Source organism: Lissotriton helveticus, chromosome 12, assembly GCF_964261635.1.
Source record: "Lissotriton helveticus chromosome 12, aLisHel1.1, whole genome shotgun sequence".
In the NCBI taxonomy this organism is placed as follows: domain Eukaryota; kingdom Metazoa; phylum Chordata; class Amphibia; order Caudata; family Salamandridae; genus Lissotriton; species Lissotriton helveticus.
Genome location: NC_136073.1, coordinates 237,948,825 through 238,093,003, shown reverse-complemented (window position 1 = coordinate 238,093,003; position 144,179 = coordinate 237,948,825). Strand labels below are relative to the sequence as shown.

Sequence of the window (144,179 nt, the reverse complement as noted above, 5' to 3'; positions counted from 1 at the left end):
GGACTCAAACATGAACCGCTTTCGGGAAGACTGGTTACTCCATGCAGTCCTGTGATGGAGCAGATTTCATCTGGAGCCAGGCATTGCTTTATTTTTGTGCTTCAGACAGACTGCATTTGAATTGGCATGCACATTTTGGTGCAAGTGAAAGCACATGGCACATAAGACATGAAATGAGGCCTAGTCAGTCTGAAATGCTTGTGCTGAATTAACATGTGTTTTTGCAGTGTAGAGAAAACTTGTGATTTCAGTGGCCTTTTTTAGCTTTGAGGATATCCATAGAATGTGTTCTCTCTTCCCAGCTCATTTTCCTTGTAATCTACACCCCTGTCCCTGTCTTAAAAGACTTTGGCTTTGTTGCATATTTAGAAAAAAAATATTTCAGTTCATAACACATCTTTTTATAATGTGTGTTAATTAACTATGCACCAAACACTACACGCGGGGCAAACGCTTTTTGCATGAAAAGCTATCTAAAACATTAAAGCATGTTGCTATCAGTATGTATTAACTGTGTGCGCTTAGAAAATTTACACTAGTGCATGTATCATGCTATGTTGCACATTGCACATTTTGCATGTTGTGCACAAACAATAAGAAAAGCTGCTTTAAACTAATAGCTTTGCTAGGTAATCATTTATAAAGGGTATTAGTATGGGAAAAGTAAAACATAATGGGTTTTATTTCGTAAATTAAAATTATTTTTGTGTTTGTTTTGTTTTTGGGCCCAAGAAAAAATGGCTGCCTGTGAATCCAGCAAGGCTGTGAATTATTTTGAAAGAAGAGAGCATGCGCAGATTATACCAGCTTGCCTCAAGTGCAGAAGAAGTCAAGGCCACTGTGAACTGTACATTCTTGTGATTGTACCAATGTACCAGTGTTAGTTAAAGTAGCCTTCCTACATGCGATTTGACAGGAAGGAAGAAATAGACAAACATTTTTCCTAGTAAATGTTGCTAAAACATATAAATGTATTAATCGTTAACGCTTCTTTTGTTAAAGCCGGTATGGTTTGGAATTTGCAATGAAAACAGGATGGTGAGACCCTCATTCCATCCCTGCTAACCATTCAGGTACAAGCTTTACTGAATATGAAAAAAAATTGTGTAGCCTGCCAAGAATTATAGTATAAATAATGACCTTTTTGGAGGCGTGGTTTGCTCTTTGGGCTTTAGGCTTTTAGGCTCTTAGGCGTTAGGGGGCATGTGAGCTTTTGAGAATGAACAGATTAGACCAGACATCATATGGGTTAGGTACGAGAAACGTAGCAGGAGGAGATTGCTGCAGCCTGGGAGGAGATTGCGTCCGAGGAGAGGTGTGGTTTTTATTAATTTTTTTGCTCATATTTTTTTCAGGAGTCCTTGCACGTCATATTTTTGGCAAGGTAGATCACATTCCTCTGTGGCCTGTGAAGGGCAGGCTGTCTCACTCTGTGCAGCTCAGAGTGGGAGAGATGCATAGAGGGCAACAGATAGAAAGGGTTTGTGTTAGATTTAGATGCTAAACCTATACATTTGTACTTTGACTAATTAATTTTTATAAAGATGTATTTGTCTTATGCATTTATTTCTCTTTATGGGAGATTTTTGCAAACTATTAATTATTGATTAGTCTTGCAAGACTCACTCTTTTCTTAGAAACTCTTTAAGAGTTTTGACTGAAATTTTGCACCACATCTTCTTTCCTTTATGGAATGCTTTGTGTTCTGTATTAATGCTATTTTTCCTGGTTTTAAAAAATTCTGTAACCTGATTGATTTGACTAATGAATAAAGAGTTCGGGAAAACCTTAATTTTTTGACTAGAAAATAAAACCCTTTAAATACTCAACAACTGTCATCATTGGCTTAAATAATAATTGCATTTTTGACTGTTCATGTTTATGTAAAGTCTCCTGAAGGTAATACATGGTGTCAAGGGCCCAACACCTTTTCAGCTGTAAAATAGAGGTAGATGAGGTTTTGCATTGAGAATTTTCCGTGAAATTACCGCTGTATCACCTGAGATGCAAATGGTCTACTTTCTTTTCTGTAGAACATGCGCACAGAGTCCCTGGGCAGTCCCTCCCCCGGAATCCCCATCTCATCCGGTAGTGGCTTGACTTTTTAATTATTGTGATTATGACCACATCGGCCAGGTTGCACGGACCAAGGGCTTTGGAAGATCGACAACAGGTTAGTGAATATTTACCCAGATTATACCACGAACGTGTAGAGACTCAACTGATCTTGATAATTAAACAGAAGTTGCCACAACTGGTGTTGAAATACTCTCTGGTGTTTGAAGTCAAACTACAAGTTGTGGATGTCGCCACAATGCTCTTCTTTGGGAAATTGGTGGAGGCCTGGGCATGCCTGGAGACAAAGGATATGTAACCATAGCCACATAATCAGAGGCAGGCCGGCGGCACCTGTGCACAGGGTGATTGACGCGTGGACTGCCCAGGAGCAAACCCATGAGCGATCAAGCGACAAGGGAGCAAGCCAGGGAGGTGGCAGAGTTGGAATCTAGGCACAGCGTTTTGGCTCCCCTGCTCAGCGTGAGGTTGGCTCTTTGTAGCTTGAGCTGGCCTTTGCCCTGGAGACCATCCCAGTGGAACTCCGATCGGGTCCTGAACATACCCCGATGGTAGCGGAACAGGCAATATAATTTATGGTATAGTAAACTGCCTACATGCAGGTGGCCTTCCCGGTGAACAGGATTGGTGAGTTTGGGCCCCCTCACCAACATGTCACAACAGGCTGAGGGTTTTAATTCACTACACTGTCAATTTGCCATAGTCACTTCAGCGAGAGACTCCTCACTGTATCCAGATTTACAACTTGTTTACTTGTTGTGTTCTATCTATGTATGGTTGCAGCCTTGTTTTTGTCCTGATCAGGGAGAGGGAGTTGGGGAAATAGTTGGGAGTTTATGCTCTGTGGACCTACAATATCCTGTTGTTCATATGTTGGGAGGATGGACAGAGGCCTGGGCAGTGGGACCTGGAAGGGGGAGAGGATCTAAAACTATCATGACCACTAGTCCTCAGAATTGAATACAACATCATCACCTAGAATGTCCGGGAACTGGCCACCCCTAGATGGTTTCACTTTAGTATATTCATACCCGAGGCACTGACAGGCACAAATTGGCTACTTACACGAAACCCATATTACCGCCAGTAAACTTGTTAAACTGAAGCACCGTTGGAGGGTGCAGATCATCAGCACTTCCTACTTGGCGTACTCTGTGAGTGGGTCCTTATCTGGGTGGCACCGATGGTCCTGTTGAGCACAACCAACACAGTGGTGGACCCTGAGAACAGATATGTGGTGCTGGAGGCTATCCTTAGTGGGTCCCCTGTCATTCTGATGGCACAATACGCACTTAACAGCATCAGCAGCATTTTCTGGCAAGCCTGTCCCCTACACTGATACATGATTTGGCAGCACCAAGTATATAGGGAGCGATACATGACACCTCCTTGAATTGTTCTTAACCTCTCCTGCAGGGTACAGCTGCGGCTAGGGCGATGCAAGCACTGTGGAACTCGCTCACAGTCAACCGCAGGACATTTGGAGCTCCATGCACCCTGATAACGGAAATACTCATTCTACTCCCTGGAACACGACCTACATACTAAAATAAATCAATTCTTATGTAATGTCCATATGGCACCTCGGCATCTTAGCTACTGAGTACCTAGGTAGAACACTCTCTGATCACAATCCCCTTACGTTGACATATAGTGGGGCGGACAAAGGACGCTGGTACCCACCTGCAAACTATACACACCAGTGCTACAAGACAGGACGACTGGTGCACTATAGGTACCCACATAACTATTTCTTTCAAGGAACATCAAGGGACTGCCTCCAATACAGGGATCGAGCGGGATATCTTTAAGGCGGTCACCCACAGCCTGTGCATCAAAACCTCCTATGGGGAATAGCACGCCCTATGACACCACATCACTGAAGTAGAATTTTCCATAAGAGCCACTGAGGTGCTGATGGGAGTGGCAGCGGCAAACAAGGAGGGAATTGTCCCTCTTCAGAAGGAGAATAGGACAGCAGTGGCCATGCTTGGGAGGTTAGACTATGCTGAGTTGCCAAGCAGCATACAGAGGAAGCCAGGGCAGAACAGGATATTGGCATGGCTCCTGCAGTCAGGTGTCCATTAATCCCCCATGAACGGCGTCAGATCCCCGGCAGGAGAGATACTGAACACCCAGGCTCATAGTAATCAGATCTTCCTTAACTAATATACATTGCTGTATCAAGCAACTGAGTTATGGAGTGACCCTTTACAACAAGAATACTTGGATGGCTTGCCCATTCCTTGTATTGAGCCCCTACAACGCCACAATTTAGATGAGGCGCTGTCAGTGCTGGAAATTTGTCTTGCAATCAATTAAATAGCATGCAATACGACCCCCCGGAATGGACTGGTTCCACTGGAGTTTTACTTAACCAGGTAGAGATGACCTGAAGGTGAGCTCCTACAGACCAACTGTCCCTCTTAAATACCGATTACAAGATACTAGGGAATGTCCTTGCAAACAGATTGTTGCCCTGCCTCTGTAAACTGGTCCAACAAGACCAGAATGGTTTCATCCCGGGGAGGAATACTTTTTAATCTTGAGATATCTCTTTCGACTCATGGAAGAAAATGCAAGGAGTTCAACGCCCAGTATGACACTTTCTCTTGACATCGAGAATGTTTTCAACACCCTGGGATAGCCCTATCTGATGGAAGTGCTTAGGCGCATGGGACTAGGCCCAGAGATGCTGTGCTGGATAGCACTCATCTTAGCAGACCTGGTTGCCCGGTCCACACAGGCAGAGAAATCTCTTCTGCTTTTGAAGTGAGCAAGGGCACTAGCCAGGGATGCCGACTGTTGCTGCTCATTTTCGCCCCAGCCATGGAGCCTCTTGAGGGCATCTTCCGTCTTAGGGTCTTGCAGTGGTGGAATCTCAAGCGGTGCCCACTTGGATACTATCTCGCTGTACGTCGATGATGTAAATGTAAATGTAGGCGTATTTGTAAAGCGCACTGATACTTCGGAGTGTCCTGGCGCTGTACTCATACCGCTAGGGAACCCTTCCTGGTTTTTCCCCGTGAAATGTCCACTCATGGGCATCCCCAGGATGCAACCAGGCATCCCTAGCGCTGTTGGGGGCCGTTGTGGAGACTAAACAAGCTATTGCCCAGAGTTACAGCGTGGGACCCATGCTTAGAGTAGGCACCGAGGCGAGAAATCAGGTCCGGGGAATGATGAGCCCAAGATCCGCCGAGACCAGCCGAGGCAGGAATTGAACCCTGGTCCCGGGCCAGACCTCTGCATCAGGGTCTGCCGCTCTAACCATTGAGCCACACTTCTCCACAATGCACTCGTGTACCCACAGAATGCAGACAGAGATATCCCATAGGTGATCGGGGGCCTGCAGGACTTCAGCAAGGCTTTGGGCTGGTGGCTTAACTGGACGTAATGTTGTCTGTTCCCCATGGACAGCCTCACTCAACCAGAGAGAAAGGTGCTGCCCCGTCCAGCTCTAGACTGGCACCCGACCTGTTTATACACTTGGGCATTAATATATACCACTCAGACGAAGACCCAATCCTGGTCAACATGGGAGTGGTGATATCCAGTATACACAGTTTCCTGCCATTTTGGGACTCCTTCCTACTATAGCCAATGGGCAGAGTGGCGATAGGTAAAATGTTGGCACTCCCCAGACTACTGTACTACTTCATGGTCGTCCCTCTTCTCCTACCTTGACAATTCTTCAGAGAAATGGACTCCATTCTGTCTGCTCTGATTTGAGGACCTGGCCGTAAGAGGGTGGCGCTCCACAAATTGTATGATCCTCCTGAGAAGTGCAGATGGGGTGTGCCAAACGACAAACTTTACTATGCAGCAGCCAAACTGCAGTGGCCGACGCATTGGCTCTCGGACAGCTCTACCCTCAGTGAGGGACCATACAAAGGGATATCGGCAGCCGTGCCATAATAGACTGGCTGCCAGATGTGTCGCAGACCTCTTCACACCCCAACAGGCTGACCGAGGTTGTTAAATGCTGTTGGCGCAGATATGTCTCACCCAGAACTGGCTCAGAGCCATACGCACCGAAATTGCTACTCTGGGCCCTGCCCACCTTGTGGAGGTTAGCCAAGAATCGCAACACTAGACCATGGAGGGAGGCTGGCCTCAGTAAGCTGGGAGACCTCTATATTCACAAGACCTGCCTGTCTTTTCAAGAACTACAGGAACAGTACGTCATCGACAATCCTGATCTATAATGCGCTAACTACCACGATCCTGACCTATAATGCGCTAACGACCACGATACACTTTGGGTCCCAGATCAAAAGGACCCGGAGCATTTTATTCCTACACAGACACTGCTTGCCCATGATCACGTTTCTGTTTAAAGCACTGCTCGACACAGAGCCATAGTTCCTATTACTATGCAGCGGTTGATTATTTCATATTGATATGCTCATCACAAAGGGTATATGTTCATGCCCCCTCTCCACAGCAGGACATCTAGGGACACGCACATCAATATTAATATAAAGTGCATGCACTATATGGCCAGGTAAACAAGATTTCTGTTGATGCTGTTGCTTCCTGCACGGTCTGTGCCACTTCTTGCATAACCTTGCCACCCATGTTAGCCTACTTGCTGCATCAGTGATGTCTGCTATGGAAAATTCCAATAAAGGTCCACTTGTAAAAAACACAAAATCAACTCTTTGGCTTATAAAACATTTTTATCTTAGAGTGCATAAAAAGCAAGGAGAGGTACTAGAGAAGACAATCACACACGACCTTTTAGAAATCACTGGAGACTAACGAAGTGCCAGAGAGCTGAAGAAGAGCAGATACCTGTACTCAAACACAGTGAATCTAGTCAGCCTGAAAGATGCCGCTCAGTCAGCTTCACTTCAATACCAGGTAAAACATGGACAACTAGGTATAAGGGGAGCTGTAATTAGCATCTGGTGGAAGATGGACGACGCTACTAAAGCCAACCAGGGTCCGTGAAACCCAGGCCATGGCACACTGATGTGGGCACCCTCTTAGGGAAAACAACAAGTATTATAGGCAAAGGGATGCATGCAAATTACATCAATTCTGTGATATTGTCCCAAGACACAACACTGTCTCAGGTGATAACAATAGGCTAGTTTTAGTATGTATCAAGAATTGGCCACAGAAGTAAAGCAAGAGAAAGGAGCACAGCAGACTGAGAGTAGGGTGAGGACAAAAATCCACCCTTCTGGATTTTCTCCAGGACTGTTACTGTTTAACATATCAGCAAACAGTCAAGGAGAGGGCTTCTTGTAAGGTGGCTATTCTTATTGTAAGGTGGGCCATTGCGTAAATTTAGTCATATTCAAGACTTGGCTATTTCCATCCAAGCGAATCTAATCAGTCCGTTCCACAACAGTTCCCGTGACACGTTACATTCAGCACCAAGATGGGTCGGCATGCGTGCGCTCTATAAATGCAATTACTTACTTACTTACTATACATAGATTACTATGATGCAAATACAGGCTTGGAATTTGGGCGATTTGCTTGACACATTGTCTCTTGCTGTAGGTACTTTTGTGATTTGTAAGTTCTTATTGCCACGGCTTTAACTGGGATGAAAAAAGTGGGGGTCCATAAAAGGCATGGCGTAACAAGCATACTAAAATTTCCATAGAGTGATACCCTACCCACACATTTGAATCGAATTGCACTGCCTTCAATAACAACTCAATCATGGCCCAATATAAAAACCTGGATGCGACTAGCTACAAAGTTTGTGCTAATCAAGCGCAATACGCTGCACCAGGGACGGCACCTCCACGTGGGCGGAGGAGCGTCACCCCACTGCTTTGTCCATTTTATGTTTCTGCTTCTAGCACTGTGAAAAAGCAGAAGAACGGTTTGGTTAGGGGTGGGCGGGTCAGGGAGGAGTGGCTGGCCCAATGTTGTGGGTGCTGACTTTGGTCGGCTCCAGGGCCTACCAAACTAATCATGCACACTCTACTGTTTTCTCCGTGCATGGAGAAAACGGCCTCCCCATAGACGCCTGTGCAGTCGGCGTCCCAGCCAATCACAATGCTGCCATTGCAGTGTTGTGATTGGCTTAGAGGAGGAGAGGGAAGCTGCCTGCTTCTGCTTCCTGTGAGCAGAGAGCGGAGACGCGATGAGGGACCGGAGTGGAAGGCAAGTTGTAATTTTTTTTTTTTATTAAATAAACCCCAATGCGCGACCCCCAGCCCCTCCCCCTCCTCACCTGCGAGTCATGCCGGCTGCGACTGCTCTACACGAAAAAAATACAGAAACAACATTCTGGAGAAAGCTAACAATATTATAGGAAGTAAAATGAAATAAAAAATCATACGGAATACAGACAGGAACAACATGAATTACCTTGAAGTTTTTTAAAACTGTTAAATTGATCAGCGTTTTTGCCACTAGAGTTAAGGACATTCATTTAGGGTCCTATAGGGACCCATTCCAATGTCCACTTTAAATTACTACCGGGTCTGAGATCCGGAGGGACCCTGCCCAATTAAAGGCCTGCTTATTTCCCAAAATCACTGAAAATCCTGACGTGTTGATTTTATGCTACATGCTACATATACATAAATGTCTCACGTACGCACATGTTTATAAGTGATTTCTTTTTTCAAAGGTTTTTATACACCTTCCAATAGAGGTATATCACAATCTAGTATTGCAAGAGATGAAACCACATTTTGGCATTGACTGGCATGTTATGAATGCTGGCGCATATGGGGGCACTCACTTATATATGCGGGATATTTGTGCCCATTGTAGAATTATATGATATGGGAAAATCAGGTATCATAAAGGCATTAAGTGTCATATGAAGGGTTTAACTGAGCATATGGTGGCACTTACTGGCATAAGGAGACACCTGGGCATATCACAGCACACACTTACACATAACAGGGGATACCTGAGCACATGGTGGCACTGACTGACATATGGTTGGGTACAGGTGCCCTCCTGCTGGAGTTCACGGGTATATGAAGAAGCCCCTATCGCTTATCAGCATATTAATGCATTTACTTGCATTTAATAAGAATACGCAGGCAGGCACAAAGTAGCATTAGCTGCCATTTTGAGGGTTATGCCTGTGCCTATGATAGTAATTAATTACTGCCACAGGATGTGGTACCTGAGCATCTGATGGAAGTGACTAGCCCACAAGCAAAACACCGGGGGACATGATGGCGAGAGCTAGCATAGATTTACTAACAAGAAACCAGAGATTTGCATTTTTGTGACTAAATGAGTGTAGTTATTGAATACGATGAGGTGGCATACGGGAGCGAATGAAAGTGTTTACTAAAAATAAAAAGCAGGTATTTAGGGTGAATGTAAAGTCGTTTTTTTATTTTTATTTTACAGTATGGCAAGCTTGTGAGTTTATTTACTAAAAATAAAAGCCACCTGTGTTACAATGGACCCTCCTTTAGTGTTGGTCATGAAATTCAGTGACGTGCCAACATCGGTACTACTGTTACTGCGGCTGGTATTTATGACATAAACACAAACTTTGCTTGAAATGTGGAATAACAGATGGGAGCAGTTGTTAAAGAAAGTAATGTTTTATGTGCAGTAACTTCTGACTGTCCATTTCACTCAATGTTTGCGAATTCCCTACTACCCTGAAATGAGCATTTCAGCGCGCTTTCAGAAAAGGTCAACAGATCTGATGAATATTTCACACATAAATAACATTTCAGCAACTTCAAGCCTGTGTCTGGATATATGAAAATGTCTTTCCCCTTCGTTGGATTGCCATTAAACTAAACCAAGATATTCTTCGGTAGGCTTCTCTGTGCATGGGGTGACCACCCAGGTATGGCTGGCTGGGCCAATCTCAGGGTGAAGCGCCTCGGCCCCTTAAGTGCTCGTTGTAGGTTCTGTGTGGAAACCCCATGTGGTAAGAGGCCCCCCAGAATACCTGATACCATGGAGTACTGTGAATATTGCATGTAACTGCCTTCACTTCTAATTTCTGCTTCCTTTATTCTACCCAGACTCACACATGCACGGGGGGGGGGGAGGGGGGGTTAAACACTAACTAGGTAACAGCTCTTACCATAAATTGCACAATAAATCAATGATTGTTATTCTGTTGTATCCAACATACAATTTAATACTCATTGTATGATTCATAAATACATTAGAACTTCACAAGACTGAATTGATCACAATACGGCGAATCTTTATAACAAATAAACTACATTATTGAAGAATAAACAATAAGAGATCACAATAAAAATCGTGCCCAATGCATTTCGGGACTACCTGTCCCTTCATCAGGGGCGAATCTGCAAAGATAACAATAAAATCATTTCCGGTGCACAATATTGGAGCCATCATGATAATTAAAACCACATGAAGAACTGTGTCTATTTCCATCATGAACATAATGTGAACCTGCACATGCCAAAAGCCCAGAATCCATGCAAAAAAATTATGCAAGCATCATCCAATCCGTGTGTGGTACTAAGTGAAGTGAAAGCCAAGAAAGATACATGTCCATGTCCCAAGCCTATTTAGTAAAATAGCCTGAAAGCTACTGAATTGTGCACGCCTTAACACTATGGACTTACTGAAAAAATAAGCTGGGTTCCACTATCCGCAGTGGAATTAAATGACTCCTGTGAATGCAATGACACAGATGTGTAAAAGTGCTTTCACCAATAAAGGCGGTAAACTACAACCCCGCTTACTACTGTGATTCCTACCTGAATGGTAGACCTGGAGGGAGGTTTCCCAATAGTTGACTTGTGGTCACGCCGTGAACTGCAGACTGTGACAGATCATCCTCCCAGGGCCTTCAAACTACTCCCAGGCTCATTTGGGTTAGCATAACCCCACAGTATGTCTCCCCAATCCACATGCCTTGGCCTGGTACAGTAAACACAGGACCATGGCCGCATATATAGTTTTGTCTATTAGGAATAGCAAAAACAATCATCATGAGATCATCTGCTATCACAGCGTGGTACATGGCTTTTCTGCATGCATTTTCAACCATCACCACTGCCTAAACTAGTTAATCCTTTCGCGTCACAATGTCCTCTGTATACTATTCCCTATATGCTGCACAGACCAAGAAGGAAAACACTGATAAAAAGCAGAGCACGGAAAACTGGGACCAGTATGAGACAGAACTCTGCGAGAGATGCACAAGGAGATGTGCTTGTGAAGTGACATATTAGATAAGGCCCTGGGGTGGTTGGTCAAATCCCTACGGGGTACCAGAGGACAAGGCGGGCAGCCATATTCTAAAATAATGTTTCCGGTAGATAGGGTACTGGGAAGACCCAGATACACTGTATTACCATATTCTAATCTTGAATATACAAAAGCCTGGATTCCAGTTTTTATGAAACGAAGCAATGGAAGAGATTTTCTGGATGTTCTAAGTAGTAAGAGGACACTCGTTTACATACATGTGGTTAAAAATAAAATGCTGGCCACATATGACCTGTTTTCCAGCCTTCATAACTTGCAGAGGAAGGGAACCCATGCAAGACCATCAACACAATTCAGACTATATGGATTGGAAAATACCAAAGAATAAATGTCTGGTTTTATCAAAGTTTAATTCTAGATGATTTCTTAACATCCAAGTAGTTAAATTTTTGAGGCAGTGTTAAACTCGTTGTGTGCTTCTGTCGGCCAACGGCCGCCGCGAGCACTACCTCCGTAGTGCTTGCTGCGCACGTCAGTTGGCCGACGCGGGCCCGCCCGTGCAACCGAACGTCCGCGGCGGATTTTGCGATGCGCTTAAGTGGTTAAAAGCCATTTGCTGATAAGTAAGTCCTAGAGAGTGGTAAAAATATAGATCCACCTGGGAGTCACCTGCACGACAGAAACCCTGAAATCCATGAGATCAGTGGGTCAAGAGGCACATGTAATCATTAAGCAAAGGAGGGCTGAGGGAAGGTCCTTGTGAAACCCGACACTCCTCTGCCTTCTCTATCACAAACAAATTATCCTATCCAGGAAACTGTCCCGTTTCTCACCCTTCAAGCAAAAGTGAAGGATGGGGCGAGAACTTGCGTGAAATGTGGCAAAGGGCTTCTGGAGGTCAAAGGCAGCTGGCCATCCTTCGTCTAGTGTGAGAAACAAATCACCTAGTGCTGCAATTAGCACAGGCTCTGTTCCATGGCTAGTTGAAACCCGTTTTGGCAGGGTTGTCGTGTCTGGAGTCAAATGATGACAGACACTATGTTAGGTATTAAGGAGCTTTAATCAACACCTCTTATCTCTGCCCTGTCCCTACTCTATCTGTCCTCATCCGGTCCCTGCTCCTCCTCTTCCCTCTTGCCTACCTAACTCCTCCCATCCAGCTACTAGACTGTTAACACATAACATCTCCCCCTTTCTTAACAAAACAAACGATGTGTGCATTCATATCTCTTCAATGAGTCTTTTTGGTCGCTGAACATTTCGACGCGGCCTTGCATTCACTCCTTCAGTGTTCACATCAGTCTGGGGTACACCCAACTGACTCAGATCCTCCAGCGCGTCCTGTTCAGGAGTTTCAGGACTGAGTGACGCAGTCGGGTCTAGCAAAGATCCTGTCGTGTCTCTGGAGCATTTCTTAAAGTGAGACACATTTCTCGTAATTCTCCGGTGGTCAGACTCCGCAGTCAGCATGGTGCCTTTCTGTTGAGTGACTAGTAAGGGTTCATCACGAAAGGGACAGTCAGTTTTCTTCTGCTGGTCTTGTTTGACCAATACGTAATCTCCTTCCCGTAGAGAGGGTGATCTCGCTCTTCTCTTGGCATCGGCGTATGACTTCATCTTGTCCTTGTTGCGCTTGTCCGTTTCCGTCATCTCTAGATGGTTGTGGGTGGGTGATACAGCTCGCAGAGCTCCATCCCAGGTTGGGATGCGGTTTCTCATGGGGCGACCCAACATCAGCGTGGCGGGACAATTGCAGGTGGTTGAATGGGGGGTTGTTCTGTAAGCTCTGAGGACCTCGTTGAGAGCTATCTGTAGGTCCTTCTTTTCGGCACTGGCCTGCTGGAATGTCTTCTTGATCGTGGCCATGAAGCGTTCAACTGTGCCGTTTGCTTGTGGCCAAAGGGGTGTGATTTTCCTGTGATGGAAATACAAGTGTCTTGCAAATGCGCCAAACTCATGCCCATTGAAGGGAGGACCATTGTCTGTCTTCACCTCTCGGGGAACACCCCAGGTTGCAAATAGTTCGTCTAACACCTTAAGGGTACTGGAGGCACCAGTGGAAGGCACGAACTGTGCAAAAGGGAAACGAGAGTATTCATCGATTATGGCTATCACATACTTGCCGGAAGGTAATGGTCCATAGAAGTCCACAGCAATTTCTTGCCATACTCCAGCCGGTAAGGTGGTCATTTGCAATGGGGCTGGGAGATCACCTTTGCTTGTCAGCTGACACGGGTGACAGTCCTTCAGGGTGGATTCCACCATTTGGTCGAGGAGGGGAAACCACACACGCTCCCGGAGTGCTCGCTTAGTGGACACGACTCCCCTGTGGCCTTCATGAGCAAGATCGATAACGCCTTGCCGTAGTTGACTGGGGATCACGATCCGCTGTCCACGCAGTATGATTCCATCTGAGGTCACCGACAGTTCCTCGTGGACGTGCTGGAACGCTTGCAGCTATTGCTTGGTGTCCAGATCATTGTCTTCATCAAGAGGGTCATGCCTCCACCTGTTGGTTCGAATCTTGCGGAGTACCCTCTGCAGGACGACGTCCTGCGCAGTGGCGTCTCGGATGGCATCCATGGGGATGGCAGGAGGTAGCGCCTGATCAGCTACAAAATGGATATATTCCTCCGCAATTGAAGGACTAGAATTGGTTGATGCAGGCGGATGCCGAGACATGTAGTCTGCCGGGTTTTCGGACTTTCCTGGCTTGTGTATGATCGTAAAAGTATACTCCTGGAGTCTCAGGCCCCACCTCTCAATTCTGGGGGGCATTTTAGATCGGGGGTTGCCGTAGATGGTGACTAGCGCCTGGTGATCAGTGATCAGGGTAAAGTGCTTGCCGTAGAGGAAGACATGAAAATGTTCACATGCCAAGACCACTGCAAGACTCTCCTTTTCGGGCTGTGAGTAACGCCCTCTCAGGGTCGGACAGGCTGCGGCTGGCATAAGCAACTATACGTCTCTGGTCCGAGTCCTTGTCATATTGTGCCAGAATGGCCCCCAACCCTACGGGGCTAGCGTCTACAGTGACTTCAGTCATTCGTCTGGGGTTGAAGTAAGAAAGGTTATCGGCGGACTCCACTGCCCGCTTGATCTCTGTGAATGCTTGCTCGCACTGGGGAGTCCATTCAAAGGGCTGTCCTTGTTTGGTCAAGGTGCGGAGTGGGTGGCTGATGGTCGCGTAGTCTCGGATATAACGGGCACAATAGCTGGCCATCCCCAGGAAAGATCTTAGATCGCTGACATCCTGAGGGCACTTGGAGTTGTTCAAAGTTGCCACTTTTTCCGGATCAGGTTTCATTCCCGCACCTGAGAAGATATGGCCGAAGAATTTTAATGTGGACTGGTGAAACTCGCACTTGTCCTAGTTCAGTGTCAAGTTCGCATCTAGCAGGGCATGGCAGACACGGTTAAGTGCAATGTCGTGCTCACGGGTGTCGGAGCCATACACAAGGATGTCGTCGCTGTAATTGAGCGTATTGGGGATATGTTGGATGATCTGCCGAATAGCTTCTTGGAAAATCTCGGCTGCCGATGATACACCAAAACTCAGTCTCTTATACCTAAAGAGTCCTAGGTGTGTCGCAAAAGTTGTGATGGGGCGTGACTGGACATCCAGCTCCAAAGACAAACCAAAGGTGGTGATGGACGGAGCGTTGACAATACAAACACTCACCCCCAGTCAACTGATCTAGGTTTAATCCATCACCGTTCTTTAGCTCACTCCGCCACCCCAGTTCAGACATGGCCATATGCAAATCAGTCTGACCCTGTGCCTCATGGGAACAGTCCAGCCCGAACTGCCAAGCCATGTCTTCCCTGGACCGGAATCAAGCTTCCCAGCACGGTTTCTGGCATTACAGCCGTCTTCAGCCGGGCTTGCTTGACTCCAGTGGCAAAGTGAGCAAGGGACTCACGTCTGAGCATACCCTGCCAACTTAGGGCGAACAAAGAAAAACCAAAGGTGGTGATGGACGGAGCGTTGACAATACAAACACTCACCCCCAGTCAACTGATCTGGGTTTAATCCATCACCGTTCTTTAGCTCACTCCGCCACCCCAGTTCAGACATGGCCATATGCAAATCAGTCTGACCCTGTGCCTCATGGGAACAGTCCAGCCCGAACTGCCAAGCCATGTCTTCCCTGGACCGGAATCAAGCTTCCCAGGACCGGTTTCTGGCATTACAGCCGTCTTCAGCCGGGCTTGCTTGACTCCAGTGGCAAAGTGAGCAAGGGACTCACGTCTGAGCATACCCTGCCAACTTAGGGCGAACAAAGAAAAACCAAAGGTGGTGATGGACGCAGCGTTAACAATACAAACACTCATCCCCAGTCAACTGATCTGGGTTTAATCCATCACCGTTCTTTAGCTCACTCCGCCACCCCAGTTCAGACATGGCCATATGCAAATCAGTCTGACCCTGTGCCTCATGGGAACAGTCCAGCCCGAACTGCCAAGCCATGTCTTCCCTGGACCGGAATCAAGCTTCCCAGGACGGTTTCTGGCATTACAGCCGTCTTCAGCCGGGCTTGCTTGACTCCAGTGGCAAAGTGAGCAAGGGACTCACGTCTGAGCATACCCTGCCAACATAGGGCGAACAAAGAAAAACCAAAGGTGGTGATGGACGGAGCGTTGACAATACAAACACTCACCCCCAGTCAACGGATCTGGGTTTAATCCATCACCGTTCTTTAGCTCACTCCGCCACCCCAGTTCAGACATGGCCATATGCAAATCAGTCTGACCCTGTGCCTCATGGGAACAGTCCAGCCCGAACTGCCAAGCCAAGTCTTCCCTGGACCGGAATCAAGCTTCCCAGGACCGGTTTCTGGCATTACAGCAGTCTTCAGCCGGGCTTGCTTGATTCCAGTGGCAAAGTGAGCAAGGGACTCACGTCTGAGCATACCCTGCCAACTTAGGGCGAACAAAGAAAAACCAAAGGTGGTGATGGACGGAGCGTTGACAATACAAACACTCACCCCCAGTCAACTGATCTGGGTTTAATCCATCACCGTTCTTTAGCTCACTCCGCCACCCCAGTTCAGACATGGCCATATGCAAATCAGTCTGACCCTATGCCTCATGGGAACAGTCCAGCCCGAACTGCCAAGCCATGTCTTCCCTGGACCGGAATCAAGCTTCCCAGGACCGGTTTCTGGCATTACAGCCGTCTTCAGCCGGGCTTGCTTGACTCCAGTGGCAAAGTGAGCAAGGGACTCACGTCTGAGCATACCCTGCCAACTTAGGGCGAACAAAGAAAAACCAAAGGTGGTGATGGACGGAGCGTTGACAATACAAACACTCACCCCCAGTCAACTGATCTGGGTTTAATCCATCACCGTTCTTTAGCTCACTCCGCCACCCCAGTTCAGACATGGCCAAAAGCAAATCAGTCTGACCCTGTGCCTCATGGGAACAGTCCAGCCCGAACTGCCAAGCCATGTCTTCCCTGGACCGGAATCAAACTTCCCAGGACCGGTTTCTGGCATTACAGCCATCTTCAGCCGGGCTTGCTTGACTCCAGTGGCAAAGTGAGCAAGGGACTCACGTCTGAGCATACCCTGCCAACTTAGGGCGAACAAAGAAAAACCAAAGGTGGTGATGGACGGAGCGTTGACAATACAAACACTCACCCCCAGTCAACTGATCTGGGTTTAATCCATCACCGTTCTTTAGCTCACTCTGCCACCCCAGTTCAGACATGGCCATATGCAAATCAGTCTGACCCTGTGCCTCATGGGAACAGTCCATCCCGAACTGCCAAGCCATGTCTTCCCTGGACCGGAATCAAGCTTCCCAGGACCGGTTTCTGGCATTACAGCCGTCTTCAGCCGGGCTTGCTTGACTCCAGTGGCAAAGTGAGCAAGGGACCCACGTCTGAGCATACCCTGCCAACTTAGGGCGAACAAAGAAAAACCAAAGGTGGTGATGGACGGAGCGTTGACAATACAAACACTCACCCCCAGTCAACTGATCTGGGTTTAATCCATCACCGTTCTTTAGCTCACTCCGCCACCCCAGTTCAGACATGGCCATATGCAAATCAGTCTGACCCTGTGCCTCATGGGAACAGTCCAGCCCGAACTGCCAAGCCATGTCTTCCCTGGACCGGAATCAAGCTTCCCAGGACCGGTTTCTGGCATTACAGCCGTCTTCAGCCGGGCTTGCTTGACTCCAGTGGCAAAGTGAGCAAGGGACTCACGTCTGAGCATACCCTGCCAACTTAGGGCGAACAAAGAAAAAACAAAGGTGGTGATGGACGGAGCGTTGACAATACAAACACTCACCCCCAGTCAACTGATCTGGGTTTAATCCATCACCGTTCTTTAGCTCACTCCGCCACCCCAGTTCAGACATGGCCAAAAGCAAATCAGTCTGACCCTGTGCCTCATGGGAACAGTCCAGCCCGAACTGCCAAGCCATGTCTTCCCTGGACCGGAATCAAGCTTCCCAGGACCGGTTTCTGGCATTACAGCCATCTTCAGCCGGGCTTGCTTGACTCCAGTGGCAAAGTGAGCAAGGGACTCACGTCTGAGCATACCCTGCCAACTTAGGGCGAACAAAGAAAAACCAAAGGTGGTGATGGACGGAGCGTTGACAATACAAACACTCACCCCCAGTCAACTGATCTGGGTTTAATCCATCACCGTTCTTTAGCTCACTCCGCCACCCCAGTTCAGACATGGCCATATGCAAATCAGTCTGACCCTGTGCCTCATGGGAACAGTCCAGCCCGAACTGCCAAGCCATGTCTTCCCTGGACCGGAATCAAGCTTCCCAGGACCGGTTTCTGGCATTACAGCCGTCTTCAGCCGGGCTTGCTTGACTCCAGTGGCAAAGTGAGCAAGGGACTCACGTCTGAGCATACCCTGCCAACTTAGGGCGCACAAAGAAAAACCAAAGGTGGTGATGGACGGAGCGTTGACAATACAAACACTCACCCCCAGTCAACTGATCTGGGTTTAATCCATCACCGTTCTTTAGCTCACTCCGCCACCCCAGTTCAGACATGGCCATATGCAAATCAGTCTGACCCTGTGCCTCATGGGAACAGTCCAGCCCGAACTGCCAAGCCATGTCTTCCCTGGACCGGAATCAAGCTTCCCAGGACCGGTTTCTGGCATTACAGCCGTCTTCAGCCGGGCTTGCTTGACTCCAGTGGCAAAGTGAGCAAGGGACTCACGTCTGAGCATACCCTGCCAACTTAGGGCGAACAAAGAAAAACCAAAGGTGGTGATGGACGGAGCGTTGACAATACAAACACTCACCCCCAGTCAACTGATCTGGGTTTAATCCATCACCGTTCTTTAGCTCATTCCGCCACCCCAGTTCAGACATGGCCATATGCAAATCAGTCTGACCCTGTGCCTCATGGGAACAGTCCAGCCCGAACTGCCAAGCCATGTCTTCCCTGGACCGGAATCAAGCTTCCCAGGACCGGTTTCTGGCATTACAGCCGTCTTCAGCCGGGCTTGCTTGACTCCAGTGGCAAAGTGAGCAAGGGACTCACGTCTGAGCATACCCTGCCAACTTAGGGCGAACAAAGAAAAACCAAAGGTGGTGATGGACGGAGCGTTGACAATACAAACACTCACCCCCAGTCAACTGATCTGGGTTTAATCCATCACCGTTCTTTAGCTCACTCCGCCACCCCAGTTCAGACATGGCCATATGCAAATCAGTCTGACCCTGTGCCTCATGGGAACAGTCCAGCCCGAACTGTCAAGCCATGTCTTCCCTGGACCGGAATCAAGCTTCCCAGGACCGGTTTCTGGCATTACAGCCGTCTTCAGCCGGGCTTGCTTGACTCCAGTGGCAAAGTGAGCAAGGGACTCACGTCTGAGCATACCCTGCCAATTTAGGGCGAACAAAGAAAAACCAAAGGTGGTGATGGACGGAGCGTTGACAATACAAACACTCACCCCCAGTCAACTGATCTGGGTTTAATCCATCACCGTTCTTTAGCTCACTCCGCCACCCCAGTTCAGACATGGCCATATGCAAATCAGTCTGACCCTGTGCCTCATGGGAACAGTCCAGCCCGAACTGCCAAGCCATGTCTTCCCTGGACCGGAATCAAGCTTCCCAGGACCGGTTTCTGGCATTACAGCCGTCTTCAGCCGGGCTTGCTTGACTCCAGTGGCAAAGTGAGCAAGGGACTCACCTCTGAGCATACCCTGCCAACTTAGGGCGAACAAAGAAAAACCAAAGGTGGTGATGGACGGAGTGTTGACAATACAAACACTCACCCCCAGTCAACTGATCTGGGTTTAATCCATCACCGTTCTTTAGCTCACTCCGCCACCCCAGTTCAGACATGGCCATATGCAAATCAGTCTGACCCTGTGCCTCATGGGAACAGTCCAGCCTGAACTGCCAAGCCATGTCTTCCCTGGACCGGAATCAAGCTTCAGCTGGTGATAGCCCTTGTTTAAGTCCAACTTTGAAAATACCTTGGCCCCATTTAAGGCTGAGATCATGTCACATAGAAGTGGCCCTGGATGGCGCTCACGTTCTATCGCAGTGTTGGGCACTCGCATGTCAACGCACAGTCTTACTTTGCTGGTGGTTCCCTTTTTTGGTACAACGACCACCGGCGATACCCACGGCGTCGGGCCATCCGTGCGCTCAATGATGTCGGCGGACAGAAGGTCATGGATCTCATCTTCGACGGCCTTTTGAAGATGGAAGGGTACACGCCGAGGGTGCTGAGCGATGGGCCTGATCTGTTTGTTGACGTGTAGATGTATCTGGCGGCCCTTCAACTTCCCCAGCCCCATGAAGAGATGAGGAAAACGGTTGACGATGTTCTGGTCATCACAGACTTTGAAGAGGATTTCAACGAGACGGAGCCGTTCCGCAGTTGGCAGGCTGAGCAAGCAATCAGCCTCGGGGCCGTTGATGACATGGATGACTGCATCTATGGTAACGTTGTCATGTTCAAGCGTCGTCGGGAATTTGCCCAGACATTGAAGCGGCTTCCTGGACATCCAAGTGAAGACTCGGACGGGTGCATGTGCAAGCGGGGGCTTGGGCCGCATCCTCTCATACTCGGTGACGGGGATGTAGTTCAGCGAGGCTCCGCTGTCCATCACAAATCTGGTGTCATGATTCCCCACTTTTATGTGCAGCCGAGGATACTTCTTCAGTTGGTCAGGGTCTGCGATCATGTACGCATGGTGAGTTGTGTATTCAGAGTCTCGAGATGATGATCTGGAGTCCCGGGACGGGGACCTACGCTCCCATCGCGATCTGTGCGACTCTCTGCTGGAGTGAGACGAGCTGGAGGACCCTGTGTTTTTTCCTTGGACGGCTCTTATGTGGGGTTTTCTGGTGTCCGACCGAGACGACCTCCCGGTTCCACTTCGCCTCTCTTTGTTGTATTCGCCGCACATTGCCTCGAAATGGTTCGTCCGACCACATTTTCTGCACCGCTGGCCCATGGCTGGGCAGACATCTACGTGGGGATAATCATACCCGCATCTGTAGCATCTCTTCGCTCTCTCTGGTCTCCTCTCTCTCCGACTCGTTTCTCGCCGTCTGTGTTCCGAGCGTCTCAAGCGAGACGACGGTCGGGTATTCCATTGCTTGTCCCTCGAGCGTCTTCGACCGCCACCACGGTCTTGAACTCGATGCGCCTGCTCATGGCTCACTTTGTGCCCAGATTCAATGGTGGCGGCATGCTCCTCGGCCTGATCGTAGACGCGAGTCATTTCCTCGATTTCGTCAAGTCCGTGGGGCTTCCTCAGCAGTCGCCTCCTGAGCGATTCCGAGTGGCACCCATCAATGATCTGAGATTTGATGGCGGCGTCTGTTGAAAAGTTGTCGAACTCACAGTGTCTCGACAGCCGCCGCAGGCATGTGATGAATGTGCTCATTGCCTCGTCTTTCCCTTGACGCGCCTGATGAAATGCGTGACGCTCATAGTCCACTTTCCTTTTATGGAGAAATTTCCTGTTCAGCGCGTCCCGCACTTTGTCGTACGTTCCAGTATCTGCGGGTGGGAGATCCTTGATTATTTTGCTTATTTCGCGCCCTGCTAAATTGCGGAGAGCGATCAATTTGTCCTTATCAACAGTCACTTTGGATCCCTCGATGTAGTCCTCGAAGTCTTCGAGCCATTTCTGCCATTTGGGGCCCATGCTTCCACCTGTCGTAAGAGTGACTGGCTCTGGAGCCCTCAAATGCGACCCTCCTGCAATGATGGGCTTGGCTTCGTCTCGTCGCGGCGAAGTCGACATCGTGGCACCGCAAAATCCTGCCTTGGTGACTTCCGATTAACTTGGTACTGCTTTGACGTCAGGCGATTGCGCAATATAGTTCAGAATGTCTATTTTGCTTGGCTTAGCTCGTGCTTGTTTGCTTGTTGCAGTGCTGTCATGTGGCTTGTTTTCTTTCTTTTATAACTTTTCCGTTATTTTGCTGTTTTTTTTACTTTGCCTGACCTTAAGATGGCTGCCCCACACTGGCCGTGGAGACTGTCCCCGCAACTGCCTGACTCCAAGATGGCCGCCGTCACTGACTACACACGAGGTTACTGCTCAGTTTATTCTGCTTCAATCAGCACATTGGGACTCACCAATCGCTGGCTGCAGGGGTGATCAATGCTTTCTTGGTGCCCACACTCAGGGCCTCGACTGCTGGGCTCGGGTAAGGTCGGGCGGGCCCCCCCGCCTTGCTTCCCACAGTTTTCGCGCGCTCGATCGGCGCTGCCGTGCTGAACCTCACGCATCCGGCGTGAGGCGCGATTTCGGCACGAACAGTCACTTGAGTCCTGGCTCCACAGGCGTGTCAGCGCTTATTTCTTTGGCCCTTCTAGACTCCCACACAGCGACCAGGCTGGGAGTGGGGATACCGGCTGCTGGCCCTTCTCTTTGGGCGACAGCGCTAGCTTCGTCAGCAGCAGCACTCCTCTTCTGAGCGCTACACGGGACAGGGCACCTCGTCAGGGTTTTGCTGCCGGTGGGGAATGTCGCATCCCATCCTCGTCGCCAGTTGTCGTGTCTGGAGTCAAATGATGACAGACACTATGTTAGGTATTAAGGAGCTTTATTCAACACCTCTTATCTCTGCCCTGTCCCTACTCTATCTGTCCTCATCCGGTCCCTGCTCCTCCTCTTCCCTCTTGCCTACCTAACTCCTCCCATCCAGCTACTAGACTGTTAACACATAACAAGGGTGATGAAGAGAATTTGTTTCAAGAAGGGATAGAGTTGATTGTTCTCCACTGCGTAAACAAGTTTTGAAGATAAATGGAGAAGCAAAATGGGACAACAGCTGGTAATAAAGAAAGTGTTGGCTATGGACTTTTTAAAGAGCAAAGTAACAATTGCCAGCTTCACAGTTAAGGTACACACGAACATTTCAAGGAGATCTTACAAGGCAGCGTCTATGGAGAAGATGAAGTGTCTAAAATGAGTTTCAGGAACATAGGGGGGCACGGGCCAAGAGGACAAATTGAAATAGCTACATATTTTGTTTCAGTAAAGTCTCCACAGATAAAAGAAAAGTAAGTATGATAAGAGGAGGCGGAGGTACATGTGTAACAAATAATGATGGAGGAAGAAAGTCGGCAAAGGCTGGAAGGAACATTTGGGGTTAGAAATGTATTTTCCAATCTTGCAAGCTTCTTTGTAAGGATGACTTTTTTTAGGGTACAGCCAGAAATAAAAAGACACCCGGCTTTCAGGACTGTCTTTTGATATTTATTTTTCACGAGGACATAAAGTTACAGAATGGAGGACAATGTGTTTGACTCTAGTCGTGATTACCCTTTGCACTTCAATTTAAGCTCTGAAAGACCAGCCCACGCCCTGCTGAACGGGAGTGGCTGCTACTATTGAGGGAACTTTCTACATGGGAACATTAAATACCAAAGATAATTGTATCAAATATGAACAGGAGTAATAAAATAATAGATCACAAAATTCATAACATGAGTCATGAACAAACCACTGGAGCTGTAAGAAAGTGCCCTCTACCTCTAATTATATGATGGCATAATAGCAGCAATAAGCGACAGTGAAGCCCTTTTTCCTGGTCTCGTAGCAGTCGAGAGGTTTCTGGGAAGTGATTGTGGTGGGTGTGGTTAACCACTGGTGTTCCAGGGTGGTGTGTATAATTGCACTGATTAAGTAGTCCGACTTTGCAATGGATTCTCCAGCATGGCAGTGTGACACAATTATCACACAAAATAAACTCAATGTCCAATCCACATCTGCTAGGGGTGACATACCCCATAACCAGTCCCAGGATGCTTGTTTCTGGTCCAGGGTCGAACTGGCTTGGCAGTTCGGGCTGGACTGTTCCCATGAGGCACAGGGTCAAGACTGATTTGCATATGGCTGGGTGTAAACTGGGGTGGCGTAGTGGGCAAAAGAACGATGGATTTAACCCAGATCTCTTGACTGGGGGAGAATGTTTGAACCATTCCGCATTCTGTCCATCATTTGTTGCAGTTACACTTTTTGCCCTAGGTGGGACGGGTATGCCGAGAAGTGGGTCCCTTGCTCACTATGTCACTGGATTCAAACTAGCCTGCCTGATTAGGGGTGATATACCCCAAAACCGGTCCAAGAATGCTTGTTTCCGGTCAAGGGAGGACCTGGCTTGGCAGTTCGGGCTGGGCTGTTCCAATGAGGCACAGGGTCAAGACTGATTTGCATATGACAGGGTCCAAACTGGGGTGACGTAGTGGGCAAAAGAACTATGGAATTAACCCAGATCTCTTGACTGAGGGAGAATGTTTGAATCATTCCGAATTCTGTCCATCATTTGTTGCAGTTACACTTTTCACCCTAAGTGGGACGGGTATGCCCAGATGTGGGTCCCTTGCTCACTATGCCACTGGATTCAAGCTAGCCTGGCTGATGAGGGGTGACATACCCAGAAACCAGTCCCAGGATGCTTGTTTCCGGTCCTGGGAGGACCTAGCTTGGCAGTTTGGGCTGGACTGTTCCCATGAGGCACAGGGTCAAGACTGATTTGCATATGGCTGGGTCCAAACTGGGGTGGCGTAGTGGGCAAAAGTATGATGGATTTAAACCAGATCTCTTGACTGGGGGAGAATGTTTGAATCATTCAGCATCCTGTCCATCGTTGGCTGCAGGTACACTTTTCGCCCTAAGTGGGACGCGTATGCCCAGACGTGGGCCCCTTGCTCACTAAGCCACTGGATTCAAGCTAGCCTGGCTGATGAGGGGTGAAATACCCTGAAACTGGCCCCAGGATGCTTGTTTCTGGTCCGGGGAGGACCTGACTTGGCAGTTCGGGCTGGACTGTTCCCATGAGGTACAGGGTCAAGACTGATTTGCATATGGCTGGGTCCTAACTGGGGTGGCGTAGTGGGCAAAAGAACGATAGATTTAACCCAGCTCTCTTGACTGGGGGAGAATGTTTCAATCATTCAACATTTGGTCCATCAATTGTTGTAGTTACACAATCCACACCTGCAGCAGCTGAAGACAGCACGCTACGTAATGAAGACAAGCAGCCATATTGTAAAGGTTGTTTAATCCTGTTAGTCTGCCTGAGGAATGCAATACAGAGATCCAGGAACAATGCTCATATGATGCTGAGCCACCCACATGTGACAGTCTCCTACTGACCATTTGAAAACAACTAAAGGATAGGCTACTATTGTTCTTGGGCTGAAAGATCTAGAGATTCCTCTTCTCCAGCCAAACCGATGGAATCGAGGGACCATATGAATGCTGCGCTCGCGGATGAGTTTGTTGGGCCCTACAGTGGTTCGGACAAAGAGCCCACCTCCTGCTCTAACTGGCACACCAGCTTTGTCTTTCTTCTGGCAGTGGCAGCCTACATGAGGATGGGTCTGTCACTGGAGCAGTGATGGAGGCTAGTACTTGAACCCAGAGGAAGGTTGCATACAGTACCCCTGTCAAACTTCTGGAACCCTTCAAGTCTATCCTTGTCCACTAAGCGAGCATCGAGAGCTGCACATCCTGGTGTGTAAAGTGAGCCCTAAAGCCCATAATAACCAACCCCGAATATATACCTCATTCCTGTCTTTTACTCACCAAAAAAGCAGAAATTATTCAGTCTGTGCATCACCACACAACCATTCTGAGGATGCTTTCAAGATCTTTACCCCACATGCTACGAAATATACCTTACCTTCTACAATGAGCATATCCCTCTCCAGGACTGCCACATCCCTGGCAAGCAGCTGCAGGCACAGCTTTCAGCCTCACAGCACACACTTGCAGTATGGCATAGTATGCAGAATGCTTTCAAAACCACACACCCTCACAACATACAGTCTTATGTAAACATAACAAAACAGGGTATGGATTTGTTTAGCACCTTCAACTCCCATCTGCACCTATTAGCTCCAAACCCTGTAATAGTCTGTGAATTTTAGTTCACATCTCATGATTCCTGATAATGTGCAGGTATTTTCAGTGTTTATGTCTTTAAAGATGGAGTCATGCAGATAAGATGAAAAATCTGCTTTCCTCCCCTACAGAAGCTGCTTCTTCTCTGTGCATCCCACCTTGCGTAGTCCATGTTTTTCAGCACAGTGTGGTGTTGTCTGAGTTAGATTCCCTTTCACTATAGGCATGGTGATGTGTTCAGTTCTCTGACAGCAGTTCTGCTCAGCCCTCTCCAGATTGCAGATTCACAGCCCAGGTGTCAGCGCCATCTGTGACTATCAGCAAGGATTGGAAGCCGCCCAAGGCATTGCCGCAGGATGCCACCTTGTGCAGCTCAGTGCTCAGAACGTATGGTGGGGGCGGAATAGGTGCTGGCGGGGCGATGCGGAGTGCGGGACTGGAAACAGCGGGAGATAGTGCATCACTTCCATCCAAAGGCCATTTCATTGACATGAGTATGCTATACAAACTAAACCAAACTAATAGTAGCCTCCGCAGCCCCCTACGCATATGTACAGAATGCGCATACGTCATGCTGATCGTGACAGTGAGCAATTCTTTTATGCCTCAGACTCCTAAGCACAATTCAAATACCATCAGTTTCAAATGAGAAAAACAAAACCTCATAGTTAGATCTATCTATTTTAGATAAAATGAACTTGCAAAACAAATTGCATGTCAGTGTGTTTTTTTATACAAATTTGCATCAGAACTACATGATACACCACCAGCACCAACAGAAGTAAAGAAATCTTTGTCATTGTGAAGGATTTCATCTCAGCAGAGGCTGCCTCCAATTAGATTACCCTCTCACAGGGCCTCTGAAACAATCTCTCTCAATTCTTCAACAACAAAATCTTGCCATTTTCAGCAACTTTAAAATGCAACTGGACCAGACAGATCTTGCCAAATTCCTCCCGATCTCATTCAAAGAACCATGCTAACCACCTGGCCCATCATCAGCTCAGAAGAAACCACCACCAGTATGAAATCCATCCATTCAAAGGTCCAATCTGCCCCCAGCCCCCACCACGCCTACGCCTGAGGACTGCAACCCATCAGCACCAGGCTCACACACCCTTTCTGAATGCTTCTACCTCTTCTGTAACCTTCCCAGAATATTAGAAACACACAACTGTCCTTCCATTGCTGAAGAACTTCTCTGTGGACCATTCGACGCTCACCAATGGCCATCTGATCTCTTTGCTACTGATCCAGGTCACGGTCTTACAGAAAATCATCAACAGACAGCTCACGAAATACCTCAACGACCACCAACAACTCAACACTACTCAGTCTCCAACCACAGCATGGAAAACATCCCTGCCACAGACGACAGCTGCATATGACTCTGGACAGAGGAGACACACTAGCCCGCATCCTCCTGGACCTACCTGCAGCTTTTTTTTTTTTTTTTTTTTTCAGGGCTTGTGCGTAACTTTATTTTGATAATTACTTGGAACTACGTTGTATGTTCCATGCAGCCTTAGTGATGTACAAATGTTGCAATGACTTTCAGTTGTTGACGGGTGTGTGCATGTTACATCCCTGCCCTCTTGCAGTATCAGGTAATTGTACATAAAGAATCATAATGAACCATAATGAATAAAATAAATGTTTACAGGTTACAATATGTGAAACCAAAAAATGATATTGTATTATAAATAATTGTTAACATTTTAAACAGAGATGGTTTTACCATGGACATGCATTAAAAAATATATAGTTGACAGTACATTTTTCAATACATTGTTACAATTTTTTCACAATGATGTGTTGGTTTTAGTGTTCATGCTATTCCCTGCTACCATTGTTTTCAATGGGAATGGGTTGCAATACTAGTCGCTGGCCATTTGAGTTGCCTGACCTACTACAAGGCTTGGCTGGAGTATATTTGGGCCTTGAGTGTCAATAGTATTACTGTAGTAGATGTTGGTTAACGTTTCTGAATTGTAATTGTGTTACTCATTTGTAGGTGTATTTTTTTTTTTTTTTTTTAAAACCTTTATTGCACAGTATCAAGAAACAAATACGGGCCTACAACCATCTGGCCGGCCGAGACACATTTACGAGCATTATAGCAAGCTATATCGCAACTCAGTAGCACAAAGTACAGAAGAACAGTCAATCTAGATTACACCGGATATGCAAATACTACCGAGAAAACAGGAGAAAGCAAGGTTCATTTTTAAAGGTTTTCATAAGTAAATTATAGGAAAGCATACGAAACAGTAAGGATCAGAGTACATATAAGCCACCAACGACATGCGTGGGCAACGTACCTCAGAAGAATTGCGAGCAAGCAATGAGAAATAATCAAAATGGCGGCATAAGAACAGAACAAAAGGATAAACCGGCACAAAAGACATAGCACGCCAAGCGCTACCCACCCAATCCCAACCGAGCCCACTGACCCAGAAAAAGCAAAAAAGAAGAGAAGGAAGAACGCAAAAAGAAAGAAGGCCCATAGAAACAAAAACGGACAAAAGAAAGCCCCCCCCCCCACCCTACACACATGCAGAGGCCATGGCCTACCCCCCCCTAACAGTGTGTCTGTCGCCCCAAAAAGATTACCCGAAATATAGAAGAGACAGTAAAGCGAGAAGAAAAAAAGGAGGAAACATAACGAACCGGAGGAGGGCCAAACGAATATACTCAGAATAAACAACTTACGTAATCATGGCCGCCATCCCCGGACCCCCAACCCAACATTAAAAGCAACGTGTAGCTACCCCGTGTGTACAGTACAGTCCCCACAATACAAGCGTGAGCAAGCAAAAGGAGAAAACTTCATCAACCCTGCCCCTTACGGTCCGATGCGTAGACAAGGTCCAGCTGGATAATGGCCATCATGAACAGAGCGAGCGGACGGGAGGAGTACAACAGAATAAGAGACTGTCCACCAAAGTCTGCACAACTCAAAAGCAAGTGTGTCACGTTAACACAGAAGGAAAAAACACAGCGCAACAATCCTCCGAGAGAGGCCGGACAAAGCAGTATTGGCAGTCCCAGGAGAAGATAATGAGTCATGCGAACAGACCACAAAGGGGCCGCCGAACAGGATGTCCAGAGACGATTCCTTAGCCAGCGCAGAAGTCCACGAACCTCAGGGCTCGCCCCAGCCACAACAGGCAATTCCACGGCTAAGTCAGGCTCTTGTACCATCAATGCCTCCGTGAACATCTGGGTGGGCAACTCACGGCATGTAATCATAGGGTGTGGCGTAGTGTCCCGCACCCGACAGCAAACATGGCCAGTCGAGGGCATAGCGGACAAAAGGGCGTCCAATCGGTCCCCCAGTTTATGGGCATTGACACATAGGACAGCACACAATTCGCCCAGCGCCCCTAGAACGTCGCCAGTCCGCAGCGGTTCACCAGGAAAAGGGGATGCGGCAGCTCCCTGCACCCCAGGCACACCAACATGGAGGCAACCTCGAGACCGGCCGCCGACTTCCCCCGCGGACAGCCGAGCCTCTCGCGGCCACTCCGCACAGGAGAGCCGGGCCGGGGGCACAGGGGCAGCAGGTTCCATACCAACACCCACACGAGTTCCGCAAAGAAACGGGGCACGCTCGTATACTCGGGAGCAGCCCGGGGCCGTCACTTGCGAGTGCCAAGTGGCCGATACAAAATGGCACCCACCACAGCACTGGGCAGCAAGAAAGCTGGGAAGATCTCCTACAAGCCGTGGGAGAGGATACTTTGTAGCACTCACGGCCGTCTGAATCTCGGAGCACGGAGCGCTGCGGAGCAAGCAAGATAAGTGCAGCAGACAGCACAGTGTAGCAGCTACGATCCACCGTTCGGCTCCGCTCCAGCCACAATGACCGCAGGCGTTGTATCAGGGTCGACCGTCCCCGAGAAAGAGGGACCCGGTCGCCGCCATGAAACGCAAAGGAGAAGGTAAGGGCGCCGTTTCGCTTCCCCCGCTGAGAACACACCGGGAAGCACAGCGTTGAAATCAGGGTCACCTCCCGGATCCGAAAAGTCGGTGCAGAAGCAGGATAGCGAGCAGGATAGGTAGCAACACGGGAGGAAAGCGAGAGGGTCGGCGGAGCTGAGGGTTCAGGAGGCCATCATGGTTGCGGGCTAGGCTCCTCTCCTACCTGCAGCTTTTGACATGGTTTCCCACCCATTCCAATTTAATGCATACACAACATCGGAATCCAAAGACACGCACACCAATGAGTGCTCCTTCCTGACTGGAAGAACCCAGTCAGTCAGTCTGGCATCGTACACATCAGATGCTCGCGACCTAATCCGTGGAGTTCTTCAAGGATCAATCAATCAATCAATCAATCAAGACACTTATAAAGCGCACTGGGTCTCAAGGTGCTGGGGGGGGGCAGGGTGCTGCTACTGATCAAAGAGCCAGGTCTTGAGGAGTCTTCTGAAGGCCAGTAGGTCTTGGGTCCGCCGTAGGTTGGTGGGGAGGGTGTTCCAGGTCTTGGCGGCGAGGTGGGAGAAGGATCTGGTCATTCTTCGGATGCGAGAGACTGTGGCGAGGGCGAGGTTGGCGGAGCGGAGCTGGCGGGTGGGGGTGTAGAAGCCGAGTCGTCTGTTAAGGTATGCTGGGCCAGTGTTGTGGAGAGCTTTGTGCGCGTGGAGGAGGAGCTTGAAGGTTACCCTCTTGTTGACGGGGAGCCAGTGCAGGTCTCTCATGTGGGGTGTGATGTGGCTGCGCGGGGGGATGTCGAGGATCAGCCGTCCCAAGGCGTTCTGGTGGCCTTGGAGTGGAAGGGGGGGAGGCGGACGCTCTAAGGTCTGCCGGAGAGGAACGATGTGGTCCAGTCCAGGGTCTTTTCTTGGATTCCGGCGTCGTTTAAGCGTGTTCGTAGTGTGTTGTGGCAGACCGTGTCGAAGGCGGCTGACAGGTCCAGGAGGATGATGGCTGCTGTTTTTCCGTTGTCAAGCACGGTCCTGATGTCATCGGTGGCGGGGGTGAGGGCGGTTTCGGTGCTGTGGTTGCTGCAGAAACTGTACTGGGATGGGTCCAGGATGTTGTTCTCCTCGAGTTAGCGGGTTAGTTGTTTGTTGACGATTTTCTCGGTGAACTTCACCGGGAACAGAAGCAGGGAGATGGGTCGGAAGTTCTTGAGGTCCTTGGGGTCCGCCTTGGGTTTCTTGAGTAAGGCGTTGATCTTGGCGTGCTTCCAGCTCTCCGGGAAGGTTGCTGTCTCGAAGGAAATGTTGATTACTCTCCGGAGATGGGGTGCGATGGCTGTGCTGGCTTTATTGAAGATGTGGTGAGGGCATGGGTCTAATGGTGATCCGGAGTGTATCCTACCTGAGCCTCTTCAACACATAGAGATCCCTCTAACCAGCATCATCTGCTCTCACGATATCAATGTCCTCTCCTGTGCCAATGACACGCAACTCATTCTCTCCCCCATGGACAAGATGCCCAGTACACGGATCAAGTTCAATGCCAGCATGACTGAAATTGCTCACTGGATGAAAACCACTGTCTAAAGATGAACACAGGCACAATCAAAATTGTGATCTTCAGGAAGACCTTATCACAGTGGGACTTCACTGGTGGTCAACAGGGCTAGTACCATCACCCATCTCCACCACCCATGCCAAGAACCTTGGGATCATCATTGAATGCAAATTCCACGTGACTGCCCAAGTCAATACTGTCACCATCTCATGCTTCCATAGCCTGAAGATGCCGAGGAAGATTTTCAACTGACTCCCAATCAGCACATGTAAAAGTGTCACACATGCCCTGGTCACAAGCAAGCTGGGCTATGGGTACACCCTCTTTGCTGGGATCAACGAAAAAGTCACCAAAAGGCTTCAGACAGGGTCGGATTGGCCTATAGGGCAATCGAGCAGTGCCCGAGGGGCTGGGCTGTTAGGATAGTGTGTGGGCTTGTTTCTTGGAGACTTGTGCTCCTGTTTTTGGGCTAGTTTTTACAGTTTTCCTGTTAAGGCACTACACATCACTGTTCCAGTACACCTCAAAAACTGCATCTGTTTGCACTAACCTTCCAGACACCTCCTCTCCTCCAGACTCCTACTTGCACACATCCTATGCATACAAGGGTCAAGTCTTTTCCTACGTTGCTAGGACCTGCAGCGGCACGTAAGAGCCTCCTCCTCACTTCATGAATTTCGTAAGAGCTGGAGATCTAGGTTTTCGAGTAGTCTCACTAGGCCCTAGGTTTGGCTAGGCCCAAACCTGCTCAGTGCCAGGATACCTTCCCGGATGAGCATACACTCTATAAATCTTCATAACATACAGCATGACAAAATGTAATTTGTGAAGCATGACGAGATCTCTAATATGGTGGACAACATGGAGTACTGCGCTTCTCGTCTACAAAAAGCATGTGAGAGCCACTTCAGAAGCTGAAGCACTATACAGATACCATACCATATATACCCAGGGCCTGTAAATTAAATGCTACTAGTGGGCCTGCAGAACTCCTTGTAGAGCCCACTTAAGTAGCCTTTTTAAACATATCTTGGGCCTGCCATTGCAGCTTGTGTGCAGTTTAAAACTGCCATTTTGACCAGGCAAAATAACCCTTTTTCCAGACCTCAGCTTTCTTCTCTAATACATGTAAGTCACCCCCATGGCAGGCCCTAAACAGCCCATAGATGAGGGTGCAGTGTATGTAAAAAGTTGGACATGTATTTTCAGGTTTTACTTGTAGTGAAACACTTTTACATTTGTTTTTTTACTACTGTGAAGTTTACCTCCCTCATAGGATAATATTAGGTTACCTTATACATCTAATAAGTGATAACGTTTACTTGATAACAGACAGAATTGCCTGTTTGGCCTAAAAAGAATTATTTAAAATCCACTTTTAGAAAGCTGCCATTTTCTTGTCCTAACTATTTGGTGCATGTTACCTGTGTCCTGGGTCACATGACTAGGTGTAGTAGGCAGTTGACCTTTGTGTATTGTATTCCTCCTAGACAGCATCACAATAGAGGGTCTGGGTGTTGGCAGGATCGGCCATCCTGGCTTAATGGGGGGGATGAGCTGACATCTACCACACTTGTACTTCAATGGAGCTGCCTCAGCACACACACAAAGTACTTCACACAAGAGTTTTGTGATTCCAGACATTCTGGGACCATGGCAGGGAAAAGAAGGAAATTCGAGAACCAGGTGTGGGGAAAAGGCCTGCTGTTTCTCCCACTTCAAAGCTGGCACCAGGTATAAATATTGAACACTCAGACCAACTCTTCAGATATCTTCGGGGATGACCCAGAAAAGCACTGTTCTGTTGCCATGCTGCTGGAAGGACTCCTCTGCTGCCTGGGGATGGAAGACTGGACCAGCTCCCTGACCCCAGACCCACCCAAGTGACTCCAAGGACTAGCTGACTGGCCTCCCATTCTGAGCTATAGGGAAATACCAAGCTCCAGAGACCTGTCCAACAACTGCTCAGACTCAACTGAACCTGCCTGTGCCCTGCTGCTGGCCTCTGCTGGATGGAGTCCTGATCCCTAAGTGGTGCCCCCCAGGTCCGCACTCTTGGCTGGAACCAGAATGCCCTGGCCTAAATGTGGATTCCCTCAGAACTGATGCAGCGCACCACGTGGTCTTGCATTATCTCACAGCTCCAGATCGGCAGCCTCATCGGAACAGCAGCATGACATATTTTGACGCAGGAACTCACATTTCAACACCTTGCAGCTCCTGCACAGCGGCCTCATCGGAACCAATGCAACTTCAAGCATAATGATGCAGGACCTTACATTTCAGTCCAAGTACAACCAGGTACACTGTCCAGCAGGCCAAACACAGCCCTGTAACTGGCCCATGCTCAATCGTGGTTGGCTTGAACTTGTAATTTTGTCCCAGTCTGAAATTGCATATCTCCAGTGCTACTGATTGGAGGTTTGTCATTCTTATATCATTTTATTTATTAAATGTTACTCTATTTTTCTAGATTGATGTGGGATTTTCCTTGTGTTGTGGTATCACTTGATTGCTGTTTGAGTATTGCATAAATACTTTACACATTGCCTCTAAGTTAGGACTGGCTGCTTCTGTGCCAGGCTACCAGAGGGTTGAGTACAGGTTAATTCAGTGACTTTTGAAGACCCTGAAGAGTACTGTGGTTGTTGCTTGAGAAGGATACCACCACCCTCAAGCAACAACCCAAATTCTCACATCTTCTCTGTAAAAGACCCTGGGGCGTTCTGTACTCTGGAGTTCCTCTAGCTCCCTACCACCCCAGCCCACCTGGCTGGAGCTCCTACACTCACACCAGTTGGAGGATGGTATCTGGAACATCTTAAAACAACCCTGGAACATTCTCTGCATGGCATTTATATGCTCTGCTAGACCACACTCTGCCAGTCATTCACTGCAACACTCATTGTCCTACAATTCAAAATATTCCAACTTGCACATTTTAGACGACTGGTCCGGCAATATGGGGGTCATAATGGAGGTGTCGATGATGTGGATGAGGGTGGTGCTGTTTGGAGGTTCTCCCTGGGTGTAGATGTGGTGGCAGGCATAGATCCATTAGAGTCCCAGCTTGGATGATCCACATGATTGTTGCTTTGTCATCTCTGGTGAGGGTTGTCTGTTCTTTCAGGTGGTCTTCTTGGTTGGTGATGGGCAGGTTGGCGGTGAGTTCACTAGGGTCAGGTTGGTGGGCAAAGTTGCTTTAGATGTTTGCAATTTTTCTATGGAAGAAATCTGACAGGTTGTCGCAGAGTTCTTGGTAGGGGATGAAGCTGATAACGGAGGCAGAGGGTGTAGTGAAGTCTTTGAGGGTCAAGAAGATCTCTTTGCAGCTGTTGGCACATCCTTCGATGTGGTCGGCTATAGCTCTTTTCTTGGTGTCTCTTAGTTGCTAGAGGTTGCGTTAGAGTACAGCCGTGTAGGTGGTTCTGTAACTGGTTTTGTGGCTGACTTTCCATTTCCTCTCTAGCTGTTTACAGTGTTGGTGTGTAATTCCTTGTAGATGATTGTGAGTCTTCCACCTGGCTTATGGGTGAGGTCCTGTCATGCAATCTTGTTGCCTGGTGGGATTGCTGCAGCAATGTCGGCGCCGAAGTGAAATTGAGCCAGGTTTCAATTTTAAAGCAAAACCAAAGGGGATGATGGACGGAGTGTTGAATATTGCAAGCACTCACTCCCAGTCTGATCTGGGTTTAATCCATCATCATTCTTTAGCTCACTCCGCCACCCCAGTTCAGACATGGCTATATGCAAATCAGTCTGACCCTGTGCCTCATGGGAACAGTCCAGCCCGAGCTGCCAAGCCATGTCTTCCCTGGACCGGAAACAAGCATCCTGGGACCGATTTTGGGCTCATAGCCCTCATCAGCCAGGCTATCTAGAATCCAGTGGCAAAGTGAGCAAGGGACCCACGACTGGGCACACCCTGCCAACTCAGGGCGAACAAAGCAAAACCAAAGGGGATGATGGACAGTGTGTTTAACATTGCAAACACTCACCCCCAGTCAACTGATCTGGGTTTAATCCATCATCATTCTTTAGCTCACTTCGCCACCCCAGTTCAGACATGGCTATATGCAAATCAGTCTGACCCTGTGCCTCATGGGAACAGTCCAGCCCGAACTGCCAAGCCATGTCTTCATTGGACCGGTAACAAGCATCCTGGGACCGCTTTCGGGCTCAAAGCCGTCTTCAGCCAGGCTATCTTGAATCCAGTGGCAAAGTGAGCAAGGGACCCACGTATGGGCATACCCGGCCAACTTCTATGCATAACTTAATAAATTGAAATACGTATTATATACAAATTAAAATGTTACTGTCAGAGGCATTTTTTACAATTATTCCCTAAGAAATATTATTTCAAAATGAAATAAATATGTTAATTAGCTACTTAATACACATTTACGTAAATGTGATGTAACATTTTAGTAGTTCTAGGTTTAAAATAAAAATTCTACCTACACATGAAAAGATATGATGGGAGATGAGTTACTCAAAATTCTGCTTGCTTCACTTACAGATGTCTATGAATACAATTCAGCCCATTTGTGGGCTTTGGGAATCAGACATTCATCGCATTCATCGATGGGTGCCATCCTTTACTTCCTACTAGTGAGCATTTGTTTCTGATGCCACATCTACAGCTTGCAGTGAGAGTGGTTATGTAAGGCTGGCCCTGGCAGCAGAGCCAGCTAATATTCCATTGCTGAGACTTCACCATTGGAAACTGGTGAACCCTCACCTCTAAATGAGCTGGGGAACTGCAGGTTTGACGAAGAGAGAGCCCGGGCAATCAATAGAGGTTTTTTCTTTCCTTCACACCCTAAATGATCCCTAAGCCATTAATATTGTGTTTTACAACAAGTCAGCAGTAAGGAATGCATGGCATTTCGAAGAATGGTTATCTCCTTCCTGATGTTGTTTTTGGTCCATTACAAGAGATCATTTTGCTCAATCCTCACTCCTGTAGAGTCCCCCTTTTACGAGATGGCCAGGAAGTCCCAAACTTCCCAAATGCACTCTTCAATACTGAAGTGGTGGTAAATTATGCACAGGAGATCCTTAACTGACTGGCAGCACCATGGATATCCAGTGGCATCTAAAATATGACTCTTCAATCCTCAAGAGCCTTTGTTACCCGCTCTCTTCCTGCTTGGAGATTATGGGGCCAATTCACAAAAGCAATCATGAGTACAGAAAGTAGTAATAATGTAGGACAGGCTCATGTTGGCCACAAAACATCAATAAACATACAAAGCCAATAGGTCTCGCTTATGCCTATTTACTATGCCAGGGCTTTTTCTGCCGATGCTGTGCAGTTTAGGTGAAGAAAAAAAAAGGAAAAGAAAAAAAGGTGGCATGATGCCAGGGCTAGTGCTGGTTATGTCATTCGGTAAATGCACATGGGTGGTGATGTCTGCAGAATGAAGTAAGCACCATTTTCAATTTGTTTATTGTTGTATCTAGGATGGTGGACTCCATTTAGACGGATCACATGGAATGGAGAGATCTGAAAAATGGAGGAGCATATGAGAAAGCAGCATGAGATGGCATCACGGAGCGTGGGCGCGGGTATTTGCCATGGGGGGCGAATATGAGGGACATAGCCAGAAAATAGATGCACTCTCATGGAGTATTGAAAGAAAAAGAGAAAACTCAGTTCCCTAAATGTGGGCAGTAGATGAGCAGATGTAATCCAAACAAAAGAATAGTAAACAGGCTATCCACTAAGGGAGGGACAAATAGAAATAGGGAGGGAGACCAGCACAAGATGGAGAGGAAAGCCATGGAATTAAAAGTAAGCAAATAAGACTGATAACATAGGCAACCGATGGTAAGCAGTGCATTGGCACCAAAGCCCACTGTAAGGTTTTCATAAAGTCCCCAGCAGGCTTTGCACTACCAGGTAGCTAAAAGCTGTCTGATAGGTGGGCCAAATAACAAAACAATTGAGGGGGATATTAACATACCACTAGTGTAAATAGAAAAGACGGTCCCTTCTTTTCACTTTAATAAATAAAGGGTTGGGCACTTCAGGACTATTCACAAGGGCATTCATGAATGTTGAAAGTATTTGTGGTTTTGTACTACATCGAGTACTCATAAATGGCTGTGTGAATCTAACGTTCCCCTGACCTTCTTATCCCAGATACTTCAATCTTCATGCAGGGAATTCCAAGGATCCACTGGTCTCCTCTTCAATGGAAATGTCAACCTTTGGATGAAGGATTCCAAGAATCCACTGGCCCACATCCCAAAGCCTTCAGGCCTTCCTTTGGGCAAGGAGCATAAGGAGCCACTTATTCCAGAGTTTTCCTCTTAATTTAGAGCAGTGATTCTTAACCTGTGGCCCGCGGGGGGGTCTGCGAGGCCTACGGAGGAGGTCTGCAACCTTATTTTACATTTTATTGACAGGGGTCACAAGTTTTATGGATGCCTCTTTTACTCACTACAATTCTCATGGAACCTAGGCATAAAGGCCTTCAATTAGCAATGTTATAAGGGATGGGCAAAGTGGGCTCTGGACCAGGGCCCCAGCCTTTTAGGTGGCCCCTGATACAACCAGCTGTGCTCTGCAGAGAGTTTTGCCCTGATGACCTTGAATAATTCTTAAACAGATTGTTTTAAATACCGTTTTCCTTTAATTTATGTTTATGTGGGTGATGTGGGAGAGTCTATTGCAGACATTTTGCAGAGAAAAGTAGTATTTATGTTTCATGCAACATCCATAAATATGTTTCTTTTAGATCAAAACAGGCACGGACATTTGAGAATTGGGAGGAGGTCACAGATTGTTTGCAGTAATATTAGTGAGCTGCTGCTATGTTTCTCTTGGCTTGGGCTGATTTCAAAATAAGAATGATTTTATGAAACATCTCTATCACCGCAAAAAATTAATTTGTAAAAACCTAAGAGGTATCAGAGACCCCACAGAGTTTTCTCCTAGAGTATGATTTCAGACAGGTATTCTCTGTCACTGTGTTTGATCCTCAGTGTCTGTAGAAACATTCCAAACAGAAAAGCACACGTTTATATCATGTGACTATGCGTGTATGTCTTTGTAGTGTGAGTATGATTCTAGGTGTGATGAGTGTATTTATTGAACTCCACACCTAACACTATTTGAATAACTATGACTGAATAACTGAAATCAAAGTACTGAACTTTCTTGTTAAACAGAAGAGAGGAGGAAGTAAACCTTTCGGAAGTGCACAATTTGCAATCATGGACTCGAATCTCAGCTTCCACACTTGACCAAATTGTGTGATCCATGGCCCATAGCTTTTCTTCATTAATTAAGACACAGAGAAATTTGAGAAATGCATTTGTGTCGTTTTAAGTCCCAATGAAATGTTGTTATGCTTTTCTTTTGATGCTGTGCTTTGGCACGCGAAACCAGTCTCCTGGCTCGGTTCTTCCCAAGGATGTCCGTGTCCCCACAGAACTTAGTGTATCCTACCCCTTGTCTGGGGGCAGTCTGAGTGTTGTTCTTTTTAAATAATCCGAAAAAACACACTCAGTGAAGTTAGCGATCACTGTTCAAACCAATGTGTTTGCACTGTCATATCATTCGTCCTTATGAGGCTGGCACACCGAGTTGTAGCGCCTGAAATGGAGTGATTGTTGCAATAAGTGCTGTACATAAAAACACAAGTTAATATTATTAACATATCACGAAACGAAATATAATCTGGAAGAGCTGTCCAGCCTGAAAGACATTGAAGTGTTACCCGACTTGCCCGCTAGATGGCAGCAAAGGATCATTCTGCCTTTCTATCTGGTTTTGCACCGACACTATAGATCCACAATACAAATGCGCCGTTCCTTATCTCCCTGCATGCAGACGCTGATCCCAGCCGCAGCTGCTTCCATCAGACCCGAGGTCCTGTCTTTATCCGACGCCGATCCGTTCTCACTGCAATGAAGCAGGTGATGGGGCTGGGAGCGGAAGCACCGCCTCATGAGCAACTGAGTTTTTAAACCGAGCACGCCTGCTAAAAAAAGGAAAAAGGTATTTTACCTAACCACGTGAAGCGAGTAATCTTCCTGTGCCAGAGAGGAGCCACAATCTAGATCTTTTTCTGGACACCTTTCGGCGGCCACCTAGTCTAGGCCCGCCATTGGCTGGAGCAGTGAAAGGCGAACAACCTGAGAATCCAATTGGATGTTAACATGCTGCTCACATTTCTAATTAATGCCGCAGTAAATTGAGCCACCCTGCGAATGATGTCACAATGGGTTGTACAACCCTACCAGATGTCATCAAGCAGAGAGCCAATCAGGAGCCCTTATTGCTTGCTGGTGATTGTTGATGGCGTAATATTGGGTGACAGGGCAAGAGGTTTACTTTTCCCTATTAAGGGGGTGAAATACAATACATATCTGGTGGTACCCATGGGATATAGGACAATAGAGCCTACTCTCGCAGAACAGTTAAAATATTGCTTTATCCAAAACACTTATATAACGTGCCCCACAAATTAATAGGAGATCCAAGGACCTTATTGAGCAAACCCCAAATCTGCCTTGTACCAAAATTAGCTCACTGCCTCAAACTAACATTTAAGAAACATTGGAACAACTACACAATAAGTTGAGGAAAAAAAAAACTAGCTGCATTTTGGACTCAACTGCACAGACACACATACATCATTCCATATATTTTTTTTAGTACAAATGTTTTCATTACAAATATTGATGAATCGGGAGCAATGACTGGTGGTAGAAATGCGGAAAATACCCTTGTTCTGAAATTGAGTCACTGGTAACCCCTGTAATCCTATAAAACGGGGTACCATTAACCTAAAAACACCTGTGTACAACAGGATACAATGTCTTGTGAGTATCAGTAGAATGGCTTACTGCAGTATAGAAGCAGAGAAGCCGTGAGTAGCCCCCAGAAGACCTGCAGGATACAGTCAGGGAACTGAATCAGAACATCAGCCTCCAGTAGTAGAGAAACCAGGAGCCAAGAAGAATAGGAGTGCTTGAATTTGAAGCAGAGATTTGTGAATAGCAGCAAGCGAAGCTCAGCATTTGTGGAAAGGTAGGTTAAACTGACCTGCCCTAACCACCCAAGAGAACCGAAGGGGGTAATAGAAAAAATAGGTGCCGGGAATGCAAACTGTGCAAACTAAGCGACCAGAATACAGAACCCACCAACTGCTGTTACCAGGCAAAATTTGATACTCAGGCGGGGGCTTAAATCTTCCCAGCTCTTCATGATCCAGAAGGGTTTGGAAACCTCTGGCACTTTCCAGTATCTCACTTTTACGGAATACTATGGCTCTTCCGGAATGTTATGGCTCTATCCACTTTGCAGCTGAATTCCTGGTTTATCATGTGATTCCACCTTTCTTTGCCTCCCTAGCCACCAATGGGCCATCTACCTCAGTCTCAAAGCCTTTATCGTGGTGACTGAGAAATGTGGTCGCGTCCCTCCAACATTAGCCGCGATCCACGGAGAACACAAACTCCAGAACCCATGATACTACGTTTTACGTCAATTTCTTACTTTTTGGACTTCCCAAAGGGTTCTGGAAATACAGCTGGAAAGCTGCAAAACCTACCATGCAGACACCATTCCTCTTAAACAACACCCAATTGTGGGTGAATTCTATTCCTTTTGCACACTGGACACAGAATGCTCTTGCCTTTGATAGGAGTCACTATCTAACCCTGTCCAATGAAAAGAAAGGGTCATGGAAAAGTTTCTGAATGCCCAAAAATGTAAATGTACAGGTACAGGTTTGCACCAAGTTTCCTTGGTATTTCTTACAAGCAACACCAATAGCGCAACCATAGTCATGTTTTTTCTGTTATCACTACAGCTGAACTCCTGCACAGAGAGGGATAATTAGCTGTATTAGAAAGTCCCACCTGAGCTTAACCTCATTACTTTCAGTGATTCTGTTTGCATGCTGTCCACCAGCCTCTCCAGCAGTGGAACACTAGAGGGCTGTCAGTTGTTTGTTCTGGACAATCACTCTAGTGTGAGAAAGCACATCCAAGCTGCCTGCAGAGTAGTACAGCATGATGTCTATCTGAGACAATAAGTGAGTGAGTCAGTGAGTGAGTGAATGAGTGTGCTTATAAAAGCGCCTAGCACAGTGTATTTCACGCTTGCCACTGAACATCATATTACTCATGTAATTCTGGATCTTTGAAGAGATTTCACAAGTTTTTAGAAGTACATGTAGTTAATCTCTGCTTCAGGAATGGCGTGGCCATACAGAAGCTGGGCAACCCTAAGGAGGCACGTTTATGGCAGGCTCTCTGTAAGTCTAAGCACTCCGTAGGTTTCAGCAGGAGTGGTAGTAGACAGCAGCCATGCCTACAATATACGTTTCACAAGTAATGACCCACACTGTAAGATTGCCTGGCACCCCCAGCATTCTCAACCTATGACCCAAGCCATTTAAAAAAATGGCCATATAGAAATAGCGACTTGTTGGCGAGGCATATGTGCAAGCTGACATACCGGTGAATGCGCACTGTTGACCAGTTCAGGAAGCATTCTACATCACGAGTGGCATCAGTGCAGGTGGAATTGTCTGACATGCACAGCATGGTTGGGAGATGCGCAGTCATTGAGGTTGGGCCCTGGAGGATCCAGTGAACCCGCAACTGTTGTGCAGTAGAATCAGGCATGAATAGTAATACAGAACTAGTTGCTTGAATTAAAAGGTGAGAGTGGAATTTCATAGTTTTTTATCACTGTTAATTCTTCGTACTGAAGTGCGGTAAATGCAGCGGGTATGGCTAAACGGAGGTCCCGTGCTCGCTGTGCCAAAGGATACATGCAACACCTCACCGATGAGGACCAACAAGGTCGAAACCAGTCTAGGGTTAGCTCTGCTCCCATTAAAAAGGGACAGGCTTGGCGGTTTGTGCTGGAACGTTCCTATTGGAGCACGACAAAGACAGATTTGCATATGGTTGTTTCCTGTCTGTAGTAACACAGTGAATAAAAACAATAGACGGAATGTACGCTAAGAGATTAGAATCTTTTGGCAACAACGGTTAACATTGGTATCATTTACGAAAACAATTGTTTCCAATAAACAGACTATATCTTCTCATGCATTCAATGGCATAGTCAACATATACGAATTAGGACATCAGACCACCTTTGATGAGAAAAGAGAGAGCTATTTATGTATGTAGTTCAAGTGGAACAAAACTAGTAACCCATTAAAACAACACAGTAACACGTTGACACACAGTGCAATGTGTCCACAGTGTCAAAGCCCACACTTAATAGGTAAACACAACTGTAGGAGAGTAGGGTCTGCAATCCTATGATCACCCAGATTTTTGCTTTTTGCTGCACTGGTTTACGACTTTCCCTGGCTGTGGGCCTGCTAATCAGACCCACAGCCTAGCTGTTCTCTCTATCCAAATTGTACTCAGGTACTGAATTGGCACTGGGCCCTCTCCAAGTCCCTGTACCCAGGGCTGAGGTGCACCCAGAAGTCTCCCAGGGGCTGAAGCATGTATTGTGCCACCCCTGGACTGACTAACTAAACTGACACAACTGGCTGCACGACAGCTGGGGCAAGGTGGTGTAATCACCCTTTGCTTTAGATATAGTATACCTATATCTAACCCTAAAATGGACACACAGATCTCCTATCAGTCACTCCTATGGCAGGCCTTGACAATCCTGAAGGCAGAGTGCTTGGAATCGTGTGAGATGGTGCTCTGGCATGAGCTGAGCCTGTCTGCGGCTTTCGGGATCTATCCCTTAGCCGTTTCCATGATATCGTATACCATATACTCTTAAGTGCATTATAATCCTCGCGGTTATATGCCAACTCTGGTATCGCTTTATCAAAACATGTCGAGTAAGGTGTCATACGAATTGGAATACTAACCCCTCGCCAATTCTGGCGACGGGGTTAGCATTCCACCCTTCTAGAGGGACACGACATGTATGTAACCTCTAACCCCGGTTAAAGTCAAACAGAGCCTCAGCTCCACAAAATGGATGCTGCCACCGAGACACAAGTCTGCCCTCCTGCTGCTGGGAGTCCTCCCAGAGCAGGAGATAAGGACAAGGGGTTTCCTGCCAGGGGCGGTGCCAGCACCGTCCCAGACAGGGTTTTGTGTATTCCAGGTAGGCAGGGCTACAGAGGAAGGTGACTGCAAGTGGCACCCCGGTGCTCACTATGCATAGGCCGGCTTGAACCAGTTCCAGGGACACTCCAGACCCTGAGCTGGGGAAAAGCCCGCCAAGGAAGTGGGTGTAACCACCCCCCTCCTGGTCCCACCCATAGGGCAGGACTTAGTCGCGTGCCAGCCCCCTTTTCTCAGATAAAGGTAGGAGCAGGCCCCCTTCCAAATTAGATCATCTTTGGAATCAAGACACGACTTTCTACGAAAGGTCTTCAAGATTTCCTTCTTCAAGATTCTCCCTTGTGGCTAAGGAGTAGTCACCCTGCATCCGCAGGCACCATCGCAAGAACACTGCGGTCTGCTGTAAGTCCTTCCTCCGGAATCCGACTGCCCAGCTCGACAAGACCCGGCTTCCCTGGCACCTCCGACCTCTACTCACCTCTACAGCCAAGCTGAGAACCGTGAGTGCGACGAGACCTCAAGGGACCGACTATTGCCAAGACTGCATGACTTCTGCACAGCAAGCCCGCCGAGTAATTTCCTGGTGAGTGCTTTGGGGTCCGAGAAGCCCCGACCCTGAGCAGCTCCAGCACCGAAGATCAGTCCCCCAGCATCTCCACGATCGGCGTGGGGCCCTTCTGCTTTTTGCTGCTCACCGCGTTGTTTGGCTACTAGCCCTCTGGCTTGTGGCCTTCTGAACGACGCCCGACGACATCACTGCTGCTGGTCTGGTTGCTCCAGACTGGCCCTTGCTCCCTTCCAGAAGGGGAGCACCCCGGACCCTCCTGGTCCACTCAAGACGCCATTTTGAGTCCACCGCGTGGGCTTGAATTAGCCATGGCTTTGTTGCCCAATCCTGGGTTCTTCGACGCCGACAGCTTCATCCATCGTGGGACAGCTCGCCTCTCCATCCTGGTCGCCGACAACGCCTCCTGGTCCGTGAGATCTGCAGAGCCAGCGTCGCCCACTCACCTAGTCGAGGTGACTACCATCCGGTGCCCTCCTGGTGCCCACTGACTACTGGCTAGTAGTCACGAACTTGGTCCCCTCTGCTTTCAGGTGTCATCCATCTTCCAGATCCAGGCTTGGATCACTTCGAACTATCTTCACTGGTCGCCTGCCAGCATCTTTTCTTCCAGGCTCCTGGTCCGGCAACGAGGATTCCCGACGTCTTTTGAGACCTATGCAGCTGCAGCCCCTGGGCTAGGTAACTTCGGCATTTCGGTGCCCCAGCATAGCCTCACTATCCAAGGGTCAGGATCCACTGTCGTTTTCTCCCTACCAGGTCGGGTTCGCCCGTGAACACTAACTTTAGCGTTACTAGCTTCCATAGACTTTGTCCCGCATCCCGCGTGAGAGTGCACACTCTGCACCCGAGTCCCCTAGGCCTCCTAGAAGTAATCTAACGATTCCATAGTCAAGTCCTAGCGATTCCAAAGCCTATTAGTACTGTACTTACCTGCTAGTAATTTCGCATTCCACTTTTAAAGTATATGGTTTTTCGTGCCCCTTGGGCATTTGTGTATACCGTGCTAACTTAAGTATTTTCGTAAGAGTTTTGTTGTGTGCCTAGCACCCTGTCCTCATAAAGAGTACAGGGTTGTTGTGATTCTAATAAATACACTGTTTACTTTCATAACACGTGTGGTGTCCTTTCACTGGGTGTTCAAGGGGTAATGTGATGGTAAAACAGCTGGCTTAACACGCCCTCTAGAGTCTTAGCCTTAGACTGCTCGTATCCATGCTACTAGGATAGCTGGTCTATAAGGTTGACTTACAACCAATCATCAATAAGGGTTGTTTGGACTGATATATAGTGATCACTAGAATAGTGAGCACTGCACATCAGGCCAACTTCTCACATTGGTGAGCAGCGGTTGGGATTTGAGCTTGCTGTTGTTTTACCACACATGCCCTAGGAATATCTTGTGAAAGATCACATACGTACTAAAGGTACATATAACTTAGCTTAGAATACTCTGAGTTCTACTGAACCAGCTGTTGTAGCTCCTAGGGCCTAGCACACCCTAAACTACAACTCTAGCAAGGGATCAGTAGGCAAACACATAGTGTAGGTAAGTGCACCACTTGCACCTCACTAGAAAAGCATGTCTACCCAGGGAGAATCTACTGAGACTCCCCTGGTTAGTGTTGACCCTCCACAGGTCACTTCAAGATATGCAGCTCTCAGTTTCCAGGAGATGAGACAAGTCTGTACCTCCAGGAAACTGAAGCAGGGGTCTAACCCCACCATTCCCTTTCTGATAGGTCTCTTAGAGACATATGATGCCAGAAAGATTTCTCAGTTACATGAGAATATGCCAGCCTTAGAGGGAACCTCTGGGGATCCAGACCTCCCCAACACTGCTACTGCAGTTGAGGAGGAGGATCAAGAGGAACTCTCTGGGGATGAGGTAGACAAAGGTCTTGAGGTAGTCAGAAGGCTAACCAGGGCCAACTTAGACTTACTTGGGCTAGGAACTGGGGGACCCCCAGTACTGACCCGAAGTGGGCCTAACCTTGGAGTTAGGAGAGATAGATCTCTTTCTAGGGACTCCAATAGATCTCTGCACTCTAATGCCTCTTCCCAGAGGAGGAGGAACTCTCCACAGAGGAGAGTGACTTCCCCTCAGAGAATAGAGCATGAAGCTAGGATGAGACAAGCTGCTCTGAGGATTGAAAGGGAAGAACTTGCCCTGGCCAAAGAAAAGCTTGCCTTTGCTAGAGAGCAGCAGATGAGTGGGCTAGCTCCCACTGGTGGCAGCAATCTCCCAAGAGATAGAGAGAAGGGTTTAGATACTAAACACCTGACTAAAATAGTGCCCCCCTTTAAGCAAGGGGATGATATCCAGAAATGGATGGCTGCTTTGGAGAGGGCCTGCACTGTGCAGTGCATTCCCCGAAGTCAGTGGGCAGCTATACTGTGGCTCTCCTTTGATGGTAAAGGTAGAGATAAGCTCCTCACTACAAGAGTGGAGGATGCTAATGATTACCAGGTCCTGAAAAATGCACTGGTTGATGGGTTTGGTTTAACCACTGAGCAGTACAGGTTGCTGTTCAGAGACACCCAGAAAACTCAGTCTCAGGACTGGTCTGACTTTGTGGATTGTGCCACTAAGGCTTTGGAGGGCTGGTTGCTGGGTAGCAAGGTTACAGATTACACAGGATTGTATAATCTTATGATGAGAGAACAAATTTTAAACAATTGTCAGAACCAGTTGTTGCACCAGCACCTTGTTGATTCAGATCTGACCTCTCCCCAAGAATTGGGAAAGAAGGCAGACAAATGGGTCAGGACAAGGATCAAGCAGAACCAGAACCAGAACCAGGGTGGTCAGAAGAAAGCAGACCAGAAGGGTAATGCAAAGAGTGAACAAAATGACCAGAAGTCTTCACCAGGTCCCCAACAAACCAAAGAGGGTGGGGGTCAGGCTTCCCAGAAGAAGAAGACTCAAGAAGGCCAGTCAAAAAGGTGGTGCCAGTACTGCAAAAGTAAATCTCACTGGTTTAGTGAGTGCACCAAAAGAGGAGGACAAACTCCTGCCACTACAGCCCCTAAGGCAACTGCACCTCCCAAGGCATTAGTTGGGTTAACCTTGGGTACTGAGGGGTCTGACAACTTAGTTGGCACACTCACTCAGGCTGTCCTTGTCTGTACAGGGGATATGGATATATCCCCTGAGATAAGTCCCAATACTTTGGGCAAATACAGGCAGACACCTTTGATTAATGGCAAAATGGCTCAGGCCTATAGGGACACTTGTGCCAGTGTCACCATGGTGACACCTAACTTTGTGGACCCTGGACAGATCATGCCAGGTACTGATTTCCTGGTGACCAATGCCAGCAATGTCACTACTAGTCATAGTGTGGCAATTGTGGCTTTCTCCTGGGGTGGAGTGAAGGGACAAAAGAAAGTTGTAGTCAGCTCAGACCTCCCAGTTGATTGTTTGTTGGGCAATGATTTGGAGTCATCACAATGGTCAGAAGTGGAGCAGAGGACTCACATGGAAATGTTAGGCTTGCCAGCACATGTGCTTGCTGTGACTAGGTCACAGGCCAAAAAATGCCCCACTGAACAGGTGCTGGATCCTGAAATTAAGGACCAGACACCTTCCAAGAAGAAGAGCAGTAGGGTTAAGGCTTTGCCTTCCCCCTTGCCCCAGGTTGAGGATCAAGTCTCTGAGGAGGCTGATCTGAGAGAACTGAGGGAAACTGAGCCTAAAGAGCTTGAACTTGATCAAGTTGAGTTTCTGGGCTCAGGGGGACCCTCCAGAGCAGACCTGGGGAAGGCACAGTTAGACTGCCCTTCCCTTGAACCCCTCAGACAGCAGGCTGCTGCTGAGGCTGCAGGGAATGCCACAGGTGCCCACAGGGTATACTGGGAAGATGGACTCCTGTACTCTGAGTCAAGAGACCCCAAGCCTGGTGCAACCAGGAGGCTGGTCATCCCCTTGTCTCTGAGAGGTTTCCTTCTCACCTTGGCCCATGAAATTCCCCTTGCAGGTCATTTAGGTCAGACAAAGACTTGGGACAGGCTTGTCTCACACTTTCACTGGCCCCATATGAATGAGAATACCAAGGAGTTTTGTCGCTCCTGTGTCACTTGCCAAGCCAGTGGTAAGTCAGGTGGCACAACAAAGGCCCCCCTCATACCACTACCTGTGGTGGGGGTTCCCTTTGAAAGAGTGGGGATTGACATTGTTGGTCCAATGGAACCCCAGACAGCATCAGGGCACAAGTTTATACTGGTGGTAGTGGATCATGCCACCAGGTATCCTGAAGCTATTCCACTTAGGACCACTACAGCACCTGTAGTGGCAAGGGCCCTAGTTGGAGTGTTCTCCAGAGTGGGCTTCCCTAAGGAGGTTGTTTCTGACAGAGGTACAAACTTCATGTCAGGATATCTGACTGCAATGTGGAAGGAGTGTGGTGTGAACTACAAGTTCACCACACCCTACCACCCACAATGCAATGGGCTTGTTGAGAGATTCAACAGGACCCTCAAAGGGATGATTCATGGACTACCTGAAACTCTTAGGAGAAGATGGGATGTCCTGATCCCCTGCCTCTTGTTTGCTTACAGAGAGGTCCCACAGAAGGGGGTTGGCTACAGCCCTTTTGAGCTTCTGTATGGGCATCCTGTAAGAGGACCCCTGTGTTTGGTGAAGGAAGGATGGGAGAGACCTCTCAAAAAGCCTGCAACCAACATAGTGGACTATGTACTTGGTCTCCGCTCCAGGATGGCTGAGTATATGGAAAAGGCATCTAAAAACCTTGAGGCCAGCCAAGAACTTCAAAAAGCTTGGCATGACCAAAAGGCTGTTCTGACTGTGTACCAGCCAGGACAGAAGGTGTGGGTGCTGGAGCCAGTGGCCCCAGCAGCTCTGAAAGACAAATGGTCTGGGCCCCACACCATCATTGAGCAAAAGGGAGAGGTTACCTACTTGGTGGACCTTGGAACTCCCAGGAGCCCTCTCAGAGTGCTCCATGTTAACAGGCTCAAGGCATATGTTGACAGGAAGGACATGAGCTTGCTCATGGCCACAGATGAGGGACAGGAGGAAGAGAGTGACCCTCTCCCAGACCTGCTCACTCAGAATCCTGATGATGGATCAGTTGATGGTGTTGTCTTTTGTGGCAGCCTCACTGAACATCAGCAACAGGATTGCAGGCAAGTCCTGCAATCCTTCAGACATATGTTCTCTCTGACACCCAGCCAAACTGATTGGTGTACCCATGATGTTGACACTGGAGACAGTCTGCCAGTCAAGAGTAAAATCTACAGACAGCCTGATCATGTTAGAGACTGCATCAAAACTGAAGTGCAGAAAATGTTGGAGCTGGGAGTCATTGAGCCCTCAGATAGCCCTTGGGCTAGCCCAGTAGTTCTAGTGCCAAAGCCTCACACCCAGGGTGGTAAGAAAGAGATGAGGTTTTGCGTAGACTACAGAGGCCTCAATGCAGTCACTAAGACTGATGCCCACCCAATACCAAGAGCAGATGAACTTATAGATAAATTGGCTTCTGCCAACTTCTTAAGTACATTTGATTTGACAGCTGGGTATTGGCAAATCAGGTTAGCTGAGGAGGCCAAACCCAAGACAGCATTTTCTACCCCTGGAGGGCATTATCAGTTTGTGGTAATGCCCTTTGGACTGAAAAATGCACCTGCCACCTTCCAAAGGTTGGTGAATCAAGTCCTCACTGGGCTGGATGACTTCTGTGCAGCATATCTAGACGATATTGCTGTCTTTAGCTCCACCTGGGAGGATCACCTGGTCCACCTGAGGAAAGTGTTAGAGGCTCTGCAAAAGGCAGGCCTCACTATCAAGGCCACAAAGTGCCAGATAGGGCAGACACAGGTTGTATACCTGGGCCACCTTGTAGGTGGAGGCCAGGTTCAGCCACTGGAGAGTAAGATACAGGCCATCAAGGACTGGACTCCTCCAATCACCCAGACTCAAGTTCGAGCTTTCTTGGGCCTGACTGGGTACTATAGGAAGTTTGTCAGAAATTATGGGTCCATAGTGACCCCTCTTAATGACCTGACAAGCAAAAAGATGCCAAAGAAAGTTCAGTGGACAGCAAGCTGTCAGAAAGCATTCAATGACCTAAAGCAGGCCATGTGCACAGCACCTATCCTAAAGAGTCCAGATTACTCCAAGCCATTCATTGTCCAAACAGATGCTTCTGAGTTGGGTGTGGTGGCTGTTCTGTCTCAACTGAATTTTGATGGTAATGATCAGCCTATTGCTTTCATTAGTAGAAGGTTGACACCCAGAGAGAAAAATTGGTCAGCTATTGAGAGGGAGGCCTTTGCTGTGGTTTGGGCCCTGAAGAAGCTGAGGGCCTACTTGTTTGGCACTCACTTCACCATTCAGACCGACCATAAGCCCCTCTTGTGGCTAAATCAGATGAAGGGTGAAAACCCCAAACTGCTCAGGTGGTCCATTTCCCTACAGGGGATGGATTTTACAGTGGAGCATAGACCTGGTACTGATCACAGCAATGCTGATGGGCTCTCCAGGTATTTCCACTTAGAGCAAGAAGACTCACCTGGTCAAGGTTAGTTTATTGTCCCAAAGTTTGGGGGGGGGTCATGTAGGAGAGTAGGGTCTGCAATCCTATGATCACCCAGATTTTTGCTTTTTGCTGCACTGGTTTACGACTTTCCCTGGCTGTGGGCCTGCTAATCAGACCCACAGCCTAGCTGTTCTCTCTATCCAAATTGTACTCAGGTACTGAATTGGCACTGGGCCCTCTCCAAGTCCCTGTACCCAGGGCTGAGGTGCACCCAGAAGTCTCCCAGGGGCTGAAGCATGTATTGTGCCACCCCTGGACTGACTAACTAAACTGACACAACTGGCTGCACGACAGCTGGGGCAAGGTGGTGTAATCACCCTTTGCTTTAGATATAGTATACCTATATCTAACCCTAAAATGGACACACAGATCTCCTATCAGTCACTCCTATGGCAGGCCTTGATAATCCTGAAGGCAGAGTGCTTGGAATCGTGTGAGATGGTGCTCTGGCATGAGCTGAGCCTGTCTGCGGCTTTCGGGATCTATCCCTTAGCCGTTTCCATGATATCGCATACCATATACTCTTAAGTGCATTATAATCCTCGCGGTTATATGCCAACTCTGGTATCGCTTTATCAAAACATGTCGAGTAAGGTGTCATACGAATTGGAATACTAACCCCTCGCCAATTCTGGCGACGGGGTTAGCATTCCACCCTTCTAGAGGGACACGACATGTATGTAACCTCTAACCCCGGTTAAAGTCAAACAGAGCCTCAGCTCCACAAAATGGATGCTGCCACCGAGACACAAGTCTGCCCTCCTGCTGCTGGGAGTCCTCCCAGAGCAGGAGATAAGGACAAAGGGTTTCCTGCCAGGGGCGGTGCCAGCACCGTCCCAGACAGGGTTTTGTGTATTCCAGGTAGGCAGGGCTACAGAGGAAGGTGACTGCAAGTGGCACCCCGGTGCTCACTATGCATAGGCCGGCTTGAACCAGTTCCAGGGACACTCCAGACCCTGAGCTGGGGAAAAGCCCGCCAAGGAAGTGGGTGTAACCACCCCCCTCCTGGTCCCACCCATAGGGCAGGACTTAGTTGCGTGCCAGCCCCCTTTTCTCAGATAAAGGTAGGAGCAGGCCCCCTTCCAAATTAGATCATCTTTGGAATCAAGACACGACTTTCTACGAAAGGACTTCAAGATTTCCTTCTTCAAGATTCTCCCTTGTGGCTAAGGAGTAGTCACCCTGCATCCGCAGGCACCATCGCAAGAACACTGCGGTCTGCTGTAAGTCCTTCCTCCGGAATCCGACTGCCCAGCTCGACAAGACCCGGCTTCCCTGGCACCTCCGACCTCTACTCACCTCTACAGCCAAGCTGAGAACCGTGAGTGCGACGAGACCTCAAGGGACCGACTATTGCCAAGACTGCACGACTTCTGCACAGCAAGCCCGCCGAGTAATTTCCTGGTGAGTGCTTTGGGGTCCGAGAAGCCCCGACCCTGAGCAGCTCCAGCACCGAAGATCAGCCCCCCAGCATCTCCACGATCGGCGTGGGGCCCTTCTGCTTTTTGCTGCTCACCGCGTTGTTTGGCTACTAACCCGCTGGCTTGTGGCCTTCTGAACGACGCCCGACGACATCACTGCTGCTGGTCTGGTTGCTCCAGACTGGCCCTTGCTCCCTTCCAGAAGAGGAGCACCCCGGACCCTCCTGGTCCACTCAAGACGCCATTTTGAGTCCACCGCGTGGGCTTGAATTAGCCAAGGCTTTGTTGCCCAATCCTGGGTTCTTCGACGCCGACAGCTTCATCCATCGTGGGACAGCTCGCCTCTCCATCCTGGTCGCCGACAACGCCTCCTGGTCCGTGAGATCTGCAGAGCCAGCGTCGCCCACTCACCTAGTCGAGGTGACTACCATCCGGTGCCCTCCTGGTGCCCACTGACTACTGGCTAGTAGTCACGAACTTGGTCCCCTCTGCTTTCAGGTGTCATCCATCTTCCAGATCCAGGCTTGGATCACTTCGAACTATCTTCACTGGTCGCCTGCCAGCATCTTTTCTTCCAGGCTCCTGGTCCGGCAACGAGGATTCCCGACGTCTTTTGAGACCTATGCAGCTGCAGCCCCTGGGCTAGGTAACTTCGGCATTTCAGTGCCCCAGCATAGCCTCACTATCCAAGGGTCAGGATCCACTGTCGTTTTCTCCCTACCAGGTCGGGTTCGCCCGTGAACACTAACTTTAGCGTTACTAGCTTCCATAGACTTTGTCCCGCATCCCGCGTGAGAGTGCACACTCTGCACCCGAGTCCCCTAGGCCTCCTAGAAGTAATCTAACGATTCCATAGTCAAGTCCTAGCGATTCCAAAGCCTATTAGTACTGTACTTACCTGCTAGTAATTTCGCATTCCACTCTTAAAGTATATGGTTTTTCGTGCCCCTCGGGCATTTGTGTATACCGTGCTAACTTAAGTATTTTCGTAAGAGTTTTGTTGTGTGCCTAGCACCCTGTCCTCATAAAGAGTACAGGGTTGTTGTGATTCTAATAAATACACTGTTTACTTTCATAACACTTGTGTGGTGTCCGTTCACTGGGTGTTCAAGGGGTAATGTGATGGTAAAACAGCTGGCTTAACACGCCCTCTAGAGTCTTAGCCTTAGACTGCTCGTATCCATGCTACTAGGATAGCTGGTCTATAAGGTTGACTTACAACCAATCATCAATAAGGGTTGTTTGGACTGATATATAGTGATCACTAGAATAGTGAGCACTGCACATCAGGCCAACTTCTCACAACAACCCATGGTTAAACCTAAGCTTTTGTAATAGTGACAATAACTTATAGAGTTCACAAAACATTCTAAAATAAAATAGACATATTTTCTGTTTGTCTGTCACTAAAGCGCGTTGCAGATGTTTCGACTCTTAGGATATAAGGGTCTCATCAGGACTAAGGAGATGAGGGGACATCCTGGGACTCCTCTTAGGCAAATGAGTAATCGTAATATATTGCAAAGCGTGCAGAAAGGCACACATGCACACCTTAGTGAGAGGATAGAATTGTAATAGCTTACTCAGGGGTAACACCCCTATATAAGAGCGCCAACGTACATCGGGCCACCGATTACACTTGAGGCTAGGAGACGCAAATGTGAGAAATTAATTAATTCAGCGTGAATCTGGTGAATAAGTCTTTCTCTAAAGTGGCAAGGCCAGGATCTGCAGCCGAAATCTTACATGACGCGTGCTGGGGAGAGGATCCTCCAATGGCGCGATGGCCAGCGCGGCTAGCCGTCACTGTCTAGCCAATAATAGGAGAGATTAAAACAAACATGCCACATACTATTTTTTTTAATCTATATATATAAACATGCATTTGTGCTGTATTCACTGTGTAATTATAATAACATAAAGCTATTTGGCGTTTTGCTGTTGATGGGATGCGACTGGTAATCTTCGTTTCAGACAGGAGGAAAGATATTCAGATTAATAACCACATTGATATTGATTCAGAATGGCACATGTGAATACTGAATTTTTTAAAGCTTTGATGTGCATATGCTACAGCAGCTTCTTGGACCAGACATATATAGGGCACAACATCTGCTCCTATAGCCTTGCTGCTTGCAGCCAGTATAACCTTTCTACACTTTTCTTCGTAGGTATAAAGGACAGCTCAATTTCGTTACTTTTTAATGCTGTTGTTGTAGGTTTTATATTCATTCTTCGTTTGTGTTTTGAGCTGCAGGCTTTTATTGGTCCTTCTAAAAATAGCACCAATCTCTGGTTTATGTGGGAGTAATTCTGAAACTGAATGTGCTTTTTTTCTGCAACATTGGGGTGGAAGAAATGATACCTTCCCTGAAGAGTTTTATTTGTGTTTTTATCTACTTTCTTTATAATGTTTACGTTTTTGAATACTGTGTAGATTTCAAGTGCATTGAAGAAGCAAATAACCAGCTGCTCTTTTAGTGTTAAGATGGAGGTATTTTGTCAGATGTCCTTAATTTTAGCAATGGTTATTTTCTCTTTGTATTTTCAGGGTTGAAAGTGTGTTACTGTCTTTCTGTTTGGGTGTGCATGAAAACCATCTGCGTTTTGCTGAACCCATATATTTCCCTTGCACTTGTCTTGTTTTCACCCCAGTTGTGGGTCTGGCCTATTGCATGCTTGTTCAAAATTTGTGTTTCAGTGAAAAGGACAAAAGTGAAAGCAGAGTGCACCGACTGGAAGGGAAATTATTTGCCAAGACAAGATGAAGTTCTCAAAATAACACAACTTTACAGACATGTCTCACTGAATGTCAGAAATATTCGTTTGCAGCCTATTGCTAAAAAGCACACCCCATCTGGAGTTTACCATGTTTAAAACGTGCAAAAATCTGTCGAGATTAGGGGCGGGTGAAATTCCAAATACCTTTGCTCAAATAATACATACATTGTTAGTGCAAAATACACATCAATAGGCAATGGTCTGAAAATTGTACTTTATGGTGTGCAAGTGTAAAAGTCACATGCGATACCATTAAGAGAACAGCTTTCGAGCAGATAATGCCAGTATCACCATTCTAGCAACATATTTTTTGCTCAAATCAGTCTCCTGTAGGTGACAATTACACAAAAAATGCATCATTAAGGTTAAAACAAAAAAATAACAAAAGCACGTGAAGCGCAACAATCAGGAATTAGGGGAGAGAATTTGCTTGCATAAACTAGATTTGTTAATAAAGTCCTTGATTCCCTTTGAGACTATTCGAAAACATGTTCCTAAAAGTAAGTATGGTCGTGAAGTAAAGAATATTTGATTCTGCTCACTCATTAAAATGAATTGGGTGTGTTAGGAAAAAAGATTATAGAATGGTAGCCTAACTATCTGGGACTCCACAAATAATTTGCTGCCATTATTAGAACATTTGAATGTTGAGCGCTCCATTGAACACCACAAAGTGGTTTATTGACAACATTGCCTGGCATAGAAATTCTGCTCCAACATTCCAAAGCTTTTTTTTTTATTTCTCCGTGTTTATTTTAGAACATTCTACCTTCATTGGAGGATTGTTCTAATAGCATTTTAGGCCTTCTAGATGGTGCGGTACCAGTTTTTACAGGCGCTCTCCCTCACTGCAGGCCCTCACCTGCACTCGGGGCTATAACTCAGGAAGAGGAACTTTAACAACTGTTATAGTTCTCGGTAGCAGGCTACAATGCTTTATTATACCCCGCTGCATGAGAATGGCTACAACACTCTAGTTCAGTGCCTTCTTCCAGTATTGTTAAGAATTTAAGCCACCACAACAAGGGATTATCCTTGCTCACTTTTGCAATCGGGTGTGAAGCTGGTTGATTCATGTAACAAGAAAAGGCAACTCAGAAATACTGTTTTTCTTAAAAGCCTCCTAATAGCCATCATGAGAGGAAAAAAGATCTACAATTTGGGGAGAATAAGGGCAGACTTTTGAGACTACGTCACGCACCCTATGCACTGACAGTGGGCGTGAGACACAGTTATAAAAGATGCCCATTGTTTCTTTAAAAGACTTGAGGATTCCTCCAATCAAGTTAAGGGACTTCCCTGCATAATGGCAAGCTGTGGGTCACTTCTTTCTGAGTCCCCACATACAACAGGAATTTGCCAGATCTCTGTAAATGGGTGAATGTAAGACGAAGACCATCTCTCCCACAGTAACGATTGCTAAGTCTTAGGGTGGGTAATATACAAAGAATCTTGTCCAAAGCATGGAAGAAGCTAAAACCTTACAGCCATAAGTAAATATTGCACGATCCGCCTGTGTGCATTATGCTTCTGCCTCCTTGAGAAACGTTAAACATATCTCTGGCTCCAAGCCATGAAGACCAGATTTATAGACAATGATCACAGGTGGTCTGAACGAACATCGAGTGCATGTTAAACCTGCGTAGGTCCCAACATGCAAGATATCTTTATTTAGTTACTAGCAGCCCGTCCCGACGTTGTCCGGGTATGAATTGCTGCCAGCCAGTAGTATATTGTTTTGTAGGATTTCGTTTAGATAGCATTTCTTATCTGTGACAGGCCTGTGAAACGCTCCGATTCACAGTGCACTGCTGATGCACTTAAGAGTGCGCGTTCAGTAGTGTGTGAACTCGAGTTTTCCTACTTTATTTTTCCTTGCAATATTATATACGAACTCGACAACATGGCATGAGCACAATTTACATTACAGAAGAACACATTCATTTGTGGTAGGCACGGGGAGACAAAGCGATTTGCCTTGAATCACAGGATGTTGAGCTGATGCCGAGATTCGAACGTAGCTCCCCAGCTCTAAAGTTCGCAATTCTAGAACTTGTGGCGGGAGGCGTGTCTAAAAGTGTATGTCGGTGCTGGCCATCAATGAGAGAGACCTGTGCATTATTCAAATGGGTGGTGGAAAAATATGAGTATGTTGCTGGAGATGTGGGCCGCCGTGCCACCAATGTACTTACCGGGGAGGGTAAACACCCATTATTCCGCAACTTTCTTTCTGCATACCATAACTCCGCATACTTTTATTACGAAAGTACCATGACTCCGCAATGCCATTATAACGCATGGCATTACAGTTTATATGCTTTTACCACGCATACATTTACAACAAAATTTGTTGTAAATGCATGAATGGTAAAAGCATGTTTCTTTTTTTAAAATGTTTGGATAAGCTAAGTATGGGTATAGGGGTATATGTTTTGGGGTACTGAGGTATATGTTTTGGGGTGTTTGGGTATTTTAAGGGTTCAGATATAGTTTTGGGTTATGGGGTACAGGGGTAGTTTTAGGGTTTAGGGATAGGTATGGGTTTTGGGGTACAGGGGTATTTTTAGGGTTCAGGGCTAGGTTTGGGTTTTGGGGTATAGGGTATTTTTAGGGTTCAGGACTAGGTTTGGGTTTTGGGGTACAGGGGTATTTTAAGGGTTCAGGGCTAGGTTTGGGTTTTGGGGTACAGGGGTATTTTTAGGGTTAGGTTTGGGTTTTGGGGTACAGGGGTATTTTTAGGGTTCAGGGCTAGGTTTGGGTTTTGGGGTACAGGGTTATTTTTAGGTTTCAGGGCTAGGTTTGGGTTTTGGGGTACAGGGTATTTTTAGGGTTTAGGGGTATGTTTGGGTTTTGGGGTACAGGGTTATTTTTAGGTTTCAGGGCTAGGTTTGGGTTTTGGGGTACAGGGTATTTTTAGGGTTTAGGGGTATGTTTGGGTTTTGGGGTACAGGGGTATTTTAAGGGTTCAGGGCTAGGTTTGGGTTTTGGGGTACTGGGGTATTTTAGGGTTCAGGGGTGGTTTTGGTGTACAGTGGTATTTTTAGGGTTCAGGGCTAGGTTTGGATTTTGGGGTACAGGGGTATTTTTAGGGTTCAGGGGTAGGTTTGGGTTTTGAGGTACAGGGGTATTTATAGGGTCCAGGGCTAGGTTTGGGTTTTGGGGTACAGGGGTACTTTTAGGATTTAGGGATAGGTTTGGGTTTTGGGGTACAGGGTATATTTATAGGGTTAAGATGGGTCAGTGTTTAAGGGTGTTGGGGTATTTTAAGGAGTAAGGGTGGGTTATGATTGTGGGGTGCAGGGGTATTTAAAGGGAGCAGGGTGGGATTAGCACACGATATGAGACATGGCATGAAGGGCGGAACGTACCACACGCCCCCAGCGTTTGTCACGCCCCCAGCACACACCCACAGCACAACGCAGACACGCCCACAAGGGACTACTTTGCTGGCATGGTTCTTTTACCTTTTAAATGTATATGGTGGGTGTCTGCATAGCCTATGTCCTGCTGCTGCAAATGCCCTTTCTAACGCTGTATTGGGTGTTGTGATTGATGCTGTGGTTCCTGAGATTACCCACCTCAAAGGTTTGGGCTCTCTCTTTATTATATTAGTATAGATTTAGACTCCTACTGACAGCGGTCCTTAAATTTGGATTTAAGTAACTGTGGGCTTGATGTACAAAATACTAGTTGCAAAATATTGATCGCAAATTGCGACCAGTATTTTTATGACCGGTGTGGAATTTTGCCAACTGAGCTATGTGCTAATAGGTGGGCTTGCAAAATTACCATTCTGAGTAGGTCACAATCTGACCTACGACATGAATATTAATGAGGTAGGTTGTTAATTTTGACTTAGTCCAATTGGATGCTACCACAGGATGGTGGCCTGCCTGGATTGCATAAACAAAGAGATTCTATCAATGTGTGGTGATTTGAAATTTTTATTTTTTATTTTTGTGGGTGGTGGAATAATTAACTCTCTCTTAGGGTGGTAAAGATGAGAGCACAATGTGCTTGTTAAAATACCCCTCACACACTAAAAAAATCCATTAGTGTCATGCTTCATCATTGGGGTCTTCCCGTCCCTCTACGGGGCGGGGCGTGCTACGACCTGACGAACTACGCGGGAGCACTGATAAGGTGACAAGGCTATGTGACAGTGCAAGGTGAGTGGTGTCAGTGAAGTGTAGGGACCTAGTAATGTGTGGGAATTAAAAAAGCTAAAAATCCTCTGGCTAGTGGAAAAAAACAATGTATTCACTTCCCTAGCTGGGGACGTTAAGAAGGGGGTTTTGAGGTAGAGCAAATAACTACTACCAGGTCTACATGTTTCGTAAGCAGTCCCCTACTGCTTACTCATCAGGACCTTCTAGTGGCCCCTACTAGGAAATAGCTCAGTTTCTAAGTATGATAAGCCTGTCGTCCTAAAAACTAGCAGTAAAAATCCACTGTTAGTTTTAGCTTCAGGGCATGAGCTGGCCCAAGGGAAGCAAAAAATGTATCAAAAGAGATGACCTGAATATGGTCTCTGTAAAGAAAATGGGAGAAAAAAGGGGAGAGAGGAAAGCACAAATCTTTACAATTGTAACTGTAATTTGTCTTTAGGCACAATTTATTATTAGCGCCACAAGTCCCACTTGTCATTCATATTTGCCCGTTTAATAAAGAATTTACTTAAGACTTTATGGACAGAGTGATGGTTCAATCTGCCATCCCCTGAACGTTCGTTTTATGCCCGAACATTGTGTTGCCCCACGTAATTAGGGCGGGTTCATCTCAGCACACGCACACTCACAACTCGATGCACACTTAGGCACCACACAGGGTTAAAAACGAGGGACCCGATTCATTCGTATTTCAATACTAGTAATAGTGTTAAAAACGATCATTAAAATCCCATAAGGCACACCCATGTTGTTAGATAGATTGCGATACATACTGCTAAGGTGCATGTGATATGCCCCATGAGCTGACAGTCGGTAGGTATTCACCGCGGTAATCTGAAAAAAAGAAACCACGCCCTTAGCGTCATAAACCACACACACACATACATCATGGCCCCTGTCTCTTAGGCCAAGTGTTTAGAGACCTTTGGCACAGTCTATTACTCACAATGTCCGCATAAGTCTATTGCCTTACTCCTACCCGTGCTGCCGCTCTGAAGAGTGATCGCGTCTGGAGTCGAGTGATCATATAAGCTCCACTGAGCGCTGGTGTCGCGTTTGATGTCTGATTGCAAGACTAGCGCGCTGACCTAAGATGGCTGCCAACGATGGAACCAAGGGTGTGCTTAACGGAAGTCTTTCCTCAGTATCTACTATGTTTGTCAAAAAACTATCTGCCCAAATTTCCTTAAAAGATTAGTTTTTTTATTATTATTAAATACGCTCGATTGTCCTTCTTGTTGGTTGTTGTTACCGGACAATGGTGCTAATTGTGGGAGACTCACACTAGGACCAGCAGAAGGATATAGCGGGCTGCTATAGCGTCTGGGTGGCCACTGTTGATAGTTCAAGGGGCTTATGCCCAGGTTGTGTTGCCGAATCGCTAACAATTTCTAACGGGTGAAGGCTGTCAGTGGCGGATATCCTCAAGGTGCTGAGTGATACTACCAAATATATAAGAGGGAAATATATTTATAAGTTTAGCACATCTTGCGGACTTACGCTTTGGGATAGATAAATAATATGCAAAACGTTCATTTAACTTTGTAGTATCATTGGCGGTGGTAACAATTTCTAACGGGTGAAGGCTGTCAGTGGCGGATATCCTCAAGGTGCTGAGTGATACTGCCAAATATATAAGAGGGAAATATATTTATAAGTTTAGCACATCTTGCGGACATACGCTTTGGGATAGATAAATAATATGCAAAACGTACATTTAACTTTGTAGTATCATTGGCGGTGGTAAGGTGAATACCAGACTTTTTTGTCCATCAATGGGCTCTTGAGGGTGAACAAAGTTGGTGTGTGTAGCCCACGGGGGTGGTACCTATCAATGGGTAATGGGTTGATCTACAGCTGACCCCACGGTATTTCATCGTTCAACCCATGCTTATTAGACTGGACACGAAAAACCCATCTCTGTTCTTTTTCCAGTAGATATTTCTCGTTGTCAATCTGTTCGATCACTGTCCAGGCTATGTCCTCAGGTTTGTGCCCACTTTCTAGGAAGTGGTTGGTTAATTTCGTACTTGACTTCTTGCATTTGATAGTACTTTTGTGCTCGCCTATTCTTATCTTTACAGCCCTGCTTGTCATGCCAATGTACTCGAGATTGCAGGGGCAGGTAATTAGGTAGACGACATTGGAACTGTTGCAGTTGCTGAAGCTTCTCTGCTCCCATGTAGTCCCATTGTTGAAAGTCAGTTTTTTGCTTTTTTTGGTGAGGCAGCATACCTTGCATCCACCACATGGGTAGTGTCCTTGTACAAAACTAGAGTTACCTGGGGTATTGACCTCCTTGGGTCTGGTGTGTACCAGTATATCTCTCACACTCTGAGCTCTTTTGTGTGAAAACATGGGTTTCGGAATTTCGAGACCTCCACTGTTAAGAATCTTCCAATTCTTATTAATGATCTTGGTTACTTGATCCGAGCTAGTGTTATATGTAGTGATACATATAGGTCTCTGCACTTCCACTTTTTTCACTTTCTCTTCAAGGAGGCTCTCTCTGCAGTTGTTCCTTGCTCTTTTGTACGCTTGATCGATGATCCTTTGGGGATAGTTCCTCTTTTGTAGCTTCTTCCGTAGATCGTTGGACTGTGATTTGAAATTGGCAATTTCAGTGCAATTCCTACGAAGTCGCAGAAACTGTCCGTAGGGTAGATTGTCCCTCAGATGTCTGGGATGGAAGCTTTGGTACATCAAAAGACAGTTTTTTTAGGTGCTCTTAAAGCGTGTTGTTGTCATCAGTCTGCCATGTTTGGGAAAAATATTCAGGTCAAGAAATACCAGGTTGGTATTGGTGGTGACACTGGTAAATTTAAGGAACTCGTCTTGGTAGTTTAGCCACGTGAGGAACTGCTGGGCGGTCTTATCATCTCCATCCCAGATGATAAGGATATCATCGATGTATCTCTTCCAGGTCAAGATCTTTGTTCGGAATGGGTTGCTGATATTAAGTATCTTTGTTTCCTCAATATGGTGAACATAGAGACCAGCTATGCTTGGAGCAAATGTGCTTCCCATGCTGGTCCCATGTTTTTGAAGGTATAGGGTGCCGTTGTGTTCAAAAAAGTTCTCCTTTAGTGCCAACGAGCAGCACTCCATCACTACATTTCGTGGGGTTTGATACTCCCAGTCATCTGCGAAGAGAACATCTTCGATTATTGCCAGAGTTTCATTGTGGGGCAAGCTAGTGTACAGACTTTCTACATCACAGCTGATTAACAGCTGTGTGTTTGGATCAAATGACACCTCCTCGAGTAGATTTAGCACATCCTTAGTGTCTCTAAGGTAAGTCGATGTCCTTTGTACCATGGGTCTTAGAAATGCATCTGCAAATCTGGAGACTGGTTCAAGGACCGATCCAATCCCCGATACGATGGGTCTGCCCGGGGGGTTCTCCAGGTCCTTATGAATCTTCGGTAAGATGTATAAGTAGGGGGTTCTAGGGTTTTTCTGACATAGAAACTCCCCTTCTTTGTTAGTGATCCAATTATGGGACAATGCCTCCTCTACCATTGTTTTGATTTTGATTGTTATTCTCTCCGTGGGGTTTGTCAATAAGATCTCATAGTTTCTTTTATCTTGGAGTAACCTTGTGCACTCCTTGTCATATTGTTCTCTGTTCAGTAACACAGTTGCACCCCCCTTATCCGCTGGTTTTATGACCACTCCTCTGTTGTTACTTAATTCACGAAGTGCTTGTCGTTCTTCGTTTGAAACATTTTGGAAGACTCGTTTCTGCATTGGATCAAGGGCTTCGAGATCTTTCATAACCGCCTTTTCGAAGGTTAAAAGTTCGATGGGGAGTGTGTTGTTCATGGGAGTGAAGGTGGATCGTGGCTTGAGTCCTGTGTCACCTTGATCATAGTTATCCTTTTTATCTTTAAAGAAGACCTGCAGTTTAATTCTCCTTATAAATTCCTGGATTTCTTTACAAAGGTGGAACTTGTCCATATTGGCAGTGGGGACATATCCTAAGCCTTTTTCTAGTACTTTTTTCTGTGATTCAGATAGCTCCGTACCCGTGAGGTTTACAACTAGACTTATTTCTGGTTCTTCGATGCCCCTGTCATACTCCTGGTTGACATTCTCGGAGTTCCTTCTTCTTCGGTGTCCCAGTGTACGGAGTTGCCTCTCCGGTTCCTCCCCTTGTTCTGTCCTCGGCGTGCCCCTAAAAAAGGAGCAGAATTTTCAAAATACCCATAGTCTTGTTGGTATCCCCATGGTGGGAAAGGGCCATTAGGATATTGAAAAGGCGGTGGGCCATATTGTTGTGGAGGATACATCATTGGCTGAGGGTAGCTGTTCCATCCCCGCATTCCACGATGGTTGGGTCGTCGAAAATTTCTTCGTGTGCCCTGGTACCTCGGGCTTTTGTTACCACTTGAGTTGGAGCTGTTAGATCCAGCATCCGATGAATCATCATTAGGAGCGTTGTCACTCGATGGTTTGTAATTGTCTTTTATGTAGGGGTAGATCCTCTCTTTACTCCACCTACTGGTGTCTTTTTTGAGTTTCTCATATTTGCTTTCTTAGAGGGTTATTTCAAAGTCATTCAATGTTTTGTTTAGCTCATCAAGGTATTTCTTTAGATTTGCTGGAGATTCATAGCTTTTGAGAAGTGAATCTTTGTTGACTTCCGCAGCTGCACGCTGCCAGTAATTCCAAAACAATAGAGGAAGTGAAGAGGTCTTGACAGAATCACCCTCCAATCCGATATGCATAAACAAAGAGATTCTATCAATGTGTGGTGATGTGAAATTTTTATTTTTTATTTTTGTGGCATAAGAATGGCCGACTTAGGCCTCGCATTCACCGAGGACGAGATTTCTAATCTAATGGCCACTCTAGGGACTTTTGAAGGACTGAACTCCGGGTGCCCCACCACAAAAAATAGTGACTGGGATGAACTGGAAGAACTGAGGAAAACCCAAATTAAAACTGCCATCCATGGGCTACTAATGTCCGAGTACCTGAAGGTCAATACAGCTCCAGCGGGTCTTGTGGTTCGTAATGAACCATTTATATTTCTTGAGGACAAAACTTTCAAAATTGACTGGTCTCAAATTTCGTGAAGATGTACACGAGATTGGATCGTTTTGATCGTTAAGACGGCAAGTAGACTAGCAAGTGATTTGAAAGTAGAGATACAAGCAATAGAGATACGTCTCAAAAGCTATGAATCTCCAGCAAATCTAAAGAAATACCTTGATGAGCGAAACAAAACATTGAATGACTTTGAAATAACCCTCAAAGAAAGCAAATATGAGAAACTCAAAAAAGACACCAGTAGGTGGAGTAAAGAGAGGATCTACCCCTACATAAAAGACAATTACAAACCATCGAGTGACAACGCTCCTAATGATGATTCATCGGATGCTGGATCTAACAGCTCCAACTCAAGTGGTAACAAAAGCCCGAGGTACCAGGGCACACGAAGAAATTTTCGACGACCCAACCATCGTGGAATGCGGGGATGGAACAGCTACCCTCAGCCAATGATGTATCCTCCACAACAATATGGCCCACCGCCTTTTCAACATCCTAATGGCCCTTTCCCACCATGGGGATACCAACAAGACTATGGGTATTTTGAAAATTCGGCTCCTTTTTTAGGGGCACGCCGAGGACAGAACAAGGGGAGGAACCGGAGAGGCAACTCCGTACACTGGGACACCGAAGAAGAAGGAACTCCGAGAATGTCAACCAGGAGTATGACAGGGGCATCGAAGAACCAGAAATAAGTCTAGTTGTAAACCTCACGGGTACGGAGCTATCTGAATCACAGAAAAAAGTACTAGAAAAAGGCTTAGGATATGTCCCCACTGCCAATATGGACAAGTTCCACCTTTGTAAAGAAATCCAGGAATTTATAAGGAGAATTAAACTGCAGGTCTTCTTTAAAGATAAAAAGGATAACTATGATCAAGGTGACACAGGACTCAAGCCACGATCCACCTTCACTCCCATGAACAACACACTCCCCATCGAACTTTTAACCTTCGAAAAGGCGGTTATGAAAGATCTCGAAGCCCTTGATCCAATGCAGAAACGAGTCTTCCAAAATGTTTCAAACGAAGAACGACAAGCACTTCGTGAATTAAGTAACAACAGAGGAGTGGTCATAAAACCAGCGGATAAGGGGGGTGCAACTGTGTTACTGAACAGAGAACAATATGACAAGGAGTGCACAAGGTTACTCCAAGATAAAAGAAACTATGAGATCTTATTGACAAACCCCACGGAGAGAATAACAATCAAAATCAAAACAATGGTAGAGGAGGCATTGTCCCATAATTGGATCACTAACAAAGAAGGGGAGTTTCTATGTCAGAAAAACCCTAGAACCCCCTACTTATACATCTTACCGAAGATTCATAAGGACCTGGAGAACCCCCCGGGCAGACCCATCGTATCGGGGATTGGATCGGTCCTTGAACCAGTCTCCAGATTTGCAGATGCATTTCTAAGACCCATGGTACAAAGGACATCGACTTACCTTAGAGACACTAAGGATGTGCTAAATCTACTCGAGGAGGTGTCATTTGATCCAAACACACAGCTGTTAATCAGCTGTGATGTAGAAAGTCTGTACACTAGCTTGCCCCACAATGAAACTCTGGCAATAATCGAAGATGTTCTCTTCGCAGATGACTGGGAGTATCAAACCCCACGAAATGTAGTGATGGAGTGCTGCTCGTTGGCACTAAAGGAGAACTTTTTTTAACACAACGGCACCCTATACCTTCAAAAACATGGGACCAGCATGGGAAGCACATTTGCTCCAAGCATAGCTGGTCTCTATGTTCACCATCTTGAGGAAACAAAGATACTTAATACCAGCAACCCATTCCGAACAAAGATCTTGACCTGGAAGAGATACATCGATGATATCCTTATCATCTGGGATGGAGATGATAAGACCGCCCAGCAGTTCCTCACGTGGCTAAACTACCAAGACGAGTTCCTTAAATTTACCAGTGTCACCACCAATACCAACCTGGTATTTCTTGACCTGAATATTTTTCCCAAACATGGCAGACTGATGACAACAACACACTTTAAGAGCACCTCAAAGAACTGTCTTTTGATGTACCAAAGCTTCCATCCCAGACATCTGAGGGACAATCTACCCTACGGACAGTTTCTGCGACTTCGTAGGAATTGCACTGAAATTGCCAATTTCAAATCACAGTCCAACGATCTACGGAAGAAGCTACAAAAGAGGAACTATCCCCAAAGGATCATCGATCAAGCGTACAAAAGAGCAAGGAACAACTGCAGAGAGAGCCTCCTTGAAGAGAAAGTGAAAAAAGTGGAAGTGCAGAGACCTATATGTATCACTACATATAACACTAGCTCGGATCAAGTAACCAAGATCATTAATAAGAATTGGAAGATTCTTAACAGTGGAGGTCTCGAAATTCCGAAACCCATGTTTTCACACAAAAGAGCTCAGAGTGTGAGAGATATACTGGTACACACCAGACCCAAGGAGGTCAATACCCCAGGTAACTCTAGTTTTGTACAAGGACACTACCCATGTGGTGGATGCAAGGTATGCTGCCTCACCAAAAAAAGCAAAAAACTGACTTTCAACAATGGGACTACATGGGAGCAGAGAAGCTTCAGCAACTGCAACAGTTCCAATGTCGTCTACCTAATTACCTGCCCCTGCCATCTCGAGTACATTGGCATGACAAGCAGGGCTGTAAAGATAAGAATAGGCGAGCACAAAAGTACTATCAAATGCAAGAAGTCAAGTACGAAATTAACCAACCACTTCCTAGAAAGTGGGCACAAACCTGAGGACATAGCCTGGACAGTGATCGAACAGATTGACAACGAGAAATATCTACTGGAAAAAGAACAGAGATGGGTTTTTCGTGTCCAGTCTAATAAGCATGGGTTGAACGATGAAATACCGTGGGGTCAGCTGTAGATCAACCCATTACCCATTGATAGGTACCACCCCCGTGGGCTACACACACCAACTTTGTTCACCCTCAAGAGCCCATTGATGGACAAAAAAGTCTGGTATTCACCTTACCACCGCCAATGATACTACAAAGTTAAATGTACGTTTTGCATATTATTTATCTATCCCAAAGCGTATGTCCGCAAGATGTGCTAAACTTATAAATATATTTCCCTCTTATATATTTGGCAGTATCACTCAGCACCTTGAGGATATCCGCCACTGACAGCCTTCACCCGTTAGAAATTGTTACCACCGCCAATGATACTACAAAGTTAAATGAACGTTTTGCATATTATTTATCTATCCCAAAGCGTAAGTGCGCAAGATGTGCTAAACTTATAAATATATTTCCCTCTTATATATTTGGTAGTATCACTCAGCACCTTGAGGATATCCGCCACTGACAGCCTTCACCCGTTAGAAATTGTTAGCGATTCGGCAACACAACCTGGGCATAAGCCCCTTGAACTATCAACAGTGGCCACCCAGACTCTATAGCAGCCCGCTATATCCTTCTGCTGGTCCTAGTGTGAGTCTCCCACAATTAGCACCATTGTCCGGTAACAACAACCAACAAGAAGGACAATCGAGCGTATTTAATAATAATAAAAAAACTAATCTATTAAGGAAATTTGGGCAGATAGTTTTTTGACAAACATAGTAGATACTGAGGAAAGACTTCCGTTAAGCACACCCTTGGTTCCATCGTTGGCAGCCATCTTAGGTCAGCGCGCTAGTCTTGCAATCAGACATCAAACGCGACACCAGCGCTCAGTGGAGCTTATATGATCACTCGACTCCAGACGCGATCACTCTTCAGAGCGGCAGCACGGGTAGGAGTAAGGCAATAGACTTATGCGGACATTGTGAGTAATAGACTGTGCTAACGGTCTCTAAACACTTGGCCTAAGAGACAGGGGCCATGATGTATGTTTGTGTGTGGTTTATGACGCTAAGGGCGTGGTTTCTTTTTTTCAGATTACCGCGGTGAATACCTACCGACTGTCAGCTCATGGGGCATATCACATGCACCTTAGCAGTATGTATCGCAATCTATCTAACAACATGGGTGTGCCTTATGGGATTTTAATGATCGTTTTTAACACTATTACTAGTATTGAAATACGAATGAATCGGGTCCCTCGTTTTTAACCCTGTGTGGTGCCTAAGTGTGCATCGAGTTGTGAGTGTGCGTGTGCTGAGATTAACCCGCCCTAATTACGTGGGGCAACACAATGTTCGGGCATAAAACGAACGTTCAGGGGATGGCAGATTGAACCATCACTCTGTCCATAAAGTCTTAAGTAAATTCTTTATTAAACGGGCAAATATGAATGACAAGTGGGACTTGTGGCGCTAATAATAAATTGTGCCTAAAGACAAATTACAGTTACAATTGTAAAGATTTGTGCTTTCCTCTCTCCCCTTTTTTCTCCCATTTTCTTTACAGAGACCATATTCAGGTCATCTCTTTTGATACATTTTTTGCTTCCCTTGGGCCAGCTCATGCCCTGAAGCTAAAACTAACAGTGGATTTTTACTGCTAGTTTTTAGGACGACAGGCTTATCATACTTAGAAACTGAGCTATTTCCTAGTAGGGGCCACTAGAAGGTCCTGATGAGTAAGCAGTAGGGGACTGCTTACGAAACATGTAGACCTGGTAGTAGTTTTTTGCTCTACCTCAAAACCCCCTTCTTAACGTCCCCAGCTAGGGAAGTGAATAAATTGTTTTTTTCCACTAGCCAGAGGATTTTTAGCTTTTTTAATTCCCACACATTACTAGGTCCCTACACTTCACTGACACCACTCACCTTGCACTGTCACATAGCCTTGTCACCTTATCAGTGCTCCCGCGTAGTTCGTCAGGTCGTAGCACGCCCCGCCCCGTAGAGGGACGGGAAGACCCCAATGATGAAGCATGACACTAATGGATTTTTTTAGTGTGTGAGGGGTATTTTAACAAGCACATTGTGCTCTCATCTTTACCACCCTAAGAGAGAGTTAATTATTCCACCACCCACATAAATAAAAAATAAAAATTTCACATCACCACACATTGATAGAATCTCTTTGTTTATGCATATCGGATTGGAGGGTGATTCTGTCAAGACCTCTTCACTTCCTCTATTGTTTTGGAATTTTTGGCCTGCCTGGATTAACAGACCACAATGGCTGTGGCTACATTTAAATAAAGTAAATGTATTTTTAAAAAAAGCAGCCCATTTTCAGTTAATGAAACCGGGCTGTATCTAAACAGGTTGACTTTTTTTTAAAGATTGTTTGAGACTAGGCAGTGGTCTTCTAGGACACTGTCTACTCCTCTGCAACCTTTTTTTTTTATTCACAAAGGGTAAGGAGTCGCACCGGGTTTTCAGCTCCCCTGACGGATAGAGAACTTTCTCACACATACTGTCCTTGGACTCCAATGGTAATTTCCCTTCGTGAATAAGAACTCCACGCCTGGCGGACCTGGTCCCATGCAAACTGGCTCTTCTTCAGACTCTGGCTCATTGAACCCTTCAGTGTGGACTTTACCCATTTGATGCTATTTTCACAAGTTTTTCTCTTTTAACATTTACAACTGTTCATAAAGAAGGATTCATTGATTTATATCCAAGGTTGACAATTTTATTTGATGTTTTTGATGTCTATTGATTTTTTATTTAGAACATCCTTTATTCTGGATTGCTCCCAATTTCTTTCTCTGCCTTTTAGTTCTATGATGCTGACATGTTCTCTTACTATTTTAATATCTACCTTTGTTTGGCTTTTAAATTGTTTACTTTTTCAGTACACACAGGGCCACTGGAAAGTCCTCACTGCAGCGATTTTCGTGTTTTTTTGTGTAAATATGATTTTTTAATATGCACAACCTAATCCATAATTTGCCGTATAATTTGTCAAATTTGACATTTAATTTCAGCTGTTGATTTCTGTAATTGGCCATTTAAAGAGGTGATAATGTTACTCAGATACTGTAAACATACCCATTTAGTGGCCTGTGGGGAAGGCTTTTGTCGGCAAGAGGATGCAGGAACTTTTCGTACCCAAATGCAGTTCAAATAGGGTGGGTAGAATGAATCCTTCTTTGTCATGATTTGCTTTTTGTTTCACTATTACACACATTCGTGTTCACATTACATTGATTTGAAAGCTGCAGTTATTTAACAGAGCACTCGGCTTTTCAAGAATGCCATATCTGTTTTTAAGGTTTCATGTCTTGAATCCTAAAGTACCCTCTAATGCCACTTACATAATACAAATTCAAAATACAATATTTTTCATGCAGAGCGGTATCTAATGGAAAAAGGCCTCACATAACTGCAGCAGCACAATTTCCATCTTTGTCTCACTATCTTAGAGCTCCACTGTGCTTAATTTCAATGACCCTAACCATTCTGCAATGTAATTGTTTGTTCTAGGCGTGCGCCAAATTGCCTTTATCAAATGTATGTAAAATTCAGCAGTTCTGCAAAATGATGTTTGATTATATGAAATGAAAAGACTAGCATTTAGCATTGTATTTTCGCATGAAATGCGCATCGCACCCACTTTATTTATTTATTTATAATCTTGTAAAGCAAGCAGCTACCCAAAAAGCGTTTGCCGGCGCAGAGCAAAAGAGAGGATTGCAGATTCACAGCGTAGAACAGCCAGGTCTTTAGGCCTTTGCAGAATGCAAGTATGGATGTGCAGTTTCTCTGGGGCTCTGAAAGGAAGTTCCAGAGTTTCAGACTCAAAACAGAGAAGGAGCACCCTCCCATGCGAGCCAAGTGAAACCTTGGCACAGTGCACAAGGCCAGGTACCGTGACCTCTGTGTGCATGGGGGCTGATAAGGCACCACCAGATCCTGTAGTGTGGGCTTGCTCCAGCTCTGGTGTTGAAGATGTAGCACCGGGCTTGGAATGTAATGCACTTTGAAGCTGTGAGCCAATTGAGCACTTAGAGAAGGTGAGAGACCAAGGCGTGCTTCAGGAGCCAATATAAAAGTCTAGTCGTGAATTCAGAACTATCTGTAGGGGACAGATTCATGCCTGATTTATACCCAAGTACAAAATGTTACCATAGTCCAATCTAGACAATATTCGGGCTTGGTCCAGAGCCCTTTCGGGTGACTGGGTAATCATCCAGTTGGTCTTTTTCAACCACTTGAGCACAGAGAAACAGGTGGCAGTAAACTTGATCACCTTAGGCTTCATGGAAACATTCTCATCCAATACAAAGCCCACATTCTTAACCTTAGGGGACAGGTCAAGGAGAGTCCCTAAGGATTCCGGCCAATGTTGAGAGTCTCAGAGTTGGGGATTCTTGCTCAGGATCATGACCTTTGCATTAGCACCATTTAGCTTGAAAGTGTTATTGTTCATCGAAGAAGCGATGCGACTCAAGCCACGGTTAAGATCGGGTGGTCCATGACCCTGTGCACATGACAAAGAGAAGATGATTTGAGTATCATCTGCATAAGTGAATAAAGTCAGACCACAACTCTACTACATGTGCCAGTAGACCGATGTAAATATTAAACAGCACTGGGCTTAACACTGAGCCCTGGGGGACTCCAGAAGTTAAAGCCCTCACCTCAGACCTAGCATTGGCAGAAAAGACTTGGCACGTTCGATCCTTTCAGAATGAAATTAGCTAACTGTTCCTTCGAGAACTAGTGTTGCCAGTCTTTCAATCAAATGGAGTGGGACACAGTATCAAAGGCCATGTTAAGATCTAATAAAATAAGAGCAGCTGTTCCACCCCCATCCAGGAGTCATCTGAGATGATCAATGACTCCTAGGAGAGCAGATTCAGTACTGTGCCCAGCTCTGAAGACCGACTGCAAGAGATGCAGGTGATTATGGACCTCCTCATACGTTGTAAGCAGTACGTTCACATATTCCGCCACAGTTTTGGAAAACCTTGGAAGAGGGGAAATTGGACAAAAGTTCAACCAATTGGTCGGGTCGAGGTTGGGTTTCTTTCTAGGAGCAGAAACACCATGGCGGGCTTCCAGCTCAGTGGCACAGAAACCGCTTGTCGAGAGGAGTGAAGGAGAATCACCACCCCCTTTAGAAAATCCGTATCTAGAAGGTCAGGTTTGGCATGAGGTAGGGGATCCAGCGGGGAGTCCGATTTAATAGACTGCAAGACGGCTGGAAAGGTAGAGGTGTCCAGAGAGGGACACAACTTCAGACTGGCAGTTGAGCCTGGCATGAGCATGCTGTTATTATGCTCATTTTGTGAGTAGTTTGAACATATGGCTGGACACAACACAGTCCATTGATTGCGCTTCATCCTTCAGATTTTCAGACAACTGAAGATGAATATATACCACCTTTTTGGTGAAAAAAAAGAGGTCAGTTCCTCGCACCGAATCTGAGAAAGCGAGGATGCTGGAGACGCTTTACAAGGGACGGAAACGTCTTTGACCACATTGAAGAGCGTATAAGGGAAGTTTTGGGCATTAGTAATTTTGTCAGAATACAATAGTACTTGTGCTACCCTGCAGAGCCCATGAAAGCTTTTTTATTGCTGTTCTGTATTTAGCTTTTGGGTCCTCATCAAAGATCTTCTCCAGGCTCTTTCCAGTCCCTTACAGTGTGTTTTCTCTAGCTGAACTGTTTCATTAAACCAGGAAGCCGGCGGGTAAGATCTAGCAGAGCGCCTAGAAGTAGCCGATAAAATTGTCTCCAGGGAATTCAAAATCCAACTATATATCAGTCCCTGATCAGAGTCAGCTGTTTGCTTAAGAGCAGATTTAGTGCTCAGCAGTTTCAGGTTCAAGCCCAACACATCCAGTTTTGACCATTTCTTGCACTTGGTTGTAAGTTTGGCCTGCCCTATTGAAGGAGTAGCCGAGATCCTAATTGCAAATGGTAGTGCTAAATGGTCTGACCGGAGTAACGGTATTGGAGGTTCAGTGGACAGGTCCTTCACATTGGAAAAGATCGGAAACAAGAGGTGTCTGGCCTCATGAGTAGGAGCAGAGTTACAAATGGCCAGATTTCAAACAATCAAATCCTCAAAAAGAAAATTTCCTTGACTACATTTGGGGTCTTCCAAATGTATATTAAAATCTCAGATCAACATAAAGTTGGCGAATTTCAGAATATGAGGGGCCAATGGGTCAGGTATGATGGCGCACCAATTCCTAGCATAACCTGGAGGCCGATAGATCAACGCCCCAGATATAGAAAATGTGTGCGTGAGGGAGAAAGAGAAGAGCAAGACCTCACAAGCGGGGAAGGGGAGTGCCTCTGTTTTTCAATTATATACATTCTTGGAGATAATAGCGACCCCCTGACTATCTTACCCTGTCTATCTCTCCTAACAATGGAGTAGTTAGGAGGGAGAGTAGCAATCACATCAGATGTTCACTCATCGTTAAGCCATGTCTCTGTTAGAAACAGCGATAAAAACGAAGTATCTAGCTGGCCATTTGTTAGGCTGCCAACTATTTATGCAGACTCAGACCAAAATCATGGGGCAAGATGGTCTACATCATTTAGTTATTCAATGTTTTCCATTATTATTGATTTTTTGTGAGTTCACACGACAGATATGGACTACACTTTGCAATTACATAATATCAAAACAAACTGAAAAAAAGAAACATCAAAACAAATTTCAAATGACAATCAATGTAAACTGTTACCAGTCAAGAGAAAACAGCAACAAGGTAACCCACATTTCATTCAGTAACAATTTTAGTGAAACAAGCTAGGGTTACCAACCAACGGGGGTAAAACATTTCGCATAGCAAAGGAGTTATACATTTTGAGCACATTATTTCCCTCGGTTGCTATTCACGTTTTTATGAGAAACTCTTCCCCTGATGGTCAAATGTTTGAATTATGAAGTGTAGTCCATATCTGCTTTATGAACTCAAAAATAATAATAATGGAAAACATTGGATAATAAAGTGATGTAGACCATCTTACCCAATGATTTAGGTCTGAGTCTGAATAAATAGTTGCAGAAGCTGTAACTAATGTATAAATTAACTCTTTGTAACTGGAATCCATTAGATGAAGAATATAAGGGTATATGCAACCATCCACTTCCGGAGCAGCATCAAGGAAAACAGAGAGCAGTGATCTGGAACAACTTGGAGCTCTGACCTACATGGGCATCAGTGACCACCTCTCAGGAGTGTCCAAGTTAAGTAGAAAGCTTGCAAATGTATACCTTCCTAGCAGACTGGTATAGGGTGTCTCAGTATTATCCGTAGCACCATACAATACTCAAGCAATACACTAAATAATATATAAAAAATAGATAACAACGAAATAGCCTGAAATATTTCACCAACACTCAGATATATATCGGAGGCACCATGGCACATGAGGGCAGCATTCTGGCAGCATATAAGATCAACTTCAATTGTATTTTAGTTTCTGGCACAATAATTGTGATGGACTATTAACACTGGCATGCAAGGCTTCCAGGAGCCCTAATGCATGTAAAGGAACATGGCCCTCAGCCCCTCTCTGGGTCGTATAAACACTCATAACTGGGGTGCAGTGGGTCCCTCACACCCCTTCTCTCTGGTGTCAATGCACCTTCTGCATCATAGATCACCATGCTCCCTGGCTATTAACTGCCCTACGAAGAAGCAATGGGCAACCCCCCTGTGGATAGTATGTAAAACGAATTTGGAAGAGACCAAAAAGGGCCATTTAGAGCCAACTGGGCAGCGTGTTGGCCCGCTAGGTCAGTGGGGTAATGAATACTCATCCCCTGGCACAGAAACGGTTGTAGAATTTAGTTTAGAGATCCCCATCCAAAGGGTGGGGAGAAACTGGTGCATAAGGATGCCATTTAGGGGTGCCAGGGGTCGCAGCTGTGACCGCTGTCTTGCCCCTTGTGATCCGTGACACTGTCTTTAAGACACCTAACATGAGAGGTGGCAAAATCAGTGCCAGGAACACATTGACAGTCTGCCCTTATGAACCTCGGTGGGGGCTCCACTCTCTTTGTTTTCTCTCATTTTTGAATTGCACTAATAGTGAATAATGTCTCATTATTCATTATTAGTGTAATACATAATGGAGTACAATTAGCTGGAATATGACCTTTCGTAGCAGCAGAGTTAAGTTATAAAAATAAAATAAATTAAAAAATCAATGTATTTTGTGTGCATGCTTTCACGTGAGTATGTTTACTTGAGAGATAGAGAGTGTGTGTTTGAGTGTAAAAGTGTGTGTGTATGTGTAACCATGTGTGTGAGTAAAATTGAAGGTCAAGGGGCATGCAATGTCACTTCCGCTACCCCCTGGCATTTTGAGAATTGACGTTAATGCTGGTGCTGGGGCTACATCAAGGAACTGAACTTTGCCACGTGGAAGCTATGTTTGTTGTGCCCGCAAAAAAAAAAAAAATAATAATAATAATAATTATATATATATATATATATATATATATATATATATATATATATATATATATACATACATACACTAGCAGCCCGTCCAGACGTTGTCCGGGTATGAAATAGAATGTGTGCAATGTGTGCAATAGGCAAGGGTAATTTATTTTAAAATCTCGCGGTATACAACATTTTAAGCATGAAGTGTCACAATAGTTAGGCATATGTGTGCAGATACTGTGTGTACCTCGGAGTAGGAAGTATTAGCAGATGTCTCTAGTGTGTATGTACTCCACTTCCGTAGGTAAGCGTGTGTGAAAGTGCATTCAGTTGTAAATTTTGTGTCCCCGCAGGCATGCTGAATCGCGTCATCCCCCACTTGAGGCCCAGCTCCAGTTTTGTTTGATGTTGTGCTTGTTGTGTAAAGTCGTCGATGCAGAGAGTTGAGTGGGTGACAGTGCGCGCTGGAGACGCTGCGCGTGTGGGAAAGTGCAGTCAGTTCAAAGGTTAGTGTCCCAGCAGGCACGCTTAGTCGCGTCATCCGCCGCCTGAGCCCCGGCTCCAGCTATGGTTGATGTTGTGCGCCTCGTGTCAATTCGTTTATGCAGAGAGTTGAGTGTGTGACAGTGCACAGGAGACGCTGCAGTTAGTGTCCCCGCAGGCACGGTCCTTTATGCAGAGAGTTGACTGGCTGACAGCGCGCAGGATACTGTGCAGATATTGTCCCCGCAGGCACGATCAGTCGTGTCTGACCCCACCTAAGCCCCAGCAACTGCCGCGCCTATTGACCACACCCCTTGCTCCCGTGCAATTGCCGCACCCATTGGCCTTGGCCACACCCCCGGCCCAAAGCACACGTTTGTTTTCCACACGCCCTCAAGGCATGGTTTTTTTTTGGGATGTGCCGCGCGATTGTTGCCGGTTGTTGCGCCCATTGGCCACACCCCATGGTGCCGCGCAATTGCAATTGCCGCGCCCATTGGCCTTGTTCACGCCCCCAGCACACGTCCCTAGCACAACGCACACGTTTAAGGAACGCTTTTTTTTTGTTGTCATGCCGCACCCCGTCCACGCCCACGCCCACAAGGGACTACTTTGCTGGTAAGGTTCTTTTACCTTTCAAATGTATATGGTGGGCATCTGTATAGCCTATGTCCTTCTGCTGCAACTGCCCTTTCCAATGCTGTATTGGGTGTTGTGATTGGTGCTGTGGTTCCTGAGATTACCCGTCTCAAAGGTTTGGGCTCTTTCTTTATAATATTAGTATGGATATGGATATATATACATATATATATATATATATATTTTTTTAATTTATAATGCGCAACAGCTACCCGCAGTGGGTTTCCCGGCGCAAGGGATAGACTGAAGAAGAAAAGCCAACCACTCAAAACAGCACCATGAGTCAAATAAAGCGGTATGCGAATCATTGGAAAAGTGTGGTTTTCAATTTTTTCCTAAAACAGAGAAAATTTGTTTCTGACTTCAGGGTAATGGGTAACGCGTTCCAGTATTTGGGGCCTAGATGGGAAAAGGCCCGACCCCCCATCCTTACGAGCTTGAATCTTGGGACAACGAAGTCGCAGTTGGCAGAAGATCTTAGAGTGCGACTAGGCTTGTAGGGTTGGACCAGACTCTGCAAGTATTTTGGGGCCGATCCCTGCTTGATTTTGAAGAGATAACATAAGGCTTTGAATTTGATACGCCTGGAGATCCTAAGCCAGTGTAGATCGCGAAGAGCCTGTGAGGCCGATAATCTCCTCGGGATGTTACAGAGAAGTCGAGCCGACGAATTTTGAACAACCTGAAGTTTGTTAATGGTAGCAGCGTCGGCACCGAGATAGAGGACATTACCATAGTCCAGGCGAGATGTTACTAACGCCTGGACTACGGTATATGACAAACATCTCACTCCAAAGAGAAAGCAGAGGCCAGAGGGGGATCCTTTAAAAACGCTTTATTGCAGAGGTACACTGCTCAGAGGCGGCGAATGCATTTCGGCGTAATTGTTGCCTTCCTCAGCGCCCTGCACCGAGTGGAGCCAGTCAGCAAAGTACAATCGTCCTGCCTCTCTTTTCAAGTGTCCTGAGGTCAATACGCTCCTCCCCCTGACAAATTCGGCTCACCTGTTGGCTGTTGCAATACTGGAGCAAACTCCAACTCCCAGAATGCAACATGATAATGCATCTGGGTCGGCGGTGTGGGGGGTAGTATCATAGTGGTACAAGCTGTATTGTCTTTAGCAGGTACTGATGAGATGGTCCCAAAGCTCGCACCAGAGCTCAAAAGCGCCTCCTCGGGTCCCCTCGTACCGCTGCAGCCCTTCTGTATAGTATGCAAATAAGCGAGGGCAGCTATGCAGCCACACAACGCCCTGCTAGAGGAAAAATACCTCACTCCGCTTGAGCAGTCCCATACTTTGTGGCAGACACCGGACCTATCTATCCCTCGAACCTCCAAAGCGCTGCGAAGCAGTGCGAAGCCAGCGTCGTCCGGGTCACTTGACCAGCAGGGCCATCTGTGCTGCGCTTCTGGCTAGCGCAGAAAACATGACAAACATCTCACTCCAAAGAGAAAGCAGAGGCCAGAGGGGGATCCTTTAAAAACGCTTTATTGCAGAGGTACACTGCTCAGAGGCGGCGAATGCATTTCGGCGTAATTGTTGCCTTCCTCAGCGCCCTGCACCGAGTGGAGCCAATCAGCAAAGTACAATAGTCCTGCCTCTCTTTTCATGTGTCCTGAGGTACTGATGAGATGGTCCCAAAGCTCGCACCAGAGCTCAAAAGCGCCTCCTCGGGTACTTTGCTGACTGGCTCCACTCGGTTCAGGGCGCTGAGGAACGCAACAATTACGCCGAAATGCATTCGCCGCCTCTGAGCAGTGTACCTCTGCAATAAAGCGTTTTTAAAGGATCCCCCTCTGGCCTCTGCTTTCTCTTTGGAGTGAGATGTTATATATATATATATATATATATATATATATATATATATATATTATTTTTTACTTAAAGACATATTTTTGCCATTTTGTCACCCCCCTCAGTGATGACACGTGTCACTCCTGAAGTGACAAAATGGCAAAAATGTTTTTTAAACACATATTTTTTGCCATTTTGACAAGCCGGGGGTGACAAGAAATGTCCCGCAACACGTACCGCCTGACCTTGCTACGCCACTGGTCGCCATATCTATAACCTGGCAGCCTTGCAGTGAACAGGTCAGGTTGGAGATTTGCTGCAAGCGAGCCAGCTGAAGCTCCACGCCAGTTACCTCAGCACTCCCAACCTCTGTAAATGAGGTGGCAAATACGAGTTTGGTGGACTAGGAACCTCAGAAGTTTACGGCAAGCCCCGCTCCTCCGAATTAATAAAATTATGCCTTAAGTGTTTTGGCGCAGAATTTTTCATGTGCATTTACTCTAGATCATACTCTGCTGCATAAGCACTACCTTTTCTATCACTCACCTATTTGCATGTTATGTGTCCATTGTCTTGCGTCAGAGATACAACTTCCTGCAGTGGGGAAATATTGCTTCTTCCTGCACAGACCTTATAGTTTTACAGTATAGTATAAGTCCCTCTTCAGACCTATGTGAACAATTATGCAGCAGTTTTCAAAAATGTTTATGCGGGGAAGAACCCCATATTGCCACTGTACTGTTTGCTTTCCAGGCCAGCTTTTGAAAGTATCAAGGCAAGGACATAGAAGAGGCTGTAGGAGAAGCATAGTAGTATTGTGACAGAAAGGGAATGCAAGGAGAGAGACAGGAGAAGGTGAGACAGAAGAAGTGGAAATGCAGTTGAAAAGAGGGGAAAGGCGAGAATCATGAGAGATGAGAGAGAGGCTTAAGTGCGAAGAAGCCATCTGGTCAATTGTGCACTCCACAAATTATTGAAGAATAGAATAGAATAGAATAGAACAAGGTGCTGAGGGTAGGAGGAAGGTTAGATCAGAGAGAGGAAGCAGAAAGAATAGAGAAAAACGTAGGATAGAAAGAAAAAAAAACAAGAAAGTGGGAGATAAAGAAAAACAAACATGAGAAAAGAAGGGAACAAGAAGAATGGAGGAGGATAAAAAAATAAAATGAAAATAAAGGTTTGCAATAGAAAAGAGGACAGACGAGAGGAAATAGGGTTAGAAAAAACAGAAGAGATTAAGAAAGAAGGGCATAAAAAGGAGAAATGAAGAGGAGAAATTCAGAGACATTAAAAGTACAAGAAGCAGAATGAAGATGGTGGAGGGAATGCAAACAGCGAGAGATAGAGATATAAAGGAAGGGCAGGAATGTACATAAGAGAGGGAGAGAGTCGAGAGAGAGAGAGAGAGAGAAGGTGGATGTGGGGGAGAGAGAGAGAAGTTGAACGAGGGAGGGAGACTCAGAGGGCATCCCTCCTTGAGAGAAGGCAAGGCCTGTCATCATCCAGACAGGCAGACCTGCAGGTCTTGGCCGACCTACCTTCTCCTCCTGCGCCCATTGCCTCCTGCCTTATCACCGGGGATGGGCACATGCGGGCTGACATGTTGGCATTGCCAGTAGCCATCCTTCAGAGATCAGCAGTTCTGTTTGCCAACATGAACTGTGACAGCAGTAGAAAAAAATCTCTCATGCTGCCAAGATACCTCTGGCATTTGTTTGCTCTTCGCTGCCTCACTGCACTTTCCAAATCCACCTCTGAACGCGCAGACAAGTCGCGTGTGCTTACGTCTGCAGGACAACACAACCTTTGCACGTGCAGTGCTTGCGTGTGCTAACGTCCTGAGTAGTAACATGCTATGTTCTAGTAATGGCTCCTCTGCTAAGGCGGAGGAGCGCCACCCCACTGCTCTAAGGGCAGTGCAAAGGAAAAAGAAAATGATAACAGCGGCATGTTATTATCATTTTTATTTTTAGTATTGAGCTTGCACCCAGGTTAGGGCAGGGCTGGGCTGAGCTCGAGTGACGCAAGAGGGAGGAGGTTTGGTTGCTGCACCATAAGTGCGCATGACAGTTTGGACAGCCGTCTGGCCCAGCCAAACAGTCATGCTCACTTAGCAAGTTCTCCACCAGCTGTATTGCACAGCCTGGGTAGAGAACATGCATAGTTTCTCACTCCCTGTCTCAGCGCCGAACCACGGTGCTCAAACCAATTACAACGCTGCTGTCATACTGGTGACAGCAGCATTCTGATTGGCTAGGGGAGCCTGGGTTCTTCCTGTTTCCTGCGTCGGAGGAGAGGGGGCGACTGGCGACCAGCAGGTAAGTTTTCTTTTTTTATCATTTTTTTTTTAACCTCCACCCCCTCCTCCGCCACCATTTCCTACCAGCCGCCACTGCATGCTTCTGCTTTTGGTTACTCGCATCATGCTTTACAAGGCAGCATTTTAAGCTCTCTACATATCTAGATAAGGGGAGGCTAAGATTTGTCTCTTTCTTATGAAAGACCCATTAATACTCTTAAAAATTAGGGGTTATACATGTGGATCCTGCCAGGTGAACATCAGAACATTATCTATTATTTTCATCTTGAAATCCCCTGTTCATCTGTCCAGCAAGCCACCAGAACTCTCCAATTTAGCTCACAACTTTAGGTCCCTATGACCTACGTATTATGACTGCTCCTTTACATCTCACAAAGACACTCTAAGGAACGATTTTAATGGAGTCCATCTCAGCAGACCTCCTGACCATCTTTTCCTCCAACCTAAGCCTGCTCAGGACTGTAAACATAAACAAATATCTCACAATAGACAACCCTGTGCGGTACCCATCTCAGTGGACTGGTTTTAGAAGACGTAGAATAAAGGGAGCAGCAGAGCTGGTCAGAGCTGCCGACTTAGCAAAACCCATAAACTGCATGCCTGTCTATCACACTTGTGATCCACCACACTGTTAAGCACTGCAGCCCACATCATGGTAATCCCACCTCGGTGGTCATAATAAACTACATGGAAATACTGTTCACGTAGAACCAAAACAAAGATAGTACCGTTCCACTCAGTGTAGGGTGCTACCCACCACCTATTGTAGGGTGCTACGGTAAACAACGTTTACAACGCATGCCATTACAACGCAATTTGTTACAATTACGCGTTGTTACATCGAATGCCATTACAACGCAAGTCGTTTCAACGACTTGCTGTGGGGGGCAGAAGGTGTTGGATTTGGTGGATTTTCAATCTAACACCTTCCCTATTGTTGCACACACTGGAGTTGGAATAGTAAATTATACTATTCCAAACTCCAGAACCCCCTCTACAGCAAGTCATTCTAACGACTTGCGTTGTAATGGCATGCGATTTAACATCCCGTCGTCATAACGACTTGCGTTGTAATGGCATGCGATTTAACATCACGTCGTCGTAACGACTTGCGTTGTAATGGCATGCGTTGTAAATGCATGCGTTGTAGCGAGTGCTATTCAGGTGCCACCCTTCCACCCAGTGTAGGGTGCTACCCACTTCCCAGTGTAGGATGCTACCCTCGCGGGGACACACTTTAGTGCCCCACATATGGTTAGTAAATGCTATATAAATCTTACAATATGAAAGAGTTCTTGGTACCTTTCCTTCTTGACTTTCCAGACCAGTTTCTGAAAACTGTGCAACTAATATTGCTGGCACAGCACACGGAGCACGTATCCCGTTTCACAGGTCCAGTGTGACATTTCTGCTTCAATCAAATCTTCCACCTGAGAAAGCTATGCAGTCAGTATGCATCATTAAGACTGGAAGTGATGCAAACTATGGGTAACCCATTAATCAGCATGCATGCAAGATTTCACCCCAAGATAAAAAGTGACATCTTGGATTATAGCTGAACCCTTTGAAGTGGTGAACAATGCTTTTACCAGCTATCCCTACCTGCCATATTCTCATTATTCATCTGACTGATTTTTTAAATGTATTTTTTACATGTCAAGGTGGCCCCTGAGCCATCAGACCACCCTGATACCATTTCCCCTGTTCCTTTGCAGATCCCTGGGCTGCTGTGACAATGTGTTCTGAGGTGTTACTTTTAAATCGCTTGATAAGAGTAATAACATCATGTCACATTTCTACAATTTCTAAGCATTTTAAATAGACGGTGCTAACACTGTCCACTTTCACGGGACCGGAGTGCAATGCTATCTGTTGTTGTCAGCATGATTTAATTACTTTTGGGGTGTCAGAGTGGCTTTACAGAGGGGCAAGCAGGCCCGTTATTATTGATGTAAATATTTCCGTAAAGTTTGCTTCAGTGCAACTCCTAATATGAACTGTGTTTGGAGTTCATCAGAGGGGCGCAGTTGTGCCAGCTAGTGTGCGGAAGCCCCTTGGTAGCAAAAACCGGAACACGAAAAGGGGACGTTTGCCAGGTCAATAACTACAATGGCCATTAATGCATTGGAAAACAACAGTTGATGGACAGAATGCAGAACAATGTCATACATTCACCCCAGTACAGAGATCTGGGCCTAAATCCATCGTTTTTTTGCACTCCACACCACCCCAGCTCAGACATGGCCATATGCAAATCAGCCTTGACCCTGTTCCTCATGGGAACAGTCCAGCCCGAACTGCCAAGCCATGTCTTTCCTGGACCGGAATCAAGCATCCTAGGACCGGTTTCTGGCTTTCCTGGACCGGAATCAAGCATCCTAGGACCGGTTTCTGGCTATCAGCCGTCTTCAGCGAGGATAGCTTGACTCCAGTGGTGTGGAGCGCATGGGACTCACGTCTGAGCATACCCATCCCACTCGGGGTGACAAATGCAAAACAACAGTTGATGGACAGAATGCAGAACAATGTCATACATTCACCCCAGTACAGAGATCTGGGCCTAAATCCATCGTTTAATCATTAATGCATTGGAACATAAGAATTTAAGCGAAACAGAGGAAGGACTATGAAAGCACTTGTACCATCCTAGCAGACGTAAATGTAAATGTGTTGTATTTGTGCATATTGGCTGGTTGTAGTCCAGCCACAAAACACATGTTTGGATTCAATATGTTTCCTCCTCCTTGGGGCTGGCTGCTATGCCTAGGTGGGCTGGAGGGGAGATGCTCCCTCGCATCACATGCTGTTATTTGAACATGTACAGAAGCAATATGCTGCATGATTATTTAATTGCTTACAATCTGACACTGCCACGCTTGTCTAATGAGCCCCAAACAGACCAAAATACTTACACCCACGCAACATGGAAAGGCATATTTACATTTATATTCACTACAATTACCATAATGCTTTGGAATATGTAATGTGGGGCTTCTGAAATTGCAATGTAATTGATGAACTCTAATATATACAACTAAAAAGTTCAAAATGGAGTTGAAGAACAGAATGAGAGGAATGGCTGTCAAAGCCTAGAACTATTACATCCTATAAACACAACTGAGAGATATTGATTATTGACAGTTGCTTGGTGGAGTGAACACATTCAGGTGGGCTTGAGATATCATCCTGACTCACTCTCAGGAACCTCTGGAAAAGAAGATTACCAGGGGGGCCAGCGACAACATGCCGTTGATGGATCATGGATAGGTTGAGTACTGGAGATGCTGACGAAGGAGAGCCTTGTTAGGTTCTCAAGTAATGTGCAGAGAGGATGTGCCCTCTAGGACACCAGGACCATGGCACTAGAAGGTAGCTGAGTGTGCCACTCTTGAAGGTCTGTATCTAGAATCAAGGGCTCTCTCTCAGGGGAAGACACTTCAAGATACTGAGGTTCACCTCAGAATTGGCTATCTGTAACTTGGTGCTCAGAGACAGGACCTTCCTGGGGATCGGCTTGTAGTCTGTGAGGCCTCAGAGGTGTTGCCCTGCTGGGGCTGAGTGAGCCCCATAGAGGTGACTAGGGTCATAAGATTCCTATCCCAACCTCAGAGGACACTTCCAGCTGTCCAGTTGAACCACCAAGTTGCTAGATGGAGAAACCTTCACTTGTCGCTTCAGCAGAGAGGGAACGCATTTTCTCAAAGGTGGCCTCTTTCAAGAGGGCACATCAAAGCCTTCAAGAGTTAGTAGATCAACAAGTGGGTGGCCTTAACCCAAGGGTTAAGGTGAATTGCAGTGGTGTTCTGATGTTACTTCTTGTCTGTATATTGAAGACGATGGGGATTTTATTTCTGGGTTCTCTTCTGTATAGCAATATTTGTGAGGAAACGGAGATAGTTCCACTCCATCGCGACTTGGGGTAGAGATGCCAGCCTTGAACTCTCACCATGAGCATGAGGTGAGGGGGCAGTGATGCTTTTTCGGTGCCTCCTGTATAAGCACAAGAAGGTCAGGGCTCAGTTCTGAGAGGCAGGCTTCTTGATCTGTTTCTCTATTGTTTTCAAAACTCTCCACTTGGTTAGATGGAACTGAATTGTGGTCAGGAGGTCAGAAATGAAAGTGCCCCTGAAACCCATAGGTGGGGTGTCATTGTCTTGTTGCTGACGTCCAGCAAAGAAATAGAGATTCTCCTAGCCCAGATATATGAGCAGGAGTAAGGACCCTATTTGAAAGAACTGCCAAGATCCACTCCCCTGAAATGCGAGAACCCAGGGACAAGGCATTCTATATGGAGGACAAAACAGACAGGGGGGAGGCCTTGAGAAGGGTGTCAGGGAACGGTCACGGGGTCCTGCGCAGAGGAATTAGGCATGCAAGGAAAGGCCAGGAGGCCATGTCTTTGGCAACTGGGGCATACAGGGCACAACAGGAACTAGGTGGAGATTGTTGGGTGGCTGGCAGGAGGCCATGACAGGGACCCAGTTCAATTGAAAGGGCTCTGCATGGCTGATACACTTGAAAAGATACAACTTAAAAATATTTTTCTGGGTACCTTCAATCCCATGTTGCCAATAATCCTTCGAGAACATTGTCTGGCCTTCCCTCGTCACTGGCTCATGGTAGCTTGGGAGCTGCAAGAGGGTCAACTGCCCATAGCTGATTGAATTAGCTGTCTTATTCCGAGATTATTCTATTTTTCCCAGGCTGTTCTCCAATGGCATGTCGATGGGGGCCTAATTTAATGGAACCTAGATACTACCAAAGTGCTCTTTAGAAAATAATTAGCCTTGTTTTAGGATGCAACAGGACCTCAAAGGGTTCCCACTGTGATGTATTCTCTAAGGTGGGTGTCTGCCTTGGACATGGTTACCAAGTAAATATCTAGTAATAGTGAATTGGTCATTTTTGGGAGTACAAAGTAGCTGTACCAAAGGGAAAAGTCTACCGGCCTCTCCCACCCATGGAAAATCCAGTAGTCCTCTGCGAAAGGAACTCTGCTACACCTCATTCCAAGTTTATGAGGGTCTTCTTAAGGTGGTTATAGTGCATTCTTTAAACCAGGGCTGCGTGTCACAAGATGTTGGAGGAGTGTTTGTCAGTACAACACCAACAGAGTCCTAGAAAAGCCTCTCCTCTTCTTGCCTCAATGTCTGGTAAATGCTACAAAGCGCTGAGCGAGGCAGCTGTCTGAAAAATGCCCAGCACCAGTACACATGACAGAGCTCAAGGCAGAATACCCTGCTCCCAATGTCTGGCCTCTGGCTCACCAGTAGAAATCTGGCCCAACAGCAGAAGAATGCTTGCAAGGACACAGTCTGCCTAATTGCCTCAAGTCAAACCTTTTGAACACTGAAGCTAACCAGACAGGTAGTGGGATACAACTACCATGAACAAAGAATATAAACTAAAAAAACACTAGAAAGCTTTCAAGACCAACAGAGGAACAAGGCTTGAAAAGTCCTACTGGTGTTTGCTGCCTGTCCTCGTGAGATTGGGACCAAGCCTAACGTACTAACGCTGTCTGTCTGCCAGGTACCTGGAAGTAATTCTTCAGAGCAGACCTGCAGAGAATCCAAGGAGACAAAAGGAGTTGCCAAAACCTGGAGGGTGACAACAGCAATGATGGCTTTAACAATGGAATCTGTGAAACCACCTGGGCATTAACCCATCTGGTTATAGTGGGGGAAAAGGGCTCTTCAAATAGGCTCGTACGAGGGATACAGAGCACACCGGATATAAACGTTCGAGGGCAGAAGTGACTTTCTTGTACTTTTAACCATCTGACAGTATACTGTTTTCATTACTTGATGTCAATCAGTCAATCAATGAGATTTATAAAGCACAGCTAATCACCTGCAAGGGTATCCAGGCGCTGAGATCCAGGCTGCTCGGGTGGCATCAGTTGAATAGCCAGGTATTAAATACTCTTCTGAATTCCTGAAGAAAGGGTGAAGTCCAGAGATGGAGGTAGGAGAAGAAATGTCCTCCACTGTTGCTTCAGGTGGGGTGTGAGCGAGGGAGGTGCATCGCAGGAGTCTGTAGGGTTGGTCGAAGCTCAGGGGGTGGTTGATGTATGCTGGTCCTTGGTTGTGCAGGGCTTTGTAGGCATGAGGCAGTACCCGGAATTGGCATCTCTTGCGAATGGGGAGCCAGTGGAGGTTCCTCAGGTGAGGGGTGATGTGGGTCCATCTGAGGAGTTCGAGGATGAGTCTGGCCGCTGAGTTCTCAATGGTCTGCAATTTCTTCAGGAGGTGTGTGGTAATTCCTACGTAGAGTGTGTTGCTGTAGTCCAAGTGACTGGTGAGAAGAGCAGGAGTGACGGTGCATCTGGTGGAGACTGTGAGACATTTGAGGATCTTCCAGAGCAATGGCAGTCCGAGGCAGCAGGGGTAGGAGACTGCATTGATCTGGTTCTTCATGGTGAGTTTGCTGTCCAAGATGATGCTGAAGTTCCGGGTGTGGTCCGTAATGGTGGGAGAAGGTCCCAGTTCAGCAGGCCGCCGGGAGTTATTCCATGGAGAGGTGTTCCTGGAGATAGTTCTTCAGTCTTGTCCATGTTAAGCTTGAGACAGTTGTTTTGAATCCAGTCGTTAACGCTGGGCATGCACCGGTGGAAGCTGTACCTCATTGTGGAGGAGCCTTCAGATAGAGAGAGGATGAGCTGGGTGTTGCCTGCGTAGGAGATAAAGTTCACTCCGTGGTTTCTGACGATGTTGGCCAAGGGGGTCATGTAGGCGTTGACCAGAGTAGGGCTTAGGGAATGAACCTTGAGGGACGCCGCAAATTATGTTCTTGGGCTCTGAGGTGATATGTACATCGTTATAGACTTGCAATCTGTCCTTCCAGAAAGGAGAAAAAGAAAACTCCACCTGCATATCATTCTCTAATTGTAACAACTAGAGAATTCAAACCTGAAAAAGTGGGCACAGAAGAGTCATTGGTGTGGCTGGAAAACCTTTTTTATGAAAGACATTTTTTCCCAAGACAGTTGGAAATAAAACCCAGATCCTGTGTAACATCTCTAAGGAGTGTATATTCCTCTTGATATGATATGCCTGGGTTCTCTTGTCTTCAACAGACTGTAAGTAATAGATCAAGAGTACCAAGATGCTATGATTTGAATGAATGGATGACTGAATGATTTACTTTTGTAACGCCCAAGAATCACCACAACGGGGTTATCGTGCAGCACCCTCAGTACAGAAAGATAAAATGAATGCCGTTTTTAGTGCTTTCCTAAATGTGTTATAGTCCAGACAAGTTCTGACAGAAAATGGCAGTATGTGCCGGAGGGTGAGGGGAAAACAAGAAAAAGACCTTCCACTGCATCTAGATTGACGAATACGAGGGACTGACGGCAGCTCTATCTCACTGGAAAGCAGATTCCTAGCAGGGTGATAGCGTTTGAGCCTCTGATATAGATACTCAGGAACTTTGCCCAGCCGGGCTTTGTAGGTTAAGCAGCACATTTTGAATGTTATCCTTTTCTTTACTGACAACCAGTGAAGAGATTTTAGAAGCAGTGAGGAGGCTGTTCTAGGTAGCCAATTGCAAATCAGCCGCAATTTCGACATTAGCGACTCATTGGCAGAAGCCAATAGTGCATTGCCGTAGCCCAGTGGTTCCCAAACTTTTTCGACCCGCGGCTCCCTTCACATAATTGGTGGTTGGCCGTGGCTCCCCAATAAGGTCAATGTTTTTCAGGGACGGGTGATGTAAGCCTGACCACAGGTGCTGGAATGTACAGTGATTAAGGAGATGTAATAAATGAGAAAATGTTATGTCACATGCTGCTTTTGGTATGGAGGCTTACTGGTGTTGTGGTCAAACACATACCGTTGACGTGAATTGTAAGGTAAAGAAATGTGTAATCAGGAGAAGAAGAGATAAGTGAAATGAAGGAAATCTGCCCTGTGGCATCTGCAGTGCCGACCTCATGGTAGGTTGTCTGAGATAATTGTGTGACATTAACAGTGACTTTCTACAGTAAACCTTTCAGTGCACCAGTTAAGATTAGGAGACATACTCACTCTTTCCTTTACTGCTGAGGTCTCTGTGCAGCTCAAGGCTCTGTCACCACTAGTACTTTGGGTTTTTTTAATAGCAAGATGACAATCTATTTTTGTTTAGACAGCACCGTTCTGTCCAACCAAGGGAATGTGGTGTCCAGATTTGCAAAATTATTTATTTTAACCTGGCTCCTGTTTCATTACCAGCAGCAGGGAATCTATACAAATGTTACTGGGTAAATAAAACCTGACATTTCTTTTTAGGGCATTACACAATATTTGTGGATGTCATCAATACAGGTTTTTAAAAGAATAGTAGTGCCACCTGATGCCAAGGAGTACCCCCTTTCCCTCTCACCCTGCATATTTTTCACATTTTGTTTAAACACTGAAAGCACTGAAATGGTAAACCCACTGTGACTACTACCACTAACCCATGATCAAGAAACAACCTTTCCTATTTTACTGAGTGCCAAGTCTGCGCTTTGTTGAGCTGGAAAGGCTAATTCTTGGAAGGTAGATATGTCAGTGAATCTGTGCCTGTGCAATGTAATAAATCAGTCCTGTTTAATGATTGAAGTAATTTTGGCAGGGCGTTTCTTGTATGTGTATAACGGTGGCACCAGGCTGTAATAAACAAGATTTGAGTATTTAGCGACAGCCCATCATTCAATAGGTTTTCAATAACTCCGAAATTACTTGGAAAAAACTATGTGCTTAGACAAGCCCATTTCAATAGATGTATGAGTGTTTTCAAACATGCGTGTGACACTGCATTTCAATGCTTTGTCTTACAATATGCATAGCGTGGTGCACATTTTGAAAGAATGGAACACAAGCCGTTTAGATTCTTAAAATTGGAAAATAAGGCAAATCAAATGAGAACATGGCATTTTCAGTGGAAGGAAAGATTATAACGCACATTGCACAGTTCGCCAAAAATCTTAAACACCCCCCAAAAACTCCAGAAACATACTCAGCTGGTCGTAATTTGACCTTCACTTCACAAGATCATGTTTACCCGTTTTTCGGATTATAAGAGGGGCTGACGGCAGCAATCACACTCCTCTGCAGCCCTGTCCTGATTGTTACGTCACGCGCTGGTTCAAACAATTCCAGACGCTGACCGGTACGACTTCTTTAACTTCCCCACACGACATTCCGTCATTCCCACATGGGGTACTCTGGGCTTACAAATGCACATTACAAAAAATGCAAGTGCATGTCTTTATAACGGAGCCGTATGAAGAAAAGAGACTCGCAGGGTAAACAAATGTGCAAGGCAGTCGGCATCAACAATAGAAGTTAAAGTTGCAGTACTAGAGCAGAATTTCCCACGTTCCCAAGAAGTGCGCGGCGCCCCTGGTGAGATCTGATGGCGCACTGGGGCGCCGCGGCGCACAGTTTGGGAACTACTGCCGTAGCCCGACAGTTTACAACAAGAGCCTGCACCATGGTCTTCCTGGCAGATAATGGAAGAAATGGTAATGCCTTCTTGAGCAAGCGTAGTATATGGAAATAGGTGCCTGTAGTGGATAGAACTTGCTCTTTCATGTTAAGTACCTGGTCTAGCTTGACCCCTAGATGTGTTACCACCTTGCTAGGAATGGGGGCCTTGACTAACTCTGGTGGCCACCAATTCGGAGACCACAGGGTTTGGGCCATGCCAAACAGAACAATCTCTGTTTTCCCTGGGTTTAGCTGCAAGAAGTAATCTTCCATCCATTTAACAATCTCCTTTATACCAGTAGAAAGCGATACTTTGCTTTATCAAGATCTTCCGCTAAGGACAAGACCAGCTGAGTATCATCCACATATGGTATAATATCAAACTCATATTCTCTGATCACTTTAGCAAGGGGCGCCACATAAATGTTAAATAAAGTAGAGCTCAAACAGAACCCTTGCGTGACTCCCTTATCAACCCACCTGGGCTTGGCTTTAAAAGCTCCCAGCGAGACACACTGCATTCTATCCTTTGAGAAGTCCTGGAAGGAAGCCAGGACAGACGTATGGATCACAACCTCTTCTCATTTTTGGACTACCTTACTATGGGACACAGTATCAAATGCTGCGGGTAGGTCTAAGAGCACGAGCATGGCAGGTGTACCAACATCCAGTGAGCACCTAAATATGTCAGTCCCGGCCACTAAGGCTTCTTCGGTTCCATGCTCTGCTCTAAAGCCTGATTGAGAAGAATATAGGATTTTATTCACTACAAGATAATCAGTGAATTGTTTCTTTTCCCCGAAGTTTTATTTAGCGCGAACTTGACCCGAGCTTTACATGTGCCCCAGTTGCATTACATTCATGTTTTTGTTAGGCACAAGGAGATTAGGTGATTTGCCCAGAATCGCAGGATATTAGGCGTCGTTGCTGAGACTCGAACCTGGTTCCCCAGTTTGGAGGTCGACCGCCCTAGCCATTAGGCTACATCCTCTCTTGTTAATTTGGCCTTCCAGCAGTCTGCCCAAACATGGATGTAATGATATGGGTCTGTAGTTTGAAAGAATAGAAGGATCTAGGTTGTTCTTCTTTCAAATGGGTATGATCTGCACACTTTTCCAGGCTAAGGATATTGTTCCTGATGTAATGGATAAGTTGAATAATGGACTTACTGTGGGGGCAATTTGGCTGGCCACAAGAGCTACTATCCTCGGTGGACAGGAAGTCCGTAACAGTGTCAGATTTCAACCTTTCAAGCCCATGTTGCACTTATTCCAGAGTAAGGGTTTTGAAAATACCCATCCTGTAACCCCTCGGACTATCAGAAGGGGTGCCAATAGGATCTTCAGTGGAATGGGGCGACTTATTTGTAAAATTCTGATAAATAAGCTTGTAATTGTCTTCAAAGTAGTCAGCCAGAGAATCGCACAATTCCTGGGTGGCATGCAATGGCTGTGAGCAAGCTGGGGGATGAGTAAAATCTTTAAGAATTTTAAACAAATCTCTTCGAGGAGTTATCAGCTTGATCAATTTGGTTAGAAATTTACATTTTGCGAGCTATTTTTATGTTGTAATGATACACACAGAAAGTGACTTCTTGAAGGCTACTTTATCATCTGGATCGTAATTGCATCACAATCGTCTTTCTAATTTCTTACAGAGTGATTTCTCAGCTTTTAGCTCTGTGGTATACCAGGGTGCAAAAGGACAGAGTGAGGCATTAGGCTGAGTTCCTAAAAGAGCAATGCTATCAAAGGATAGATTCGTAGCAGACTGACATTCTGCCAACATTTGGTTGACTTCAAAAAAATCTTGCCCAATTGGGGGGGATACACAAAAACCTAAGATAAGGAATTTGGTGTCAAAGTCATGTCTTTGTTGTCAAGTTGTCTCAGATCTGGTTTTCCAGAGTTGGCACTCTGGAAAACGATCAAAGCATGATCGGTCCATGTAAAGGGAATGGGTGGCTCACAATGTAAATCTTTAGTTTCCAAAAATCAAGTCCAGGGTGTGGCCAGCTGTGTGAGTAAGGCCTACAATTTTTTGATAAAGCCCCACGGTCTATAGGTCCGCTAGAAGCTGGGATGTGTCTGTGTTCAAAGGGTCGTCAAAAGGGTAATTAAAATCTCCTAATAGTAGAAAATGTTGGGCCGATAATACATGGGTAACAATGATCTCAATAAGATGATGACTAAAGTATTTGTTTGTCCCTAGGGGTGCAATGCAGCAAGGCACCTTTCCTGTGATTGTGTCTACCCACTCCAGATTAAGGGAGTCTATAAGAAAAACGTTATGCTATCTTTAAAAAGAATGGCGATGCCCATATGATTTCTTACCAGTAATCATATTCATGTGGATTCCTTCTCTTCCTTATGGGACTTACTGCTGCATGAGGGTGACTCACATCAGAGGATTAGAAAACTACAGTATCCCTTTAAATATAAAAATCTGTTTAGACTCCTCCCTTGTCCTGAAGCATACATACTTGAGCTTTCACCCAGAGCTGATATTTGTTAAACCTAAAAAGCACCACAAAGTATGAAAACAGAGACTGTATGCGAGGGAACCAAGGAACAGTACAAAGTTGCATAGTATTGAGGATTACTGTAGGAAATGACAATCTTTTGCCTGATGTTCCCACCAGATTTTTGCCCTATCTGTTTTGCTGCCTTTAGAACTCCCTGTTAACCAGTAGTAAAGTTCCTGTTCTCCTTTTAATATGATTACATTGACATAAATATAATTGGTATATTTAACTTATTTATAGGCTCCTAGTATATGGTACAAAATATAATCAGGGCCTGGACATTAAATGCCTCTAGCGGACAGCAGCACCTACTGTGCTATCCACTACAATGGCAGTGCAAATATGGCTTCTGGCCTACCACTGTAGCCAGACTGTACACTGCAACCTGCCAAACTAAATCCTTTTGACAGGTAAAAACCTTCCATTTAATATTAGTAAGTCATCTTTATGTAGGTTTTGTAGCCCACAAGGCCGTGTGCACGGCATTTGAAAGCAGGGCATGTAGACATTTAACATTAACCCTTATTTCCTTAATTAAGAAGCCAGCCGTTTGGTTATTTCAATGTTTATGGTTTTTAATAAGCAATTACATTGCCTGGACCTAGAACTACACATGCTTAATGTTCTTCTCCATTAATAGTTTAATACTTGCTGTATGCTGAATTATATAGTTAACTTCAGAAAAGGCCATACAACACCGATCAAACATGGTTTAAAGGATACTCTGTGGAACATCTCACTGGTTACTTTGCACTATGAAGCCATCTTCAGTGGAACTGAAAGCAACTTCTGCTAAGCGGCAGATTCTTTGTGGAACATTACTAAATTCACATCAAAGATATTTTGTAAAAAATATTTTGTAATCTTTGTAACTCTATTAGTAGAATCAATAAAACACAAAGGCTGGAAAAGGACAAATCTCTATTTTTGCATAGAGAATCAATGTCTGCTATGGTGATTTGGTCTACACTAGAATATGCATTCTTTACCTTACATTGTGTTTGTAAGATTACATGATTACAGTATAATCCAAAACAGTCTCCTCTATGTTCCACAAACATTTCCTGTTTGAAAGTTGCCAACTTCTTAAACTTCCTGTCTTACAGCGCTGGTTGATTAAATGACTGGCCCGGTACAGAGGTTGGGCACACTTGGCTAGATGCACGGCAGCTGGGCTGTGTACCAGAAACACCCTTCCCATCTTAGAAATTACTTTCTTTCCACTTTCCCCACAAACTGCCGGATGTCTGCGGCCAGAATTTCTGGTTGCTCAAAAGCTGCAAAGTGCCCCCCATGGGGCATGTCGGCGAATGAGACGATATTCGTGTACTTTTTCTCCGCCCATACAGGTGGTGCGTGTCTCAGTTCATTCGGGAACGATGCAACTCCAGTAGGCACTTTTACTTTAACTCGCTCATGCTTCCGATGACCAAGCCCATCTCCCAGGTTCTCCTTATAGAACCGCATGGAGGAGATAATGGAACCTGAAACCCAGTATATCATAATATTAGTTAAAAGTTCGTCCAGGGAGTAGTTCCGTTCTAACCCCCCATCCTCCAAATTACAAAACTCTGCATCGGTCCAGGTAGAAAGCTTTTCCAGAATGTACGCAGCTAGTCCAACAAGGGAGCTGATTAATCCAAAACCAGCAGTGTCGGGCTTCGTCGCCTGAATATGCAAGTAGCCGCTCTCCTTCACCATGGGATACAACACTTTCTCCGTATAAGGGAACATCTGCTGGACATACAGTTCTCGCAACCCAAAGAGCCCAAGGAAGTACTTCCTGAACAAGATAGCTAAAAACTGAGGTGCCCCCGGTGCGAGGAAGACCACATTCAAGTGAAGGCCTATGACATGACTGGGGACCAGCTGGGAAAGGTTGGTGCAGATCAAGGATCCCCAGTCTCCGCCTTGAGCGTAAAACTCACGAAATCCAAGCCTCATCATCAGTTTGTAGAATATGCGGGCCACCGCCACGGAATCACACCCTTTCTTGTGAGGGGCTTCTGAGAAGCCAAAGCCAGGAATGGATGGACAGATGACCTCAAAGATGTGCTCATCGCTCAGACCATGGCTGGATGGATCTGTTAGTAGAGAGATAATTTTGTAAAACTCGTAGAATGACCCTGGCCATCCATGTACTATCAGCAGCGGCTTAGCAGTGCGTCCCGCAGGTAAGTGAGGTGGCTTCACATGGATGAAATGGATATCAATGCCTTCTATATTTGTTTTAAAATGTGGGTACTTGTTGAGAATTTCCACCTGTTTTTGCCAGCTGTACTGATTTCGCCAATATGAAGCCACTTTTTGGAGGTAAGTCAAGTTAAACCCGTAGTGGAAGCGTATGTCCTCCAGCGGCGCGGTCCATCTGGTCAGGTCAATTGGTGCATGGAGATCTTTTAACATCTCTTCCGATGCTTCGATTTTAAAAGGGCGCACAGTTTTTTCTTCTTCCGTTTCTGGTTCCTCCCCTGCTCCCCACCATCCGTCCTCCATTTGCAGCGTTTCCTCCTTCTTCTTGAAAATATAATGGTAGATGACGGCCCCAAGCACCAGGGCCAAGGCAATTTCAAGCAACATGTTGGCCTGGCTAGCAGAGATCTACAAACACAGCCCGCTGCCGCCCCTTCTCAGCATAAGACTAGCGTCACGCTGTCCCAGACTCTGCTGGAAGCTCCAGGTCCGACCTGCTCCGATGCACCCGTCGGGAGCCCATTTAACATTAACATGTCTCTACAGTGACTAGCACCCAAAAGCTATTTTCACTGTGGCACATTGGTAGCTCATCCGCTATGGTGGAGAAGCGTCGCCCCACTGCTTTTAAGCAGGGCAAAGTAAAGGAAACATAAAATGGTAATAACTTTGAGTTATTATCATTAATGTTTCCTTTGTGAGCAGGCAAGTGGGCGGGGCTACTCTGTTCTCGGAGCAGGGGAGGAGTGGTTTGGCCACTCCTAATTGCACATGACTGTTAGGCTGGCCCTCTTGGGCCGCCCTAAATAGTCATGCACACCTTCTCTGTTCTCCACACAAGCTGCATTACAGCCTGCATGGAGAACATGCCCAGGCCCCCATTCCCTGGCTGAGCGTGGAACCAGGATGCTCAGACCAATCACAACGCTGCATTGCTTTGCTGCGTTGTGATCGGTCAGGGGAGCCTGGCTGTGCTTCCTGTTCCTTGAGTTTGATGAGGAGAGCAGGAGCAGAGACGCGGGACCTGGCGGCAAAGTACGGGTTTCTTTTTTTGTTTTCATTTTTTTTTGCATTGCGCACCCCCCTATGCGCGCACCTTCCCCCAAGCATGTCCCCCTCTGCCACTACGCGCGAGCCATGCCGGCTGCCACTGCTGTGGCAGGCCAAGCTGTCCTATGTAGAAAACCAGAGTACAGATGAAAATACTAACACTGTATTTCAGGAATGGGACCAACTAGAAAAATAATTAAACTACTATGTTTAATAGTTATTTAAAACCTGATTCAATGGTGGAGTGGGATTTTTAATAAATATTAAGGAAACTAACTTTGAGAAAGTTACCCTTACCTGCCTGAATTGTCAGATGACTAGTTAGCATAGGTCTCTGCCAACTTTCAGCCCTGATTATGTGTGAAAAAGGCGTGAAATGCCTCCCAGGTGCAACAATAGGCTGACCTGAATGGGTAAAGGTGACTCCTCTGAACTCCACGGATTATCGGGGTATGAGCTGTGGCATTCTTTTGACACTAAAGTATCAAATCCTGCTTGACAGGTCCATGGTGCCACATGTAACACTTGAGGCACACTTGAAAGTGAGAAAAAAAGAGTGCCAGGACAAATCTTGTGTATCTACTCTCTTGTTGCTAGAGGACTTTGCCTTTGTCCCACCACACTTCTGTCTCTGGGTTGGTTTGTTGTGGATACAGTGCCTGCCTCAAACTGGATTTTAGGGTTATTTGTGGTATAATACTAGGATTACAATAGCATACTGCCCACACAATACCCCAGCCCTCAGAGCACACGTTGAGTGCGGATGAAGAACTTCGCCATCTTTGATTCCCCCCGACACATTGCATTTGGGGCCTGTTTGCAGTAAGGCAAACAGGAACTACTGCTATAGAAGGCAGGCCACAGCCTGGGAACATTTACCCAATTGGTTAGGGAGGGGGGCAGGAGTCACCTCCACCCACTAGCTCATGCCATGCATAAAGTGGCAACCTCGGGCATCCACTTCAGAACATTTTCTGGACCTGCGGAATATCAGATGAGAACTAGACCTGCAGCCTGTGACCTGAGAGGAGCCCTAAATGGCTCAACCTGCTCTCTCTTGCACCCAGCACAATTAAATGGAATCCAAGGGTCTGTTGGCTGACATCCTGTGTGGAGACAACAAGCATTTTCCTGGAAGTATCCAGCTGGCCAGTGACAACAGGACCTGTACAGGACCCTTCTGTTGGCCTCTGCCTGACACCCTGGGATTCTCTAAGCACCTCCCCTGAGGTCCTGTGGGCTTTAGAAGTGTACACCAGTGGTAGATTGGGACAGCCAGGAGGTAAAATCTTTGACCAGGACGAACCTAATTCCTGAATCCGACCTGTGCTCTATCGCAGTCAGCCTCAAATTGCTCTTGGGTCCTGGTCTACCACGACCTTTGACTGTCATTGGTGCTTTGAAATTTTTGGCCATATTTTTATTTAAAACTTTTAAATGCCACATTTCTGGATCACTTTATTTGATTTTCTTCATGTTTATGTAATTTTGTTTATTAAATGTTACTTTATTTTGTAATTTGGTTTGAGTTTTTTATTGTTTTGTATTTCTACTGTATTACTGTTTTAATACTGCCCAAATACTTTAATCATTGATCTAAGTAAGCCTGTCTGCTCTGTGCCCTCCTCATCCAAAAACTCCAGGCAGCACAAAACACACAGGCCAGACCAGAATGATGCCAGGGAAAGGGGCCAGTCTCCCTTCAGTTCTAACACAAAGTCCAGTCCTGAAAGATCACCAGTGCTTAGAAGTTCTGCCTAAAGAGTACAGCATGAAGACAATGAAATTAAATGAAGGAAGTTTGCCAACAACGTCTCTCTGTTGCTCAGTGGCCACTTTTAAGAGTTAGCAATCAAACCAGAGGAATGCACCAGTATCCAGCATGGTGTTGGCAGCATGCTGGAACTGTCACCAATGGCCTGCACAATAACCCGATCATAAATAATGCTTGCCTCCACATATAATTACATTCAAAGTCAGACTTAGAACACAGCATCTCCTCCTGGGGGCATGTTGGAAGCGAAGCTGCTTCACAACATGTGCTGTTTTCTGTATTTTAGAAGTGCTTCTCCAGCACAGTCAATACAAATCGACTAACTGTGTGTGTATATAGGACCTACTTTTAGTGGGCTGATACAGGAAGTGGTCGTACTTTGTCCTTTACACTTCCTATCTGGCAGAATGCTCTCAAGGGTCAGTTGTAAGCAGTTGGAAACATGGCCATTCTTGAGTGGGAGTTTGTTTAGTTCCTTTCTCCATTTATCAAATTCAGTTCATCTCTTTCTGACAAGGTTTCTCAGAGCAGACTTTTTATATATTAAAAATCCTTAAACATAAGATAGTCCTACCTAAATTCCCTAAAGGGGTCAAGAAAAATCACAAAAGAAAAGACTAAAACACCATAATTTGTAAGGCAAAGGAAAAGAAAGAATGATTTCCTATTTAGACGTTGCTGTGCCATGGTGACCAGGGGCCAGTTCCGGAGCCCTGAGCTGGATTGCTGGGTGGATGGCACTCGAGCCATCCCCATCTGCGTTGTGCCCTTGGTAAATGTCAGCTTGGAAAGGGGTGGCAGGCTGGGGGAGGGTAGGCGTGAGGGCAGCGACGACCGTCCTTCTACTCCGCTGCCCTTCGCTGCTCGCCTCACGTCACCGGGCACCCACGGGGCTCTCCCGGGCAGCCGCTCACCCCTCGATCGGAGCGGCCGTCTCCCTGACCTTAATCGGCTCTGGCAGGGGAGGGCATCCGAACAGATGTTGCCTGCCAGTGGCACCATTGTGGATGGGCAAACACAGATCAGAAAACAGAATCAGCGAAATCAAGCAAGTCATCTGCGCCGAGGTGACAGGCGCGCGGGTCACGACGCACGTGACGCTGAGTGGTGGGAAGCATATTCTACGTGTCCCGGAATGCGGCTCGCGGGCCCCCGCGCAGCTACGGCGGTCCCAGATGTCCAAACGCGTCTCGGTGACAAGGCCCGTGTCGTGCCACCACCCTGGCCCATATGTCTTTTCTCGACTGGTGGCGTGGCGGCGCATTGCAGCTTTTTTTTAGAACGTAGAAATTCAAATCTGCTGTGAGCAGCGCTGTTTTCCGGGCTTTAGGCTTTTCATTAAACAGTCACTGAACTCACCATTGCGTAGAACAGTGTAAACAAACAGCATCCGAGTCAGCATGGGTTCCAAACATTTCCTCTAGTTAAAAAAAATGAGTTAACCAAAAGAGGCCCAAACTAATAATATTAATAATAACAGTTTTTGCTAATGCTATTAATCCTATCAGATTGGACCTCTTATTTTTAAACCATTTTTAACACGAGAAAAAGTTTATTATTATGAGGAGATAATAACAATATCAATACTTCTGCACATAATAATAATAACAGCCATAATAATATAATAATAACAATATATACAAAGAATACTACTAATAATATTATAGTGATGATGATGAGGACTTTATTATTAATATTATTATTAGCTTGGACCTCTTAAATTGAAATAATTTTTAACATGAAAAACAGTTATTATCATGAGGTGATAATAACAATATTAATACAGCTACTACTAATAAAAACAACACTAATAATGATAATATAATAATAATATATATATTAATATATACTAATACTACTACTGCTAATAATAACACTAATAACAATGATAATATAATAATAATACAAATAATATATATTAATAAAATATACTAGTACTACTACTACTACTAATATTATAGTGATGATGATGATGACAATAATAATAACTATTATTGTTATTAGCTTGGACCTCTTAAGTTTAACTAATTTTTAACATGATTAAACGTTTACTATTAGGAGGGAATAATAATAGTAATACTACTAATAATGATAATTTTTACTATAATCAGTTTTACATCGCTACCATACCTGTCCTCCCCAGATCCTCCTCTCGCAATACATTCTTGCTTTCTTCCATTTGTAAGTAAACATCCGCTAAAGCAGATAAAGCATCCTGCGCTGACCCGCCAAAACCACCATCAGTCCATCTGGTTATCAATTTAAAATGATTAATTCATGATTTTTCTTTCAGCTGTAGACAATATAAAACAAATCGCTGTTTGTTCATCATATATAACAATTTCCATATTAGCATTCATATTTCCTTGTACAAACATAAATGTAAATTATTCAAACTCCATTTTAGAAATTACTATTTAAAATATTCATAATTCATGTATAATACATATTACGACAGTACAGCCTTTCCCTTTTAGTAAGGTTGCAGTTACGCTGTGTATTAAATCACTCTTTGCCTAATTTCTTATTGTGTTTTGGTTGCCTTCTACCTGAATTATAAAATTCGCAGGAGCGGCAACAGCTTCATCATAGTCCACTTGCGTCGTCCAGGATATGGTCTCAGCTTTGGTTGTTGTTTCTCATGTGCTGATGATCAGTTTTAATGTTTTATGGAGTGAGTATTTATTTTCTGAGTGGTACAATCAATAAGTGCATCTTCCAAGTGCCAATGAACTTGTGCCATTTGTCCATATCATCTTGCCTCGGGAAATCAAATCTATAATAACACTGTCGCCAGAGATGACTAAACCTCAAAGAGTATCTCCTACTTACCCACCTCCTTTACGTACACCACTTTAGTGTCACAGTTGACCGATCCTGAGAAGAGTACGAGAAAACATTAGGGATGGGCGGAATTCGTTTAATTTAATACTTTCCTTTGTGGAAATTAAACGAAAATCTAGTTAAATTGTGCAGTATTATGTGAAATTATGTCAAATGCTGATCTGGCATTTTGCATTTTTTTTACCTTGAAGTGCGTCCTCACATCTATTTTGTTGCGCGGACACATTTTGTGTCAAAGTAATAGCGCAAAATTGAATGTGGTGCAAACAATCGCTTACGTTCCATTTGTTAGTATTGTTTCCATGCTCTAACAATAGCATTTTTACCCGAACACAAGCTCAATTATGCGACATGATGTAATAGAGTAATCTGGGGCAGTTCGCATAACAAGAATAATAACGCAAAATTCCAGATATACGCAAGATTGTGCCGACGTATGTTCAATCCATAACACCATATATGGGCCAGAGCTGATTGAACTTGAAAGAAAAAGTATTAAATACACAAGTTGCAGCACTGATGATGGGAGAAGCATTAGGACATATCAGAATCTGGATCCTCCCAATGGATAGCGTCTTCAAGTCGAGTACTTTTTTCCACATGTAAAAGGCTGGCTTTTAAACTCAGTCCTGGGAAAGGGGCCTACCTCCACAGTCCTTGTTCATTTCTTCCACCATGCTGCAATATGTTTGCCACAAGAAGATTAAACCACGTACACTTCAAACCTCCCAATTTTCCTCTATTCTCAAAAGCGTGACCATCGGAGGTCCAGGAGTACTGGATCCAAAGTATCAGTTTAACCTCTCAACATGGAAGACATTTCTATTTCCGTTCATTATATGTACATGTATTTTATATGGATATCTGTAGAAGACCACATTGACTTTCATTAGATACTGCTGATCTACAGAAGCCTTCATGCTGCGTTGCAGTTTTCTGCACCTCAGAACTGGACGTTCCAAGTCCCAATTCACATCCTAAGAAGACGGTTGAGAGTAGGTATTTGGTCAACTCAGTTTTCTTTCCCTATGTATTGATTGAGGTTCTAGGTCTCAGTGCCTTTCACCCCTCACTCTAAACTTTGCAATGGGCTGGTGCTTGAGTGCCACAGCAGTTCTCCCTTTTGGGCACACAGAAGCAAGTGAAAGCAGCACCCACCATGGGTGATTGAATGCTTAAGTTTGGACTTTCTTTTTTCTTGCAGAGTGAAGGGGATACCAGGGTTCTATGGCAAGAGATGAGCACTGTGGAGCACTCAGCTTGGTGGGCCTTGGAGTGCTCAATGTAAATATGTGCAAAATCCTCACATGATTTGGGGTACTATCGGCGGGTCTAATGCACTGCTATGTTGTAACTGCAATGCCATTTCAGACAGATGCTCAAGACCTCAAATCTGAGGTTCCTTTTTCATGCCAAAACGCTATATCCCCCATGCAGCGGATTACTTTGGAAAGGGATCTACCTAGTGAGGGTCTGCCATGTTATGATGCCAACCCTCTGTTAGTGCTTCGAGAAGAACAGCCCCACCTTCCACTACATTCAGTGGATACCAGTGAGTTTGAACATCTATCATCAGCTAGAGAAATAATGGTCAACAAGGCCTGTACAGGTATGGCCTTTGGTACTTGCAGCCCACTGCTGGTCACAGATCAGTAGTGATATATTCCTGGAGATTATGATCAAGCAGTTTCATGACCGGTCGGTGCCTCTGAGAGGACTGTAGAGCTGTGTCAGAGCAAGCTTCATGTCAGAGTCTAGCGTCTCAGACTCTGCTAGGCTCTGACCTAGCATTAAAGGCATTTCAAAGTGACGCCGTACTAGACAACAAACACCAAGGTGATAGGTAGAATGCTTGAATTAGCCTCACCCACTGGCGATTGCTTGGGCTCCATTCTATTCCATTGTTTTCATCCAATATGCCTACTTAGAGAGAGGCCTGTATTATGCAAACCAGTACTGACCCTACCCCATCTCGAATTGCCAGGTGAGACCCACTCCAGAAACGAACACAAGCAACCTCAGACAGTTTTGGCCTACTAAGGCCACGTCTGAACGATGCAGCTTGAGACCGTGGCAAAGTGAGCACGACCTACGTCTGGACAGACCCATTGCATTAGGGTGTCTACTGCAGCAAACAACAAGGTGACGGAGGGAATATTTGAATTAATGTCAGGCACTGGCGATGGCTTGGCGACAAATTCCAGTCCATCCCTTTTCACCCATCATGCCACGCTAGAGAGAGGCCTTCTATATGTAAATCAGTATTAACCCTGTCCCACTTGGGAGAATTCCATCACAAACTGCCAGTCGCGGCCCCCTCCAGAAAGGAGCACAAACAACCACAGACCGGTTTCAGCCTATCTGTGACTCGTCAGTAGGGCGCAACTTGGGTCCTATGGCACAGAGCACGGGCCGAAATGTAAGGTGCGAGCGCACTGTCGTATTAGGTAAAAGTTTATATTTTCAAAAAGTTAATTTCGTCAATTTTGTAGCGTGCAAAAACAGAGTGGCGCCTCTTGTTATAGGCGTCTAACTGAAAGTCACAATGTTGTGCTCCCCATCCAACTGTGAGAGCATCCCCTGTTGCACAGCTTCAATCCTTCTGGCTATCTCTCTGGGATAGCCAGAAGGATTGAAGCTGTGCAACAGGGGATGCTCTCACAGTTGGATGGGGAGCACAACATTGTGACACTGAGCACGGGTCACACATCTGGGGATATCCATCACACTTAGTGATTAATGAAATATTTGAATTAATGCCAGCCACTGACAATTGGAGACACATTTCAGACCACAGTTTTCCACCTACCATACCACTGTAGACAGAGGTTGGCCATATGGAAATCCGTACCTACCTGACTAGGCAATCATACGAGTGCCCTAATGTTCAATACACATCTGATATGCTGCTCAATGCTGGGCTAATAAGCCTTCTTGAGTATCAGGCCTTCGACCTGAAACCCTCCACTATACCTCAGGATTATGCACTGAAAGGCAGATTTACTCATTTTTAAGGCAATGCATCACAGCGACAGAATATGCTAGACTATGTTGCATAAGTGAAGGGGAAAATACAACACAGAGTCACTACTGTTAAGGTTGGCCTGCTTCTGCGGTCTTCCCCTGTGGTGGCGCTCTTAAGGGCTGCCTTGTCCGACACACAGCTTCGCAAAGGTGAATGTGCGCTCTCTAGCATAAGTTTTCCACTGAATGCATACTCTTCCACTACACATTCGTATGTATTGCCAAACTTAGAATGATCCCACATGCTTAATGCGTGCTGTGAACTTCAGCAAACATGAAATGCACATATCTTTTGGAGAAATGACAACCTTTCTTCTTGTTAGCACCTGCTTGTAGAAGGTGTTAGTCTTTGACACAAAAGCTAATCTGGCTATATTAATAGATGAAGCGTTGAGGCAAGAACTACGGGTGTTTGCAATAAAACACTCCTTTAACACCCTCTTGATGCAAAGTAAAGTAGAGCAAAACACTTTTTCAGCTGAAAAAAGGACCCCTTTTCAACACAAAATACCTTTTGTACTGAAAAGTAAAAACCAATGCGCTGCTTTGCATGAATTTGCGACTGTGCAAAATGATAGTGAATCGGGCCTTGGTGTTTCATCAGTGTTCTTAAAATGATAGCAATATCTACAACTTATGTAGCACATATCACAAACCAAAATTCTTGTGGGGTGTATTCAGATCTAGGTAAAATTAGGGGGTTCAAAATCTTTCCAGCAGAAATATCTTTTGTATTTGGTGTTGGGTATGTTTTGCATACACTGTTTACCTGTATGCTAATTAATGCTGTATGATACACATTAATGGTATTGGTGTCCATTTTGCTTGCATTATTGCCCCAGCGCACTACCTTGAACTAATACTTACTACCAGGTATGGTCTGGTGGTAGTTGTGTTAACAAAGAAGTAAGCACCATTTAATTTCACCTAAAATCCCACTAACTTGATGGCATATTTGAGCCCATATAATTGGCAACAGGTTTCTGTTTGATTGCGCTCTATTTTATTTGAGCATTCACATGAACACCGCTTCTTTGCCGACATTTTTAGTTCTCAGCTCAGACACCTTTAGCCGTCTGTTGTGAGATCTATTGTTCTCAGAATAGACAATATACTTAGTGTGGGCTCTGGGTCAGTACCTTGCTCATGAGTGGATAGATTTACTCTGTCACAGGCGTCTGCTAAATTGTATTTTACTATTCTAACATGGTCATCCATCAAGTTACAATGGTAAAGTAAAAATAGCTGCAATGCTTCAGTATGCATGTACTCATGAGCATCATGAAGCATGCATGCACATATGTCGCAATACACACAATCATTTGTGCTGTGGCATAAGCAAGATCATGAAGTATGCATGTGTATCAGTGGCCATCTTGGAAAGGGCTTTCTTTAATTAAAAAAAATTGCCAGCAATGTGTTTGAAGTCATTCACACATGAATGGTCATGAAAAAATGCATTGGCAAAGCCAATAGCTTATCCTTTTAGAGCCAAGACCTATTGGCTTTGTCAGTGCTTGTCCTTACCAGAAAGCAGTAGCCCCTTGACAACCATGCTGTTTAAGGGTAGCAGCATATGCATTCTTCTGTCTCTTGCTGTGTTCTTTGTTTACAGCATATTCTTTTGGTGCTTATTTTAGCTTAAGTCCAGAGACGTTTTAAGGTATGGGCAAAGTGGGCAATTTCCCAGGGTCCCCACCTTCCAAGGGGCCCTGGGGAAAGTAAACTTTAACTTGCTTTAGCTCAACTATGTGTACTTCTATATCTGAACATCTCTTCTCTCTGCCTACCACTATTTCTGTTTGCCCAGTGTGATCTTAAGAATTATTAGGGTCCTCAGAAAGACACATTTCAACTGTTTTTGTACAAAGCCATTTCCGATAGTTTGTTTGGCATCATGCAGGTTACAATTAGCACAAAAGTGTGTAGTGAAATTCAAAGGTATTATGAACGGGGGCCCCTACTGCAAAAAATATTTTGAGGTGGGGGAAAACAAGTTTTATAGGATGCTTTTAAATCTTCCCGTACGAACACCACTAGTACCAATTACTTTGGATCTGAATGTTAAACGGACAGACCATTATGCGATCTTAACACCTCTCACATTTTGGGTAAGACTGTGGTCTACCCTGGAATTGTTGCACTATAAGGCTGGTCTAGAAGAGATCATGGAGTTGGACTATAACAACATCATTTTATGGCTCAGGCATGTTTGTACATGGCTGAGAAAGATTGGCCTAGCTCAGTTTTGGTATGACCCAACTTCATTATCTCCATCCTCTAAGAAGCTGCTAAAATCTACTTCTTGGACCTATATTAAAAGCAGTATAGTGCACGATACAGTGAGTGGGGTATTAACAACTAGGTTTCTCTCGTTTAAGGATACACCAAAGTTCGAGCCATTTTTGTACGAGATGCGCCCACAATTGGCAAAAATGTTATATATGAAATTCAGATATAGAATATTGAACACTAACATAGTCATATCAAGCTGGGCTACTTACAAATCAGGAAAGGAGGACAAAGGTCTATGTTCCTTATGCTCAGACAAAACTGTAGAAAATGACTTGCACATTTTATTCTTTTGTTCTGCATACGCCAAACCCAGAAAAAAATGGATCAAACCTATTTGTCTGAATTTAGGCATACGATCATGTAAAGAGGCAGAAAGAATTTTAAGGTCTGACACAGCACAAGTAATTGTTTTTGCCGCAAGCAAATTCTTACTAGCTGTGAGTTTCGTATGGGCTAAAGCAAGATTGAAGTTATAATGAATTGAACAATTATCCCGGTTATATTTCCAAGAATGGGGCTATGCACAATGAATCATTTAGGGAATATTGATGTATAATTGGAAACCTAAAAATGTTGTTAATTGCCTCGGATGCACAGCATAAGAACATAACGAAGCGGGTCATGGAACATGTTTTAAATACCTGAAAGATCCTCTTTTTAATTAAGGATGTTTTTTTACATATTTAAAATTGTATCTTTATGTTTTTAACAAATGGGCAATATAAAATCATTAACTGCATTTTATTATATCTTCTGTTTATACTGTTGCATAAGATTCTATTGCACAACTCGTATTTGAATTTGGAAGTACATTTGTTTTATTTATCTTTTATGGTGTCAAGAACCGAAATAAACATTTCAAAATGAAATGAAATTAAAAGGTGTTATGAACAGGGGCCCAAAAATATGTCTTGTCTGGGGCCCCATAAATCCTTCAGAAAACACAGAGTTCAACTACAATCTTTAGACTCTTACTGTCTGAATCTTCACTTTTATACATTTGTTGATCTCACAGGTCCATGTTCCACTGCGAAAGTTTGAAAGTCATAGACTTGCTCATCACAGATACACAAGACTTCACGAGACCTATTGGGTTTTTCAGTTTGTTCCTCATGCTCATTGGTTTTAATAAAAAGATGAATACCCAATCATGTGCTTTAAAAGGTGGTAAATGTATGAGTTAACCCCAAGGGATTGGAAAATCAAGTCTCATTCAATGGGATTTAACTAGTAATTGCAAGGCACTGTAGTAGATCTTCTTAATGGTCACAGTAAATTTACCTTGCCCCTAGTACCGGGCAACTCATAATTATGGCCTTAGTAGGCAGTAAGGTACCATCCATTAGGTGGCAACTCACTAGTGTGTAGTAAAAGTTCAAACAATAAAAAAGATGCCCTTAAATTTTGAATTTATCTTGTTATATTTGTTGTGCTTCAAAGACAGGGGCCAAATGTCAGGCTGTGTCTTTTGACAAATTGCTGCTTTTTTAAAAAAACATCCCGATTGTTGCTCACAAACTCTACTCACTTTGCAGCCACAGAAAGAAAAGTAAAGTGAATTATCTGACTGTCGTGCTGGGGTACAGGTGTTTGAAGGGAAATCCTGTAGGGGTAAACAACCTTTACAACGCACTTTTTACAACGCACTACCATTACAACGCATTTTTTACAACGCAAAAACTTTTACAACGCATACCATTACAACGCATGTTTTTACAACGCTAGTACTTTTACAACGCATGCCATTACAACGTAAGTATTGGTAAGTATATAATTATATTTAATATTTTATATGTTTGGTTTTTTTTACGTTTTCAGTTTTTGGGTAAAGGGGTATTTTTAGGGTTTAGGGTCAGTTTTCAGTTGATGGGTAAAGGGGTATTTTTAGGGTTCAGGGTCAGTTTTCAGTTTTTGGGTAAAGGGGTATTTTTAGGGTTCAGGATCAGTTTTCAGTTTTTGGGTAAAGGGGTATTTTTAGGGTTCAGGGTCAGTTTTCAGTTTTTGGGTAAAGGGGTATTTTTAGGGTTCAGGGTCAGTTTTCAGTTTTTGGGTAAAGGGGTATTTTTAGGGTTCAGGGTCAGTTTTCAGTTTTTGGGTAAAGGGGTATTTTTAGGGTTCAGGGTCAGTTTTCAGTTTTTGGGTAAAGGGGTATTTTTAGGGTTCAGGGTCAGTTTTCAGTTTTTGGGTACAGGGGTATTTTTAGGGTTCAGGGTCAGTTTTCAGTTTTTGGGTAAAGGGGTATTTTTAGGGTTCAGGGTCAGTTTTCAGTTGTTGGGTAAAGGGGTATTTTTAGGGTTCAGGGTCAGTTTTTAGTTTTTGGGTACAGGGGTATTTTTAGGGTTCAGGGACAGTTTTTAGTTTTTGGGTAAAGGGGTATTTTTAGGGTTCAGGGTCAGTTTTCATTTTTTGGGTACAGGGGTATTTTTAGGGTTCAGGGACATTTTTGGGTTTATGGGGTACAGGGGTATTTTTAGGGTTTAGGGACAGTTTGGGGTTTTTGGGGTACAGGGGTATTTTTAGGTTTCTGGGTTAATTTGGGTTTTTGGGGTACAGGGGTACAAGGTAAAAAAAATTAAATTAAATAAATTAAATTAAATTTTATTAATTACAATTAATGTAAAAAAAAATATTATATACTTACCAATACTTACGTTGTAATGGCATGCGTTGTAAAAGTACTAGCGTTGTAAAATCATGCGTTGTAATGGTATGCGTTGTAAAAGTTTTTGCGTTGTAAAAAATGCGTTGTAACGGTATGCGTTGTAAAAGTATGCGTTGTAACGTCATACATCCTCCTGTAGGATGTCATTTTTGTAACACACAACAAAATGCAAATGAACAGTACGCATTCAGCTGTTAGGAAAGCAAAAATGAGGCCCATTTATTTTATTGTTATTCTGGAGTGTGATGGAAACAAAGATTTTAATAGGTTGAAAATGAATCAAGACACTTTACTTGGTGATGCACAAAGGATAAATATTCACTTAAACATAATTTCCATGCATTATCATTTGTGTGCAATATAGTTTTATCAGTAAAACTGTATGTTTATGTAAATTCATTGGCCATTTCAATTCAAAATGGGCTGCTGGTAAATGACAGGCGCTAGCACACAATGCTTTAGTTACATTAAAAAATCACTTACCTCATGTTTATTAAAGCTAAGTGGGTCGCGAAAGCTTGTAATTCTAAAAATTGGTTAGTGGTTCCAAAAACTTTAAGGACCACTGCACCACAGAATGCCTAACCCCTTAGTCCTGAAGATTGGTTAGTACACTAAACCCTTATTCCAGATGTAGCAGCATGATATGCAGGCAGGGCAGGGGATGAACAGTCAGACAGAAACAAAATAGCACAGGTGTGTGGGAAACTATTAGAAGCATGTTTGTATGCAGTCACAGATATATATGAAAGATCTCTTACATGTATGAGACCAACAGAGCCTTGCTCCTTCAATAAAAGAGACAACCTTTCTGGACTGAGAATATCTTCATTAACTCAGTTTTTAGTGTTGCCTAATAAGCCATTATTCTGTACCCATCAGCAGTTTATAGTCACTCTATGGCACCACCATAAATATGTCCATCCTTTCTGATGTACTACTAACCTTCCATTCAGATGGAAGATCTAAGCAGACTTAATATAGGAGGAGAAAGGAAACAGACGTTCATAAATTTACTGTGTCAGAAACAGGAAAAACAAACAAGCATTGGCAAATCAAATAGATCTCACCTATGTGAGTTCTGTTGGCTTTTCAATGCCTTTTACCCACGCGATACAGCAATGTGATTGCTGTTCATCATGGCTAAAAGTTAGTGGTGTGGCATAGAGGAGAGTAGAGCAGAGTGGAGTGGCATAGTGAGGGGTGGTGGAGTAGAGAAGAGTGAAATAGCATAGAGTGGAGTGACAATGTAGAGTATAGTGGCGTTGAGTGGTGTAGAGTCGAGTGGCATAGAATAGTGCAGTTGTGTATGTAAATAAACAAAGCATCAATAAAGACAGTAGATGGGGTGAAAGAAAAATAAATAAGAAACTGTATGCCTGTGTTAAAACTAAAAAAAGCACATTGCAAGTCCAGGAATAATACCGAAATGCTTAAAAAAAATGTGAGTGTTGCAAAAAGAAGAGGAAGAAGAAAGACAAGGAAGAACACATATACCTGGTCCAAGCTCCAGGAAGGAGCTAACACAAAAAATATAGGAAAGTCTATGCAATGGAGAGACTGCGCACGAGAGAGACAACAAAAACAACTAATAGTATGCTGTGGGCAGGTTATAAGCCCACCAAACTGTAAACAATATGTCTTGCAGCATGGCACATGCAATGTGTAGGCGAGGCCCAATGAAAAATCAGGTACACACAATGCAGAGTTTGGCTATGCAAACACCCATGATGTTTATCCATGTGGAAAATATCTTTCTGGCCACATACAGAAGGTGAGAAAATAGAAAATTACTGTGCAACAAACCAAAAGACCAAAGGAAAAACAGAGGATAGGCACTGGAGTCACCTGCTGATAACCAACAGTGTACTCGTTGTGGCATACAATGGCCACTCCAGGTGTGGCCTAACCATCCAAACTCTATGTCATGTCACTCACGTGCTGGGGACATACTGGAGGATAGTGGGGTAGACTTACACAAAACACTCTAGCATAAACAATAAGAGCAAATGGAATCCACGCTGACAGTCGTTTCTAAGCATTCTGCTGAACTACACACAGTGGCCTGCAAAGACTGCAAATGTAGTGCTGAGTAACAGATACCGTACTGTGTGCTTCATCTACACACGTCATTTGGAATAACCCCCCATTGACAAAATCATTCCCAGTTGTATTCAAAAGAGGACAAGTTCCAAAAATAATGGGGGAGGACACAGAAATGTATGATGGCTAGGCATGATCAGTGTACAATAATAGAGAGGACATTCCATTCTATATTACATGTAATGATTTCTTGGGACAGAAAGACTTATTATACTCAGTGAATAAAAAATGATATATTCATGATATTTGTTGAAAAGAAGCACACTCTTCCTGATCATCTGCACACCACACCTCTTCTTGGGGATTTCTTTAAAATCGAAGCACAAACAAAAGCAGTGACTAAGCAACTCCAACAGTGATTTAAAACAAATCCTCGAAATTGTGTAATAATTAGGCATATTCAGTTTAATCAATACACTTTCAAAGCTGGTTTTTACCATTTTCATGCTGTTTTTTTTTAAACTGTGTTGGCTTTGCTATCTTTGCACAGTTGATCGTTTAAAATAAAAAATTGTGAGAATTTCAGTAAAAACAGTTTTTGTTGGCGAAAAAAACGGCAAAAACAATTTTTTGTTTTGAAATGACCTGCAGGACATTTTGCCCATAGTAAACATTTCGCAGAGTTGCTAAACTTGGAAACGTCATGATATTGCGCAGTGTGACCCAGATTTACTAAAGTTGTGCACGAGCACTCCTGCAAATCTTAGAAACGCTAAGAATAATGTTGACCTATCTTCCCACACAAAGACATTTTTGCACCGAAAATTCACACTAGTGCAGCACCATATTACCTTGATGTACATAGTGGAAACCACCCGATAATCCATGCAACTGGCCATAACGGAGCAGGGCCGGCGCAAACGCGCATAGGATTTATTGCAAATGAATGCCTACTAAAGTCACGCAAAGTATCATGAATTAATGTGTGAAATCTTAGTGCCATATGAAACCAGATGCAAACAATGTGCAAATGCACACAAACTGTGCTATTCCCATGGGTAATAGTTAAAATATTATATATACATTTTTTAGGCGGCACATAATGTATTAAACTGATAATATTCAAATACCAGAAATATCAGGTGAATCAACCACCAAAAGCGAAGGCTTTAATTCCTTCCACAGTATCTGCCCAATACCAACAAAATGGAGTTATCACACATGTATCTGTGAAAATTAAAGTCCCTTTTCACATCGCCCAGCCATGAACGTCAATTCACCATACATATATAAATATATAAAACATGGGGTTTTAGGCAGCCAGACCGGTTACAGGAGGAGCACTACTTTGATGCATGCATGATGCGAGTAGCTATAGCTGGCTGGATTTGGAATTAGGTATATTTCACATAAGACTTAATTTTGGGTGTTTATCCACGTGCATATTTTTTTACTCAGTGGTACTGTGCAACGCTGTTGATTTTCACGTGGAATTCATTTAACATTTTTGATAAATGTACCCCTGTCTTCTTCACATGTCCACTTAACCACAATTTTAGGGTGAAAATGGCAGTCTTCAATAAAAGACAGCAGAAGGAGGAAGGTGGGTTGTGTTTATGACTATAGGAATGTATTTTACCTGCTATGCAAGATATTGACAGTACTTTTCAAATTTGCTTTACTTCCCATAACCCAGAAATTGTAATGTACTTATTGTTTATACATAATCAGTTGTATATAGTTGTGCACTCTTATTGTATGCTTAATATTATCTCCTGAATGATCTGTTTATTTCAAACTACTAGTATTTTATTGTAAAATGCTGATATGACCTCCCCTCGAGGCAGGGTAGATTTTCCTATAAATAACTAAATGTTGATGGGTAAACAAATAAGGGGTGGGCGAACTAACAAATTAACAGAACCGAAGGTATGGCTGGGCTCTAGGAACATGTGCACGAGCCGAGCCCAGAAAAAGTTTGAAGGGTAAACTAACACCACATAAAAATATGATAGCGACTCTTCACAATTAAAAAAAGTCTATTTCCTTTAAATGCCAAAGCTTTTTCCCACCATGATTACTATACCACTAGTAAATTATTTTATTTATTTATTTATTTATTTATGCATTTTTATATAGCGCGGACTTTACCCGAAGGCGTCAGAGCGCTTCACAATTTGGAACAGAAATGAAACATAATGAGAAACATTACACAAGAACAGATTACAAAAGCATACGTTACGTTACATAAGGTAATAGTGACAATTGTGAGCAATCAAAATACATGAGGTAGTAAAAATTGTGAGCAACCAAAATACATGAGGTAGTAAAAAGTGCACAAGAGGAAAAAGTGACAGGTGTGCAGTTACAAGAGAAAACGAAGTATAATTTGAGGTATAATACTGCAATAGGTGCTAGACACACAGGCACAAAAACAAGCGTTATTATGAGGCAAGTCAGTTGTTATGTGCACCTTCTATGTGGCCTAGATTCTTACAAGGAGCAAAATTATAGTCAATGTAAATGAGACAACACAAGAATGATAATTGTATATCAGACAATCTGAACGCACATATTTCAAAGTGCTCTTTAGTGCAATGAGGGAAAAAAAGTAAGCAGGGAGAAAGAAAATCTTTGCTTAGGATCACACAATTTGATCAAGTAGGGAAGCTGGGAAAAAATCTAACGTTTTCTGATTTCCCATTGTGCCATTCAGTCACTAGATGGGTATCTCTTTTCCGCTCCTGTTTTACAACACAGTTTAGCATTTGTTCATAATTTTTTGGTGCATTAGGTGAGAGAATGAGTGGCAGGCAGAAGCCACATGAATGCCCGGCTCGTTTTGGGCTCGAGCATCCAAGAGAACCCCGAGCCGAGCCAGAGCCTGGCTCGAGCTTTCAGAGGGACACCCACCTCTTAAGCACACATGGAAGCATATGCTCACGTTTTGATCATGTTTACTGTGTTAATGAAGTCTAAATAAAAAGCAGCATGTCAATTAAGAGCGAACTGGAGCCAAACTCCGACTTCCTCCCAAATCCTCCCCTCTCCTCCCGAAGCATTCGAAGGGAGTTGCAGAAGTTGCAAGGAGGGCACTGCCTCAGCTCCGGGGGACGGCACGCGCCGCAGGGATAAGCTGCTGGCGATAAAAGCCAGCCGGCCCTGCAATTTTATGCGCCAATAAAAAATAATGTTTCCCATAAACCCCTACGAGAAGGTCCCCGCGCACCCTCGCCGCGCTTTGTTGCCGTCTGGCCCCAGTGTCTTCGCCGGAAGAGGGCGGGAGGCGGCGGTGCGGGCACCTGGGCGCTGTGGGGCAGTCAGGCCCCACAAGGGCGGGGACCGGCGGAGCCATTAACAAAGAGGCTTTGCTTTCACGCTGTGCGCCAATGAACCAAGCACAGGGCAGGAGTCAGTGCTTTAAATGGGGGGGGGAAAAGTGCAGGTACTCATCGGATTGAGCTGGGGGCGTGGCAAGGAGGCGGGGCTAAAGACGGGTCAAATAAAAAACCTTTGAAGGGTGCAAGATTTTTTTCGGTCGCGATTGGTGACAAATTGTTTCCCTCCGCAATTTATTGTTGATGCTCTTGCATGTCTTAAGTTGTACTATTTGACAGACTTGAAAGGTAACTATCAGATTTCCCTTTTTGTCAGAGGCACCTGTATATTCACATTATGGTAAAGGTTATATTAGCTGCTAAAAAAACACACGACTTAAAAATACCACCCTCCCCTCAAAATTATTTTTCTATCCAGCTGCCGCCCCCGCTTTAGATAACACTTTTTGGGATGAAGAGATCCTCGCCTGCCTCTATCCTCTGATGTCCCTAGCCCTTACTTACTAGCCCCATGTCCCCTCCGATGCCCCATGCGTCTCTTATCTTTTCTTTTTTTTCAGGTGGTCACCCCACCTTTCATCTTAAATGTCCCCTCATTGATCCTATCAAATTCCTTCCCTTGCTTTTCTGGGATACCCCTCCCCCACTTCAATACCAGTCTCTGCCACTACAGCTGTCACTCTGTCCTCACTCAACAGGCCCCTTCCACCCACCTGCGCCATTCTCGAAAGCCTTGGCTCTTTCTTGGGACACCTCCCCACCCCCGACTCAGATGATCCTCATCTCATCCATCGGGTGCTCCATTTTAAACCCACTGCCCCGCGCCCACAGAGTATTCTCTACTATAATTTGCTTGCCCCTTTCTTCTTCAGATAACCCCTCGATTTCTTCAGCTGACTGAAAACTCTCCTCAGTTGTCACCTTTCTTACCCACCAGCTGCTGTGCTATCCTTTCCTTTCCGTCTTTTTCGCATAGAAAGGGAAAGCCAGAGCAAATTGTGCTTTTAAAAGAGCTTCCATTTCTTCCTGCGCGCAGCTCCCTGGTGGGTGAGGTCATGCCAGAGGAGCAACTTTAGTCAAATTTCGGAGCGGTGGCCTAGGAAAAAAGTTCGGGGGGCGGGGGGAGAGACTGATTCTTAAAGCTAAAAAGTCAGAGTGGCTCTGCAGGGACTCTCTAAAAAGGCGTGAAACACATCAAAACCTCGTTAACAAGAAAAAAGGTCTTCCAAAGACCTTTGTAGTGCTCGGGTGCGGCTGTACGTGTGCCCGGGAGGCTGTCTCAGCCCCGGCTGCCACACACGACGGGGGCGGGTAGGGGCTTGGTGTTAAGTCCAAAGGGCATTGCGCACCTGCTCTTCCTTGGCGCCATGGCGTTACTGCCCTACTTGTGAAATCACTAATATGTGAGCATGCCCGCAGTGTAGAAATGCGATGCGTGCTCACATGACAATGTATGACAGTGAGTACCGGTACTCTAATTGGTAAAGGAGAAGTGCCGGTACTCTTGGGGGAGAAAAAAAGAAGTGCCGGTACTCCGTACCGGTGAGTACCGGCCCATTTAAAGCACTGGCAGGAGTAATAACCTATGGGTAAACTTCGGCGAGGTGGTAAACTGGTGAACAGAGGGGTGCCTGAGTGGGTCATGTAAGCACAGCGTGAGTTGTGGGTAAAGTAATTCGGAAGGATGCAGGGTGTTTGCTTTCCTGATTTTGACAAAATCAAACTCTGACCAAGTTAAGCTCATCTCTCTGGAATTAAGACCTGTACTTTTTGTGTGAAAGCAACTCTGTGCTGCTGGGGAAACAGACATTACAGCAATGTTTTTACCTCGTTGTGCCTTTACCACGCATTTTTTAACACGCATATTTTAACCGCATGCATGCCTTTACAACGCTTCCTTTACCACACATTTAAGGTAAGCTGTGAATTGGGGGGTTCTCCCCCTACAAATACATTGTTTTTATATATAAAAACAATGCGTGGTAATCGGATGCGTTGTAAAAGCATATTTGTGGAAAAACATGCGTGCTAAAAAATGCGTGGCAAAGGTATACGATGTATTTACCTGCATTGTACTGTCGTACAACCCTGCTGCTGCATACCAAGGCTGCCTCTCCTTGTTTCCACCTCATACCCTTTTCTTACATCACTTCCTGTCTCTACCAGGTTCTTTTTCATATCTGCTTTCCCCTTTTACCATTGTTTTCTTATCCTTCGCTTCCACCGTTTCCGTCTCATCTCTTTCTCAAAGTATCATGATAAAAAATATGCCACGTCAACAACAAGCATTGGTAAAGATAATAGGTTTTGCCTATGTGACCGTTATTGGCTTTGCCAATGTCTGTTAGCAGAGGTGGGCAAGCCAACAAATGAACTGAGCGAGTTGTTTGCCATGTAAACCATACAACATGCATCACATAAATTATAATAGTCTCTTCAAAATTCAAGAGTGTATTTATATAACATGTGGGAGTTTTAACATTAATAAATCACACTATAACACTGCACTGTGAAGTACTTATTAAAAATTGTAGTGTTTTTAAACATGAACTTAGTACCATACCTACCCCGGTGACAGTGTTCTGAGTGAACTAAGAAGCAAGACAGTTGTCATGTGGGCGCTGAATGAGACGCATATTCTTATAGCTAGAGCAGAATTATAGCCTATTAAGTTAAACAAAATAGGTTTTTGTACCAATGGCATTCTGAACTCCTGTATTTGAATGTGTTTTCATACGTGACAGTGAGGAAAATATAGGATCGGTAAAATAAAATATTTGCCAAGGATCACACAATTTGGTTAAGGGGGGAAGCCGCAAATAATCTAGGTTTTCTAGTGTTACTTTGTACAAATCAGCCACTAACTGTGTATATTTTTGTCTTTCCTTTTTACTTCAAATGTTAATGCTTTGTTGATACCTCTTTGTGCATGAAGGTAGACCAAGGGTAGCAGGCCGAAGCCATATGAAAGCTTGACTTGTTCTGGGCTCAAGATTTTAATGGGACCTGGAGCTGGGCGGGGACAGGTTTCAGGCTAGAGCTTAGCTCAAGCTTTTAGAGGCTTCCCCACATCTATCTCTAACCATGTTGTAAAACAGCACGTACAAGGTGTGTGTGGTAGGGGAGAGAAGAAACAAGCAGAAGGGGTGTGTGGGAGGGGGATAAGCAACACACACAGAAGTGGAGAGTGGGTGGAGGAGGAGCAACACACAGAAGGGGAGGGTGGGTGGGGGGAGAAGCAACACACAGAAGGGGAGGGTGTGAGGGGGAGAAACAGCATGGAGTCGGGGTGGGTGGGAGGGGGAGGAGCAACATGGAGAAGGGGCTGGTGGAAGGGGTAAGAAGTAACATGGAGAAGGGGCGGGTGGCAGTGGCGTAACAAGGGCAGGTGGTACCCGGTGTGGAAAATTTCTTGTCAACCCCCCGCCCACATTGAAATTATTAAAATAAGGGAAAAAAAGATAGTTAAACATATTTTTGCCATTTTTTAACCCACCTCAGTGCCATTTTGTCACCCCCCTCAGTGATGACACCTGGGGTGGCCCGTGCCCACTGCACCCCCCTTCCTATGCCACTGGCGGGTGGGAGGCGTAAGAGGCAACACGGAGAAGGGGCAAGTGGGGGGGTAAGAAGCAACACGGAGAAGGGGCGGGTGGGAGGTGGAAGAAGCAACACGAAGAAGGGGTGGATGTGAGGTGGAAAAAGCAACACAGAAAAGGAGTGGGTGGGAGGGGGAAGAAGCAATATGGAGAAGGGGCGGGTGGGAGGGGGAAAAAAGCAACATGGAGAAGTGGCGGATGGGAGGGGAAGTAGCAACAGAGAGAAGGGGCAGGTGGGAGAGGAAAAAGCAACACAGAGAAGGGGCGGGTGGGAGGGGAAGAAGCAACATGGAGAAGGGACGGGTGGGAGGGGAAGAAGCAACACAGAGAAGGGTTGGGTGGGAGGGGGAAGAAGCAACACAGAAAAACGGTGGGAGGGTGCTGGAGGAAGCAGCCTGGAGAAGTGGTGGGTGGGTGTAATGGGGAAGAAGCAACCCGGAGAAGGGGTGGGTGGGATGGGGAGGAAGCAGCCTGGAGAAGGGGTAGGTGGGATGGGGAGGAAGCAGCCTGGAGAAGGGGTAGGTGGGATGGGGAGGAAGCAGCCCGGAGAAAGGGTGGGCGGGAAGGGGAGGAAGCAGCCCAGAGAAGGGGTGGGCGAGAGGGGGAGGAAGCAGCCCAGAGAAGGGGTGGGCGGGTGGGGGAGGTATCAGCCTAGAGAAGGGCTGGGTGAGAGGGGAGGAAGCAGCCCAGAGAAGGGCTGGGTGGGAGGGGGAGGAAGCAGCCTAGAGAAGGGCTGGGTGAGAGGGGAGGAAGCAGCCCAGAGAAGGGCTGGGTGGGAGGGGGAGGAAGCAGCCTAGAGAAGGGCTGGGTGGGAGGGGGAGGAAGCAGCCCAGAGAAGGGGTGGGCGGGAGGGGGAGGAAGCAGCCTAGAAAAGGGCTGAGTGAGAGGGGAGGAAGCAGCCCAGAGAAGGGGTGGACGGGAGGGGGAGGAAGCAGCCTAGAGAAGGGGCTGGGTGGGAGGGGGAGGAAGCAGCCCAGAGAAGGGGTGGGTGGGAGGGGGAGGAAGCAGCCCAGAGAAGGGGTGGGCGGGAGGGGGAGCAAGCAGCCTAGAGAAGGGCTGGGTGGGAGGGGGAGGAAGCAGCCCAGAGAAGGGCTGGGTGAGAGGGGAGGAAGCAGCCTAGAAAAGGGCTGGGTGAGATGGGAGGAAGCAGCCCAGAGAAGGGCTGGGTGAGAGGGGAGGAAGCAGCCCAGAGAAGGGGTGGGCGGGAGGGGGAGGAAGCAGCCTAGAGAAGGGGCTGGGTGGGAGGGGGAGGAAGCAGCCCAGAGAAGGGGTGGGCGGGAGGGGGAGGAAGCAGCCTAGAGAAGGGCTGGGTGGGAGGGGGAGGAAGCAGCCCAGAGAAGGGCTGGGTGAGAGGGGAGGAAGCAGCCCAGAGAAGGGGTGGGCGGGAGGGGGAGGAAGCAGCCTAGAGAAGGGGCTGGGTGGGAGGGGGAGGAAGCAGCCCAGAGAAGGGCTGGGCGGGAGGTGGAGGAAGCAGCCCAGAGAAGGGGTGGGCGGGAGGGGGAGGAAGCAGCCCAGAGAAGGGGCTGGGTGGGAGGGGGAGGAAGCAGCCCAGAGAAGGGGTGGGCGGGAGGGGGAGGAAGCAGCCTAGAGAAGGGGTGGGCGGGAGGGGGAGGAAGCAGCCCAGAGAAGGGGTGGGCGGGAGGGTGAGGAAGCAGCCTAGAGAAGGGGCTGGGTGGGAGCGGGAGGAAGCAGCCCAGAGAAGGGGTGGGCGGGAGGGGGAGGAAGCAGCCTAGAGAAGGGCTGGGTGGGAGGGGGAGGAAGCAGCCCAGAGAAGGGCTGGGCGGGAGGGGGAGGAAGCAGCCTAGAGAAGGGGCTGGGTGGGAGGGGGAGGAAGCAGCCCAGAGAAGGGCTGGGTGAGAGGGGAGGAAGCAGCCCAGAGAAGGGGTGGGCGGGAGGGGGAGGAAGCAGCCTAGAGAAGGGGCTGGGTGGGAGGGGGAGGAAGCAGCCCAGAGAAGGGCTGGGCGGGAGGTGGAGGAAGCAGCCCAGAGAAGGGGTGGGCGGGAGGGGGAGGAAGCAGCCTAGAGAAGGGCTGGGCGGGAGGTGGAGGAAGCAGCCCAGAGAAGGGGTGGGCGGGAGGGGGAGGAAGCAGCCCAGAGAAGGGGTGGGCGGGAGGGGGAGGAAGCAGCCTAGAGAAGGGGTGGGCGGGAGGGGGAGGAAGCAGCCCAGAGAAGGGGCTGGGTGGGAGGGGGAGGAAGCAGCCCAGAGAAGGGCTGGGCGGGAGGTGGAGGAAGCAGCCCAGAGAAGGGGTGGGCGGGAGGGGGAGGAAGCAGCCCAGAGAAGGGGTGGGCGGGAGGGGGAGGAAGCAGCCCAGAGAAGGGGTGGGCGGGAGGGGGAGGAAGCAGCCCAGAGAAGGGGTGGGCGGGAGGGGGAGGAAGCAGCCTAGAGAAGGGGTGGGTGGGAGGGGGAGGAAGCAGCCCAGAGAAGGGCTGGGTGAGAGGGGAGGAAGCAGCCCAGAGAAGGGGTGGGCGGGAGGGGGAGGAAGCAGCCCAGAGAAGGGGTGGGCGGGAGGGGGAGGAAGCAGCCTAGAGAAGGGGCTGGGTGGGAGGGGGAGGAAGCAGCCCAGAGAAGGGGTGGGCGGGAGGGGGAGGAAGCAGCCCAGAGAAGGGGTGGGCGGGAGGGGGAGCAAGCAGCCTAGAGAAGGGCTGGGTGGGAGGGGGAGGAAGCAGCCCAGAGAAGGGCTGGGTGAGAGGGGAGGAAGCAGCCCAGAGAAGGGGTGGGCGGGAGGGGGAGGAAGCAGCCTAGAGAAGGGCTGGGCGGGAGGTGGAGGAAGCAGCCCAGAGAAGGGGTGGGCGGGAGGGGGAGGAAGCAGCCCAGAGAAGGGGCTGGGTGGGAGGGGGAGGAAGCAGCCTAGAGAAGGGCTGGGTGAGATGGGAGGAAGCAGCCCAGAGAAGGGGTGGGCGGGAGGGGGAGGAAGCAGCCTAGAGAAGGGCTGGGCGGGAGGTGGAGGAAGCAGCCCAGAGAAGGGGTGGGCGGGAGGGGGAGGAAGCAGCCCAGAGAAGGGGTGGGCGGGAGGGGGAGGAAGCAGCCTAGAGAAGGGCTGGGCGGGAGGTGGAGGAAGCAGCCCAGAGAAGGGGTGGGCGGGAGGGGGAGGAAGCAGCCCAGAGAAGGGGCTGGGTGGGAGGGGGAGGAAGCAGCCTAGAGAAGGGCTGGGTGAGATGGGAGGAAGCAGCCCAGAGAAGGGGTGGGCGGGAGGGGGAGGAAGCAGCCTAGAGAAGGGCTGGGCGGGAGGTGGAGGAAGCAGCCCAGAGAAGGGGTGGGCGGGAGGGGGAGGAAGCAGCCCAGAGAAGGGGTGGGCGGGAGGGGGAGGAAGCAGCCTAGAGAAGGGCTGGGTGGGAGGGGGAGGAAGCAGCCCAGAGAAGGGCTGGGTGAGAGGGGAGGAAGCAGCCCAGAGAAGGGGTGGGCGGGAGGGGGAGGAAGCAGCCTAGAGAAGGGCTGGGTGGGAGGGGGAGGAAGCAGCCCAGAGAAGGGGCTGGGTGGGAGGGGGAGGAAGCAGCCTAGAGAAGGGCTGGGTGAGATGGGAGGAAGCAGCCCAGAGAAGGGGTGGGCGGGAGGGGGAGGAAGCAGCCTAGAGAAGGGCTGGGCGGGAGGTGGAGGAAGCAGCCCAGAGAAGGGGTGGGCGGGAGGGGGAGGAAGCAGCCCAGAGAAGGGGTGGGCGGGAGGGGGAGGAAGCAGCCCAGAGAAGGGGTGGGCGGGAGGGGGAGGAAGCAGCCCAGAGAAGGGGTGGGCGGGAGGGGGAGGAAGCAGCCTAGAAAAGGGCTGGGTGAGATGGGAGGAAGCAGCCCGGAGAAGGGGTGGCTGGGAGGGAAAGAAGAAGTAGTACCTACATCACAGTGCAAGCAGCAGACAGGCAGTAAATAGGAAGAAATCTGTGCTTGGTCCCTGCTCCACAAAAAGGAAAGGACGTGACACCCAATACGTGCTGACCAACTAGGAGGCAGCAAGAAAGAGTGACACTAGCTGCTGCTGAGTTAAAAAAATAAATAAGGGGGTAATTCATTGGTGTCTATGACATTTGCTAGTAAGGTGGTTTCTCAGTCACTTATGGGGCTGAAATGGGGTTCTTTGGGTTCATACGGGTAGTTGAGATTTATAGGACTACTTCAAGAGCAATTTGTGGAGGGGCCATTTTGATGGATCTAGGTGCAGATTTGGTCAAGACCGGATGTATCCAAACAACTGAGAAGGAATGGTTGGACATTGCTCAGTCTTGCAGAGGATTGTTTTTAGAAGTGATACTGAAGGCTTTGATGGTGTGGAAGGGTGCCCACCGAGGGGCTGTGCAGTGTTTTGTGAGGGTTGGCTGGATGCTCTTGGTTTGGTCTGTTTTGATTTGGGAGCACAGTTCTACAGAATCAATTCAATGTCCAAATTGGGCTGACAGACCGGTATTGGTCACTTTTCAGATATCAATCCTCCCTTGCTTTAAAAAGGTTGACCGCGGACTGCTATGCGCTAAATTCTGAATGTGGATCCCAGCAGCATGAGCTTCCACAATTAGTTTGCCCAAATGAGAGAAAGAAGTTCTTGAGTGTTCGAGTAGGGATGCCCTGGTACGTGAAAGAAAAAGAACTAGGGTTGGTGATCCCTGGGCGGGGAGGCTGTAGTTGGGAAGGGGGAGGCTGGATCTCTGTTGAACATCTTGTTTGGCGTTGCTTGTATGGACAACGCGCTGGGTTATTGGACCATTATGTGGAGCAGGGAAGTGTGTAATCAAGCTGATGGGTTTAGAAAGTGAATGCTGGATAGCAATGATGGGATCTGTTGTAGGATGAAAATATTTATATGTTCTGCAAAGGCGATAAAAGAAAATATATGGGTTTTATCTGACATGGAAGAAGGGTGAACTTATGTTTTGTATTTGGTAATTAAGGATTATATATGAAGGAAGGTTCATACTAAAATAAACCTGTTTTAAATCTCAAACAATCAATGTGATTCTTTGAGAGGTGTTTGTAGCTAGATAGTGGGAACAACTTGTGTACAGACCCTAGGACTCAGATGGGTGTACCTTTGGGGGTGTTTATAGGGGATGTACATGGAAATAGAAAGTGTGTGGTATATGTGAATGGACACCAAGTGATACATTATCATGTGATAGACACTGGGAGAAATATTTGCACAGATACAGACATATGTGGATAGACACTAAGCTATGTACATGTCCCGATAATGCGTGGTACATGTGGACAGACAGCAGTGGCACATGTAGACAGACAATGAGCTGTATGTATGGGTGGGCTATGCAAGGTACATGTACACAGACGTGTGCTGATGTGGATGGACACAGGCCTGTATATGTGGCCAGAGAGTGGGGGGTATCTGTGTAGCCAGAAGAGCATGTAAACAGACACCCATGTCAGTGGTATTTATATAGAATGAATCTAGTTGAGCAGCAGCTTAGCACTGTATGGGGTAAAAGGCAAGGAGAGGGTTAATGAGTGAATAGAGTGGGGTAGGTGAGTTCTGAGAGTAGACGTGTGCTGGTAGTGCCTCATAGTGTAGTAAACGTTAATGAGGTGTGCCTATTGCGGTTTATTAACTTCTTTGTTGGCCCTGTTTCCTACTAGGCTCTTATGAGCCACAGATTGTGGAATCATGTTTTGAGAACCTCTAACTTGACATAGGGCACTGCATGATATGCTGCATGTCTATGCCACCAGCCCAGTTAGGCTCTGGGTGGAGTTTGTACAACCAGTAAATGCACTTCAACCTTTGGTGGTGTCTTCAGCTCTTTTCTACATTGGAGCAAGGTTGTGATAATCCTGAAGGTCACAGGGATGTCTTTCCAGACCCTGAGTGCATAGATGCAGAAGGCTCAATACTTTCTTCCTCTATTTTGCGCTTCTTCTTCTTGTCCAGTCTGGTGGTGCCCTGGCAGCAGGTTTGCTGAAAGCCACTGGAGGTGGTAAGTTTGTTCGCCAGATGGGCAAGGGTGCTAGTTGTGATGGCTTTGTAGATGATGCAGCTGATTCTGAAGATGGCTACTTCTGGTAAGGCAGTCCCTGCAGTTTTATCAGTTTCATCAGGGAGGATTATGTGGTGATATGTTCTTTAAACTCTTAATAGGGTGTGTTGAGCCGTGTACAATGCCCTTAAGTTGGGGAACATCCTTTACAACGCGGATGTTACCCCGCAGTGCAGTTACAACGCATCTTTTACAACGCAAGTCTGTACCAGGACTTGCGCTGGAGGGCGCTCTAGGCTAAGGAATAGTAGATTTACTATTCCAACACCTTCCCTACTGTACGTAGGCTGGTGTTGGAATAGTAAATGTAACTATTTCTGAGTCCAGCACCCCTACAGCGCAAGTCGTGGTAACGACTTGCGTTGTAAAAGACACGTTGTAAAGTACCGCGATGTAATACATCGCGTGGTAACAACGTACATCCCTTAAGTTGAGCCGGTGTGGAGTTTGGGAGAGTGTGGAGTAATGCATTAGCAGACAGTCAATGGGAGAACAGGAAGAAAGACACATATGGATGGACACCGAGCTGTTAATGTGGATAATCAATGTGATATTCCGGAAAAGCATGGATATCTAATCTGTCCATGTGGCCCCACAATGGAGCCACATGTGGACTCACTGAGGCACATGTGGATAGACACTGAGATATTTAGGTGGTAAATCAATGTGAGTAAAATGCAGATAGAAAGAGGATCATGTGTTTAGAAAATGAGCTGCACATGTTCGTAAATTATGGGGGAATAATCTAAGCGCTAAACGTAGAAATTTTTTACTAATTATCTAATCCAATGGCATTCAATTTACTTACTAAGGGACAATGGGAAGCTCAGTTGGTTTTGTTGGATTTTGACCTGCAGATCACGACAATGCCAGCAGTGAGTAACTCACTGAGCCATCTAGGAGGTCAATCATTGCCTGTGACTACATACTAATATGATTATGCGGCTAGACTTTGACGGGTGTATGCGGATTCTCAGTCGACAGACAGTGGGAGAGATTCGTAGATTTCTAAATACCTATTTTTCAGTGGCTAGTAAGAGTTGATATTAAAAGTTGAGCAGCTGGTAGAAAGAAATTCCAAAGCTGCATTAGAGATAGCTTTTTCCCTTTTGTCTTAATGGCTTTTATTGGGAGGGGGGGCCTGGCAGGCTGTAATGAAGCAGAGTGATGATTTAATAGCCTCGAGCCATTGCAGGGTAATTGAATGCTCTGTAGGTATGAGCGGACTGCCAATGTCCCACGTGCAGAGCAGGAGAGTGATGGAGGTGTGAGGAGGGGAGGGTCAGTCACAGAGGAGGGAGGAATGAGAGGAGGGAGGAATCAAAGAAAGGAGGCGGGGAGAGGAGTGGGAAACAGAAGGGCGCCAAAGAATGAACGATGGAAGGAGGGGCACAGACCAGGGAAGACACAGAGATTAGAGGGAGCCAGAAAAGGGACCATGGGAGACGGGGGGTGTGGAGGTATGGCATAACAGAAGAGAGGGGGGAGACTGGATAGAAAAAACCAGGATGAAGGGACTGGACAGACCAGGGAGCAAAGGGTATGGAGTCAGAGGAGGGATCAAGATATTGTATTGTATTGTAATTGCATTTATATAGCGCTTATACCCCCGACGAGGCGTCAAAGCACTTTTTCAGTAATTTGGATTGAGAAGGAAAGTGGAAGGATACAAGAGGGAAAAGGTTTGCATTTATATAGCACTTGCTACCCCTGATGAGGTGTTGAAGCTTTTTTTCGGCGGGTTGCATGCTTCTCCGGATCCCATAAAAGGATTAGATGAGTGAGAGGGAAGAGAGAGATTCTGGGAAAGGTGGGTGGGGGAAATAAAGAGGAAGTTTAACTGTAGATTTATATAGCGCAGTTTATCACCCGGGAGGGTATCCAGTTGCTATCATGGGCACAGGGAGATTAAGTGATTTACCCAGAATCACAGGATGTTGCGCCAATGCTGAGACTTGAACCCAGATCCCCAGCTGCAGAGTCGTCCGAGGAGGAGGCAGATACACATAATAAGCAAAGACAGAGATAAGGGGACAGAAAATAATCTTCTGAGGAGGAGAGGATCGAAAAAGTGCTGTGGAGGCGGGCGAGTCAGAAGGGTGACAGACTGACGAGGAGGAGACAGAGAGGGAGACACATGCAAAGACAGAGATGGGAGTGGCACTGGCCAGAGGAGTAACAGAGAGTGGAGAGACTTTGATGAGAGAAGGAGCCAGACTGAGACATCAATTCACCAATACCCCATAGGTAGTGAAAGGGGCATAAACACAACCTTTGACCAGGATGACACAACAAGGTTATCCCCTTTTACCATCTTACCCTTAGGGCCACTGGAATTATGCTTCAGGGAAGGACCAAATTATGTGGCATCAGTAAGCAAATTATGAAGCATTGGGACTGACATGTTGGGATAATATTACCTCATTGTTTTGCTATTTTTAGGCATATTGATACTGCCTGGGCAAATGTTTCTTCTCATTAGTACAGTTTAACACCCAACTACAGTAAGGAGCAACAGAAAGGTGATCAGTCAATCTTTTCAAAGAGGCTTCCACTTCATTTGTCATTGTGTTTTTAGTAACTTTTGATCTGTTTGAGAAACAAACAATTGTTTTGCTCAAATCTGCAGATTATGGAGCAAATGATGAATATTATGCCGGAAATAAGAAGCTGCAACATGGCACAATTGGGGTCGCCCTGCATACGCTTCAACAACAGCCTCCTTCTTGCTGCTGAGAAGCCATGGGAAGGACTAATAGTGGAAGCTGAAGAAAGTAAACTGGTCTTTTAGAATCCTTTCTAATTTCTGATTCTGCTGCTGCCTTCATGACCCCAGAGATCAGGAGTAGGAACAGCAGTCAAATAACAAAAAGTGATTGGTGGAGTGTTGGCAGATGTCTCAGCCACTGCCAATCGCACATAATTCATTTCAGTTCATCTTTTTATATTTGCCCACAGCACCACTCCAGGCAGGGAGCAACCATATGACTCAGAATGGGAACAGAAGCAACCCCAGAATAGTCTCACCCTTGCTGGGCATCACCAGTGAGATCCAGCATGGATCCTCTGATATGGTGAGCAGGGGATATTCGGTGCACATATGGCATCAAATTAAATAACACAAGTTGATGAGTGGAATGTATGCAAAAGTCTTAGCCACTGGCAATCAATCGTAGCCCATTTCAGTCCATTGTTTTTTACCCACCGCATCACTTCGGATAGGGAGCAGCCCAATGCAAACACCTCCATAAGGAACAGTGCAGCACAAACTCCCCTATGAATGGGAACACAAACAACCACCGAGGGATGAAGTAGTAGAAAAGGAAGAAAGAGTCTGTGGGAGAGAGAAGAAAAGGCAACTGAATCACAGGCAGTGGCAAAAAAGTGTTTCAGAGAATGAAGAAACAGAAGAGAGTCAGAGACTTGAACAAAACTAGAAAAGTGAAAAAAGAGAGACAGACTGCAGAACAAGAAAAAGTCTGGGAGAGAATAAGAATTCCAACTATGGTTAAGTTGAAATAGAAGAGAAGGAGGGGTACAGGGTTAGGAAAGACAATGAGAGATAACCTGAAGGGAAGTGAGAGGGTGAGACAGAAACAAGGTAAGAGACATACAATTGGGCAACGTGAGAGGTGTGAGGACTAAAGGAGTAGATAGATAGAGGATAATGAAACAGAGAAAGAGAGGGAATGGAGACAGAAACAAGATTGAGATGGGGGAGGGAGAGAGGAAAGAGGCGGAATGATATTTCTTATTGCACTTGTCCCATTACTCAGTACGGTTACTATTATCCGATTTAATGGTACCCAATTTACAGACCTCACAAATTTAAAACTCGCATCCTGTACATCACATCAGTGAGCATAAAGAGCCTGATTTAGAGTTTGGAGGACGAGGCAAAAGCAGTACTAGTGGCAGACGACTTTACAATCCACAACCCTGTCTACTTCCCCTGCCAAATTTAGGGCCTAATTTATACATTTGCTAGAGAGTACTCCGTCGCAATGGTGATGGAGCTCCCTCCCCGTCATATAGTGGTCTGCCGAGCAATTTTAATAGCATGCGAACCTTAAGTTGGGCCACGGCAGAGATGCTGGTTATGTGACGGCAGTTCCTGCCAATGCCTTTATAAATGACCGCCTGCTCTGCGTCCTTTATAAATTAGGTGGGCGACCTCTCCATCATGGGGATGAAGCAATTTACTCTGTCCCCATGGCAGCCTCACAGGCCATCCACCTATACCTAAATCAAGCCTTTAAAGTTAATTGCTGGCCCCACAGTGAACAGTTTGGATTCATACAAAGTCATTTATAAGTTTGATGAGCAATGGTCATTGGTGATAGACACTTATACCAAACTTTTAATAATGTTTACTTTTGCAAAAAACAAAACTCCCAAGATGGGAGTTTGTTTTTGGAAAAAGTAAATACGAATAGCCCCAAAACAGTGCGTGTTTTCTCCTATAGTGTGGGGTCATTTTGTTATTTTTACTATCCCTCACTGCCAGGTTATTCATGGCTGTGACTGACAGTAGAAAAAGAAACATCAGGCCACACACTCTAAATAGGGCTGCTGATCAGATGGCTTACCTCCCACGTCCTGTACTCCCTCTTCCGTCGGAGGAAGCTTTACGAATGTTAACGCTATGGCGATTATTGGAGTAGGCTGTCCGTGTCCGCCAAACTCTACATCGGGTCCTAACTGACAAAGACATCTTTCTCTTCTTACTGGAGTGTTGCTGACATTTTACTGTGACGTTTCTTTGTGTTCCGCTATTATGCTGTATCTCTAACCTGATGCAACTTAGTGTCTTTAGGTTTCACCTGCTTATGTATTCATGTGCAACACATGTTATTAGAGAAGAGAGGAAATTCTTTTTGAGTCTCCACACCATTTGAAACTCCTTGGCACGTATGAGAAATGTACCAAAGTGTGGCGGGGAAGTAAACGATAGGTCGCAGGCCAAAAAGAAACTTAATATTCTCTTGCTGAGCTTCCACAACGCTGAAGGTGAGCCACGGGCTCTCTGAATGGTATCCTTTGGCTCTCCTTTTAGGAAGCTATTGTGGCCTCACCTTGGAGTTCTTCAAGGGTGCCACAGACAAAACTTCCAAGACCTTCATTATAAGTGGAGATCCAAACAAGAAAGACCATCAACAGCCAGTCCAGCCCGCATCATCTATCAGCTGCCCGCTCTGAAATCTCTCCACTAACCAGGATCTGCACTTGATCTCATCGGGTTCTTCATGATTTCACTATGACAATGGATGGATAATACAATCCATAACACACTCCTCTGCCTAAACACAACATTCCACACCCATTACAACGTTAAAAGACTTAAAAACAAAAATAGATAATAAATAATGTAAGGATATGTTGCAATTGCTCAAGGAGAGAAACTCTAGAATGGAACAAGGTGATAGGACATCCCAATACAGAGATGAAGCAATTGACTAATAACAAAAATTAGCAAGAATAGCTGTGAGTACAAATAATTTCTCTCTATTTCAGTCTTCTCTACTTCCTCAAACTCTGGCTTGAAAATCTAGAAGCTGCTGTAAAAGTCTCACCCATAATATTGGCATCTGGATTTTTCCAGTGTTGCAACTATGAAGAACTTTGGAAGTAGACGGTGACTCCAATGAAACATCGATTCGCTCCAAAACAATTTTAGAGTTCCCATAAGAGCGAGCAAGTGTGGACATGCTCCAAACCTCTCTGGAAACCAACTTGACTTCATTCTCCTTTGCCTCCACAATGGAAATAGGACTGGAAATAGTGAATGTGCCCTCATCATGCTTGGCCTTTTCACTAAAACCAGAACACCCACATTCCATAAACGTTCAGAAACAGCATGCTTTAGAGGCATGTGTATGCCCATTTACATTTTACACTCAACTGGCCACAATTCTCGCAATCCCACAATGGCAAAGATCTGGTAACCTTCAAACATGCTGGACTGAGTTTAGAGTTTGCTAGTCCACCCCCAAATACCTGAATGGGGCAACTGAGGTTATAGCATTTAGAGAAGTGTAATGAGCCCATCAAGTTTCCCTTAAAGCATCCTTTAATGGAATTCTCAACTCGAGCACTCTCTGAACTCACAAGAAGTCTGTTGATGCATAATGGAAGGACTTCTAAGAAACTCCTGCATTTGATGAGAAATATTGCACCCCATTATTTGTAACCAAACATTTGGCCAAGTTTCACTGGCAAATTTATATCTTAAGAAATTCAACACCGTACAGGTTTTGACAGCACACACACACCTGGCAGGAAACCTATTTGAAGGTGTAATCCTCCAGCAATAAGACCTATTTCTCCACCAAAGGTAAAAGTTTTAGAAGTCCCACAAAATTTAGGCCTAACTTTGTCCAGGGTAACTCTGGAACTTCATTGAGAAACAGGGGTGTCTGTCATATCACTCAAGATTTGTCATTACCCGCACATGGAACTCAATCTCCCACAACCACCTCTACCTCTTTGTTCAGACCATGCCACCAATATTTCTTCCTCACCCATACTTTGGTGATTTTGTTTGCCTAAACAGCCCTCATGATACACAACAGGGAGGTTCACACCTTTGGCCTCCAAAGATTCTGCTCCACACTAACTCAACACTCTTGTAACCTTTCAAAACATTCAAGCTCATTCAGGTACTACACTCCAGGCAGGCCAATACCTCAATACAACTTCCTTGACCAGACACACAGTAGGATCATCTCTTCTTGCCTGTTCCCACTCTTCTTTTCCCAAGGCTTCTTCTTTTTACCAGCATATAGACACAGACTCACCAACCCATACTGCATCCTGAATCAGCAACCATGAAAGGCAATCTGCAGCTTTGTTTTTGAAACCAGGTAAATATTTACCCTGAAAACTGAACTCAAATTCTTCGGACCATCTCTTGATCCTGGGTGTAACTCTCTCATCACCCTTCTGATGAACATGTTTACCAGGGGGCAATTATCTGACTGCACAATAAAAGGAAGGCCTCAGAGGAAAAGCTTAAAATGGCAAATACTCTAAACATATGCCCACGTCTTCCCCTCGTCTTCCCCTCAATAATTAATTCACCTCCATTCCTTAAGAGTGTACTGGAGGTAAAAGCCACCACCTTTTCCTCACCTTTCTAGCGCTTGGGTAAGGACAGTCCCAGCCTGGCATCCATGGTCAAACCAGTCTTCTTCTTCGTTTCACAATATCCCACTGTAAGCATTTTCTCAATTTTGCTTTTTATGATTTTGAGATGAACTTACATGTTATGGAATCTCAGTGGCCACAACACAAACCCAGCTCTGTGCTGCCGACACCTAGAAGGGAGAAAGAAGAAAGACTAGTATTACCTAAAACAGTGGAAATAGAGAGAGGGCAAACTAGCATGCACACCAAAGAGGCAGGAAGGACTATACTGATGTATGTGCATCATTTAAAAACTTGGGCGGGGTCCAGACGCCGGATCCACGAGGAAGGCCAGCATAACAGAGGACAGACAGTGGTTCCAACCACCAGAAGTGACGAGCCTGAAACTTCAAATTGAAACGAGAGGCTGATCTGGCAGACCCACCACCCTAATGCCACCACAACCTGCTGAAGGGGCGTGGCTCATAGGTGGGTGTCTCCCTGGCACCATAGCATGCATCCACAAGAAGACCTAAAATACCCTAACAAAAACTTTAATTAAAAAGGTTGACAGGAGAGGGAAGGGGACAAGGAGTGGACCCCACAGCAAATCTCATAAATCATCAAAGGACAAACTAGATTGATCCCACCCTGCTGGAAAAGGGAGGAAAAGGAGGAAAGAAGGGCAAATCACCCCATAAAAAAGGAGGCAGTCACCTACACCCGGAGAAACTGACATGCTTGAATTGTGTTTGAGACACAAGAAAGATGGGGTGCCCATGCCACTTCAAGAGTAAAACTTTTGCAGTCAAATGCCTAAATAGGGAGAATAACCTACCAGGCGCCATGGAGCTTTGATCAATTAAATCTTAAGAACAAGGGGAGAGGGGTTGGCCTAACGGCTAAGGCGCTCGACCTCGGACCTGGGGATCTGGGTTCGAGTCTCGGTAACGACGCCATAAACCTCCTGTGATCCTGGGCAAATCACTTAATCTCCCCGTGCCTAAAATGTAACGTAACTGGTGCTATGTAAAGCACTCTGATACCTGATTCGGTTCGGGTCTAGTTCGCGCTATATAAAACTCTAAAAAAAAAAAAAAAAAAAAAGGGTGTAGAAACACTTATTTATTATCATTCTTTTTTTCGTTATCACTAATAATTACTCTTTTCTTTTCCAAGGTGCCTTGGGGAGTTGTGGTTATGCATCAAGCACCTTAGGGAAAAAACAGGAAAATGTAGGATGTACAGACTTGAAGGGGAAGGAGATTTACCCAAGCTCAAACTATCACAAAGCAGGGGGCTCCTGAAACGAACTGTTTTGTGACACCTGTTGATACCACAATTACTTAGCATGGACTGCATCTTCTTGACCCGTGTCTTGCAATGATGGTAAATGCCATACAACACTCAGGCGACCATTCAAATTTAGTACCTTTCTTGCGGAATGTTCTTATCGGTTGTACTACACTTGTAAACTTACACACAAACTTTAAATAATTCTCGTTCAAGACAATGAAAGACTCAGTTTGCTCCTGGTATATTGAAGGGGTGCCTTTACACTGCTCTCAACTAATTCTAACTCAGAACTAATGCCTTTTCCTGATATAGTGTGCCCAAGATAAATTACAATATTAACTATAAACTTGCATGTTTCCTTTTTTATAGTGAGGCCTCTATTTTTGAGACTTTTCAAAACTTGTTTCAAAATCATATCATGATTTCCATATTCTTTCCAAAATCCAATATATCATCTTGAAAAAACAAGACTTGTGTTACATCACTTAAAACCATCTTTATCACTCTCCAAAAACAAGCAGCAACAAAGGCTAGTCCAAAAGGCATACGAATGAATCTATACGCTCCTAGTGGTGTAACAAAGGAGGATGGGTCCAGTACACAAAAGGAGTTAAGTGGCTGTCACATACTCTCTTACGAAAGCACAATGGTAGATATTTGTATCCCCCTCTCTTGCCACAGAGCCATCTTAGTGGCTTTTACGCTAATCAGTGGCATTGGAAGCCATCTTATTCTCAAATGGTAAAGAATAGCGTCTGTCATCTGGCTTGACACCACGTAGGAGGAATCAGTGGAAGCTAATCCACTCTACCTCCACACAAGAGCCCAATGGCAGCTATTCTACCCTACACTGTCAAGGGGAGAGCTCTGAAAGCCATCAAACTCTCCACCTGCCCCGAAGAAAGTAATGCAAAACACACCACACCACCAACCCATACATGCCAATATTTTATAAGTGGAAAATGGGAGATTAAAAAAACAACAATAATAATCGGGAGAATTTATTTCTTCCATTGACTTCTATTGAAGGAGGGGCAATTTTGCCCGGAGACAGTCGCGATAAAGGCATTTTTTGCTTAAAACGTCGGGAGTCTCCCCCTCGATTGGGTCTATTGACATGTACGAACTCCTCCCCTCCAATGTGTAGCCCGTACATAAGGCAAAGAACTCGCTCTCATATGAAAGAAGGCCTCACCTGCACCTCTTGCTGGTTTACTTCCTGGCAGCTTCAGAAGGCCATCTCTCGAGTTCCTTCTTCAGGCCTTTCAGAGCACCTTAGATTCTGACCCCACAATACATAACAATGAGAATTGCAATGAAGAGCTACGAATGATGCTATAACGACACACAGGAGATGCAATCCGCCATGTTGTGTTGCTCAGGCAGTCCACAGATCCTACGTTGGGCCTGCGAGGAGCAGGTGCTGGCTACATTTGCCTCCCGCATTCATCCATCACGCGGATCGATGCCGCTCTCAGGAGTTTTATTAATGGTCCTGTCCCCGCCCGGTGCTAGGTGCCAGGGGCTGTCCAGGATGACTGATCAGCAAGAGCCCGTGGCGATTTGTGCCCCCCTCCCGACCTTGTCTCTCCTCATTGCTGCTCGCATAAGAGTTATGAATGGGAGACATGATAATTTGATATTGATCGCTTTCGTGGGCTGGAGGATGGACAATACTGGTGAGGATACGCAGAGTGGCTGTGGGACGCGGTCCAGGGATGCTAGCCCAAGGCAACGCACTTCTATTGAATAAGAACAGTCTTTCAGGGTTATAGTTTCAGCGATGTAGGGAAAGATGTGTGAACATGATGTGGAAATGGGAGATTCCTCAACATCACGGGTCCCTGAAGGACCTTTGGGACAAACCATGGGCCCTCTGAAGGATATTGTAAGGTCTGACACTAGTGTCAGTTCTGAGCCAGCCTCTGAACAGACTATTCGGACTGGATAGAGTGAGTCACTGGTCAGGCAGACATGTGCCTCACTTTTCCAAGGCACAAGTCCTTTCAGTGGGCTTGGCCTGTTGATAGAAACCTGATTTTCCGCCCAGTCCGTAGAACTCCAGGTCAAACAAGAGGTGAATTGACGCTCACCGCTGACAAATGCTGTGATCTAAAGGTCACACTTAGAAGGCATACTCAGCCTTACATCCGTTCATGGTTGATGAATTGGTTATTGACAATGCTAAGACACAGTAAAAGTGCAGTATGGAGTGTTATTGAAACAGGTCATTATTAAGTAGCATTATCCCCCCCAGAACTCTGTGCTACTGTTGTCATGTGTTGTTATTTTCGCTCCCATAAAAGGTCATTTGAAGATCCAGAGGTGTTCCTTTTTAAATCTGTCTGTCTACAAACTTGCATTGGTTAATTCATACTGGCACGTTTTATGCCTGTGCTTTCTTGTTCATTGTAATGAGATGCACAATTGTTTGTCACAAAGTGTCTTAGTCTGTTACATGGGATTATTTCAGATGCATGTTTCGTTTGAAAGCGCCGTGAAGCTTATTTGTTTAGGCACAGTTCTCATTTTATAAATGAAATGAAATAAATATCGACTACTAGTAATGACTCTCAGCCCTCCCCTTCTCATTCTCAGATCGCCTGTGACTAGCTTTTGAGACTGTACTGTAACACATTAAAGTTCGTATTTGGCATTAAGTATTCCTTTAATACCAGCAAGGATAAAACTCAACTTGCCCTGTGCCTCTCCACTTCTCATTATTACATCTTTTCACGCATATTACAAACTCTCCAGCGCACACACATTATACAAAATGTATTTTTTGCAACTCTCAATAAATTGCAACTGCATAGATTTTTGAAAGACCACAAGTAATTGTTCCCCAAACCATCTACAGGTACATTTACAAATAAATACAAGTACAAGCAGTTCTTTCAGTATTTAGGTTATAAATTGCCTTCATTTTAAACGTATACAGTTCCTGGCTACCATAGTCTTAATGTGGATGTGGCAACTATGTGCAGCTTTTGCTTTCAAAATTCAAGTTCACCTGGTTTAGGAAGATGTGGTTATTGTCTTTAGCTCGACATTGCCGATGTAAGTCATTAAGTAATCATACAAATTAAGAACTAAATCTGGTCCCATCCAATCGAGGGTTTATTTTGGTCATTGGAGACATTTCTTCGTGGTAAATTGTTCCATGAGGAGCGCAAAACTCCGGGCTGGGAACTGCCAAAGGTAGCATTGCACAAACGTCCAACAAAACACACCTTGGAACACCCACTTCCCACCCTTTCAGTTGATTTATGACTGCAGATTTCCTGTAAATGCATTTAATCCTAGGAATCCACTTGTGAATTCATGAAATATGCAAATTATATTTTTGGCAGCAAACATCAGAGCTTCTTTGTGCATTGAAAATGTCCATGAAAATAAGACAGACAGGATAATAGGGTGAGGCCAAACTTAAAGACGAAAATGACTGATCATCAGATGTTTCTGTAAATTTAACAGTTTGAGTTCCCTGTAGAGTGAGATGAAGATTGTTTCACAACTTGGCAGCTTTAACTGAGTCAGCACTGTCGAGGAAGCTCAGGCCTTTTTAATAGGTAGAATATTTAGGACCACCTTAATTTGGTGGCTAGAATGTTGGGGGAGTTGGAAAGATGAAAACCTTATGAACATTTCTTTTCATGTTGGGCAATCAGTGGAGCTCATTCAGAGTGGCGAAGATTTGGTCTATTTATCTCTCGATGGAAAGAAGTACCACAGCTGCATTTTGGATTAAGTGTATGTGTGCTACAATCCAGTTGCCAAATAGATGCTGTATCCATAATCAAAGATGGCCTGAAAAAGCATAGTTATCATTGGGATGTGTGAGTGAGACTCCAGAGGAAAGGAAGGATCAGTCATAACAAATTCAAGTGGTAAAAAACTCTCTATCTTAGCTATCTGAGTTTCCAAAGACAGCTGGTATTTGGTGCAAGATACCATGGTTGCATGCCGCAAACTGGTGTTCCACCAAGGGGAATTTGTGATCATAAGCAGAACTTCTGTTCTATTAGGGTTTAGTTTGGGAATTTGTCTTACTTCCACCACCACACACAGATGAGAAAAGGTTAAGCTTGGGGATCTTTCCGCCTGTTAACACCAAGTTCTACTTTAGACTTACCAGGAGTTGTGTGCAATCTTTCCACTCGTCTTAAATAGCAATCAAAAAAAAGGCAGGCTTAATTGACTCCTAGATTTGTTAGATCCCCTAGATGCCTCTAAAAAGGAAGGAAAGCAATCTGTGATAACTTCGTTATCTAGTCTTTACCAGTTTTTATCTTTAACTGGAAAAACTTGATCGGCTAGAAAAAGTTGTAAGATGTTCTACTTTCGGTATATCATTGGATGAAAAGATAGTGTTAAGAAGATGGCCCGCTTTATGGTTGGGTCCAGTACCTAACAATTGCAACTTAAATATAGACAAATCCCTAACTAAGTTATGTGCACCACCATTTGCAGAGGTTTTTAGTCAAGAAACTCAGATCACCCGGCAGCACAACCTGAACAGAACGAATGGATAAGTGCAACGCCTGGCCTATGAGATATTATCAACCAGTTTGGCTTTATTTTAGGATGGCGATGCACCAGCATTCATGAAAAGCTGTTCTAATTGTGTTTAAGTGAAAGACTGATGGCATTAACCCCAATTAAGTTACCTCTCCTGGTTGAATTCTAAGTTCTGAAGAAGGGCCACCCTCCCCCACCTACACAGTAGGGGCGATCATGACAGATAATCTTTTATTTATTTATTTGTTTTGTAACATGCTGGATTGTGATGGTTGTCAATTTGTAGTGTCGACTTTTTGCTGGTACTAAGGTCACTAGAACAAGAAGGCACTAGTCTGTTAATCATATTTCTTTAGTGATAGTATGTCCGAGTCCCCACTTGTAATTAGGTGGCAAATGGATTGCCTAATTTTCAAGCCTCTTCTAACAATTATTAAAGACATAGCTTTGGCTGATAGAGGTTTGTTTTGGGAGGGTCAGGACCGAGAGGCAGCAGGAGAAAGAGGAATTGTGTGGTAGAGATTTTCAGCTTTCAGTACATGAACCTGACTCGGGGTTAGCTCTTAACTGGAAAGAAGTATGAAAACAAAGACTGCGGAACGTATTGGCTTAGTGCATCTTACGGAGGAGTTTCTCCAGAAACACTGGCTGCAGGTGGTGACCTCAGACAGAAGGATGCAGATAGACTTACCTGTGGTGCACCTTTGGCAAACTAGTGGGATGTGGGTCCTCCGAAATAAGAAACATATCGTCTATCATCGGCAATGTTGTATGAACAGAGCCAAGCATACACTGCTACTAGTTAGCTCTACTCAGTATAGTAAATAATACCAATGCGTTCAATGAGGGGGGGGAAGGGGGAAATGAGAGAACTAAAAGTCACGTAGGCTATTTGTGGTCCTGAAAGGCTACAATGGGCTAATACCTTAAAAAGCTAGATTAAGAAGTGTCTCTGAACAACTTGACAAGGCATCCATGGAAACCACAGAAATTCGCGCAATTATTAAGAAACAGCTGAAGCAGAATCACAGTTAGGACATAGGAGCCGTATTTAGACCATGGTGAGCTGTACTGGTAGCGCCAGGGCTGCCGAGGAATGCACTCGGCTGTTATGGCAGAATACAGCCTGACATGAGGGCTCTGGGCCCTCAGAGGAACTGCTGCCACAACGGTTCCACTGAAACCCCTGTAGCCATACTGTGAGGGGGCCATAGTCAATGCACCCACACAACAAAGAAGTGTTTTTTTTAGAAACACAACTCCCAAAGTGAGTTTGTGGATGTGTGTATTGAAATGCCCTTTCATTCATGCATTCATCTGTTATGTCCTTGTATGTGTTGGCATGAACCTCTGTGTGTCCCTTTTGATATGTCCCAATGTTGGTATGAACCTGTGTGTCCATTTTAAGTTTGTGGGTGTTAGCATGTACTTTTTTTTTTTTTTGCAGAGTTTTATATAGCGCGAACTAGACCCGAACCAAATCAGGTATCAGAGCGCTTTACATAGCACCAGTTACGTTACATGAGGACACACTTTCATTTTTTCTAGGCACGGGGAGATTAAGTGATTTGTCCAGAATCACAGGAGGTTTTTGGCGTCGTTACCGAGACTCTAACCAGATCCCCAGGTCCGAGGTCGAGCGCCTTAGCCGTTAGGCCAACCCCTCTCCCCCACCACATCCAAGTCGTAAGGACAACAGGTATATATTCATTGACAATGTCAAGATACACAGAGTGGCTGATTCTTCTTAGTATGATACCGGCAGTCTCATGTCCTTCGATTTTGAGAAATTCTGTTTTGGCCCCAGCTTCTCATCCAGTGCCTGATGTTGCCCTCGAGATGCCTGTAATTTCTAGGCCTTATATTATTACCAACATTTTGGCATTCACTACCTGTATAAAACTAATACCAGGAGGAACACTGTAAATTATACACAATGGGAGCATTGTCCAGATCCTATACAAGGCAGTTCTGCTTCCTTTTTGAAAATGTTCACATATTTTACTGATTTTAATCAGTCAAATCCCAATGCATTTTATTTTAGAATGACCGAAAAGTCCATATCCAAAGTTAGACTTACCGATACTAAATTATTGAATTTGAAGTCCTTTCTAGACCTTTTGAGTATCAACATTTCCCAATGTGTATCGGAATGATTGTGTGTGTATGTGCATGAATTTGTGTATGCACACACGAAAATATGCACATTGGTATGATCTGCTGTATGTCAACATGTCCCTGCGTATATGTCAATATGACCTTTTCTGACTCCACATGTGCTGTCTTTATGTGAGTTTGGTATGTGTTTCATTAAGTTCATCTGTCTAGCAACATATGTATCAATATGCCCTTAGGTATATCAACATGTCTTTGTGTGAGCTGGTATATATCTATGTGCTGGCATGTATTGGCATATTTCTTTGTGCCTTGGCATGTCCTAGTGTTCGCCGCTCTGTCTCCTGCATTCATATGCTCCTATATGTGTTTGTGTGCATCAATGTGTTCCTGTACGTGTTGACATACCACTGTATTGGTGTGTGTGAGTTTTCTTCTGAATCAGTGCCTGTTTCAGATCTGCATATCCCTGTCCCCCTGAGGGCTACTATATCACAGCTCATGTGTGTATATCTGTGATTTTGTACGTCTCCACGCCTCTGTTTATCATTGTGTTCATGTGTGTGGTGTTAGTTTGTACTTTGGTATGGTATATCACTGCGTGCGTATATGCTTATATCCTTTTGCATCGTGATTTTTTTCATTTCTTTTTTGCTTTGTGTTTTGCTGTGTCTGTTTGTCGGCATGTCACAGGCGGCGATATGAATAAAAATAGCTTGCATGGCTGTGTGTCTGCACGCATCAATATACACCTATGTATGTTAGCTTGTAACTGTCTGTCGATGTCACGCTGTGGGTTTCGATGTGGCCCAATGTGTGCGCGTAGGTTGTGATCTCACTTCTGTGGTCAGTATGTCACTGTTGCCATACCATTGTTGATGTATCCTTAGGCCTGTGCTCTCCATGTGTAACTTGTGAATGCATGTTTTCTGTCCTATTGTGTTTGTTTTAGTGGTGTGTGTGTTGCTGTACTGAGGTGGGAGCAGGTGCGCTTGTGGCAGCAGGCATTGCAGTATTTTTAAGGTATTGCCCGTGCCCAGACTAATTCTCTAGTTGAATGTTGTCCCTCCACCTGCGCCTATGCTGTTCAGACACTCTTTTATGCTGCTCTCTCCACCCCTCCGCCCTCCCCCCGGCCCTACACTCCTTCACACTGGTCACATTCCCACGGACGTTCCCAGGCATTGATCAGAGGGTGGCGCGTGTGCAGAGGGCTGGGAGGGGTTGGCAGGCTCAGGCACTTCATCATATCCCTGGCATGGGTCCCGCCTCCCCCCGCCCCCCTCCGGCCTCACATCAGTGCCCCAGCGCTGCCACCTCAATCCCCACACCTCATCCATTCTCGGCTCCTATCGCCTCTCTTGCCCAAGATGGATGGCCTCCTGCACTAATCGTCTCCCAAGTGGGCAAGAAAAACTGCTCCGCAGATGCTCCTGTTTACAGTTCGCTGCTCCCACCCCCGGGGCCGCGCGCAGCTGAGGTATTAGGCCTCATTCTCTGCTTCCCGCGCGCCCAGCGCTGCAGAGACAGCGCGCGTGGCGCAGCTGGGCCTATCGATTGGTGGGCTTCCTCTGATGATGCGCCGGCTCGTGCTCGCCGAGGCGCGGTGGAGGTCGTCGAGGGACACAGTCTCTTTTATACCGTGCGCTCCAGTCAGTCAATGGCCTCGCGTCCCCCGGGAGCCGGTGACCTTCCCCATCAGACGTCGGCAGAGCATACATCGCCTCACGGATCGGGGGCCGGGGCAGCGCGCGCCTCAGCTGCTCCAGGCGCGTGCTGCGCTTCTGGTGAATGCGTGGTATGCCAGACACAACCACAGGCGGCCCGGCGGCCCTGAATACCAGAAATGACTGTCGCTAGTAGGGGGTGTTAGTAGCAAGGCCACCCTTCTAGGTATTCCAACATGTAGAGGAGGTACAAGCTTTATGTCTAGCAAGGCCTATGGAAAGCGTTATATAGTACAATATTGTACACACAAGTGAGACCAAAGTGCCCCACAAACTAGTGCAAAAGACCCACCCCATCCCAAGCATGCAGTTAGAGGACTCCTACTGCAGAATGCCACTGGTCCCCAAACCATTTCATAACTAAACTCGCTTTTGAAAGCCTCGAAAACCGCTCTCTTTGGGACACCTCAGTGCAATAAAACCCTGCAAGACTGATAGATGAACAGGAACCTCTGTTTGTATAGTTCAGGCGTTTATGCAGTGGAATAGGCTCCATTCAGAGGTAGAACTTGCAGCCTCTGAACCTTCACACCAACTTTGTACTTTAAAATACACAGTTTGGTGAGATCTACTCCGAAAAAAATGCTCCATTGGTGACACTGATGATCAGCACAAGCAAGCAGAAGATTACAGTCAATTGGAAAAGCCATTGCCAACCATCCACCCTTTTTTGGTCTCTGCAGCACACTAAACTAAAATTAGGAACACAGCTGACATCTTGAATTTCATCTCTGCCTAAATGCCTTCAACAGTCCGCCCTCATACACAGCTAGGCGCTCCATCTGAGGTCTCTACTGTACTATCCTCTGATAAGGCCCGGACAGCCGCTCGCAGAGAAGCACTTTTCCAGAAACCAGTAAGTGACAGGTATATATATGTTATAGTACTAATGCACTAGCAGCTTGTACAGAACATCCAGATTCCTGGCCCCTGACCAAACTACCTCGCCTATCTCCCTCAAAAAGCATCCAACGGGAGACGACCTGGGAGTATTGCACTTAAGATACAACCACGGTAACAGATCACTGCGATTTTTTAACATTATCACATGTACCCAATATGTAGCGCTTTCGATTTGCATTTCAACACGCTCATGGAGCTGTAAGGAAATATGCTTTGAGCCATACATAAAAATATAATTTCCATTAATTTTGTTTTACATGCACTCCACAGTTGACAAAACCCAATAAAACCCACTAGGCTCCAACTATCCAGACTCCTCTTGCCATTGTATCGCTTATCCATCATCTTTGGATGGTGATCCCTTATAAAGAAGTGAGGGGTAAAATGCTTGAATTTATTTCAGAAACTTGTAATTACTGAAAACACATTCCAACCAACCGTTTTTGTGCCGACTACTTTACTCTAGACATAGATGAGCAGCATGCAAATCAGACTTGGTCCTGCTTCAATAGGAACTGTCCAGTCCGAACTACCAGGCCAGGCCTGCTTTGTAAGGGAATTTAGGCATCCCCAGACCAGTTTCAGCCTTGTTAGGCCTCATCAGCGAGGTTCTACTACTGTTCAGTGGCACAATGAGCACGGGAACCTCGTCTCTTCTGTGACCATCTGTACCTCTCCTAATCCCTGTGAAAGTGTGAAATGTGGCGAAACTGCCATTTTGTAACCACTAATAAAACAGAAACCACTACGTGATATCCTTCCTCCTGAAGGCATTAGAAAGTACAGATATGTGCTTGTTTAGAGACAATAAGTCACCTTTATCTTATTATCTCAGAACAAGATTTGCAAAGGTTGAATTTAGTTCATTTTGTTAATTTCCATGTGATCACCTTGCATGACTGCCCCAGTTTGGACAAATAGAAGAAGCTCCAACTTGATGTAATTGCGTTAATTCTTTTAACTAATCTATGTAGTTAGCATAATGACAGCATAACTACACTGGGTAATCATACTGAATGGGATCTCTCAATCTAAACAACATGATACTGACCGAATAAAACTATTAACTAGGTAGCTTTATGATTTGAGTTTACCAAATTATTTCTGCTGCTATATTTAGCTAGTAGAAATACTACTTGGCTAACAATACTGATTGGTTATTGGAATGTATCAAAATGTTAGATAAAACTGAAAGTAAATCAATTTCTTCAAATCAGATTATTTACAAAACAACATTTCACTTGAAAGGGGATTAACAATATACATATTTTTTAATTTAATTTGCGAAAAAATCAAACTAAATATAGATTCATGGCTAATGCTTCGAAATACGCAATTATACCATAATGAATTAAATACTGACTGTCTTAGTATAGTAGCTGGACAATACTTTCTGGTTAACTATACCGATTAAAGCATTACAAACTGGATTACTGCTTCCTGGCTTAACAACACTTGATTAACTAAGTGCTATCTTCGTGATTGCCTAAGTGTACACATCTGTTAGTATATTTACTGAATAAATGCACTACAGCAGAAAAAATAACAGCTATGCAATCATCTCTGCCCTTACAGCATGGCTTACTACTAACACCGTTTTACACATAGCTGGAGACCACCACTGAGGCGCAGATCTTCATGACCAGAGTGGAGATATCCACAATAGGGGCAGAGAACTCCCTTTGGTAGATTATAGGGAAAAGTGATACCAATTTTCATGATTTTGTTTGCAATATTAAATATACCATAATGTACAAAGACATTGTAATGTAATTTAAAATTATTGGTATTAATATAGAACTAATAAAATACAAATATTACAGCACAATACTTACCCAATTAGATGTTTAATAAATATTTAAACAATTAAAATGCATTAATTTATAAATATATATATTTTTTAAATGTAAAAAGAAACCCCACCTGAATTAGCCTTTTAATATTGAATATTTAGTAAATCAAAGTAAATAGCACACTTGCATTACATATATTATGATTACTTTTAAATAACAATTATTCATTTTACAATTCCAAAATAAGAGTAATATTATATATATATACGCTTTTTCACTAGGCTGAGGTAATTTCAGCCTCGTGAAAAAGCGGCGTGTGCCACGAAACACGTCGAGCAGTGTGGCTGGGAGTGCTGCTATGGATTAAAATACCTAAAAGTACATTTTGAAGTACTGGTCATTTCTGGTACAAAGGTGTTGGGAGTGCGCAGGATTAATTTTGCGTACGCGCAAAAAAACGGATGCATATATATATATATATATATATATATATATATATATATATATATATATATATATATATACACACTGAAAAGGCTAAATAATTCAATTTATTTAACATTATTTCCTAAGGTGTGTTATTTTAAGTCCCTGCTTCCATTATTTTCTCTGGGAGTTTGTTGCAGAACTTGTGAGTTGCCATGTGTGGTGTTAGATTTACCCAAAGGCTGGGTTGGGGTACATTTACAGCTGTTTTGTGGTCTTTTGGACTGTAGTAACTGTAGAAGTGTAGTTTGTGAATAGCAATGGTCCTACTCTGTTATGGGTGGGTGTTTGTGTTAGAATATCCCACCCTAAAGTCATTTCCCCAGTCTTTCCCACATTTACTACTAAATGTAGTTGCATGTGTGAAGGTCTTCCCGAAGAAAAGATAGGAGAGGTGAAGTGGAGATTTCCACCTGTAGGATTTTGAATTGCATTTTGTTGCAACTAGTACTTCTACAGTGCTCCGTTACATAAAAAAAAAATGCAGTTTATGAATTCAGTATCTTGGGCGTGGACGTCAAGTCCCTTCACACACTGTCCTCTCCGATGGTGACTAGCACTTGAGGATTAGGCGGCATGAGAGCAGCTGGACTGAAAGCAGGTGATGTAAAATGCTTTCAGGTGGTTTATAAAGGGCTTCATATAGGCCTTTGTCCCTAGTCTCCAAGAGTGAACATATACCCACACAGTCTAGCCATTTTGGAACACATACGTGGTGCACCCTTACTTGTTTAGTTTATTTCATCCAATTAAGAGTGGTAGAGAGGACATTAGACTTTATGCAAAAATGTGCTCGAATGTGCTCGAATCCAACTGGAAGTTAGCGAAATACACCTTTCTGATTCTCTTTAGTCGCTACCACAGTGCTTTGCAATGTTCAGTTTCTGGCCAGCCTGAGCAGTTGAATTTTAGACATTTATTTATTTATTTTATTTCTTTGACTTATAAAGCGCACTATCACCTTGCAGGCATCCTGGCGCTGGCTGGCACAAAAGGGCGGGCGAATATCAGGCGAGACGTGACAGAGCAGTACAGTTACTTAGGAAACAGCCAGGTTTTGATCTTTCTCCTAAAAGGGAGAAGTTCCCTGGTTTGCCTTATCTCGAACGGGAGCAGATTCCATAGTTTGGCAGCGGCCACCTCAAAGGATCTACCCCCTACTCAGAGGTGCATGTTGTCAGTATGTGCCTTTAGGCCAGAGTTCCAACTACT

At 45.6% G+C, this 144,179-nt stretch overlaps 1 protein-coding gene across 3 annotated transcripts; it reads right to left on the bottom strand.

Moving 5' to 3' along the window:
• Positions 1–93,423: 93,423 nt before the first annotated feature.
• Positions 93,424–94,794, bottom strand: LOC144798514 (epoxide hydrolase 1-like). Of its 3 annotated transcripts, none has more exons than XM_078669434.1 (2): positions 94,429–94,794; positions 93,424–93,867 (listed from the first exon to the last, which is right to left on the bottom strand). In XM_078669434.1, exons 1-2 carry the CDS (start codon positions 94,792–94,794, stop codon positions 93,424–93,426), a joined length of 810 nt encoding a protein of 269 aa, XP_078525560.1. The 3 variants fall into 3 exon arrangements, with proteins under 3 accessions (XP_078525560.1, XP_078525559.1, XP_078525558.1); XM_078669433.1 differs by having other exon boundaries at positions 93,424–94,202; positions 94,431–94,794; XM_078669432.1 differs by having other exon boundaries at positions 93,424–94,794.
• Between the last annotated feature and the right edge of the window lie 49,385 nt (positions 94,795–144,179).

What these genes read in the sequence shown, in the direction of transcription:
- LOC144798514 (XM_078669432.1), bottom strand. Translation starts at nt 94,794, where the DNA reads ATGTTGCTTGAAATTGCCTTGGCCCTGGTGCTTGGGGCCGTCATCTAC.